Source organism: Gavia stellata, chromosome 32 (assembly GCF_030936135.1).
Source record: "Gavia stellata isolate bGavSte3 chromosome 32, bGavSte3.hap2, whole genome shotgun sequence".
Classification (NCBI taxonomy): domain Eukaryota; kingdom Metazoa; phylum Chordata; class Aves; order Gaviiformes; family Gaviidae; genus Gavia; species Gavia stellata.
Window position 1 is genome coordinate 6,396,175 of NC_082625.1, and position 142,570 is coordinate 6,538,744.

Consider the following 142,570-nt stretch of genomic DNA (forward strand, 5'->3'; position numbering starts at 1 on the left):
ACCATCTCTGCAGGCTTTGGACAAATATTTGGATCTGCTGGTGTGTCTATATTTCAAACACTTACTTGTGTCAACGTGATGCGTGTCAAGTGTCAATATGCACTAGTTGCCCATTACTGCTTAACCAGCTTATTTACCCATGTGTACTACAAATAACACGCCAAACAATGAAAGCATATACAAAATACTCTGGTTTGTTATTTGATAATCAACAAAGCTGTCATTAAAAAGAAATATTACAGGGCTTTACATCCTAAACAGCCAGTGTAGTGCAAGAAACCGGGAATATATGCACTGCCGAACCATGGGGCTAAGGAGAAGACAAGAACAAAACTGCAAGATCTTGCACTAAACCTGCTGCATGTAAGCACTTACCTCAAGGAAACACTGTCACCAAACACTCAATATAGGCTTTTTTTTTTCTTTTTTAATTGTCTAGCCAGGAAGAGTTCTACAAACTGTGGGGTGAGATATCCAGGATACACTGAGTGTGTACGTGGACCCAAGTATTGTGTTTTGAAAGAGCTTTCAAAGCAAGAACCTGTAGGAGAACATGGTTTGTGGTTAAGTAGAAAACTACCTTTAAATGCTCTAAGCATTCTGTTGCCCATCAGATACTAGAGAACAAAGTAAGAGCTGCAGGTAAATACACAGCATCTCCCAAACAGCATATTAATTGATTAATGAATGCGGCCACATTCTTAAAGCTCAAAATTCAGTACCGTTTACTAGCTACTTTCTTTCTGGCTCCACAGTCGGTGCTATTTCCCAGCATAGTCAGAAGTCTACAGGCACTACCATTATAGCCATGATATGTTTGCAGTCTGGGCAATGCATCATGGATGAAAAAACCAAATCTGAAACACAGAAATGTGCATGTGTGAAAAATGCTATCAAGACTTGTAAGGCATTCCTAACAAAAGACATACTGAGGGCTACTGTAAGAAAAGAGCAGCTTCTGAAGGAAAAGCTTGACTGATTATCTGAGATCAAAACATCACCTAAAAAGTTTAAGAAATTTGGTATGGTTAATATAAAAGGAGGAGGAAAAAAATGAAACCAACAGTTTTCTAAATGAAGCTTTCTATGAGACATGTTAACAAATGTATTGGAAAACAAGCTGTGCTGCAGCTTTTTTGCCTTCTGGCATTTGTCCAAGTTTAGAGAAAACATTAAATATTTTCACAAGTATAATTCTCACATATGTAGATGTGCTCTTTTTTACTGCCACTGGTAAAAACAGAATATATTTTTGAATATATTCTTTCTGTTTCTTTTTTTAATATATCTCATTTAAAATGCTCTTCATTTGTGACAAGAAAAAAAAAATCCCCAAAATTAAAAAAGTGTTTGGGATACTCCTGCCTTACTTGTCACCCTTAGTAAAGTCTTTCAGGCTGCAGTCTACCTTCAGCTGCATTTGTGCAACCCTTCGGGAGGACACAATCAAAACCAAACACTTGGTCCAACACACTGATATTTAGTAATTTCAGACCCAGGAAAGAATCTGATCCTCACTACTGTGATCCAAAGAGTTTTTTGGGTTGGTTTTATTTTTTTTTTTTTATTTTTTTTAATTTTTTTTTTTTAGTGGGGTTGGTTGTTGTGGGGTTGTTCGGGGTTTTTTTGACTAAAAGAGGTGCTTCCCCTGAACGCGTCCAAGTTTTCAGAAATAGAATCCTTATTATTGAATTTTTAGATAGTTAGCTAAAGGCTTAGTATATGAAAGATGTAAACAAGCAGTGCATCAACATTACTTTTAACATTACTTTCATTATTTTGAGCATTTTTAACTCAAGGTTGGTGTGGGATGTATATCTGCAATCATCAGATAAAACCAGTCAGCTACACTGAACAGATCGTCACATTTTCCTATACAATATTAAGTTTCACATTAAGCTGGTCAGGGAGGTTTCTGAAAGACAGAAAAAGCACAGCCTTGGTTTTTGATGGAAATGATTGAACTGCCCAGGATTAGGGTCCGAACAGTCGCAGCCAAACTGGTGCGCCAGGGTCACCTGATTTATACAGTACTGGAATAGTCAAAGTATGTAACTCACGGCCAGTTTACATACTTTAACTGGAGATATTGCATTGAGTAGCTATTGGGGTTTTTCCGCATTGATCTTTGTAGCTTGAAAAAAACAAACAAACAAAATCACACAAAACCAGCTGTAAAACGCCCAGAAACATCAGGTGAAGCACGTGCTACAAGCAGACCTATCTAGAATGCAATGTGAACAAAGCAACTGTTAAATGCCTACAAGGTAAGTGTTACGAATACTTCCATTTTAATTGAGTTATAAACAATTTGAGAAAGTAAGTTTCCTAAGCCACAACATATGAGAACAAATGTTAAAATACACTTTCAAGTAGGTGATAAAACTTAATGCTTCATCATCAGAAAGCTACTGGCTTTTAAGTATATAAAAAGCTATTCCAAATAACATTATGATTGAAAGACAATCAAGGCAAAAAACCATAGAACTTTGAGTCAGTCTCCAAACTTGTTTTCTTGCTATTTGTCAAGTTCATTATTTAAACCGAGGATTGTTTTCTTGATTTAATATACATACTTATACAATGGCTTAAATTAAGGCATAATCCAGCTGGCTGAAGTTTTCAGTAAAATGTCTCTGTTGCTTTTTATTAGTAATAATTGGTTCAGATTACTGCTGGCAAAAGTAACATAGTCCATTAAAGAGGAGAATGAAAAACAGATCTCTTTAGTACTACTATCTTCCATTAGGGTGATTTGTAAATTAAATATAGTGCAGGCTTTTGGACTCAGGAAGCCTTTCAAGAAACTCACCATTATATCAACTTATCAGACAAAGCTTGAGGCTTTAAGCAGAAGCTGGTAAAACTCTGAAGCCGTAGTGTGGTTTTAAAGAAAGCCTTCCACATTCTAGAGAAAGAGCACTATCCACCCAATGTGAAACAGATCAGAACAGAGGTTATCATCCAAAAAGCACAGGCCAAACTTTTGGAAGACTTAGCCAAAAAGACAATGGCTGAAGTTTATCAGACAGACATTACAAGAGAGCCCTTCAGAATTTAACTCAACATTTGTAAATGACATTTTGGGCTCTCAAATACTCTTAAGAGTATTTCTTCCATGCAATTTGGAATCATATTCTAGGATCCTAGAATAGAACTGAAATAGAAAATGGAAGTAACATGAAGTGTTTGAGGGTTTCTGGGATTGCAATTTAAGTGTAGACAGACACCACTGAGAAAGCCAAATGTTCTTAGATGGAATAAATAATATGCAAAATCACATAATCCCTCTATGTGTACTAAAGTTGATGCATAAAAGACTCAATCATGTTAGACAGGAAAACGCACAATTTCAGGGATATAAAGTAAGACCAGCTGCACCCCAAAAAGCTTTAAATTCACAAATTCAATCCTTCACAATGTCATGTAGCAAGAGGTGCAAAATAATAGGCTAGATCACAGCCTCATTCCAGACCCTGACAGGCCATGCTTTGGCTACTCTTGGGACAAAGACAAAACATGACTGAGGCAGTTGATTAGTTACTGAGCAGCAAGTAGCTTTAAGTCACACCTGACTATAGCACCATATGTGCTTCCTTGGGAATGAAACCACCAGATTATTTTCTTCAGAATTAGAAATCGCAATTATATTCTTTAAACAAATAGCAAGTAGAAGCTCAAAACCCCAAGCATATGATCTTTTACTGCTTCACTTGAACATTTTCCCAACAAAAATACTGCCTATTAAGCTTAGTATAGTGCTACTACCTATTTGGCTTGTATTTTATTTCTAAAACATTAAACACTCTTAATATGCTTTTGCTTCCAGACAGTGTTCTGTAACAAACACTGTTTATTTTCAGAGACAGCCCCTAGAGTTCATACGAGTGCTTAGAAAGCTTCCTGTAGCTCCATTCATCCTGCCTTTTAAACTAGACTAGTAGCCAACCCAGGTATCTGAACGTAAAAACAAAGACAAAAAAGTTAAGAGATGCATTTAATGCACCATGGTAGTATAAATCCTTTCAGAGGCTGGTAATTTAACCATTCTCTGCATTTCCTGAATGTCAGTTTATACTAAAGCATTCCCTTGTATCAATGGCTTTGACAAGTAGGGAAGAGTAAAAGTAAAAGATGACAATAGGGAAAGTGCTAAAAAACTATCACGTTTCTCTCAACTAAGCATTGTAGCAGACTTCTTCAATGCTTTTCCTCCATGTTAACCTACACTATGCTAAAGCAGCAAAATAGCCACACAAGCACAGAGTACTGTGTAAATAAGACTCTTAATACTACCCCGGTATAATGAAAATGGAACGGTCAAAGGCATTCACTAATAAAATGATCATTGAAATCCATACATCAGAACCCTTTTAGAGCACCATATTTCAGAAAGATGTTTGAAGTGTATAGCTGTACTGAAGCTGGAGGCAGAACATTCGTTGTTGGATTTGATGATCAGACTCCCAGTGAGGTTCCTCAATGAATGCAAACACTACTAAACCAGTCCTAAATAAATACTGGTTTCATATGGATATGTTTGTGAGGGAAAATAAGGAGTTCTTATCACATTGTTTATTCCAGCTGTTTTTGCTCTGCATTTAGGCATTTGCTTTCAAGGTTTTCCATATTCTGACCAGCTGGTTCCTCACTCTGTGCAATAGAAATTTCTGACTGGTCCATCTTTGTGTCGGTATCAGCCAGCTCCTCTGCAGCTGAGGTGGGGCCATGCAGCTCCTTCACATGGAGGGTAGGATTGGTCATTTGCTCTGTGTCTTGTTGAGAGGCTGGTACATTGCTATCTTTGGGAAGCTCAGGGCAGTTGACAGGAGCTATCACCAAGGGAGGCTGAGGTAGGTCTTTCTGTAAATGGAAGATCACAGTGAGAATGATGGAAAGCAGGAATTGCTGTGTCCAGTTATCAGGAGTGATGGTCATACAAGATGAAGATTAAAGGTCCATCATCTCCGTTATCGTTCTCCAGTGGTAGACACATGCATACACAGTTATCCTGTCTTTGCATTTATAGTACACAAAGGGATTTTTCTTCCAGAAGTGCATCTAATGCTTTCTGCCTGATCGTTCCTCGCGGATTTCAGATGTGCTCTGCTGATTACGTAGGAACACGCAAACAGCACTTTGGCACTTTGTCATTCTCTGGTTTTGGCCACCTTTACTATCAGTGTACAACTGGCAACTTTTTCATCACATTTCAGATGATCTCAAAAATCTATAATCATGCATCATGATAGAAATGATTCCTTTTGGAATCAAATTAATTCCACTTGCACCACAGTGAAACAAAGTGATAATTTACTATACTGAACTAGAATTCTACCTTCATAAGCAGTAGGCTATGAAAAAATAGGAAGAAAAATATTTTAAGGATATATTTTATATACGATTATAAAGCATTATATTTTATATAATATTTTAAAATAGTGAACAACAACAACAACATACTTTCAACAGAGATCAAACCAGTAAAATTATGGCAGAATCAAAAAGGATAGACAAGGTCTACTTTACTTTTCACTAGCCAGTTTAAGTGGCCATAAACATTAAAAAAAGAAAACCTTACTGAGGCAAAAAAAGTATGTAAAAAAGCAAACAATCAAGCAAAACAAAAATTTTGTTTTTGATAATACTGCAATATTTTACTCAACTTTAATTCTAGTTAGGTTTTTATAATATTAGTATTTCTTGAAGACACTCATATCAAACTGGTATTCACCGCAAAGCCGCTGCCCGTCCAGAACATTGCAAGCTCCTTTCTCCAAAGAGCCACAGCAAAGCTTGTGAGAAGAGTACAGGGCACCAAGTAGAGGAGAGCGGGCTGGCCCATCTGCATCAATGCCAAGGCAACAAAGGTCACAAGAAGGCCTATGCCGTATGCTGGAAGGAAACAAAACCAGCAAAAAGCAGTTATTCAGCTATAGCTCTGCTCAAGAACAACTAATTAGCTAGATAAGCATTCTAACAGGAAGTTTTTTTCAAGTAATATGTAAAACATCCCCAGAATTTTTTCAGGCCTCTTTAGACACAAGCATTATATACACAATGTAAACTTGGAATAGTGGTTTACTTAACAGAGATACTACAGTCTTTCTATTGATAATAACATGTTGTGAAAGTAGTATGATTGGCCTAGTCCATAGTGTGCAATTAAATAATTACCTTAAGCAGTTTAAAAAAGGCAAAATAAACAAATGAAATATTGTGCCTCATATTGTATTTATGAATTCAACAGGTACAGACAATTATTTTGACCATTACAACATGTGCTGCTTGTTTGGCTTGGCTTTGGCTGTTTCTTACTATCCTGCAACACCACTAAAAAAACCACCAAGCCAGCTGTATGTTATAATTCGTTATTACTTTCTATTTAATTTCTGCATATATTCTGCAAAAATTTTTAAGTAGAACAGAAGCAGCTAGGATCTCATGTTGTAATTATTTTCAATTACATTTTCAAAACAATGAAGCTAAATCCAACTGATTTTTAGTCAGGAACCAGATGAAGAAAGATATTGAGGTGCTGGAGCATGTTCAAAGAAGAGCAGTGAAGCTGATGAAGGGTCTAGAGAACAAGTTCTACGAGGAGCGGCTGCAGGAACTGGGGTTGTTTAGTCTGGAGAAAAGGAGGCTCAGGGGAGACCTTATTGCTTTCTACAACTACCTGAAAGGAGGTTGTAGTGCGGTGGGGATCAGTCTCTTTTCTCAAGTAACAAGTGATAGGACAAGAGGAAATGGCTTCAAGTTGTGCCAGGGAAGGTTTAGATCGGCTATTAGGAAAAATTTCTTCACCAAAAGGGTTATCAAGCACTGGAACAGGCTGCCCAGGGCAGTGCTGAGTCACCCTCCCTGGAGGTATTTAAAAGACGTGGTGCTTAGGGGCATGGTTTAGTGGTAGACTTGGTAGTGTTAGGTTTATGGTTGGACTCGATGATCTTAAGGGTCTTTTCCAACCCAAATGATTCTATGATTAAAACACTCAAATTTCTACAGTCCTTCAAAAACGTTTTTTCAGGGCACATTATGTTATTAGTGAGAGTTCCTTATACCTAGTTGAAATATTTCTTGTGACTTAAATCCATTGCCTCACATCTTATCCCTACGCACCTGTAAGAAGAGTCTGTCTCTGTCCTCTGTGCATCCTCCCATTAGGTAGCTGTGGACAGCAACAGAATCTCCTCTTTGCCTTCTCTTCTTTTAAAATCATGTGCTTCAGCCATCTTGATGTCCTCCACTGGATTTACTCCAGTATGTCAATGTCTGTCTTTGAACCAGGGATCCCTAAGCTAGATACAGTATTCCAGACTCAGTCTTAACTGCCAAATTGAGGGGAATAATCACTTCTCTCATACTGCTGACTCAGTCATGCTAACATAGCCCTGTATGTCGTTAGTTTTCATTGCTGCAATAGTACACTGCTGACTCTTCATTGATACAACATTTTCCTATCAATTTCTGTAAACATGTTTTGAAAGTACCAGGTAAGACAACAGTTTTGTTTAAGTATACATGAGAGGAAATTATTTAAGATTTGGTACACTGAAATAAAAGCATCTCTCTAACCCTGCTGTAAGTGTCCAAGAACCTAACTATTTTTTCAAAAGAATTTCTAAAGCAGTTTTTCATGAAAATTTTTAATGACATTAACTGCAAGCATCTTAAGTCTTTGCTAGCATAAATACTTTGTAACAAAGCCAACAGAAATCTGTAAGATCCTATTCATCAGTCACCTTCAAGTCCACGGCAGGTAACTCTGTGGATTCTACAAACTAAAGAAGAAAACTAATTTGGAGGTGTTACAGCCATCACAATGCAATTCATTGCATCATAGGTCACAGATTTTTAGAATACACAAAAAGCTAAGAACAAAGTCAAAGGAAGATATCCCTGAACCTGAATTCTCATATGCAATAAACTCAAAGATTCATGAATCAAGAAACCAGAATGAGTAGCTAAGCATGTATAAAGATAGTGTAGATGTAAGGGTTATAGTGAGACAAACCATGGTAACAAGAAGCTCCCCTTATATATGGCAGTCAAAACAGCTCAGGAAAATGACATCAGATAACTTGGTGATGGAAGGTCTAGCCTCTAAAGTACTTTGCTAAAATATTTGTGTTTAATAATAAAAGGAGGAGAAGAATAAAAACCCCAAACTATGTAATATGAGATCAATGATATGCTTTTAAAGAGAGCAACTCCTGTAGGTATTGTGCTCAAGTGTCACTGTTATACGTACCTATTGTGCAGGCTACAAAATAGACTCTGGATGACTGCACCTGAATATCAAATCTATGGCAATAGGCTACCAGTAAGCCTAGGAAAGGAAAGAACAATTACAACATGCTTTCAACCCATTCAGGCATTAAGGTACACAAAACCATCAAATTATCTAGGAACGTAAGCTTTTTTTTTTTCCCCCAGCGCTTACTTGGGCACCCTGGTGTTTAAGCGCTATGACAGCATCATTCAGGAGGCTGAACAGCTTACAAAACAGTTATATGATAACACAAGCCCAGTACAACAGAAGCACTCTAATAATAAAATTAACATCTACAAATACACAGATCCTAGATACAAAACCTCATCCCATTCCTAATAAACATTTGTAAAAATACAGTGTTCACAACGAGAATAAGGGTAAGTTCATCCCTTCCAGCTCCTAGTAAAGACAGTAGAAATTGATGGTTAATGACTATAACTGTTATAGGTCGGGGAGGGGGTGGGGGGGTGGAGGGGAGGGGCACAGACAGGGATGACTTCATATTTCCCCAAATACAAGAAAATAAACAAATGATTTCTCAGAAATCTGAAAGCCAGAAGATACATACTTGTTTTCACCTGCAGTGGTGCCAGGCATACTTCTACATAATATCTAAAGCCAAATTTGATAGAAGGTGTGGTAGAAACACTGGATGTTGTGTTACTAACAAAATTATGGAGTTTTGAGTGGTGAGGTATGTGTGTACTCAAATCCTGTGCAAGTGGACAAATAATTTCTTCTATTACCACACTATTAAAGATGTTTTATACTACAAAATTAATTGCTAAAACAACTCTTGAGATTTCTCTACATTTCTTGACATAGCTGCATGTGAAAATGAACCGTAAGATTACTGTGCATTTAATTTCTTATGGAAAAAGTGAATAGTGCAGAAAAAAAAAGAACATAAAATATATACGTAAAAAATTATCAGGTTTATAGAAGTCAAATCAAACTTCCCACTTGAAGTGGAAGTACAAGAGGAGTCAACTAATATGACAGTGCATCAAGTAAAATTCTTAACATGCTGAACAAGAAATACCTGGAACTAAAATGTCTCCAAATCCTAGGAGAGAAAAAGGCCTGTCACACAGAGCCAACGGTGAGGAGTTCAGTCGTGGCACCTTCAGGACCATTGGGAGCTTGGAATGAGAGACACGTATGCCTTATGAAAATCTGTTTTCTCTATATACTCACACCATCTACCAGAACTTGTTCCTTTTGTACTGAAACTGCAGACTTCAAATACAGCAAATGTATCTTTTTTTACATTATAGATCCTTATGTTTACACTCTTTTATTAATATTACTGACAACTAACAAAATGTTTTTAAGATAGGAGTGATGAAATACTTTCTAAAGACAAACAGCCAAGACAACTCCACATGACAGACATCTCAAAACACTGTATAATTTCAAAGTCCTCACATGCAATAGGGTATCAACTCTGCTTTAACTGCAGGAATGTAAAAAAATTAGGTAAGCTGCCACATGCATAAGAAATAACCATTTATATTTCATTCTACTGGTTGCAATAAAAGACTCAAAAAGAGTAAAGACATGAATATTTTTAAAAGGTGATTTTCCAAATCACTTTAAAGACTTTTTTCCCCAAGCATTCCTGTTTATTTGATAATTTGCAACGTTGAGGCACAGTACAGCAAAGTTCATTGCAAACACATGTCCTCTTTAATACAGCACATTAAAGAAACTTTATTTTTTTTTCTTTTCTTATGTTAGTGCCAGAACAATTTTATCTACTTATACTATCATTATTGTTCTATACAATTCATTCTGTGCAAAAGGAGTCCAAAAGACAAGAACATAAGTTCAAGAAATTACTATGGATTGATCCACTCACAGTTCATCCTGCAAGCAACTATTTTCTTTACTATATTTTCCCATGCAACAGTATTACATTAATTGCTGAAAAGACCCAACATCCTTAACTTAACAAAACCAGTTTTCATACAGATTCATTTCTTACTTGTTTTGCACACTGTATCTCACTATCTCCTACATCTCACATACCGACTTAGGGAGGAAAGCCACATCGTGTTATACAGCTCTATGCATGCAGCTGGCCACTGTCAAATAGTACAGAACCACTTTATACTGACTTCTGTTTTCTTTCTGTCTCCAATTCGTGTTTCTCTCATTTGCCTATAGCCTCAGCTTTTCATAAAGCAATTATCAAAACAGACGAGCAGGGGGAAGAGATAGATTGATCATACAAGTTTTATCTCTTTAGGTAAAAATGGATATGCTTCATTAGCAATGTTGTATGTACAAAGTGTGGTCACATGTTTTTGTGAAGCTGAGCTAACCAGCTTCCTTATACTGAAACCCTTGTAAAGCAAGATAAAGGAAGACCAAAGCTGTTGTGATGAACCACTAAAAGTCTGCTTTGCCCCTGCGTTTGGCGTAGATTTCTAGAGAGCTCAGGAGTGCTTATTTCCACATTAAATTTTTTTCAGACTGGCATCTCCATTCCAGCTTTGTGGTCTTTGAATTTTAGAGAAGTTGAAGGTGTAATAGCTGGAAGTTAGTGCCATCTTTTCAGACTACATACCGTACCTTTTCATGAGTGGCAGAATCAGACGGGCCTGCAGCTACCTCCACCATTATACTCTCCCCAGTCTAAAGAAAAAAGGAGAAAATTGTAAATCAGCACTTCACTCGGCAGGTCTGGGATCATTTAGGAACACACAGAGAAACAGGTCATTACACTTTGCTCTGTGAGCAGCAGGCAGTAGAGAAGTACTTTACTTACCTTTGTTAGAAAAGGTGTGATAAATACAAAGAACACATCATACACAAAAAGAACCAGGAGGAGCAAGGTACAACCCTGAAGGAAGAGACAAGATATTTGGTATTTACATACTATGCATTAGTAATCAGCAAAGAATTAGTAATTAGCAACTTAAGACTATTCAAGGCAAAAGCTAACAAGGACTAAGATAAGTTTCCCACATATTTTTCTTAATTCCTAAATATTTCAGATGAAGGAATTGGGTCTCACATTCACCGTATAAAAGAAAGTAAATCTTATACACAAAATTACATGTTAGTCCCTAAAATTCTTTATCTTGTAAAATCTGGAGATGGTGCCATTTCAATTTGTTAGGAAATATTAAGAAGGTCTGCATTTTCTCTGGAGGATGCTAGGCATAGCTTGAAACAGTATCCACATTACTTTGGCCAATCTGTACAGGGAAACAAATTTATAGGTGACGATAACTTGAAACAGAGTTTGAAGAGCTGCTTAAGGAGTAACTACATGACTAATACTGATTTTTGTCTTAGGATAAACACCAGAATGATGCAACAGTTGTGTGTGAAATTTGAAAAAAAAAAAAAAAAAACAAAAACCACAACACCAAACCAAAAAACCCCCAAACGAAAAACCCCCCAAAAACCCCACAAGTGAGTGTGGGGTGTGTGATATACCAGTAGTCAACACTCTACAGAACTTTAAGTTACCAAACACCATGCATAACAATGACACACCACTTACTGGTCTACATTATACTCATTACATCACTCTATATATGAATGGAAGTGCATTTCCAAGCTAATGCACTCTAATAAGTAGCTCCTCTGTTCAACTATATACAGGCAAACATCCTCTTTTTACATCTGTTTAACTTCCATACCTTAAATGTAGGCAGGCGAATTGTTTTCAACATATAAAGACAGAACGCAATTCCTAAAGCATCTTGCAGAACCCAGGCCCACCTAAAGAAGGAGGAGAGTAACATTTTTGCAGGAAACAGTAGGAAAACCAGACCAAGCCTTGTCCTCACTAATGACCTGCTTGGGACAAATAACTTTATTAGAAGTACTTGCTTGAAATCAACATTGTTGTCGGCATGGATTCGCAAATGGGAAGTTGTGCTTGATCAACCTGATAACCTTCTACAATGAAATGACTGCTTTGGTAGATGAGGGAAGAGCAGTGGGGATACTGTCTACCTAGGCTTCAGTAAGGCTTTCCACTGAGAATCTCCCATAAGATCCTCGTAGAGAAACTGATGAAGCATAGGCTGCATGACTAGACAAGGATACAGATTGAAAACTGGCTGAACGAGGTCAGCGGGTACCAAAATAGGAAGTGCTGGGGTCCTTTGGCCTGTGTATATGTGTACACCCTTGTGTGCTGAGGGAAGCCTACAGCTGGGGCTGTTTCTTAATTGTGTTTTGCAAGTTAAGTATAGAAGTACCAAGGCTCTTCACTCTTGATTCCTAGGATCAAACAGAAGTAGGATTTGGGATACAAAACACTAATGTTTCCCTAAAATTGCTAAGGTCTAGATGCAGATGAGAGATTATGCTGTTGTGATCAATAACTGAGCACTTGCTGATGGAGCTTTGTGCACGGGGACACTCAGGTCCACTCCAGCTTTGAGGCAGAATATGGGTTTCCTAGTCCTAAATATCCCAGGTTGGAATAGCTCTATAGTACTTCTGTACTTCTCAGTCTGACACTTACTTCTCTAAAAGGTATTTCAGAGTTGATGCTTCCTGGATTTATGAGTTCTGTCAGTGAATGATCCACAGCCTTAACACAGAAAATAGACCCCACAAAGGCAGTAACAGGCATTCAAGGCACAAGCAAGACATCTTTGGTACCATCAGCAGAAACACAAGCCAGCATTTCCGTTCCAACAGAATCCCTGATAGAGTGACCAAGAAGATGAACACATCATGTACATATGGGGAAACTGGAGCATCTGGGAGTGAGGTAAGAGTTAAAAAAACCCCCAAAAACTATCTAACAAAAGTGGTAAGAACACGCTATAATTAGGTACCACAGCAATACTGGACACAGAGAATTATTTACTCATACCAGACAGTTGAGAGAAACTAAAGATCTGACAATCTTCACAGCTCTTATTCTCTCTGAGCAAATGCACATGCAGACCACCACCTGAAGAAATAAGTTAGACAACTTGTGTCCAACTTTCCATACCACTTCTGAAAAGCAGTCTTAAGCCAAAGAGATCAGAATAAGGACTGGAACTCAGAGAAATTCAAGCTTAACAAGAGACAGTTTTTCTGTAACTTAAACCAACAAGACAAAGATGAAGTACATAAGCAACAACTAAGAATTTCTGCCCAAGTCTCTAGTTTCTTTCCTGTCACTCCTAAATTCTGGCTAAATTTAGGCTTCTATGGATCTCAGTTACTTATAGTATAAAGTGTATTACAATTTCTAGCACAGAAACTAAAATCTAAGATCACTTACTGATCTTCGTTTCTGAAGATTCCCCAGATTACGCTGACAGAGATACAAAATACTGCCAATAGCAACATCCGGACCTGTGGACGCTTGTGAAAATAAGGCAAGTTGTTGTCTGGGATTCTGAAAATGAAACACACCAAAGCTACAGTTGTCTACATAGTTACCCTCCTCCTTTATAAATATTTTCAAGTATGAAACCACCTTGTAAACCCCACACCTACCCAACATTATAAAAAAATTAATTTTGCCTGTTAAAAATTTAGAAGTTGCCACATACCTACACTTTCCCAAGGGGAATCTTCTTACGAAGGGAGACAGACAACTGTAAAGACCAATTGACGCAGCCAGGCAGAATATTCCTATGATAACATAGACTGAAAAAGAAAAAGTAGTAAGTCCAAGTAGGATAAGGTAAGAGATGCTTTTTTTTCATATCCCAGCTGAATAAAGAACAGACAATCAAAAAGCCCGAATGAGAAATAAGGCTTACATTTCACCAGTGAAAGTTAAATTCAGAGACTTCAAGTGATTGTTGATTAGATTGATGATTTTTAAGTATTAATTCTAGCTCAGGTGTACTTTATGCAATAGCTACCTCAACAAATCAAAACTTCTGTGCTAGTATTCTTAAAGTCATTCATTACATCATAAGCCTAAAAGACAATTTATGGTGAAGTGTTTATCTTCTCATTATGAGTATATGTGAGCATTATAAGGGAACTCTTAAAATCATTCAGTAGCAAAACAAATTCATGCAGATGGGATTCATCTTTCATAACTTCCTCAGAAATACGAGGATGGAAGTTCCAGTGCATTAGGCTCTCATGTTTTTTTTGTCAATCAATTTGAGAAGTGATCAGTAGAAACTTATTATCTTTATAAAGATTAAAAAAATTATCCTGGATCCCATAACTTAACTTCAGATTGAGCAATAATAGAAAGACAAGTATAGTTTTGAGAACACCTTTGACAAAAATAAAAGGTAGAAGACATTAAGTCTGTATCTACTTAATAAGCTTTAATGTTTGAAAGAAGCTCTATGATCACCTAATCCAACCTCATTAAAAGTAAGTATAGAAATCTACCCAGTGGGTTTTCTTACAGGGTTTTAAATCATATTGGGATGAAGAAACATGGCAGAAGACAGCCGTTTCATAATTATTTTCACAATAAAAATGTTTCTTGAACAATGGCAGCCTTGTGATATTGAAGATGTATCAATACAAATACAACTTTAAGAGTACCTAAGTGGTCATAGAAGAAATAAAGGAGGACCAGCATTGAGCAGCACATCACTACAAATACACAGATCATTATTGGAGTCACATCAACTGTTTCATCATCATGTTTTTCTGCCCCATCATCACGTTTGTGCTTCATGTACCGCCTGAAAGAGTAACATGGCTATAATCAGTCCATTCCTTCTGCAACAAAATATAAAAGGGCACTGAATCTTCACCAAGAACTACATGGGTTTGGAAAACACGACACGACACCAATGCCTGCATTGATTTTCACTCAAGTCAGTGGAACTCCACATTTTACATGGATGTATGCACATCAGATATAATACAATGCATAAAACAGCAATTGCTGCATTAGTTTACCAAGAGTAGTATTTTTCATTCACTAACAACTCAACAGAAGCCTGAAAATTACTGCAGAATAATTTGCTGACTTCAAAAGAAACCCTGAAGTCAGGCTGTGTATATAAAGTAAACGTTAGAAGTAAGTGTGGCACAAAAGACCTCCTCCCCCAACTCCACTTACTGGCAAAAAGTAACCACAAAATTTCAATGAAAGATTCATAATAAACATAGTATATGTTAGCCATCTAATCAGTTTGTTTTGCACTATACTAGTAAAAACAATTGTTATTATTTTTTTACATTTTATTTTTGTGAAAGCCCAACCAGGAAGCCTATTACTATCCAATTTCCGTTCTGAGCTTTTCAAATGTTTGGCTTTTTGACACAGCAAAATGCTCAAATACTCTACATGCAAATTATGCTTTAATAATTTCATACAGTGACAAAGCCAATACAAGGCTCAGGGCCTTTCAAATGTCACATCAGCATTTTCCCATTCTGGTTACAAGACAGTCTCCAAACCTCATTAGCAGAGCTACCAGGTGATCTTTAGTTAAATACCATGGGATTTTTTTTTTCCTGTGAAAAATACAAGAAAAGCGACACACTACATTCCAGTTACTCACTTTTTCACATCTCTGCTTCCTGCCCAGTAGCCTCCAATTGCAACAGTCCCCACCGCCATGACAAATATAATCACCATGTTATAGTCTAGCACAGGTTCATTTGGTGCATACATCGCTCCTTTCACTGAGCTGCCGAAACTCTGTAGAGGTATGTACAAGTTATGAAGAACTTCCAAAAAGCTACCTTAGTAAAGGTTCAGTTATTTAGTTTCCACCAAGCAACCTCAGAATCAAGCTTTATTATAAACACCTAAGAGCAATCTATTGGCTCTACAATAGTGATATTTATTTCCAGCACCAGGCTCCATTTTGATTTTATTTGAAGATGAGAAATAACCTCCCCAGAGATTTGCTTTTTTTTCAAAACATAACAATGCAATCTTCATGAGTACAGCTCCCTACAGATTCAAAGCTCCTAAGATGGACTTCAAATACCGTTGAGCAATGACTCATTTAAATGAGACAATATGAATCAGAGCATTTAGTGTCGAATTTACCTTGCCAATATCTAACATATCAGTATAGCTGAGCAGAGCCACAGGAATATCAATTTCTTCATATTGACTCCTGTTACCCCCAGGAGGAACCTGAAAGACAGTTCAGACCAGGTAAGAATATATTCCTTTCTGCAAATACTTCTACTACTTCAAAAGGGTTGAAGTTGCAAGTTCTGTTTCTGTTAATTTGGAAAATATTCTAGAAAGGAACATAATGACAGCAAAAACTCAAAGTCAAAATGTATGCCTGTTTCCAGTGAAACGTAAGTCATTAAAGATTAACAGCAAAATGCAGCAACCAAACTTCAAGCAGTATCTTTTACACATCAGGATCATGGTTTTATGACTGATGTGTGCCTCTAGTATGGACTACAGTATTCAAAACTACTAATTTTACAAAACATACACTGGTGATGCTCCAGCTGAATCTAAAGCACTAGATTCGCTGTGCTTAGATCTCACTGAAGGTAGTAGTATGAGTCGAGAAACCAGCCTCCTTCTTTGATTCCCGTATTTCATAAGGATCATTCTGAGCCCTTGACTTGAATGTTACATGGGCTCTATGCAGCACTCTTCCTACTTACATAAGTACCTCCTCTTGTTTCATTAATCCTTCCTTCAGCTGTATTATTTCCACACATAGCTATGCAATGTACGTACACGCATAAACATACACACATAAACACACACACACACACACATTATTTCTTTTGAAGAGGAGCATCAAATACCATCAATGAACACTAAAAACAAGACAATATCTAACATCAGAGGAGTATCAGCAATACAGGAAGACAGAGACTTACCAGTCTCTCTCTACTAACAATGAGCAGCCCACGAGCTCCATTTATCTGAGCGAGCCTCACTTTCTCATAGAAGGTGCAATTCCCTCGCATCACCATGGGGATTTGATTATTAAATCCCCCATCAGGTACATCAGAAGGAGAACATAAAACAGACGCTGTCTGATCCTGCAGTTGCAAGAGTGACTGAAAAGAAATAAATTAGTTAAATACATATATATAAAATAAAATTATAAAAGCAGTCAAGAGCAGAAACCACAGAGTTTCTAAAGGGTAATTTAGAACTTTCAAGTAATGGACTGATAGAGTATTCTCAGAGAAACTTGAAAGCTGAAACAATGCTACCCTCTCTATTACGCAAGGTCCTGCCTTGCTTCACCTTATTGTACAGAATTCTGTTGGTAATGAAAGTTGGGTTATGATCTGCACTTGCATTTGTTCTCTTCAGCACTGTTGCTGTTCTGATGCATGCACCCAGGATGTAGGAGTACAGCAAAGTGTTATAACTGCTAGGGTGGCACAGAGTGGCAGGCTGAGATGATGTAGGGTATGAACAGCTAGAATCACAAACACAGGCTGAGGTGAAGTACAAAAGCACAGGCAACAAAAATAAACTTCCATTTTGAAACCAACTATATCCAGTCAGCTGAGACTTTGGATTCTAAGCACCTGGATACTGGATTCTAAGCTGCTTCTCTCACTGCTTGCGATTCAGAGATGTTGCAGGCCTGCCCCAATTTCTTAGTTTTGGCCCTCCTCAGACCCAAAGACATCTACTCTGGTATGTTTACACAGGAACAGCTCAAAGACGCTTCAAGGTTTTAGAATTAATACCGGCACAAATTGCTCCTTGCAAAACCTAAACAACAGCGACCATCTTTGTCCAGTTCTATTTGCAAGTCACCTGAAAAATGCAATTATCTACCAAATAACTGATTCTTGGTGTAAGCTGTGCTAACAGAAGCAGATCGCAGCCCCACTTCTGCTAGAAGTTGAGTTGTTAGGTTTGAGAAGTGTCAGGGTAAAGTTTGAACCTGAAAAGCTGACACATGTAACACTTTGGCTGGCAGAAGTTATTACTGGGCCACTCTCCATCATCTTTGAAAGATCCTGGAGAACAGGCAAAGTGCCTGAGGACTGGAGGAAAGCCAATGTCACTCCAGTCTTCAAAAATGGCAAGAAGGAAGACCCAGGAAACTACAGGCCAGTCAGCCTCACCTCCATCCCTGGAAAGATGATGGAACAGCTTGTTCTGGGTGTCACCTCAAAGCATCTGGAGGAAAAGAAGGTTATCAGAAGTAGTCAACATGGATTCACCAAGGTGAAGTCATGTCTGACCAATCTGATAGCCTTCTATGATGGCATGACTGGATGGATAGATGAGGGGAGGGCAGTGGATGTTGTCTACCTTGACTTCAGCAAGGCTTTAGACACCGTCTCCCACATCATCCTCATAGGCAAGCTTAAGAAGCGTGGATTAGATGAATGGACAGTGAGGTGGATTGAAAACTGGTTGATAGATAGAGCTCAGAGGGTTGTGATTAGTGGCACAGAGTCTAGTTGGAGGTGTGTAACAAGTGGTGTTCCCCAGGGGTCAGGACTGGGTCCAGTCCTGTTCAATATATTCATCAGTGACCTGGATGAAGGGATAGAGTGTGCCCTCAGCAAGTTTGCTGATGACAGAAAACTGTGAGGAGTGGCAGACACTCCGGAAGGCTGCGCTGCCATTCAGCATGACCTGGACAGGCTGGAGAGTTGGGCAGAGAGGAACCTTATGAAATTCAACAAAGGCAAGTGTAGGGTACTGCACCTGGGGTGGAATAATCCCATGCATCAGTACAGGTTAGGGGCTGACCTGCTGGAGAGCAGCTCTGTGGAAAGGGATGTGGGTGTCCTGGTGGACAACAGGATGATCATGAGCCAGCAATGTGCCCTTGGGGCCAAGAAGGCCAATGGCATCCGGGGGTGCGTCAAGAAAAGCGTGGCTAGCAGGGCGAGGGAGGTTATCCTCCCCCTCTACTCTGCCCTGGTGAGGCCACATCTGGAGTACTGTGTCCAGTTCTGGGCTCCCCGGTTCAAGAAGCACAGGGAACTGCTGGAGAGGGTACAGCAAAGGGCTACAAAGATGATTAGGAGACTGGAACATCTTTCGTATGAGGACAGGCTGAGGGACTTGGGTCTTTTTGGTCTGGAGAAGAGAAGACTGAGGGGGGATCTTATTAATGCTTATAAATACTTAAGGGGTGGGTGCCAGGAGGATGGGGCCAGTCTTTTTTCAGTGGTGCCCAGTGACAGGACGAGAGGTAACGGGCACAAACTTGGTCCTAGGAAGTTCCATCTAAACATGAGGAGGAACTTCTTTCCTTTGAGGGTCGTAGAGCATTGGAACAGGCTGCCCAGAGAGGTTGCGGAGTCTCCTTCTCTGGAGATATTCAAAACTCACCTGGACACATTCCTGTGCAATCTGCTCTGGGTGAACCTGCTCTGGTGGGGGGGTTGGACTAGATGATCTCCAGAGGTCCCTTCCAACCCTTGTCACCCTGGTCAAGCTGTTAGTAGCTCCAAGCTTATTCAGAAAACTGCTGTCTCCAACTTGGCTTCTACTTTAGAAACAGTAAAACACTTCCTGGTTGTCCAGGTTTCAGGGAAGCTTATCGGCTCTATCAGAGCACAACACAAATGCAGAGTCAGCTCAGGCTGGTGCACTGCATCACCTCAGTTAATAAATTGTACTGCTGGAGTACGAGAGGGAAGGAGAAGGAGTGAGAATGTGAAAGAAGGGAAAGGCAGAGGGAGAGCTGAGGAAGGAAACAGAGATAGGCAAGACATATAGCATAGGCAACCTAAGTGCTCTGTGGAAGGCAGGTCAGAACCTGTTGAGTGCTTCACTTTCAGTTCACTGCAAGATATTCTGGACTACATTAGTTCCTGCAGAGCTACTGAAATACGTCTCCAGTGAATTTTTATGAGACTGGTCAAAACAAGATGTCTACAGTGCAGCCCCTAGCTCTCGCAAATCCTAGAGTCTAGAATGCTAGACAGTCCGTGGGAAGTCTGCCTGGATCCAGTCGAACAAGACCCTAAGCCTCTTAGACCAGCTTCATGCACTTCTGCGTTCCCACTTCTGCTGTTGAAGCAAAGGGATACAGCGTGTAGATGTACTGATTTCACATTATACAGAGTCAGGTCAAGTGCAAGAGTTTACTAGCTGGGTCTACACAAGGCAAAGGCAGCTGCATCATCTGAGCTATCCATGTATCTAGGGAGTAATCTGCAGTTGCGATAAACCCATGTGGGTAATTAAAACTTGATTATACATTGATAAGGAACATCAATAATTCTGTGTAGCACTCAACTGGTAGATTAAGAAATACAATGAATAAAATGAACAGAGCATCAGTCAACTACTCCACATCTCCCCCAGTTACTAGCTCATTCAAAGTGCATTTGCTGATTTCATCATTCAGTGACAGTAACTTTCTCACGGAGAACAGTGAAGAATTGACTCAATTGTCAGCTCATACAGCTTTGCATAATGCAGCAAAAGCTGACACAGTTGGTGACTACTTATTGTTACACTTGACAGAACTATGAACCACTGAGAAAGCACTAAAGGTCCCAGTTCAGTATATTAGCAAGGCCACGTGGTATCTTTTTGTATCATACTGACATACAAAAACTCCTTTCCAACCACAGGTAAGTGCCATTTGAATTTAATTGACCATGTTGTGCAAAAGAAAGATTTTTGTTATGAACCAGAACTAGTCATTACTTCTGCAGGCTGCTTGGAAAAGAATATTGCCATCATAGCACTGCCTAGGGTGATCTTAACAGATAAAAATATTTTCCAAGTAGAGCAAACAAAGTAGTTGCTTCAAATTCTACTAATCAAAGTTAGAAACTAGAAGTTTCCCTGTAACAAAGGCATTTTTGAATACATTCTTCTGTCATTGCTTGGCTAGGTACTTACAGCTTTACCCAGATCATGTGGCAAATGGGCCCACTGAGAGTTGAAGAGGATACAGTAGTCTTTTCCTTTGCTGCTCCCTTTCTCTGAAAGGACATGTACCATCCCATACTCGCAGTACACCTGAAAACAACAAAAATTTCACTACAAGAATTTTGGGTCACATGAAATAGCAGAATGATGGGCATAACTTGCTGTTGACTAGCCTGCTTTGTATTTTAAAGAAAACCAAAAGATTCTACAAAGTTTCAGTATCTGTGCAGGCAGTACAGTGAAATTTGTTATTTCCATCATACTTCAGATGAAGACTTCAGATACATTAGGCAGATTCCCTTCTACACAGCAATTGGTCAAAAAAAATCAAATGAAATGTCACTGAATGTTACTGGATGTGGTTTTTTTTTTTTAAAAAAAAGGGGAAAAAAGAACACCCAAACAACACAGCCAGAACGGCACATATATGTATATAATCAGAGCAATAGAAAGAAGCTGCACTACTGCAGAACAGATAAGAGTGCTAGAATAAGAGGCCTGGCCCCTACCAACTCCTGAAAGTACAGTCTGAAGTAATGATCAATTCCAGATTCACATCGCTCCAGAACTCAGCCTTGGACACCTTTGCTGTAGGTCTGACAAGACCCCACAGCATCATCAGCTCTCTTTTTATGTCCTAGGTAGCACAAGCAGATTCTCAAGACTACATACTGCATATACTTTTCACTGCTTCAGTGACCAGCAGTCACTGCTGTCAAAACTCCAACAGTATTTTCCACAAGTAGTGAAGATTACATATCTAAGAGTTATAATGACATGCCTGTACTGGGTCTGGCTAGGATGGAGTTAGTTTTCTTCACAGCAGCTGGTACGGTGCTGTGTTTCAGATTTGTGACCAAAATAATGCTGATGATAACCTAATGTTTTAGCCATTGCTGAACAGTATTTGCACGGTGTCAAGGCCCCCTCTGTCCCCCCACTGAATAGATTAGGGGGTGCACAAGAGGTTGGGAGGGGACACAACCAGGCAGATGACTAAACAAAGAGATATTCCATGCCATATAACATCATGATCAGCAAAGCAAAGTGAAAAGAGGGTGTTTTTAAGGAGGTTAGCCATCTTTTGCCCAGGAACTGGCTGAGCATTGGTCTACCTGTGGGAGGTGGTGAGTGATTGCCTTTGCATCACTTCTTTTGTTTTCTTTCTTTCTTCTACTTCTCCTTTGCTTATTAAACAATTTTTATGCCAACCCCCAGTTTTCTGGCTTTTACTCTTCCTTTCGTCTTCCCTGTATCACTGGGGGTGGGAGGGGAAGTGAGCAAGTGGCTGTGTAGTTCTTAGCTGCCTACCAGGGTTAACCTACAACAAGGTCATAGAGCCAGAATGTGACAGCTTCACTTCAGTTGTTTATGAATAAAATCCCTTAACTTGAATAATGAATCATGAGATTTGGCCACCTTTAACTTGATGTTCAGCCTCTGGAACAGAGCTGAGTTGCAGTGGAAGGACCATCTGAACTCTACACCCAAGTACAGCCCAGGCTGAAGGCCTGAGCTGAAGAACTGGGAACACTACACTCAAAGCTGTGTGTGCACCTCATGCACAGTTAGTCATGAACTGGGTTTGAAACATAACAACCTGGCCTACCATTCTTCATTCAAAGCTCTCTTAAAACTATTAGTAATTCCTCAAAGTTTCAAAAGGTACAAAAAAAAAAAAAAAAGACTCCACCCGAAGCCTGAGTCTTCACCTAATCAAGGCATGCTTGTGGTGTAAGTTCTTTCCAGTTGATACGCAGCCTAGCTTCAGGTTGGAGATATCAGCCTTTACTGCAGCTGCCTCCGCACTGGGAGCGGCCCATAGTAGCAAGAATAATCCTAGTTGGCTTAATCATGGAAACGTCATAATTTTTCTGAAGAACTCCAAGAAACTGAAGTAACAGACCCAGATCCTATAGGAATTTGGAGAAAGAGAACAAGGGCTGCAGAGGAAAGTAAACATAGTAACATGCAGCAAATACACCAGTTTAAGGCATCTTCTCAATTGTGATTCACTGCATGTATTCTGTTCATTCAGCTAAGCATTCTAACCACATCTAACTGCAAGAAGCGCTCCTTTTAACACAAATCTTTCCAGCTTCCCATACCTGCAAAATAATAAATAGCAAATATATTAACTTCCTCATTATTTTGATTATGTCAGATAGCATCAGGCCATTTTCCAGCAAAATTGAAAGACCTAAGGGCTACACAGGGTGACTGGTCATCACAAGAATTACTTCAATTTAATTGTTATTTTCCCCCTGCAGGTACTAGCAAACACTTCCTTATTAGAGAGTTATTCACTAATCTTATTCTTCATGATGAGCTTTGTTCTTTTAAATATTTCCTTCCCTCCTTCCCTTCCCTGCGTATAGGGACACAATTTTTTGAGTACCAGATATATTCCTCTTCTTCCACCCAAAAAGCCAGACCAAAAATGCCTACAAGACCATATATAGAACCTGCAAAAGTAAATATTTTTGCAGAGTTGATGTGGTTGTCTGCTTGTACACCAAGTGCTAGTAGGTATTTACCCAGGCAACCAGAAATCAGGAAGACGAACAAAGCAACCATAGACATACATGCAACCTCCCTACCGCTAGCGGTGGTTTTATTTGACTTTAATTAGTGTTGACTTCATTCTCATATTAACTGAACCAAAATAGCTGTAAATCCTCCCCACCCTCAGAAACACAAAGTCTAGTGTAACTGGTCTTGCAGTCTAAGTAGTGTCAGGCACCATGTCCACTAATTGTAAAAGTTTAAGAACTCTTCCTTCATGCAAAATACTGAATATCAGCTCCTTGGTACTAAGCCTGCTCACATGCATTCTGCGACTCATCTGGTCAGGTTTGAACAGCACCATATTAAGAATTCAATTTATGATTAAGACCTGACCATTGCACAGTTGCTGCAGGAAGCTTTAAATGCTTTGGATAAAAAAAACCATTCAGATAAAAAAGGAATGCTTAGAAAGCGGGACAAAAACTAACTTTTGAGGGTTGTTCTTTGGTTTCCTTTTTTTTTGTTGTTTGTTTTTTGCTTTTTAAATTCAATTATACAAATCCAGATCAATGCTTTTTTGAAGGAGGACAGTCTTGCTGATCTTTAACTACTGCTTCAGAGCCTCACAGTCCTCTTGCAGAGCAACTTCAATGTTTAAGTAGTGCTGTCTGGTAATAGACTATAAAAAGACGATGCCGAGAGCAAATGAAAATCCTATCTGTACGTAGCTTCATAAGAGCTATTAGATAGTCAGGAAAAAATTGGCCACATATTAAACGTAGCATTCTCAAAATACTCTTTTAGCCCAGTGATTTGGGAATCCAGTCCTTAGGAATGCCAAACGTTGTTAATGTAACTGGATTCCTCCTATTATCATTTCTGTGTTCCAAGAGCATCTGCTTCCTATTGTAAGGGGAAGTTTCTCCATTTTACTGGCATTTTAACTCAGAACTCACAATAATTCTTACTGGCACTTAGCACTTTGAAATTTCTTTAAAAAAATATATCTGTCTGAAACACGTACAATAACTGACCTGGCTCTCACCTTAACTAGTCACACATTTTGTTTCTGGTAGAACACTGCCCATTCATTAGTGACCCCAGGACACAGGATGAGTGGAGAACATCAGTTCACCACCAACAGCAGCAGCAGGTTCAGAAGAAAAACCCACTGTAAAAAACCTCCCAAAACAAACAAAAAACCTCCCTAGCTAACTATCTTACCTTTCTACCGTCCGCCTTCATGGCCTACTGTCCTCTACCCACCGACCCAACTCCTCCCTTCTTATTCTTCATTGTCTCTTTCTCCTGTCCAGCACTCTTAAACAAAAATGAAGTTGTTGACTGAATACATGTTTAATTGCTCTATTGCTCAGATTTAGTTTTCTCCAAGCAAATCACTTTGTGCCTACCAGAACTGATGAAACCTTGTTCTGGAGAGAAACACAATGTAACATCCCTAACCATCACTGCTACTGAATTAGACAGAAAGTTGTGACAGACTGATCTGTCAACATCTAGTTTAACATTCATAAGATAAACAGACTAATGATTTGATAATTATACAGTTAGACTCTTACAAATACATCTTACACATTTGTTTCTCCAGGTAGCAGATGAGAAACAAGATGCTAAAGGTGACTGGAGGCAGCAGCAAAGAAAGTTGTGTCTTAATTTGTTTGTTCAAAAAATCCATTACAAGAATCCATCATTCTCATTTTCCCCTCTTTATTTCAAGCCCCACTACACAGAAGTTACCCTGCACCCCTAGGAGACACTCAAGGTAAAAAGATGCTTTTTGGAACACCTCAAAAAGATCACCCTTTAAACATAAATGATGTCCATGCTGCCTGGAGGGTAAATGATACCATTTTGCTGTAAGATGTCAGCAAAGCAGTAAAGAAACATCATCCTAAAAATACACAGGACAAAGATTTCTATATTTAGCTTTTTTGTACATAATTGGTCCTCAATAGCTCACGTAGCAACTTTTTCCTTTTTTTATACCATTAGTATTCATTAAATGCTCCAAAATCTATTACATTTGTCCTGAAGTGTGCTGAGCATGGTAGGTTACACTGCTTATTTCAGTGCAGATTAAAGCTACTTGAGCAAAGTGCAAGTTTACAAGATACAGCTATTTATGGAGGAAGGGAGAGACTATTGTGCATATGCAATGAGGAAAAAAATGTGTTTAGCAAAAAACTCCAACTATTTGCCATGGTGGACCAATCAATCCAACCATAGCACTTCAACAAAAGGAAGAAGTATTGAAAAATAACCCATTATTGTTATTATTATCATCCTGAATTTTACTTTCAAGAGTAACAAGCCACAGAGACCCAAATACAGACGCAGACAAAAGACCAGAACAAAAGTGTCTCTTGCTTATTGTTACAGAATCTGACTGGGCTTAAAAAAAAAGTATTGAATAGCTCACTTTTGAGTATTACATGTACGACTGCCTCCAAAAGCTTCAGGCAGTTTTGCAGGAGCTAGCTACCTGTAATTGAACAGCTTTATGCATTTGAGAAACAATCAACCTGTACAGTTAAAAGTTTTACATTTATAAGATATAAGCTACACATCTTTAAAAGAAGAGAATAAGTATAGGGTGTGTTGCTACATTTCCATTTAGATAACCATTACTGGAACTCAGTAATAATCCCCAAATGGCACACTGAAGACAGTAATACACAATCATGCTTTCTGAGCAACTTAATGGATGTTCTTCAAAGAAATATTAAGGGAGAAAAAGGTTCCTAATGTGAAGTACTTAAAACATTTTAGAAGCTATGCGGTTTTGTGTACCAAAAGCCAAGTGAAAATCAAGGATGAGAGGAATTAAAGGGAATATGAGCAGGGCTAAAAGCAGAAGACGATGTACAGAGTTTTAGAAAGTCCATGGAGAATGTGTATTAACAGACATTTTTACAAAGCAATTATCATTTAGCACCAAAGCATAGTTCTGAAGTTTGTTAACAGCCACAAGTTCGTTCTTATCCTCTCACGTAAGCAGAGCCATAGGCATCGGTTTCTTGTTTTAGTACCACAGGGCTTTGATGCTTCCAGTTTTGGTTTTATTTATGTCACCAGGTAGCAGGCAACGAAAGTAAGTTCAAAGCAGTGCAACTGATGCACTGGAATGGTGGCAACATTTATGACGGTTCTTAATTCCTAGAGATCACTCCATATCCTAGACTAATTCATAAGAAAATGTAGTCTCCTGTGCAGATTCTATACAATGTTCCTACAACCCTCACGGGCTCTTTTCCAAGTGTTTGGATATCAAGCCCAGCCTTTTTCAAATACTGACAGAAAAACAACAGCTGTTGTGTCAATAAGGTGTTTTATGATACTTGCTTCTTACAGTACATATGATTTAGAAAGCACTACAACAGGCTTCCGTAGGACTGGGCTTCCTAGCCTCAAATAGCAGAAGTAACTTCTCCCAGTTAAGTAGAGAATTACCTGTTTTCCCTATATGACTAAGGGGAGACTATTTGTATTTAAACATTGTTACCAATCAGGCAGCCACATTCAATAACTGTGCCATGTCACAAGCAAGACCTCTGCAAAGCTAGAAATCTGCTAGAAACATACGTAGCTTTATGAAGATTGCTGTATAATTAACACAAAGCAAATTGTTTTATATAAAGCTGCAAAACAAGGAAAAGGTTTTCACACAACAGAGGCGTGAAGTCTGAGGGCACAACTTAACAGGCAACTGCACCAATCTAATTGTTTGTGGCATTAGACAAGCATGTTTGTTTGCTCTGAACCTCATCAGACCCTTCCATGGTTTATTCAATGCACTAAAAGAGCAGAACACTCCCCTGTTTTTTGCTGAGTTAAGTTTTTTTTTGTCATGTTGATGAATTAATGCAGATCAGAGACAAGCACTGGAGCTTGCAAGTTAAATGATGGAAGAAGGTGGAGAGGAGGAATTCAGCTCACTCATATTTCAAGAAACTGCAATGTGAGCGACTGAGCCAACCCAGTGGCTCATTCTTATTTGTTCCTCCCTGCCTCTGTCCCCAAACTCACCTCGATACCCCATACACTTTTTCCACTTTCATTAGCTCTATCAGCTATTTTGGTCAACTGAATCTCAGAGAGATTTAACAGACACTAGGAGCTGTGTTCCTTGAAGAAGGAATGAATGAACTATGCCTACTCTTACAGTACATATCACGCAAGACACATAGTGGAGTTCCCAAGAGCTGGGGTGCGTTCTTTCCCATGAACTGCACTGACCAATTTGGAGACCACCAATAACAAACAGCAAATTTGTATACAAAGAAAACACTCCTTCAACAAGCACTGTACAGTGGAGACAGCTTCATATTCACAATGCAACAATTCCATAAGACTAAATTGTCAACAACTATCTTAATCTAGAATTTCAGACAGTCTTTTCAAGTCTTCAGACCTACATTATAGAGTGCTCCGATTTTAAATACAGAAACCATCACCTCAATTCAGTATTCTGCTGAAAGCTAGTATAGTGAAGACCAGCTAGATCCAACACGCTCACTGCATATCATGTTACTATATTCTTCATTAGTCAAAGGCTCATGTATATCTGCTGTTGTTACAGGACAACTGAGAGGTAGCAATGCCATGAAGGAATGGTTAGAATGAGAGGGAAGTTAAATGAAAAGTGAGGACTCAGACGCCAAAGCAAGATCTAAGTGCAGATTGTACTTGGATCTATAAGATCGCACCCCTCTTTGGGTGTTCCCAGATGAGGACCCTGATTTGGGAGAGCCGTGCTTCACTAGCCAAGCTGTTCCTTCTCCCTATATAAATCAGAGTTTAGAAGCAAATGTGGACACTACCTCCCCCTGCCCCAGGGGAAAAAAAATAAATAATCCTATTATCCTGTCTCAAGGAAGGAGACAAAGATATATTCCAAATATGCCCAACAAAGAGTAAGCCATTGATAATGAGTACAGCTGGTGCACAGCAAATGCACACAACACCTCACTGTGGGAGTCGTCAGCCTTGTCCCCCAGAATAACTCCGTCCATCAGTCACTGATGTATCACAGTAGTACAAGTGCATCAGAGCACTCCTCTCTGCCTCAAGCTGAGCATGATGTACTACCTGAAACCATACTCACAAGTGCAAGTACAAGAGATGTAGAAGTATTGCAAAATACAAGGTATTAAACCAAATTTTAAATGAGCCAGCTTGGCTAACAGAAACATACTAGCAGCATACAGTAAATTAGCTTTTTGCTGCTGCACCAGGACTGTTTCAGCACTCTGGCCAGCCTGTTCAGAGCTTACTCAAGCATGTTACCACTGTTCCACTGCACAAACATACTAATGACTTGCTTACAGAAAGGAAGCATGCTGCAATGCATGGAGCTGAAGCCAACATCTCCAAGTATCCACCAGTGGACTGTCGCACCTGCTGTCCTTCCGCACTGTGATGTGCTCACCTTTTCCAAACTGATGGTTCAAACTGACTCCATGACAGTCCTTGACCCACTCTTATATCTTATTAATTTGTGGGGCCTATACTAGCAGTACCAGTCCGCTTGAAGCATTAGGAGATGCCAAAACGCACAGGACACATAGGGAATAAGGAAGGGATGATGCAGGAAAAGAAAAAGGGGATGATGCAGAAAGAAAACAGAAGAAAGGAAAAAGAAGTTAACTGGCAACCAGACCGTTCTGTAACTAAAGACTACTGGCAAGGAATCAGTAAGGAGACAGGTACAGAAGAGCGGAAAATGAGACTGTTGTGTTAAGACATTACACCAATAACACTCAAGAAGACATACTACCTTCCAAATATACAGTTCAGAACTTTAAATGACACTTCAACATTTTCAGAACACAAAACACCTGAACTTAAAATACAAAAGCTATGTACCATGCAATGCAATGGCTAAAAATCCATTCTCTCCTGTATCAGGATTACATGCCTAGTTTGTCACACACTTAAAAAACTATCCCACAAAACTTCTTAGTATTGTAAGTAACGAGAATGCAAGACTCAAGATAGGCTATGGGGTCAGGTTCAGCTGAAATCCCCTTTCTTTTCTGCTGGCTGTTTTCTCAGAGGGGGTTTGTCAGTCGGGATGAACCCAAAGGCAAGAGCCGTCCCTGCTGCGAGGATCCCAGCCCCAACCCTAACCGCTGGCCTGTGCACCCTTCCCGAAGGGCTGCCTGGGGAAGGCTGCTGGCCCGACAGGGCCCCGATGTTTTACAATCTATGAGGAATATGCTGTTAACCACGGAAAGCGGAACAAAAAAAAAAAAAAAAACCGAACAAAGCCAAATACACGTATATATAAATACTGCTAAATCGCTGAGGACACGCAACGCAGACGTGGGGGCGCAGCCTGGGGTACGAACGGTGCTGCCTTCTTTCCTCCAGGAAAGGCGGGCCGCAGGTCGGTCATTAACACCCTCCCCCGCCCGCTACGGAGGGCTGCGGCACTCTCCCGCTGCTGCCCGGCAGCCCAGGCTCTGCTCTGCGCCGTTACTAGCTACGATAGGCGACTCAGGCCGAGAAACACCGTCCGACCCAGCGAGGCCACCAGCACCCCAGGCCCCGCCAGGGCCCTGGGACTGGGGTCGGGCCGGCGCCCGGCTTTGCCCGGGATCGCTCTCCGCCCGGTTGCTGCCCCCCATCCCAGCAGGGCTTCTCCCCACCAGGTGTACGGCCCAAGGAGCTCCCAGGGCCGGCGCAGCCGCTTACCTGCGGCAGAAAATGCAGGAGCAGCCAGACGCGGAGCCGGGCCCACCGCACCGCCATACCGGGCCCACTGCTTCGCCGCTCGCTTTGTTTCCGACCGGGCCGGGTCGGGCCCTTCCGCACCGGGTAACCCAGCAACCCGCCCCGGAAGTCCCACCCCGCGCTCGTGAGCCGCTAATGGGCTTCGCCGAGGTACAACGTCACTTCTGGCAGCGGCGAATGAAATGGCGAGCGTCGGCGGAGGTGGCGGTGGCGCGAGCAAGATGGCGGTGAGGAGCGGGGTTTCTGTGGGCTCGCGGCCTCGTGTGAGGAGGCGCTCGGGGGCTCGGACCGTCTCCCGCTGACCGTGGCCGCCAAGGGGTGGGCCCAGCCCGGCCCCGGCGATTTTATGGCCGCGGGTGTTGTGGCAGTGCTGCGCAGGCCCACCCGTCCCGCGATGCCGGCCCGCTGCTGCGCCAGTCATCCCTGTCCTCTTGCTCTTCTTTCGCGTGGAGCTCTACCTTGGGGCGGCTTCCGAAGCACTATTACAAGCAGCGTTATAAAAAGAAGTGTTACGGAATACGTATGTAACCGCGGGGGAGGGTTTTTTTTAATGCAGGGTGCCTTTGCTCCTCTAGGATAAGGAGAAGAAGAAGAAGGAGAGTATTTTGGACCTTTCCAAATACATCGACAAAACAATCCGAGTGAAATTCCAAGGCGGGAGAGAAGGTGAGCCAGCGCTCGGGCCCGGCCCGGGGATGAGGCATGTGCCTCTGCAGCATGAAACTTGCTTTGCATTTTGGCGTTGTTTCTCGCCCTTTGCTTGTCGGCTTTTGTCTCCTGTGTGGTCATGCAGCTTTCTTTCACGGAAATCCGATGAGTAGCGAGTGCTTTCATTTGTTACTGTTTGCTGTTACCGGTGTGAAGCGTATTTCCTTTAACTTTCCCATTAATCCCCTGGCTGCAATTTTATCTCTATGTTTCATCCGTGCACTTTTCTTTCATCTTCTTTTATTAGTTGTCTTCAACGGTCTCGTGTCTTTTGGCTGTTTTTTCACATTGCAGGGGTGCACTTAAAGCAGCAAAGAAACATTTATGGGTGTTACGATGAGTAGATCTGTCATTCCTTTCATCTCTTAACATGCTAAATAAATGTGCCTAGAGTTCATAGGTTGTTTCAATGTATTCCACCATGGCTTTTCATCACTTGCGAGGTTCTTACATCATTGTTCGCCTCCCCCCCCCCCCCCCGCTTGCTTGCTCCCCTGCTGTATCTACAGCTCTCCATCCTGGTGCCGCTGATAGTGCGGCTTGCAGACCGCTTGTTTGTCTGAAAGTTAACAGCATGCTATGTGGGGGATGCTCGGCAGAAGCGTTTGCTAAAGCAAACTCAGTTTGCTTTTGAAAATCTCTTTTAAAACTCCCATAGGACCTGCTGCTTAGGAGGTTTTGGAAGTTACTTGGACTCCTTACTGATAAGTGTGGGTGTTTGGTTTTGATTTTTTAGTTTCTGGGCAGTTGACAATTCCATTGAGTCTATTGGTTTAGATTTTCTCCTCAAAAAACTCACTCCAAGTTCCTTTATGATCTTATCATAGAACCATTTAGGTTGGAAAAGACCTTTAAGATCATCAAGTCCAACCTTCTTCAGATAACACCTGGGATTGTAAGGGTCTCTTCCAGGCCAATTGGATGAGGTTCAACAAGGCTGAGTGCCAGGTCCTGCATGTGGGTCACAACAACCCCATGCAACGCTACAGGCTTGGGGAAGAGTGGCTGGAAAGCTCCCCCACAGAAAAGGACCTGGGCATGTTGGTTGACAGCCGGCTGAATATGAGCCAACAGTGTGCCCAGGTGGCCAAGAAGGCCAACAGCATCCTGGCCTGTATCACAAATAATGTGGCCAGCAGGAGTAGGGAGGTGATCATGCCCCTGTACTTGGCGCTGGTGAGGCTGTACCTTGAATACTGTGTTCAGTTTTGGGCCCCTCACTACAAGAAAGACATTGAGGTGCTGGAGCGTGTCCAGAGAAGGGCGACGAAGCTGGTGAGGGGTCTGGAGAACAAGATTTATGAGGAGCAGCCTGCGGGAACTGGGGTTGTTTAGTCTGGAGAAGAGGAGGCTGAGGGGAGACCTCATTGCTCTCTACAACTACCTGAAAGGAGGTTGCAGAGAGGTAGGTGCTGGTCTCTTCTCCCAAGTGACTAGTGACAGGACAAGGGGAAATGGCTCAAGTTGCACCAGGGGAGGTTTAGGCTGGATATTAGAAAAATTTCTTTACTGAGAGAGTGGTGAAGCACTGGAAGAGGCTGTCCAGGGAAGTGGTGGAGTCACCATCACTGGAGGTGTTCAAGGAACGTGAACACTGGTGGTCTCACTTGCTTGATAGCCTTGCTTGAAGGAAGGAACAGAGCTGGAGAACTGAATGTGTCCTTAACACAGTCTTGTGTTGCTGTATACCTGGTTTTGGTCTCTAATAATTGTTTTGTGTGGTCTTCAATAGCAAGTGGCGTCTTGAAAGGATTTGACCCTCTTCTGAACCTTGTGCTTGATGGTACCATTGAATATATGCGAGGTAAGTAATATGCTATCTGTGTAAAGCTGCTTTTTTTTTTTTTTTTCCCCTGCCCAAGAATAATTTTCTTAACAGAAATCTTACAGCTCTCTGAGTGAATAGCCAGAAACTGCAGGTTGATATAGTTCAAACTGAGACGTGTTCGTCATAACTAAGTTGTAAAGGAAGGGGTAAGATAACAGAAGTTGATTAAGCGCATTCCCTGTGGTAGAACATTCTTGGTAGTCCTTGCTTGAGCTGCTCTATAACTCATTTGGTGCTCTTGTCCTCTAAAGCTTGAATAGAGTAGTGTGTCTCCCTTCAGATAAGGCAGTTGCCTTTTCCTTTGTTTATACTGCTGGAGGGTTGCCAATTTGGTTAAAGCAGGAAAAGCATCTCAGCAAGCAGTAGTATCTTACTGTCTTAAACTCTACTGTAAATGCAGTCTTTGCATTTCTGTGGAACTAAAGCCTTCTATAGCTTCTTAGAGCTAATAGAGCTGTAGGGGTTTTTTTCTTATTATTTGTTTCTTTTTCCCATCCAAGGATAAATACTTCCATTTCCCATTCTCGTCTCTGAAACAAAATTTATCATATGATAGGACAGTGTTTTTGAAAAGTATTCTCTTGCCTGCTTACAAGGAAGCACCTGAAGCTTTAATTTTGCTCTTAGAGGGGAGTTTTAAAAGATGAGTGTAGTGTGTTTTTTATTGTATATATTGACATCTCAAGGAGGGTAGAATTGGCTATTGCTGTGTTAAGTGTTTGTCTGTCCCCATCCACAGCCTTGTTGCCTTGGTCTGGGAATGGACCAGTGCATTCTGAAGTCAGGGTCTTTTTCTGATTTGCATTGATCCCATAATGTTTGTCTATAATTGCATTTGAAATGGGATCAGGAGCTTTTTTAATCACATGTATTTGGTTAGATGAATGAAAGGGCCGTCGAATGCTTTAAAAGATATGTGTTCTGCCTTGCATACAAAGCAAAGCTCTATTGCTTACTGTGGCATGTGCTGCTTTGAAACCTAGCAAATCAGTAATGTCCTGAAGACATCAGATATGACTGCTGCATCACTGCTATAGTCCTTGTGTTCAGTAAAACAATGCAGAGATGCCTGGAAAAAACCCCTATGTCTGTGCCTTTTGAAGCTGATGGAATTTGGTTTCTTTTCCTTATGTTGCCATTGTAACTGTGGATCTCTTGCTTTTCAGATCCAGATGATCAATACAAATTAACGGAAGACACACGTCAGCTGGGACTTGTGGTCTGCAGAGGGACTTCTGTGGTTCTTATTTGTCCACAGGATGGAATGGAAGCTATTCCAAACCCTTTCATTCAGCAGCAAGATGGCTAATGCTTTCTTTGGATTGTGTCTGAAGACTTCAGGGGTGCAAATCATTGGAGAAAACTATCATTGTGTGAGAAGCTTCCTGTTTTGGGGGAGGAGTTTGAATGTGTATTTGTTAGTGTGAAAGAACCATCAACTTTTACTTTTGTGGCTTTTCATAAATGATGAGAGGATGGGGCATGGTGTGTAAGAAGGAAGTTCTGATTTTTTTTTTTTTTCCTGCCCCAATTAAATGTGTGACTACATTGTTTAGAGCTCCCAGGAGAGAATATATTGTCATGGAATTGTCTGAGACGCTCTTGATCTTGTGAGTTTTGAAACAACCACATAAAATTAGTAAAGAATGCCCTGAATATTGGCTATATTATTTACATTTTTAAATACATTAAAAATGTATTTAATCTAAATTAATCTAAAGCCTAAATACATTAGAACATGTTTTTCTTCCTCTTAGATGTCAGTACTCAGCTGGGAAACATTGTGTTGTAGTCTTCCTGCTGTTGAGTTCCATCTCTTTTGCCTGCTTGCTCCAGAGCACGCAGGAAAGTCACTTTCCTTGTATGGTACATTGTCATCACCTGTACAAGCTATGTAGCTAAGAAGATCTTTTCTAGCACTTGTTCCAGACCTTGTGGGCTGTGATCTGTGTATCAGAAGGCTCCCACATTTCTACAGAAGGACTGGACTAACTTCTAGGATGATTCTTGGCTGAGTGACATGAACCTTATGGAAGTATCTATTTGATACTTGGAATTTTAGGGGAAGAATATTTAAGATCCTGATGTTCAATTGTAGGCAGTGTCTGGAAATACTGCATATTTTTATATTGTAGCTATTCACTTGTGGTTCTGCTTGTTATAACTTGATTTGTAAGTAAACGTTTTTATTTCTTTTATACTGCAGAAATAGCAAGATTTGAGGAGTTTTGAGTGAATAAATACAAATTAATCTGTTCCTAAATGTCTGGTTTTTAGTCTGGAAAAAGTGCTCTACAGCTGACATTACGATTTTCAGTAGTTGTAAGTCTAAACAAAATTTGTTCAGGAGGTGCATAAACACAGCGAAATCAGGAGGGACCAAATCAGAAGCCGTGCTCCACTCTAAGACAGGAAATTGATGAGAAATGACTGAGAGCATCTGGTCCCTTTTCTGACGACTCGTGCATTTCTGTTAGGCATTTTAAAGACTGTCTAGTAGAGGATATATGCCTGTAGGCTTTATGTAACCTGCTTCTGCCACCTGCCTTTTCTGAGGACGCTTTATGAGAAGGCTGTGGCAGAGTAAATTGTTTTGGTGACAGCAGCAGTTTTGTTCCTAGAGGTTGTCAAGAAAATATGCCAAGGACAGGTTGTATTGGCTGTTCATTTTAGCAACAGCACTTTATTCCCATTCATAGCCTTTCCTGGGTCATTCCTCTGAAATGGATGGGAGCTTGAAGTAAAGAAATTCTAGTTCACTGTGTCTGACTTTTCCAGGAGGCTATGAAACTAGGGACCAGTTGTCTTGTGTGGCATATTGCCTGTGTAAACTTGAGTGCTTCTGGATTTTAATCTCCTAGGGGTTCATTCTTTGAGTGCTTCACAGAGCTGTCTGTACAGTCATGCTCCTTCCAACATAATTTTTTTCTAACACTACAAAACTTGTTCTTCATGCAGCTGCACAAGTCAAAAGAGACTCCTTATTTAGAGTGGAGCAGAATTTGCTTGCCATCAGCCTGAGTAGAGTCCTGAACTGTTCTTTAGGTGGGAGAGAGATTGCTGGTTGTTGGTACCAATAACATGCTGCACCATCTTTGCACTCTCTTGTTTTCTGAGCGTAGCATCGGAAACAGACCTGTTGAAGCTTTCTTGAGTGGATTCCAGGCTCTAGATGCAGAGGCTACAGAGGTCTGCCTGAAGTCATGTGTCAAGTGCATAAACTTTGGAGAGGGGCATGTTTCCAGCGTTTCCTGCTCAATTGATAGGTTGCTCAGTCTTCCCTGCAAGATACATGGCTGTCCTTTTCTGCAGTGCAGACTTCTGGGTTATATTTGGGAGTCAAGTACCTGAAAATAAGAATATGAACATGATAGCTGAATTTTAAATGTGTATATGCTTTTCTATTGGATTAATTCCTAAATGTGGCTCTTTAGAAAACCATTTGTAACAGCAGTTTTACAGAAGCCTCTTCCAGAAATGCAGGAATGAACCTCTGGGGGGCAAAAAAAGGTGCTCTTGATCCAGATAGCACTACTCTGCTTGCTGAACTCCATTGAGAAGTGGGACTGAGTCTTGCTGGGATGGGCTCTTCAGGATAAGGGGCACTAGTTCAAGGTCACTATGCAAATCTCTCCACATAATAGCTTGGTCTAAACACTTTGATTCCACACAGTGAATTTTTCCAGTGAGCTGTTGCTTGTACTAGATCTATTTAGTGCATTGAGATTGAGGATGACTGAATATGTGACAGTCATCTGGGTTTGAATGGGGGCTCATTCCTTTCTCCCATCTCTTACTAAAGTGTGAAGTTAAATATATACTAAATACTGCAAGCAGTCTGGAATTTGATATTAAGCTTGAACTGATGAAGGATGTGGCTTTGGGGAAATCGGTGTTTGTTTTTCCCGGGAAGTCTCAAGCTTTCCTATGTTTTTGATTTCTGGAAATTAAAATTGCTGTAATGGGTACGTTTTTCCAAATGGGTTCAATGTTCTTCTACAACTTCTTGATATTTAGTCAGTGCTTAGGAAGGTTTTTGTTGTTTCTCCTCGTAGTCCAGGCTCTTTGCTTGGCTAAGAGCTCCCCTAATTCACTGTGGTTTTAACTGGCTAAGAAAGATGCCAATTAAATCTGCATTTTTTTCAGTTATGCAGCTCTCCTGCTATTGGTGCTCTGAAAGCAGCAGGAAAGACTGAAGAGCAAAGCAGGATGGTAGAAAACATACTCTATTTTTAGGACAAGATTGGCTTATCTTGTATTTATCCTAGCTAGGGGGATAATATTTCCAGAGACCTCACATGAGTAAAGGCTGCATAAGGGCTGAGTTAATTTTAACTGCCTGGCAGTCAGCAAGCATGGAGCCTGCACAAGAACCAGAGGAGCTGGGACCTCAAACAGAAATGATTGCAGACACAATTCTCGAGGTTGGAGAGAGACTCTTTAAGGTCAGCCGTAGGGTCCTTTCAGTACACAGTCGTTACTTTGAAGCCATGTTTTTTGGGGGGGCAAGAGAGAGCTCTGAATACCATATAGTGATCAGAGGGATTGATGCAGTGCCTTTTCAGGCACTACTTGAGTTCACTCGCACAGCCCAAGTGCTTATAGGTCAAGAAAATGTGACCAGCTTACTGGAAGCAGCTGATTTTTTTCAGTTTGACAGGGTGAAATTGTTGTGTGAGAAATTTCTGGAGAGAGAGCTGCATGTTTCCAACTGCCTGGGCCTGATGACCTACTCGCAGCAATTTGCCTTTATAGAGCTGTATGCGTCTGCTATGAATGTGGCTCTCACTCACTGGGAGGATGTGATGTACCAGGAAGAATTTAAGGCACTACCCAAAGAAATGCTGATGCAGCTCCTAAAAAGCGATGACCTCTTTGTTTCACGAGAAGATGTGGTTTTTGACAGTATTATGAGGTGGATAATGGAGGATCCAGCAACGCGAGAGGAAGACTTTCTGGATTTGGTGGGCAAAGTGAGGGTCACTTTTCTGAGTTTGTCCTTCCTCGACATCTTGGTGAAACGCAGCAAGCGCCCTGGAGAGACAGATACCTTTTCCAGATTAATAAAGAAGTTAGACAGCTGTCCTCCACCCAGCTGGCAAAATACAGAACTGTGTCCTTATGCTGGTCGGAGCTATGACACCTTATATGTCCTGGGAGGAAAACATGACAAGGAACAGCAAGAATTATTTCTCTTTCAACCTAAAACAGGGACCTGGAAGGCTTGTTCTCCACTGCAGCGCAGGAACCTCACCCAATATGCAGTGGCAGCAGTAGGTAACTTAGAGGGAAGTGGGAGTGAGCAAATGCAAACAGAAGTTGAGGCTTGGAGACCCAAATGCAGGGAGTTGAGCTGCTTCTCCTGTAAAACTGCTAAAACCTCATTCATACTTGTGTTCATATTTGTTCAAAGAATGGTTTTGCTTTCCATGGTCCTGGGAGAATGTTAGACAAGGCTGAATATTTCTTACCATATAGCAGAAACTATTGAACTCCTTACATTAGCTTTATTTGGAGTGAGTCTAATGACTTCACTTTAAGCAGCATATTTTTTTGGCCGCCTCTTTCATGGTGGTTTTGATAGATGGTGACTTCTGATTTATAGCTGCCGTTAAGTTAAGCTTACCCATAGATGTTGTGATATCATCATGCTTGGAGACCTTCAATTCAGCTCAATACCATGGCTTCCCTTATTTCGTGTTGGTGATAGTCCCATTTCAAGTGGGAGTTTGGACATGAGATCCCCAGAGGTTCTTTCCAACCAGTGTTTCCATGATTCTGTTCAAGAGTGGGAGCAGACTTGGAATGACTTACTGCATCCTGTAGGCCCAGCATATCTGTGCAGACAAGGAATCAAATACTGCAAACGGATACAAAGAGCAGTAATTTTCTCTGCTCATCTTGCACCTCATTGGTACAGCCCAGGGAGAAATCAGAATCCTAGCTCTCAGGAGTGATTTTCAGCCTTCATGTAACTGATACTTTTCTCTGCTGTCTTTCCAGGGAGCTTCCTTTTTGTGACAGGAGGATATTTCCGGGATGAGTTTGTGTGGTATAGTGTGGATTGGGTGCTTATCTACAGTTGCTTGGACAATAGCTGGCTGGAAGGGCCTGCCATGAAGAAGTCCCGCAATAGCCATTGTGCGGTAGGAGCAGGGCTCTACCTGTATGTACTTGGAGGAAACACAGATGAAGGGATAATCCCAGCAGTGGAGCGCATGGCTTTGATGGAGTCAGAGTGGGAAAGCATGAGTCCTATGGCTCAACCTGTGGAGAGAGGAGATGCGGTCAGTGTGGGAACCAGGATCTATGTGGTCTGTGGCCTGGATGAAAATGGACATGTATATGATGGAGTGCAAAGGCTGAACACAGAGACCGACAGCTGGGATGTCATCTCATTATCCCCGCTTCCAAGGTAAGAATCTTCTGGGGCCTTGGCAGGAAAAGAAAGGTTCTAGTGTTGGTCCTAATCCAAGAAGAGGTTGGACTGGAGAAATCAAGAAATCCTGTCCCACCAACACTTTTGTGATTCTCTGTTTAAATGGGAAAGTTGCACTGAATATTTCAGGGGCCAGGTCTTTCTATTGATTCTGATCAAGGGTTTCTTCCCTCCCAGGTATGACCTCTGCATCACATCACTGAATGGTGCTCTGTACACCATAGGAGGGGAAGCTTTTCGATTTGATGTGGAGACAGATGAATGGACCCAGGTGGATGAGGAATGCTTGACACAGAAGTTCTTCATGGGTTGCAGCACTGTGAACGGACGGATTTATCTTCTTGGACAGAGGAAGGGGAATAGTGCCCTCCCCATTGTGGTCGTCTTTGATCCCTACGTTGATATGTGCCAGGTCATAGATGACAAACTCCCTTGCCCCCTTCCTATTCATGGGTGTGTCTCTGTGCGAAGATTTGATACATGGGCATGAGTGATTCCAGATCCAGCATAACCAGAAAGAAAAAGTCATGTGCTTTACAGCTGATGGAAGTTAGATTGCAGGAAGTTTGGTCTGTGAAATTTTTCAATTTTGAAAATTGATCTGTTCCTTCATAACTCTGTCTTTTTTTTTTTTTTTCTACCTGGCAAATGAACTTGAAGCAAAAGCCAGTGAAACCTTTGTGTCTACACAAAGGTTGCAGGTCATTATTAGAAATAGTGGTCAGCATTGTTATGGTACATAAACTCCTCAGCATTGATGCTAAATAAAGGGCTGCTCTGACCTTTAACCTCTGTGGCTCTCTGTCCTTTGAACAGCTGGGAGGGACAGGAAAGTCATTGCATCAGTGTTAGAAAATATTGTAGGAGTAAAATGATAAATCAAATGTATGTCAAGGGAATCTTCAGCAGGGTATATAAGCTCTTAGTGCTGTAGGACAGAGCAAAAAAAACCCAAACAACCACTGCAGTCAAGTCATAGCCAGTATCAGTATCATTTTAGCCGAAAATAAGCAAGTTTTCCAGGTTATGTAATTATGGCTAAAATTACCTTTATTCCAGGCTGGAGGGCACCACAGAAGGAGGGAGGCTAGTCTGGATTTATGCATTCAGGTATGTGATTATAACCATTTGCAAACTGGGGCCCTTAAGAGTCTTGCTTCAGTTTCTCTAGTCCCCTTTGGGTTCATTACTGTACAGACCCAGAATAAAAATCCCCATCCCAAAGCACTGAAATGTGGGTGCAAGGAGCAGGGACCTGCATGTAGCCTCAATTAAAGACTGTGTATGAGGAAGAGGGTTTGATGGACAGGACTGTGGACTTAGCACAGCAGCAGGGGATAGATCTCCAAGGGCGCTTGGGCCTCCCAAGGATGGAGCAGCTGAGAGAATGGCTGCCACACGAGTCTGCTTGACTGGACAAGGAGGGGAGAGTGCAACAGCGCTGGCCTGGGAGGTTGCACTACAAGTGTTACTGTCACCTGTGTTAGCAGAGTCTGTTCTTTGATGTGATGCAGCAACGTTGAAAGGAAAATGTACTTAAGAGAGTTCTTGACCTGAATGATTATCATCTCTGGAGAATGGGAGAGGCCTTAAAAACCGAGAGGTGTTGGTTAAAAGCAACCATACTGCTGTGAGAACTATGACAGGATGGCAGGAACTACTCTATCCAGGCCTGCAAACGTGTGGAGCCCTCTCAGTCCAAGCTGGCTTCCACTCCTTGGCTCTAGTCCATCTATCAGCCTCCAGCCAGGCTGCGGCATTGCCAGCTCCATGGGCTGAGAGCAGAGTTGGTGCTTCCGCCCTGATGAGGCTGGCAGCAATGAAAGGCTGGGCCTGTTCTTTGAGTCTGATGGCCTGTTGTGTTCTTCTGCTCTGGAGGCTATATAAATCTTTTAAAAGCTGAGATTCTCCTGTATCATTTGGGGCTTTAAAAGAAAGCATCATCCTTGATGGACAGGGTGAAATAATTCCTGGGCAAACCCTTATACCAGGTATCCTAATGAACGGTCTTGCACTCCCAGTGAAGTACAGCTAGGCAGGGCTAGGCGACATCCTTCTCAAGGCCAGCACCCTACAGAGATAGGTGGCTGGCTGCCTTTCGGCATTGCTTCCTGCAGATCTGAATGTCAAAAGCCTTCAAGGGAATGCAGGCTCAGTCCCTTCTGCCTTTCTCTCATGCGTATTTCCTGCATTTATTTATATTTTGCCTTGCTTAGGTCAGGTGTGGGAGATGGACCATGGTTCTTCACAGCAGTGTATTCTCATGACACCATCCTTCATTCTCCACCTCTTTGCATTTCTCAGAAACCGTTTCCCCTAGTACTTGTGTAAAATGTGTCAGACCCCTTGGAAGCATACTTAAAGCCCGAGTAGAAAACATGTTTTAAAGATAGTGTTTGCAGGTTTCTGTATGTTGTTTACGGACATAAATACATGTAGATTTATCCATCCTCTGCATTTTCTGAGCCTTTGAGTTAGCAGTGATGTCAGACCCTGGCAAGTTTCTGAGAAGATTTTCCTAATGACATAAGATCTGATGTTCTAAAAAACTTGGGCATCATGCAAAATCTAGGTAAAACAGACTCTTTGATTTAGGTGTAATTAATTTTTACGTTGACTTTAAATTTTATGTTCTACTATAAGTTGTGAAAATGACATCAGATACAATATATTAGAGGGTGAAAAGTTATCCAACCCCTAAACTATCCCATTAAAATGTTAGTATTGTCACACTCTTATTTTCCATTTTTGAAAATGAAACCTCAACAAGATGAATACATCCCTATGGAAAGTTTCCATTTAGACTAAATTGTAATTTCTGGTGGAAAAGTGTGTATTTGGAAGAGTTTCAGTTGCTTTCAATTTTAGGAGCCTTCTCCCTGAGTAGACATTCAGTTAGCAAAATCTTCTAGGCACATGAGCTATTCTGTGTAATCCATTCAGTGAACACAGCCTGTATCAGTTGGCCAGGCATTATTTGCAGAAATGATTTATCTTTTCCCAAAGCCTGACCATTTTATAGTATACAACTGAAAACTTATTTGCTACTTAAGCTAGTGTCTTTTGCTTGCAAGTCCTTTCATGAGGTGGCTGGCAATGACTGCCAGTATCTCCTGAAATTGCAAGATGGTTAAATCTTCAGCAGTTGTACTTACTATCTCATGAACCTTTGGGAAGGTTTTGAGATAGATAACCACAGTTAGGTGTCATAACTTCAGCAGCTTGTTCAACCCCTCTTCTCCTGTTTACAGTGAGACTTTGGCTGGTAGACCTTTTTTCCCTGGATAAATGATCATAGAGTAGTAGTAAAAGAATGGTCCCTACAGGAAAAGTGATGAAAACATCTCCTAAAGTGACTTAACTGGCTGTAAATGCTACGATGAAATTCACTTCCATCTAGACATTGGATGATGCCTCAGGCAGACTACTGTGAAGCCATCTGTGAGCCTGTCTGGCCTTTCCCCCCATGTCCTGTTCAGCCTCCCCGCTTTTAAGAGTCTGCGCAGCTGTTGGTGTTTTGCAGGGAGACCTGTGTTACTCTTTGTTCTTTGCCAGATCCTCTGCTTCGCTCCTGTCACTTTCCTCGGTGTCACTTCTGGCATCTTTTCTTTTCTGTAGGAAAGAAAGACAATTTAAATGAGCTGCAAAACCTATATGGTGGTATATATCAGAGGGGACTAGTCCTGTTTTCATTCACAGCACTGGTGTGTTAACCTGACAACTAAAATAAAAATAACAGGCATGATCATGTCCTTAAAGCTAGGGTTGCAATTGTCCCTGCATTGGGAGGTTGACTTAAACTGCCAGAGGCTGACTTTGTTATGGTTTCACCTAACTTTTGAATACTTTTTTTTGTCACCCTAATAATGTTCTTGTAATGTAACCTTCTGAAAAGAAGTTAGTATTTATTCTACATATTCTGCATATTTTCCTGTGCAGTTTGTTACTGTTGAAGTTCTGACAGTCAACACATATTTGTCCAGTGAGCATACTGACTGGTCTCCTCATTTTGCAGTCATCTACAACCTTGATGAGAGTATGCTCCATCATTTCCTCCAGAAAAAACTGTTTTTTCTCTTAATTTAGCTTCAATGAAGGGGTAGTTCAAGGTAAGCTGAAGGCATAACACCAACACTGTGGTGGGTTTTTTTCTGGCCACAGAAAGGCCCCAAAGCCTTCACAAATCTGCTCAGAGGCTACCAAGATGCCATCTGCTTACGTTAGAGGCAGGCCAGGGAACTGGCGTCTCTGATGACAGGGTTTCTTCCAGTGATCCCTATATAAACTCTGGCATGCATCAAAAGCCTGTGGAATGCACCTAAAACTCAGAGTGCTATCTACCAGGCTTATCTGATTGCTCCTTCCTTACTCCACTTTGGACATACCAACAGGTTCCTATTTTCCCAAACCGCATACTGAGAAGCTGTCAGGCAGTGAGGAGAAAGGACCGTGGATGGCTCCCATGTCACTAGGACACAGCTGCAAACTACAAGTGAGCTGCTGCTCTGATCTTTGTGAGCAAAGGTATCCACACAACTCCCAACACGTGACTTCAGAAGCTCTTGGGCTGTTTGTTGGGCAGTCCCATTTCTCCCACCCCTTCCCTGCAGGCATGCAGGTGTCACCCTGGATCCCATGGGCTCTCATGAGCAGTGGTGGCACAGAGGAGAGAAAGTTTTTTCATACCGCACCATGGAGGATGACACCGAAGATCATCTGGATGATTAGATAGGACCAGAAAATGTGTAACAACTGCAGGATCATCAGGAAAGTGTTTATCAGACAGCTTATGAGGAACAACTGAAATTTTGTCACAAAGTAATAGTATGTGCTGTGGGAAAGAGAGAGGGAGAGACAAATCAGAAGACACAAGACTAAAGCAGGCCAAGTACCGTCGCACTTACAAGGGTCAGGTGTCTTTCTGGGCAACTACTTGATTCATGTGTCCCCAGGGCAGAGCTGAGCTGTGCTAGGACTGCACCATCAGGCTTCACGCTCTGCCCAGCTCTTGCAAAGCATGTTGCAAGTCCCAGAGAACCTGCAGAAACTCTGTATTAAGATCACCAATAATGCAATAGTCTTTGCAGACAGGTCGGTTATCAGAAAACTGCAGTGCTTCCCAGAAGAAGCAGGAACTGGCAGCTTTTCTCCTAAAATAAGTCTGGAGAGGAGCAATGGACAAAAATTAAACCATAAGGCGACCCGACCACTGGCACTTAAATAAAAAGACTATAAATTATTTTTTTACTGAAGTTAGGGAAGAGTTGTGGGTTCAGATGAGCAGTTGCGCAGGGTATAATTTTTGGCAGAAGTCACAGAAACTCTGTATCGACAGTGATGGGGACGGAAAGGAGGAAAGCACTGGTTTGGAAACAGAGAGCGGACAGAACAGAGAGCAGTTCAGCACAGGAGGGAAATGATGAATGCTAGTATGTGTTCTCCTCCGCAAGTTATCTAAGACATGAAACCTAAGACATATTGGAAGCTGGGAAACATTGTTGGATATAGCGTGTATCTGCTCCGCTCTTGCCTTCCTAGACATGTGCTTCTTGCTGCTGATGCAGACAGGTGCTGATCTAGATGGACCCTTGGTCTGACCTGGGACGTCTGTTACCTTCTTTGTCCTTGTGGTATGATACAGCAGATTGAGATATTGGGGCTTGACTTTTTGCAGTGGAGACAACTGAAGTCATGGTTATTCTAGTTTCTTTCTCAGGAAAGTCACCTCAAGCTTTTATTGCCTTTGTCTCTAAGGGAGCCATTTCACCACCAGAATCTGGGACTTGTTATGCAAAGTCAGCCTAACAGGTATCCAAACTAAACAGCAGCAGGACCAAAATTCAAAACTCAGCATCTTTAGTGCTGGTATGGAGCCAGAGCAGGAACAGAGCACAGCAATGCAGACTTGTGCCTATGTGTGTATAACATGTCCCATTTAAAAAATTCTTCTGGGTCTAATAAATGAAATGCTTGGTTTTGAAAGAAAAGAGAAACCTTAGACTATAATGCAAGTGTTGCGGAATGAGTTTCTGGGAAGTTAACCAGCTTTTCCATGTGACTTGGCAGTGGTAAAGAAAGGGGAACAATTTCAGCATAGTTAAAGGCTGGGAGTGTGGTCAGATGTGGGTAGGCAAAAGCCATTCCCCAAGACCGGTGTCTGTGTGTGGCTTCTGGAGTTATCATTGCTGATACCCTCCCAGCATGTCAAGCATCCTCCCTCCTGAATCCTTAGCTTGTACTTATGATTTTCTTGTTTTATTTCAAATACATGGTGGGTCACCTTAAATTACTAGACCATTATTTCTATATTAATTTTATCTTAATAGAGCTTTAAGCAGGCCTTTCTTAGTTTGCTAAGAAATTCTTGGGAAATTCTAACCAGTACAGTTTGTACCATCTTTCTCTTGTAGGAACCAGTGTTTGCAACAGAAGGAGGCCACTTTCTACACACTGGAAGAGTCACACCAGGTTTTGAGCAGGAGTAGAGGAGAAGAAGGACTACCCTTAGACTGCGGTGGGGGTGCCACAATAGCTCATGAGAAGTCAGCTGCTGTGGCTGCAGGTAAGTGTCTCATCACAGCATGAGAGACAGCCCCAGGCGAAAGACAGTCCTTGCCTAGGAGAGACAGCAAGAGCATGGGAATGGAGGGGCAGAGGCTGTGGCTCTAGATTAATTAATATAGTTAATTAATATAGTTAAAACCCTGAGGTTTTTTCTTGGGTTCCTCAGTTCCAGTTGGATTAATCTTTGAGCTTACCTGTAGTGTCCAGTTCCCTGCCTTCCCTCCCCTCAGCATGGAGGGTCATCTCTCCAGAGGCTCAAACAGTGCATAACACCCATGTTCAGAGAACGTTAAAGCATAACTCACATTAACGGGAAAATGACAAGCCGGGAGATGATGAAAACCACAGCGAAAACAATAAAGACTGCTTCGCAGACCCGCTTCCATTTCATGTAATGGAGCATCTTGGCAAGCTGTAGAGAGACAAATTGCCATATGTCCCGTGTGCCTGTGTTCTCCTTCTAGGGGGCTGAGGAATTTCCCATGTCCTGCAAGGGTTACTAGGCTTGTGGCGATGTGTCCCAGTCCCTGTGCACTCACTTACTTTTCCCCAAGAGCAGTAAATCTGATACTTCCTAAATGCTCTGGCACTATAGTACACGTGTGGGCCACTGCATCCACATGTGTCACGTGCAGTAAGGCACGCAGTTCCCAGCGCTCCCGACAGACACGAGCACGTATCAGCATTTCTGGGAGAGCGTATCTCACCTCTAAAATATAATCGGAGGCATCATGGACCAGCATGACTATCATCCCAAACCGTATAAGATTGGCACAGTAGGAGACAAAGATCAGCGTGATGGTGGCGATGTGGTGGATGATCTGTTCCTTAAAGTCCTGGCATGAGAAGAGAGATTGTGTGTCAGTCCTACCTTGACCTGGCAGCACCTGTTCCTGGGTGCTGCTGCCTCGCTAGGACATGTCAAACACCTCCACAAAGCATCAGTGCTCCCCACCGTGCTACAGCTCTCTGAGGTCCTGCACCATGCCAAGAAGAATGAAGATGTTTATGCCCAGTTTATGGAAACCCAGATAAATACCAGTGAGGTACACATAGGTGCAAATGTGCTACAAGACAGATTGTATACATTTTCCAGGAATCAATCTGCCCTTACGAAGTTCCTTTCTTAACACCACATTTTTCTCCCAGACCACTCCACCGTGTATTGAAGAGCTTTCTGTAATGACAGTAGATTGCCCTTGGCCCGGGGCACATCCTATCCACTAGCCGTAACGGAGGCAGCTCTTCAACCTCCCTGTGCTGCCCATGGAGAGGGACCAATGGAGATGGGCTGGAGATACTGCAGGTGGGGAATAGGCCTTATCACATGCCTCATGTAAAGAGAGGACCTTGCTGGGTGGTTCATGCCCGCATGGTCAACTCTGTACGTGGAAGAAGGCAATGCTTTGGGATATGAGATGACTGCTGCGTGCTCTGTGGAGGGATAGGGAAGGGCAGCTCTGGCTCTGGCCCAGGGAGGATCACAGCCAGGCAGTGGGTTCCTGCTTCTTCTGGGGAGCATTGCAGCTGTCCCATAACTGACCTGGCTACAAAGACTATTGCAGTGTTGATAATTTTAACACAGAGTTTCTGCAAGTCGTCTGTGATCTGGGGCGTGCTTTGCAAGAGCTGGGCAGAGCCCATGTCTGGGGAAAAGCAGGAAGTCTCTGAAGAGAAATGTATTGTCAAATTAAACAATCAAATGAAGCTGAGGTTGAACCTCAGCTTGTGCAGTTGAACTGCACGGCTCTGTGCAGTCTCCACTGCAGAATGAGGCGAGAGCAACAGTGGATGCTGGGTCCATGGCTCCTAGGAAGTCACCTCATCCCACGCTGCAAAAGCCACACATGCATCTACAGGGTCCAACAGATCAGCTCCCTCCCATCAGGAGGACACAGCCCTCTGGTTCAGGCAGAACCTGAGACCAGAGCCAGGAAGTGCTATGAAGCCATGTCCACCCAGTGGCTGTCCCTTGGCCGGGTGTGGGGACCCCACGCCAGCCCCTGGTGCTTCCCCAGCCTAGCAGGCAGAAAGGCCATGCCGCACATGAGCAGGACCCAGTGCAAGGCGCAATGGCGGGATGTGAGCACTGCAGGGAGCTCATGTGCTCAGGGGGTATTTGCAGCAGCATATGTGCCATGTCCTTTGCACCCCTGGGGAGCTGACAGCGGGAGGGGAGAGCCTCATGGTGGGGGCTGACCAAGCCAGCGGTTTGTGATTGTGCTGCTGTCACTCACCTTCCTCTTCACGTCGAAGGGCAGGGTGGCCACCAGCGCGCAGTAGAAGGAGAGCTCCAGCAGGTAGAACCAGCCCAACGCAGGCAGGAGAGGCTGCGAGACAAGTGACAGGCAGTGTGACACCCCTGCCTGGCCCTGGGGGAAATGGGAGAAGGGAAGGGTCCTCCCTGGCAGAGCCCCTTCGTTCAACCTGCGTTTGGGACAGCAGGGCTTGGTCATGCCTAAATTTTCATGTTCCTTGGGACTGAACTGTTTGCTGATGCACTGTCAAGCCTCGTCCAAAGCCAGGATCAGCCCTGGCCAGTCTGCAGAGGGACTGAGAGGAGCCGGGGTCTCCCCTCTGCAGGGGATCGGACACCTCTCATCTCCATCCCTGCTTCGAGAGGTCGAGGGATGTCCTGACCACCTGGTCCCTTTTATGGCCACACACATGGAGTTGCTGCCAGCCAGGCTTGGGTTACAGAGAAACTCGATGAGAAAAGGTGCCTGTTCAGGGCAGAGACTCCATCCGCTATCATATGGCGCACCTATGCGGAGCTTGTCCAGAAGAGAGCCAAGCTGTTCACCATGGCGCGAGGATGAGAGACAGGAGGCACAAGTTGAAACAAGAGAGGTGGATATAAGGAGAAACTTTTTCATCATGAGGACAGTCAAACAGTGGAATAGGTTGTCCAGAGAGGTTGTGCTGTCTCCATCCTTGAAGGTTTTTCAAAACTAGACTGGAGAAAGCCCTGGGTAACCTGGTCTGATGTCGCAGCTGAATGCTGTGAGCAGGAGGTCAGACAAGAGACCTCCCAGTCCCCTTTCCAGTATGAATTACCCTGTGATTCCATGTACTTGCTGCTCACCTGTTGTGGAAATCTCAGCCAGCACACAGTGTGGTCCCAAAACCAGGGCTTCTGTGCAGAGAGAGGGCAGCAGTAAGAACCCATAGCCTTTTAATGACACATAATAACCATGTGAAGAAGTATTTCAAGAAGCCAGTGCCCATGCTAGACCCAATCTGCCTTTTAGCTTTGGAAATAGTGGTTGGCAAAATGCACTTGTCATTAGTGAATGCACAGAATGTCACACAGAGGTTCTCAATACAAGCAGCAGCCACAGCCAGGACAGGGTTTGCTCTTGGCTGAGATGCAAGGGCTGTGTGTGGGTATCAGTGGGGAATCACTTACTTACACAACGAGCTAAGGCAAGGAGAAAACCATGGTAACATCACTGACATCTAGCCAGGTCCACCCAGGGAAAGGGGGACTGTTCTGCTGGATCAGGATTGGGGATGATTCTGTTCCATGCCCCTGAATTTGTCCTTCATTGGCTTTGGACCCATAGTCATGGCCACACACGATCTTTGGATGGGCTCTTTGAAATGGCCCAGGACCATTTGCCTTATTTGACATGAACGAGGAATCCTTGAAAGGTGTCATTCCACAGCATCACCCTGCTCACATACTTACATCATACAGGAGAGCCAGCCCAGAAAAGAATGAGGTGAAATAGAATGTAAATCTCCAGCTAAAACAGAAAAAAACCAGGAAATTAAGACTTCCTCCAGAGTTGGAATAGCTCCCCAGGCTGTGCCCAGGATGCTGCAAAGCCCCCAGAGGAACCTACGCTTGTTCAGACAGGGATTTGCAGAATCTCAGCTCTGTTTGCACATGCACGCATGTGCTGTTAAGGCAACAGGGTATCCACGGCCCACCCAGGTTCTGCTGTGATCCACGTGGTGCCCGAATTCCTGGCGTACTCCATCAGCATTAAACAGGATGCAGCATGACTACCAAGACGCCTCTACCTGTCTCCTTTTGTTATGTAGGTGTTTGTGGATGACCTATGCAAATGCTTATATACCACTGCTTGTGGAGGGCACCTAATTTTTCCCAGTGATGGCACAGGAATACCGGGGTTTCTGTTAGTTTCCTCAGAAATGCTGCAGTGTGGAGCACTAAACAAGCTGTCAGGACAAGAGTTTTTTTTAAAAAGCATATAACAGGATTCAAGCACTGAATAATTTATTTTTCAGAGAGGGAGGGAGAGTAGATAGTACCTGACAGGAGTCTTTGTGTATATACAGCATTAAACCTCAAGCGGAGCGCCAGAGATAACCCGATTCTTTTGATCAAGACATTTGGTGACTCTCCATTCTGACTCCATGTATTACTGAGATATACAGGAAGATTTCATATAAGAGAGCAAATAGCTTGAGGAACAAGAGGAAATGGCCTCAAGTTGCGCCAGGGGAGATACAGACTGGATACTAGGAAAAATTTCTTTACTGAGAGAGTGGTAACACAATGGAATAGACTGCCCAGGGAGGTGGTGGAGTCACCCTCCCTGGAGGTATTCAAGGAGCGTGTGGACGTGGCATTGTGGGATGTGGCTTGATGGGCACGGTGTTGTGTGGTGTGGGTGTTTTTTGGCTTTTTTTTTTTTTTGTTTTTTTTTTTTTTTTGTAATGGTTGGACTTGATGATCTTACAAGTCTTTTCCAACCTTAGTGATTCTGTGATTCTGATTCTGTGAAAAGGAATGCTATGAAGATTTTGGTGCTTTCTGTTGTTTTTCAGTTTTTACCTCCCTCTGTTCATGGCTTGCACTGCCTACTAACTGCACTTCTTGGATTTATTTTATGCCCAACTATCCATGCTGAGAATATTTTGAAATTTTAGTTTCTTACCAAGATCATCTTGAAAAGAAGTTTGATGCATTTTGCAAATGGCATTGCTGCTCAAAAATCCCTCTGGCATCTGAGATTTAAACCTGATCTGCATCAAGGCCAGTGGACTCTTTTGAGGCAACTTTAACTTTTTAAAGTTAAAACATGGAAAGGAAAGGATGAAGCTGGCGGTGCTACATGGTGGCTCTGTCGCCAGTGCGTGCAGTGGTGGGACCCAGCCTCATGTTATAAAGTCTTCTTTCGCAGCCACAGCTCCTCTGGGAGTATGTTTGGGGCTAAAGACAGGGCAGGAGATGGTGATGGTGTGCAGACCTTGTTGGAGGTCTCCATCACCGAAAGCCTCTGCTGGCCCACCTACCTGGCCTCACAGAACTTCTTCATCAGCCTAGGCCGGTCCTGGGCCCGCCGGTGCCGGAACCAGGTCTCCACTTTTTTGACGGGCAGGTGACATTGCTTGGCCAGTGAAATCAGGTCCCCCTAGAAAACAGAGCAGGGGAGCTGGACTTAGCCTTCCTGAGGCTGCCTGTCCCCATGTGGGTGAAGAGCGGTGTTCCTGCAGGCTGCCTCTGCTGCTGTGGGTCCACATTTCCCCGAAGAACACCTTTCTATCAATCAGTTCCATTTGCATTTGTGAACTCCCAAATAATTTTGGCCATTTTAAAACTCCAATTCAGCCATATCTAAATGCAGGTTCAGAAGTAAGCACAGGTTCTCCCTGGTTAAATTTTGCCAGCTGTACACAATGGAATTCAATGTCTTTTTGCTATAAAACTCCAAACACTTTTTGTTTTCCATCTCTGATGCAATTTTGACTGATAATTATCAGCTACAGATAGCAAACCTGAAGATAAAAGAAGTTTTAGATAAAAGGCTGCACATTCACAAGCTAAAAAGCATAATTTCCAACATGCTCTATTTTATGCATGAATTCCAAATAAAACTGCCTAGCCTTAAGACTTATAAACTGTGATTAAAATGAATGCAAAGATGAGCTTATGAGCATTTTAAAAATTAATCTGACAAAGCTTCAAACAAATTTAAGTCAAAAATTATTTTTAAAATCCAGGCATCAGGCAAGTCATGATCTGGGCCCAAATAGTTGTGGTGGATGGAGTTAAATCCAGTTGGCAGCTGGTCACAAGCAGTGTTCCCCAGGGCTAGGGAACAGTTCTGTTTAATATGTTCATCAGTGATCACAGAATTACAGAATCACTAAGGTTGGAAAAGACCCTTAAGATCATCAAGTCCAACCATCAACCCAACCCCACCATGCCCACTAAACCATGTCCCGCAGTGCCACATCCACACGTTCCTTGAACACCTCCAGTGATGGTGACTCCACCACCTCCCTGGGCAGCCTCTTCCAGTGCTTCACCACTCTCTCAGTAAAGAAATTTTTCTAATATCCAGCCTAAACCTCCCCTGGTGCAACTTGAGCCATTTCCCCTTGTCCTGTCACTAGTCACTTGGGAGAAGAGACCAGCACCTAGCTCTCTGCAACCTCCTTTCAGGTAGTTGTAGAGAGCAATGAGGTCTCCCCTCAGCCTCCTCTTCTCCAGACTAAACAACTCCAGTTCCCGCAGGCTGCTCCTCATAAATCTTGTTCTCCAGACCCCTCACCAGCTTCGTCGCCCTTCTCTGGACACGCTCCAGCACCTCAATGTCTTTCTTGTAGTGAGGGGCCCAAAACTGAACACAGTATTCAAGGTACAGCCTCACCAGCGCCAAGTACAGGGGCATGATCACCTCCCTACTCCTGCTGGCCACATTATTTGTGATACAGGCCAGGATGCTGTTGGCCTTCTTGGCCACCTGGGCACACTGTTGGCTCATATTCAGCCGGCTGTCAACCAACATGCCCAGGTCCTTTTCTGTGGGGGAGCTTTCCAGCCACTCTTCCCCAAGCCTGTAGCGTTGCATGGGGTTGTTGTGACCCACATGCAGGACCTGGCACTCAGCCTTGTTGAACCTCATCCAATTGGCCTCAGCCCATTGATCCAGCCTGTCCAGATCCTTCTGTAGAGTCTTCCTACCCTTGAGCGGATCAACACTCCCGCCCAACTTGGTGTCATCTGCAAAGTGACTAAGGGAGCACTTGATCCCCTAATCCAGATCCAGATTGTCAGCAAAACCACTACGGTGGACTTCCGGAGGGCAGACTTCGGCCTGTTCAGGACACTGATTGAGAGGGTCCCTTGGGAGACTGTCCTGAAGGGCAAAGGGGTCCAGAAGGGCTGGGCCTTCTTCAAGAAGGAAGTCTTAAAGGCACAGGAGCAGGCAGTCCCCATGTGCTGTGAGAAGAGCCAGCTGGGAAGACGACCAGCCTGAGTGAACAGGGAGCTTTTGCTGGGACTCAGGAAAAAAAGGAGAGTTTATCATCTTTGGAAGAAGAGGCAGGCAACTGAAGAAGAATACAAGGACCTCGTTAGATCATGCAGAGAGGGAATAAGAAAGGCAAAAACCCAGCTAGAGCTCAATCTGGCCACGGTCATAAGGGATAACAAAAAAATGTCTTTACAAATGTATTAACAACAAAAAGAGAGCCAAGGAGAATCTCCATCCTTTACTGGATACAGGAGGGAACATTGTCACCAAGGATGAGGAAAAGGCTGAGGTACTTAATGCCTTCTTTGCCTCAGTCTTTGATAGCTAGGCCAGGTATCCTCAGGATATTCAGTCCCCTGAGCTGGAAGACAAGGATGGAGAGCAAAATAAACTCCCCATGATCCAGGAGGAAGCAGTTAATGACCAGGCATCCTGGCCTGTATCACAAATAGTGTGGCCAGCAGGAGTAGGGAGGTGATCGTGCCCCTGTACTCGGCACTGGTGAGGCTGTACCTTGAATACTGTGTTCAGTTTTGGGCCCCTCACTACAAGAAGGACATTGAGGTGCTGGAGCGTGTCCAGAGAAGGGCGACGAAGCTGGTGAGGGGTCTAGAGAACAAGTCTGATGAGGAGCAGTCTGCAGAAACTGGGGTTGTTTAGTCTGGAGAAGAGGAGGCTGAGGGGAGACCTTATTGCTCTCTACAACTACCTGAAAGGGGGTTGTAGTGAGGTGAGTGTTGGTCTTTTTTCCCTAGTAACAAGTGATAGGACAAGAGGAAATGGCCTCAAGTTGCACCAGGGGAGATTTACATTGGATATTAGGAAAAATTTCTTCACTGAAAGGGTTGTCAGGCATTGGAACAGGCTGCCCAGCGAGGTGGGTGGGTCACCATCACTGGAGGTATTTTAAAGACATGTAGATGTGGCACTTAGGAACATGGTTTAGTGGTAGACTTGGCAATGTTAGGTTTATGGTCGGACTTGATGATCTTAAGGGTCTTTTCCAACCTAAATGATTCTGTGATTCTGAAGGACTTGTAGTTCTGCTAAAAATAAGTAACCTTATCCATAGACTCTACCCAAAGGGGGTGATGGTTGCCTCCTAACCAGAGCCAGCAGCTCTCACACTACCTGCTGTATTTGATACGCAGCAGGTCAGGGGGTGCTGGGATTGCAGCTGTTGAACACATTGGAAGATGCTGAAATATCTGCTTGTGTATCTTCTTCCCTGGAAGGGTGGTTAGTAGTAACTGCCTTGCCTGTGAGGCTTGTTTTGGTGGGCTGGGGTATCTGGACAGAGAGAAGGTGTTGCTTGCCTGGGCTCTCGGGACACTGGGACACAGGGGACGCTCACCTCCTTTGGAGTCCTGCCCAGCAGAACGTAGAAGCCTTCCAGAGTGGCATTGGGCTGAACTTTGGGCCTCAGCTTGTCAATCACACCCAACCTCCTACCCAAGGGCAGAGCTATGGTTCTGCAAGAGGAAAGAGAGTTCAGCCAGGAGAGGATGTGTGTGCCTGCGCTGTGAGCCAGGGTCAGCCAACAGCAAGATCCTGCCAGTGCCATATCATGCACTGCAGCAGGGGTCCAGCACTGCCCTGGGTGCTCACACACCCAGCCCAAGGGGTCCAGCACTACACCAGCTATGCATGTATAGTCCAAGAGATGCCAGGGCACACACAAAGCCCAGTGCTTCTGTCAGGTCAATGCTCTTTCTCAAGAGAGACGCAATGGCACCAAAGCAAAGGTGAGGAATGCAGGATGTGTACTGGAGACAACAATAACAACTACAAGGTAAGCAATAATTAATTCTTCTGCCAAGGCCTTGAGACACCTTGCATTTCTCTGTGTTGGAGTGCATGCTCGTCCCCTTTACAATGTTCCCAAGCAGTCCAGACTGTGCCATGAAACCAGTCTGCAAGTGTCTGAGTGTCCCATGTGCTCTTTGCCCAGGGTACCCGACAACTGGCTGCACTGGGAGACAAGGACAGAGCACATGGGGATATGCTGGTTCCTGCATGAAACACTCGCTTTGCGGGAAACCCCAGCAAGGCTCTAGTGGGAGGAGTTTCTAAAATCTTCTTGTTTCTGTGAAGCCAGGGAAGTGCAACATCTTTGAAGGAAGACCTGATGACCCTGGAATTAATTCTGGCTCTTCCTACAGCCCCTGTCTGCCACAGCTTCTCACAGGGCTGTGCAGAGTAGGCAGGAGCCAGCTCTCCAGGGAGATGGGCCAGTGCTCCCCCAGGCCACAGGAGAAAGTCCATGTCCCAGCTGAGGGCAGGTTTGCTGGGCACAGCCTTGCTGCTTCACACCCCCCAGCCCCAAGTCCTGCTCTGTCTGGCAGGGAAGAGTCTTGGGGGGGCCCAAAAGGGGCCCAAAGCCCAGTCTGAATCTCTCTCCTGTGCTGAGCCATGTGGACCTGCCTTGTTTCCACATGTGAGTCCTGGGGAGACACCGGCTGGTCCTCAGCCTCCTGTATGGAGTACCATTTCTCTCAGCCAGCTGAACACCCGCAGCTAGGGCATTGGAGTACATCATCCCTGACTGAACTGGGGATCTCTGGTGCCAGGAGGAGACAGCAGGGCAGAGCTGGGCAAGGAGGAGTGGTGTGAGCAAAGCAGTCCCACAAGAGCTCCAAGAGCAATGGTCATCCCCTCCTTCTCCCCCTGTGCTGAGGGGAAGGGCTCACATAGCACCTTTGGGAGCATCCTCTAGATCAGGCTGAACCCTGGCTCAGCTGGGGCCTCCCAACACTGATGTACCCAGCATACCCCTTATCTGTGTCGCAGGCTCCCACTTGGACTCTCTCCGGAGGCACCCTCCACCCACAGTTGAGGTGTGACTGAGTGACAGACCTGTCTTTTCACACCTGCTGGTACAGGTTGTGTTACAGGTACAGGAGAGAGGGAGGGCAGGGCAAAGAGCTGCCACACAAACACCATACGCCACAAAAAGCAGAGAGATTCAGTATTCCTGGGGACAATCCCCTGTCCACTTTGTAGTGGTCAGAAAGCAGGTAAGGATTAGTCTGGAGCAACCCTGCAAGACACTGGTGGCAACCAGCACAGGAGAAACCAGGTTTGCTGCACTTACCTCTCAAAGATGCATCGGACAATGATCAAGAGCAGTGCACCAGGAATGCAGAGCAAGAGGTCCTGAGGCTGTGGGTAGTGTATGTCTGCAGACTCCTTCATGTCTTCCCAGGTAGCTCCAGGTGGCAGCCAGTATTCATGGTGCCAGAACACCTCTGACAGGCCCATCCTGGTCAAGATGGTGGGCACAGAAAGCAGAGACTCCGGGACTCAGCAAGCAGCTAGCAGCAAGGCATGAAACTCATTCCTAGAACAGCTCATCATTCGCACTCCCCACCTCTCACTCAATCCCACGAGTATGACTTCAGAGTAGTTGAAATAGCATCACTTGTTCTGACCTGCCCATGAGCTTGGAGGTGGGGTAAGATGTCCTAGTACAAGAAGGTAATTTAGTGGGTGTCAAGGAGGTGGCTAACTTCAATTACACTTCACTGCACAGATGACTGAATTCCCTACCTGGTAACAATAACAGGGCCTTCTCTCTTGTCCCCTCTTTCTACCAGCCTTTTCCTTCCCAGGGGGCAAAGTCTTGTCCCCTCTTTCTACCAGCCTTTTCCTTCCCAGGCGGCAAAGCCCTCACCTATTCATCAGCTCTGCCACCTGGCAGAGGGTGTGGATGGAGGTCCCAGGTGAGACTGGCCACAGCCATTAAGATCTTCTGCTACCCTTAGGGCCCCAACAGTCTCAGTTTTGGTTCCTCCATCTTGCCCAGCAACATCCCATATCCTATTTGCATTTTGAACCATCACATACTGAGCACTAAGTTGATACACCGCTCCCCAAAACTATTCTGAAGTGCTAAAACTCAGGCCAGCACTTCAGGAGACTTTCTCACGTGCACCACATTGCTCTCCTCCATATTCTGTTTCACTGGTGTTGTATCACTCAATCCCTCAGTACCATAAACTCTTCTGCAACTGCTTGCAGTCAGTCTGTGTCATCATCATGAATAACTTTCATTATCAGCCAAATTTTGCCATCTGCCTTTCCTTCCCCCTTTTTGGGGCACCTGCAACAATACATAGCTGCAAAAAATCCCTGTTGGTCTCTCATGGTGACCTCAGGTGTATTATTTCTTTAAGTCTGTGGTGAGGGACCTTTCGGAATGCCTTTGCAAAGCTGAGTAGGTAGCAGGTTCTCTCCTCTGCACATGCTCACTGACTCTTTGGGATAACTCCAGCAGAGTGAGACATAATTTCCTCATGCACAACCCATGGGGACTCTACTATAATATTATGTTCATATGTGTTTCCACAAATTCCATCATTTATTACACTTTCTAGCAGTCTGACCAGTCTGGATGTCACACTACAGGTGGCTGTAGCTCCTCACATTCCCACTTGGAACCTTCTTAAATTTTTCTGATAACAAGATGATTTGAAACAAAAAATGGCATTTCGCAGTTGGTAGGTTAACCTCCTCTAGTACGTGTTTCCTCTTGACACTTGAGTGAATGCCACCCAGGTTTGAAGGTTTGCTATTATTCAGTTAGTCTGTTTGTTATATAACTTCTCCTCACCCATCAGCTTGAGATGGATCCTCTTGGCATGTAGCCTCAGCAAGATGTCAGGTATTGGACCCTCTCTGAGCTTCTAAGCAGGGAAGTTATATGCAGGCAGCTCATTGAATTTTTTTGGCTCTAGCCTGATCTTGTCTCAGTGTTCTTGCTATATGCCTCGATTATCTGCGACTCCTGCAGTCTTTCCAATGTTTCAGAGATCGGTATTGCCTTTCAAGTTGTTTCTCAAGATATTTCCTGGCCTGCTTTATTGCATGTTCACCTTAATCTGCCCAAGTTACAGGTCCTTTACACTTTCCTTGTTTAGACATGACTTCAGCTTTTTGAACAATGCCTTGCTGTTTCTTAGGGACGCCCTTACCTGCAGGCACTGTGTCTGTTGTACGTGTGCGAATAAGAAAAGCAATGTCTTTCAAAGTGTAGCCATCCAAGTAAAGGTTCCCTTGGGCGTACATGTCTAAATGAAAAAACCAGCACATCTCTGCTGTTTCCCGAGTGTGTGCAGGGGGAAGGGAACAACTGTGCCAAACTGCTCTTAAAATAAGATCCAAACCAGCACTAGCTGTCCAGGTCTGCTGGAGTCAGCAGATTCATGTCAGCTGTAATTTTGGGCTAGGATGGCCAGATGCCAGCCTGGGGGCCATACTTTGCCAGTCCTCAAGTCACCCACCACACAGCAGCCGGGGAGCACCTGTAAATGTCCTTTTTCTCATAGCACACCTGGAGCTGGGTACCTCATCTCCCACAGCTGCCTGGTAACGTTATGTGATGCATGCAATGTGTGACGCACACCTCCCTTGTGCACATGGGATGATAGATACAGGGGAAATAGCTTCAGATTCTGCTATGGTGCCCAGTGATCCATCTGCTCTGCTGGTTTTTTCAGCAGATAAGTGACAGTCTTGCTGCAGGTTTTCTACAGCAGCTTCTCTGTGCTGGGGGCTGTGATGCCTCTAGTATGGAGGGGGTGGAGGGAGTTGAGACACTAAATTCGTAAATACTATCACAGCACTCGCAAGCTTCCCAACACTGGAGCAGCCATAAAGAGAGAAGGTGGAGCAACATGGGGAGGAAGCTGATTACACACAGAGCTTCTTTAAGCCTTAGCAAGTTGATGGCAAGAAAACAAATTCGGCAGTTGATCTGCCCCAGTGACTCATCACTGTCACACTCAGTTCCTCAGCTAAAAGCAGGACTCGGTAGTTCTTAATCAAGTCCAACAGCTCTCCTGAATCCTTGATGTATCCTTTCACAAGAACCAGATTTGCCTCCTAATGAGCTTATCTCAATTGTCAGGGGGACAGCAAAGCCCTGAGGATAAAATTCAGCAGGCATCAACATATGTCTGTGCTGGCTCCACAGTGCATTGTGCTCCTCAGGTGAGAGGTGTGATTTTACAGCAGGGATCTTTCCTAGCCTTCTAAAACCTCATGAAAAAGAAGAATAGACATTAATTTCTCTCCTCCTATCCTTGAAAGTCCAAAACATCTCCTCAGTGCTGCAGTCTTGGACTTGCCACTGCCCTGGGAGTACCAAGTAACCTGGCCTGCCCCTAGGTCTAGTGTAGGGGTACCCCAAAGGGTCCCTTGTTCCAGGGCCAAATGCAGCTTTACCTAGTGGGAGCCAAATCAGGCAGCTGCAGTTCTCTACTGGCATAGCTCAGTATGGCTGCATGTCCTGGCTACGCAACATCTTCTCCATGTGCATGTGTACCGACCTTGGCAATGGCACCCATACGTGTCTCCCTCATCACACATCCACCTATATGGTGCAACTATCCAGGTTTCATCCCGCTAGTTAAAGTAGAAAAGAGCCCAGACAATCAAACCTTTTAAAAGTAATTTATAAAGAACGTTTACATTCAGTAGTACAAAATGATATATAACCATACTCCTGAACACATCACCTGAAGAGGAGTGGCAAGATTGTAGACTCAGATTAAAGACACATGACAGTATGCAGAACATACTTGGAACTTCAAATTAGCTCAAGGTTTCAGAGACAAACTATCTTCAGCTAATATGAATTTAAATGACGATGCAGGAACAGATGTTCTCCTTCCAGAGCATGTCACTGCCCTGGAATCACCCGCACTGGAACCACTTCTTCCCCTCTGAAATTATCCAGTGTATTTTGACTGAAACCTAAGATGAGCACATACAAGCTCAGATCAAAGCTCTCTCAGTCACATCTCAGGTGAACTGAGTAGATTGCTGAAAACCCTCTTGTCCTTCTATGCTGTCACTTGCCTTTTAATTTTAAACATGTGCACCACCTCTTCAAATCAGGCATTTCCTTGGTCCATGTCCCCCCAGTTAGCATTGGCCCTTACTGGGCACATATAGGGAAGTGTCTGCATGGCCTTGGCAGTCTAAGTCCCTGCACTCATTACAGTGAATCTGTTAATACTTTGGTTTCATGGATTAATTGATCTATAAAACAGAAATTCATGTCATACTAATTTAACTCTTTTAAGGGATTTCAGAATCCAAAGTCTAAGACTACACAGGATATAAGATATAGGACATCTAAACAAACTGAATCAGAACTGCATCATGACTTCATGGACTACTGCTTTAAACTTGCTATTCTTGATACATCTAGGCAAAGGCCCTAGAGTTAGAAGGCCATGCTAAAGCATTATTCCATAAGGTTCAGCAGATCTTCTCTGGATCCTTTTTCCTCTGAGGATAGGGCAAATGTATTCCCTTCTTGCCACAAGCTGACTCTGTAAACATTTCCCACTGTGCCAATCACACTAGGAGAAAACATGAGCTCTTAATCAGTGTTGTCTTCTGGATTATCTGGTTTCTTGTCACCTCCCTTCTTCTGACTGCATTTCCTTCCAAGACAGTTTTAAAGAATCACCTGACAGTTGAGACACAGCTGCCTGGATTTTCCAGCTCTTCCAACCATGATTTGGGTGGGTACTGTCTCAAATACGCCCTTTGGAGTTCCCACCTTTGTGGCAATAATGTTGACAACAGAAGGGACCGAGATCCATACCATTACAAACCTGGTCATATGGCACACAGCAGCATTTCCTTTGAGAAGAAAATGTTTTCTCCTATGTCTTTCCAAAGCTTTCATTCCACTATGCTCAGTTTTAATTTTCTGAGTATGTAGGGGGCACCTGTCTTCTCAAAAAAGGTGTCCCCGTATTAAGATTTAGAGTCTCACACTTCCTTGTTAGCCATAATCATTAGTGGCAATGGGCCAGGGCCTCCAGAGGTTGATCAAGGCTAAACAGATTCCTACAAAACCACATTAGGTGGTTAAGACTTGACATTGCCAGAGTTTATCCACTTTTTTTTAAAGTATTTTTCAATATTAACTCATTTAACAACAGCTATGGCACAGTCTACCACAAGTCAAACCACTTTGATCCCTTTCTATCTGCTTCAAGGCTACAACCTATAGTAAGCTTTTATTGAAGAAAGACCAAAAATTTCCTTCAAATATCACTGACTATAAACAATTCTGTTTACGGGAAGCAGGAATTCAGCTATGATACTGCAATTGCACTCCATTATACCTACACAATGAGCAAAACTGTTTCTAAAGACGGTGGACTGGATTCATTAAAGACCAGATCAGAAGCACGTGAACAGTAGCTATCTTTCCTTGACATGGCCATTGGTGAGATGGGTCCTGTCGTTCAGTGGCTCAGACCCATTCCTCTGGATATAATTGTTGCTTGTGACGTTGCTGAAATACGTGATCCCGTTTTTCTCCTTTTCCCTAATCTTTTCTCTTTCTTCATCCTTGTCACTTTCTTCTGTGTCACTTCTCATGTCCTTTTCCATCTACAGAAAAATGTAAATGAGAAGGAATACAAACTTAGAAGTTTGCACAAGAAGCAGTGCTAGCTGAGTCACAGGCTAAACACTCATCTGCTACTTCAGCCACTTGCCTTTGGCACACAGCTCTAGTGTGTCCTTTCAACTTTACATCACCTTTGGAAACAGATTCTTTCTGTCTCTTTGATTTCAGCCTCAGTGGAATCCTAGCTGTGATCCTGATAAACAATAGGAATTACTGTACAGGTTGAAAAGCAGCACCAAACCACAGAGGCCCAGGATTGAGGATGACCATGTGAGACTGAGGAGATCCACACTGCTGCTTTGGGCATCAGCACGTGGAAGAAGGATGGGGGGAGGCAGATAATCCAGCTCTTTCACATTTTCCAAAAGGGACAAGGAGATAGCTTCTGACCACGCCTGGCCTGGGTGGTTGCAAGTTGAGCACACTGCTTTGGACAGTTTGAAAGCATATGCTTTCAAACAAACCAATAGCTCAACTCCACTCTGATTACATTCAGTTTTATGTTCAGGTTCCTCCTCTTGCTATTGACTAAGAGATCTATAATCCACTTTTGTAAGTATTTAATTCATTGCTTTAAAAGGAAGACAAAGAAGAAACAATGTGATAAGATGACAGTTTAGAAAAAGCAGCCTAGCACTTGCTGGCTTCCCAGGCTGTTTCTACTCTGCAATACAAGATGCCAAAACTGGGGACAAATTCAAGGTGTCACACTCCTTGTTGGAAAGAGTGCTCTGAGGGAAAGCAGCAAACCCCTTCTGTGGCCTGAGCTTTGGAAACTGCTCAGGGGTGTCAGTTGCTGCATGGACACCTGTAGTCTCCATTTACTCTGTCTGTTCTTCTGGGGATCTTCTCTTGGATCATATTAAGAAGCCTACTTGGTCTGATGCTCTTTGTAGAGACCACTAGAGATCACTACACCCAAATGCAGACAGGATTTGTAAGAATCTAAACTTGCACTGAATTCAAGCACAATATGGTTAGGAGATGCTATCATCTGTGAACAACCTGGACCTCATGTCATACTGGAATTGGCAGTTCAGGAACTGTGCAGGAGTCTTGATCTGCAGCATAAGGACATATAGTAATCAATATTCTTAAGTTTATCCATTCATGGCCATAGAATGTGGCTGAGGCCTTAAACCCAGCAAGATTCGCAAAGGAACTATATAGCTGCATGAACTACAACAATGTATCTCAGATTGCCTGGATGAGGGAATGAAACTCCTGCTTCAGGATCTAGGCTGAGTTCTAATTACTGGAGATTAGGGGACATCATGTGAGAAGGTGGTGTAGATAATCCTGTAGCCAGAGAGGAAAACTGTGGAGATCAGAAAGGCCCATGAGAAGAATGTGAACTTCTGACTGGAGCGAGAATTTCATGGCTCTCAAAAAGGGGAGAATGTCTTCTATTCTTACTGATACTGCTTTGAGCTACTAAATATCATCATTGAAACAGATCTGTTTAGGATGATTTTTCTTTGCTACTCACTGCTCAATATGGAAAGCTCTCAAATATATTTTTGCATCAAATGTGGCAGATGATTTTTAGATAAAATCGGAAACATTCCGGATATGCCTCAGTATTTTTCTCCCTGATGGTTCATTTCTTTCTAATAAGGCTATTTATTACTTCATCATTTTACACTGTAATAACTGCAATGGTAATTCAGCCCACACTAGAATTAGAAAAACAATAAAAGGGCGTCTTCAGTTGCGTCTTCATTTTCTGTCCTGTGTGAAGTTTCTGTTTCCTCATTTGCAAGTAATTTGCTCTGTGCTACCTTAAGGGAAGGCAGATAAAGAAAATGGGAACAATATAGATGAAGATGAGCCTTTAATGCTTGTTCTCAGTTCCCAGAAGACAGAATTCCGCAGCTGGATACTAATAAAACAACTCATCCTGGGCTATGAGGTCAACTCCCACAAGGCACTGACTTGTTACTCCTGGACTGTGTCCTTGGCATGTGGTCAATTTAATGCCATTAGGTCATGTCTTTGATTTTGGGAAGAATTTCATGCTGAGCAGCAGTTTGGTCTCACAGCAAATACTACAGGCTATGGTCAGAAAGAGTGGGGTGCATTTCATTTAAGTTTATACAGCTGCATCTCAAACATTCATCTAGGGTTGCTATATCACTGATCGAGACGAACAGCACTACTTGGGTGCAGTCTTGAATGGCTTCTGCATTGGGCATGCCTGTTTACCTCTACTGCTACGAAAAGAGTCCAGACAGCTAGTTTGGACAGAAATACCTACTCTGTAGACATCTACAGCACTGTAAGACGATGCATATGAAACATGTATTAATGATCTGGGTTAACGGGCCAGAGTGTACCCTAAGCAAGTTTGCTGAAGACACAAAATTGGGAGGAGTGACTGATATGCCAGAGGATCCTGCTGCCATCCAGAGGGACCTTGACAGGCTGGAGAAGTGGGCTGACAGGAACCTTGTGAAGTTCAACAAGGGGAAGTGTGAAGTCCTGCACGTGGGGAGGAACAATGCCAGGCACCAGTACATGCTGGGGGCTGACCAGCTTTTCTAAGAAAAACCTGGAGGTCCTCACAGACACCAAGTTGAACATGAGCCAGCAATGTGCCCTTGCCCTTCCTGGCCTGCATTAGAAGGAGTGTCTGCAGCAGGTCGAGGGAGATGATCCTTCCCCTCTACTCAGCACTGGTGAGTCCACACCTGGAGTGCTGTGTCCAGTTCTGACACGGACATACTGGAGAGAGTCCAGTGAAGGACAGCAAAGATGATGAAGGGACTGGAGCACCTCACATAGGAGGAAAGGCTGAGAGAGCTGGGACTGTTCAGCCTGGAGAAGGGAAGGCTCAGGGGGATGTTATCAATGTATATAAATACCTGAAGGGACGGTGTAAAGAAGATGGAGCCAGGCTCTTCTCAGTAGTGCCCAGTTACAGGACAAGAGGCAATGGGCACAAACTGAAACACAAGAGGTTCCCTCTGAACATCAGGAACCACTTTTTTACTGAGAGGGTGACCAAGCACTGGCACAGGATGCTCAGAGAGGCTGTGGAGTCTCCATCCTTGGAGACACTCAAAAGGTGTCTGGACATAGTCCTGGGCAACCTACTCTAGCTGACCTTGCTTCAGCCAGGGAATATGGACAAGAATTCCAGAGGCACCTTCCAACCTCAGCCATTCTGTGATTCTGTGATCTCAGTAACACTGTAATTAAAAATCCTGTACTATAAGGGAAGCACTTTTACACTGGCCTCACCAATCATGACAATTTTCCCTGCCTTGATTGCTTAGTTTTGTTACAAATACAAATCATACTGGACCAAGTGTTGGGATCCTTACTCAGATGTCACTGGCTTTGTTCACAGAAATCTCCCCTGGAGTCCAATCCACATTTTTCTTGAATACAAGCATCAGAAGTGGACCCAATATTGTAGTGACACATAAAAATTTTACTTTTTTTGTGTCAACTTTCCCTAATAATATCAAGTGTTCCTTTCACCTCACTGTTAGGAAAGTACATATATAATTTCACTAGGGCAAGAAGGAACCCATCCCAGATGAACCCCTGTGCTCCCAAGCAGTCTAGGTGGAACCTCCCTCCCCATGTGATGTACGGGGAACTACAAACTGATCCATACCGTGCCCTGGAGGATGAACTTGTAGACCATGTGAATAATTAGGCAGGACCAGAAGACATGGAGCAGCTGCAGAATTATCAGGAGAGCATTCACGAAGTAGTATCCAAAGAAGGGTTGGAATATCTCCATGGAGTAATAGTAGGTGTTATAGAGCACTCTGGAAGAGAGAGGGAATTGCAGTGGAGGAAAAGCGTGTTGTTAGTGGAGCCATAATTAAGCCCCAGAAAGCTCTAGTCACAGAGCAGGTTTCAGGTCAGTCACCTCCTTCTTTTATATAACACATGTGAGCCAACTCTTAGCTCCCCACCAGAAATAAGCAGGGTAGGGCCACAGGCCGAGGACTCCTCCTCTACAGTATACTTCAGGACTTTAAAGCTACTCTATGAACTCCAAGGCAGACCACCTTAGTTTACCCCAAGGCAGGTGCAACAGCCATGTGGCACTGTAGCCTATGCAAAGGGCAGGGACATATGCTCAAGGATTGAAAAGCAAAGGCTTGCAGCAAAAGATTCAGCACGCAGCTGAATTATCCTGTCTCTCAGAAGGCAGCTTTTCCATTTCCCTTGACTGCAGCAGACTCACGTGTAGGGGAAAATGACCAGGCGGCTGATGAGGAAAACAGCTGAGAAGATCATAAAAAGGCTGTCACAAGTTTTTTTCCACTTCATGTAATTGAATATCTTAGTTGGCTGGAAGGAGAAAGAACAATAAAACAGCAGGCCAAGACAGTGCATCTGCACATGCTCCAGGAGACTAATGAGCCAGATATGATACAATCTGCATGCAGGTAATCATGCCTCTTCCTGGCTCTCTGCAGGGCACCCTAGGCTGGGTGAGGAGATCAGTACTGAGTTATCTGCGAAACACCACAATGCTTGGCCCATACTGTGCTAGATCAAAAAGACACCCTTTAGCTGAAGAGCACCATTGCTAACTAGGCTTTGCCTGGCATGTAAGTTGTGGAGCTCACCTCTAGGAAGCAATCAGAAGCATCATGAATCACCATCACCAGTGTCCCAATGCGGATGTAATTCGCACAGTATGAGAAACCGATCAGGAAGATGGTTGCAGCATGATGGACTATCTGCTCCTTGAAGTCCTGAGGAGAAAGGGGACAACAAAGAATAACACACACTGCACCTTCTGCCCTTGTTAAAGCATGCCTCCTGCAGGTAGCAATGAAATCTCTCTACCCACTATAAGGTCGTACCCATATAACTCTCTTAGCAAAAACATTCTAGAAAGGTAGGCAGCCAAGAGACCCAGGAATGAAGAGTTTATGGCATAAACTGAGGATCTCACAATAAAGAACGCTCTCTCCCTCCACCAGTAATAGTCCAATGATGGGACAAAATAAGAGCCAATGATTCAGTACAGACAAATTCAACACAAAGAGAGCTTCCTTTCTGTCACAAAGCAGTGCCCGCCTCCATCTCTGCTCTGTGCCCCTGTACATGCCTACCTGTTTGCACAATCATCTCATACCCCCAGGCTCGCTGATGGAGACTCACAACCACCCTTTACTTACAAGGGTATATTCACAGCCTCTGTGCATGTGTATGCCTATATAATCATGCGGCACCCTGCCTCTTGGGGCACTGGCACCTAGGAACACATGTAGCTGAACTGGCAGAGAATCATCTCTTTTCCTGTCTCTGTGATCAGGGCAGCCTAGAAGAGTCCCAGAAGAGCAATTTCTAAGTTTGGATTTTAAGTTTTGACTGAGAACTCTGCAGTAGTTTGCACACTTCTATGCCAGGGTTTATGTTCTCCACTTCCCAGAGGAGAGGGAAGCCAGTGACTTGGAATGGAAATTCCTGGGAATGAGCAAGGACAGAGTCCGACAAAACCTCAGACTAGCACTATACACGTGCTTTTGGAGATCACCTTCCTGAGCAGCTTGGGTCCTGTTTGTGCTTGATTTTTCCCTGAGGCTGCCACTCACCTTCCTCTTCACATCAAAGGGCAGGGTGAAGACCAGTGACCAGTAGAAGGAGAGCTCCAGCAAGTAGTACCAGAACAGGGAGGGTTGGAGAGGCTGTGAGAGAGGGAGAGACAGTGAAATACCCCTCAGATAAAATAGAGCAAGGGCTGAAAGGGAAGTCCCCTTCCTAGGCAAAAAAATATCAGACAACCAAACCAACATAACTGGTTCTCACAGCTTCAGGGGGAAATACTTCAATTGAACAATGTGATTGCTTACTAAATGTCATCTGTGCTGAGGCGAAAGCAAATAGCAGAGGAAATTCCACTTTGCGGCATCGTGTGGAACATTTTGGGAACCACCAGAAAGATCCTGAATATTTTTAGGATTTCTTCAGCACTGTGCAGATTCCCAAGCAGTCAGTATAGAGCTTTAAAAACTATGTGAACCATTTCACTATGGTGAAATAGACAAGTAGTAGCTGAATAAATCACTCCCTTCTTAGGATTCAAGCAGATACTTCAGACATCCTGTACTGTATCACGGATTTTTCAGTTTAATCAAACTAATGGGGGGAAAGTGCAATCCCAGGGTGAACAGTAATCTGCATTCTTCTGGGTCATTTTTCTGGGATTTTACAGCTGGAAAACGAAAAGCTTAGACTCACTCAGAAAGGTATGTGCTATTTAACAAGTAATTTTTTGCTCTTTTGGCACTATATGGCCTCCTTAAACCTGAACCTATTTGATAAAAAAAAATTACTATGACTAAAGGGGCTTTGCAACTAGCATTTCCAAAGAATCATGGAGTATGGTACTCCCAAATACCCATTTATTTGGGCTTTCTCTACCCAAAGTGTTGATTTACGGCCTTTATAGATTTTAGTTTGTTTTCCTTTGTAGCACCAGTGATTGGCCACAAGAGGAATCACAGCTGGATGCACTGGTGCTACCAGGGGGGATATTAACATCTCCCAGGCTGGTATGTGCTGATCACACTCTGGAGGTTATCCAAACAGGATCTCTATGTCAGAAGGGATTTTTTTTCCCCCGAAGATAAGATTATTTGGGAGAAAGGCTTTTCTTTTGTCATTGTCTGTAGCACAGGGCATGGTCTGTTTAGTAGAAGTTGTTCCTGCTAATACACAGGTTTGTCCTTGACCTTTCTTGCTTTTTGCCAGTGGGACATTACTAGCTCTGGTTTTGGACTTTTCTGTTTGTTAGAGAAGTGGGAAAGTGTGTGTATTGGGTTTGTGTGGCAAGGTTTTGGTAGTGGGGGAGCTGCAGGGGTTCCTTCTGTGAGAAGATGCCAGAAGCTGCCCATGTCTGACAGAGCCAGTTCCAGTCAGCTCCAAGATGGACCCGCCACTGGCCAAAGCTGAGCCCATCAGTGACGGTGGTAGCGCCTTTGGGATAACATAGTTAAGAATGGGAGAAACAGCTGTGCAACGGCAGCCAGAGGAGAGATGAGTGAGACTATGTGAGAGGAACTACTCTGCAGACACCAAGGTCAGTGAAGAAGGAGGGGGAGGAGGTGTTCCAGGCACCGGAGCAGAGATTCCCCTGCAGCCTGTGGGGAAGACCATGGTGAGGCAGGCTGTGTCCCTGCAGCCCAGGTAGGTCCATGGTGGAGCAGAGATCCACCTGCAGCCCCTGGAGGACCCCACACCGGAGCAGGTGGATGTGCCCTGAAGGGGGCTGTGACCTCATGGAAAGCCTGCGCTGGAGGAGACTCCTGGCAGGAGCTGTGACCCCATGGAGAGGAGCCCACGCTGGAACAGGTCTTCTGGCAGGACCTGTGGCCCCGCGGGGGACCCACACTGGAGCAGTCCATTCCTGAACGACTGCACCCTGTGGAAAGGACCCAGAGTGGAGAGGTTCGTGGAGGACTGTCTCCCATGGGTGAGACCCCATGGTGGAGCAGGGGAGGAGTGTGAGGAGGACAGAGTGGCAGGGACAACATGTGATGAACTGACTGCAACCCCCATGCCCCATCGCCCTGTGCCGCTCTGAGGGAAGAGGCAGAGAAATCGGGAGTGAAGTTGAGCCTGGGAAGAAGGGATGGGTAGGGGGAAGGTGTTTTTAGACTGGTCCTTACTTCTCATTATCCTACTCTGATTTGATTATCAATAAATTAAATTAATTTCCCCAAGACAAGACTGTTTTGCTCGTGATGGTAATTGCTAAGTGTTCTCCCTGTCCTCGTCTCAACTCATGAGCCTTTCGTCCTACTTCACCCCCCTGTCAAGTCGAGGAGGGAGGAGACAGAGCGGCTTGGTGGGCACGTGGCAGCCAGCCAGGGTCAACCTACTACAGTGTGCCATCATGATGATGGCTTGGATTATTTTTGAAAAGACATGTACTCCAAATGTACAGACCAAGATGCAAGGACCTGAGTGATCCTTTTAGTCCTACATTCCTATTCAAGCACCACCTGTTTGTATGGTTTGACTTTTACAATGAACTACAGATTTGCCCCTAAAATTTCTGCCTTTGAGCAACAGTGGATTGTTTGGAGACTCGGCTTGAAAGATGCTACCTCATTCTTCACTCGTTTGTTCTGTTATTTTTCCTGTGGCTCACACTGTTAAAATTGTGCATTACATTTCCCTTTATGGGTTTGCAACCTCAATGTACAGTCACAGGGTCTTGCTCTAACTTTGACTGCCAGACCAAAAAGCCCTGGAACATAGGCAGTCTTCACTTTGTCTTGGTACCAGGACCAAGCTTCCTTCAGCCTCCTCTTCAATTAATGAAAGATTTTATTTCCTACCCAGGAAATTCTAGTGCTGTAAAATCCTGTGCATGGGAGCTCCCTGCATGGTAATACAGGAGATTACTATCCTGCTAGAAACACTTACCAGCTGCTCTCAAAGGAGAGAGGAACCTCTTCTGAAGCTGAAATCTGATTTTTCACTTTAATGAAATTTAGCTCTCTTTACTCTGTCTGCTGTGGCATCCACAGCAGTGTGATATAGGAAGTCTCCTGCTATAAAACAGGCAACAGTCATCTTCTCTAGAGAATTCAGAGCACATAAAAACATAAGGGGAAAGGCAGAGCAGGCAATGGCTCCTGTGCTCAGTGGGTGAAGCCCCATTCTAACTCTTTCAACTTCTCAAGTTATAGGAGTAGGAATAGCAAGGGAGGCAGCTGGGCAAAAAAGTACTTGGCTTTTGGTAGCTATCTTTGCTCCTTGTGCTGATGAACAAGGAGCAGATTTTGTGCCTAGCTGGCAATTTTCACTGAGGTTATTCTGGTCTGGGCTGACCAGACAGCTTCTCGCAGTGCTGTTGTGAAAAAACACAGAATATACACCGTAAAACTGTAAGAGAGCATCCTCCACACTTAATGGGAATGACGCTGTATTGCTACTGGACATGCTGCCAGTTCCACTGGCAAACAAACTCCTTGGGGAGCACTGTGGACGTGATTCTTCAGTATAGCTGAAAGTACACAACATTCAAAGCACATCCTCTGCTTTACATACTCTGCACTGAAGTCTTCACTTCTCCTCAGGCAACATGTTCTTCTCTGGCCTCAGTCTCCTCTACAAACTAAACAACCTTGGAGCATGCCCATTTTTCAGTTTCTTGGCTCACCTGGTCAGAACTCTCACTTTCCCTTTACTTCTGCAGTCTCCTCCTGCTTTCCTGACTCATCTCCTGTTGTGTTTAGATTACACCAGATACAAAGACGTTCTGTTCTCCCTTGATGAGGATCTGGCTTTGAATTCTTTAGGGCTCCTTGTGAGTCTGAATTTAATTCAGCACCCTCTCTTTTGTCACTAATATAACCTGATTTTCAAAAGGTATCAAAAGACAATACATGACTTATAACAGCAATTTTCCCTCTTGCATGACTCACCTGTTGTGGATATCCTGTCCAGCACTCTCTATGGTCCCAAAGCCAAGGCTTCTGGAAAGAAAATGCAACATGAATGTGAGAATTCCAGAGGAATTCTTCACTTACCAACTGCTGAACTCCTTTAGTTTCTTACTAATACAGACTTTGTTGTGTTTTATGATAGGCAGAGCTGGTCGCACTGTCTGGAATTCAGTTGCCAAGAGATTTCCACTACAAGAACTTGCAGTTGCTTGTGACATTGCCAATTTGTGGCTAATATGCTGAAATTTCACATGCTGTTTAGCCCAGTTCCAAATAAAATAGCTCAGGGAAGATTTCTACCAACTTCTTGCAGCCTTCTACAAGTTTGGGCTGGTGGTGGTTATGTTTTGAATATATTAAAATAGTCTTACAACTATTTAATTAAGAATGTGGTTTGGACAACAATACTTAAATGTGGTAGGAAGGCTGAAAACTTGTGTGTCAGGAACATGGTTTTTCCTCTAATGCTGAAGATCATGCTGCAGCCTGTTAAGTAATGAACCTCGGAAAACATCCTACTTTTTTCACACTTCATAGAAAATTGGTAGTTTAGAACTTGGTAGCTTCAAAACTTTCATAGAAACATGGCAACTGAAGTCCCCAAAAATTCTTCCTGCATGGAGCATGCTCTGACCCTTCGCTGTGCCCAGATTTGACCAGAGCAAGCATGTTCTAGAGCATACAGTGGTGGAACATATTCGATGCCACATCTGGAAGGGTAATTTTCTATAACAGTTCTACACAGCTCCAGATAACAGAGCTAAGAGCAAGAAGGCAACATTTCTTCTTCTCTCACTGCGCACCTGCTGGTGCATGAGCAATATGGAAAGGAAGCGGGAAGCAGTGTTTTTTTACGAGCAGTGGTAATGAGGAGTAGACACAGCCTCCTGCCTGCTGGGAGTAGGATTTACACCAAATGCAGGTACAGAACCAGGAGAGATGTGTGATACAGAATCAGAGAGGACAAAGCAAAAACTCTGAAACAGCCTTGGCACACCATGTTACCTAAACTAGAAAGGAAGCCCAGATCCCTGAATTTCATCATTCCTCTATTCTCAGCAAATAAGGCTGTTTTCTGGTGGCCTACTGTGAGATAACTTTCTGTTGCTACCTGCTATTTCACTGACTCATGGGGCAGAGGTTTTTGGTGTCAGTCTAAAGCTACTAACACAGAATTTAAACATCCGCTTTTTTCTAAAGAAAGAAGGGTGTTTCACAAAAACAAATGCATGTGAGGAAATGTCACATGCAAGTACACCCTGTCACATTAATTCTTTGTCTTTCTTTTTAATGTACTCATTCTGGTACAATTTTAGATAACAGAACAACATGCTATTTGCTATGGGATCTAGAGCTGTTGTCCGCAGATGCCTCTTTTTTTTTTTTGTTGTGAAAACTGGAAGATGTGTACTGAATAAAGAAAAGACTTTCACGAAAAGTGAAGATGATCTTTCATTCCTCGAATGGTCAGATAACATGCAGAAGAACAGGATTTTGCCCCTTCTGTTGCCACAGGGTTCTTGTACCATGCTAAGCAGGTCATCCATACCAAACTTTCATAGCTGGCCGGAAAGAATAGCCTTCTGTTCTGATGTACAGATTCAAAAACCACTGCAGTTGGGATTTAGATACCTTCACTCCTCTGCTAGCTCATCCTGTAATCCTCATACTCCTAGGGTACTTTATACTGACTTTCAAGTCAGAATGTAAGTTCAAAAGTTCTTCACTTGTTACATTGACGAGAAGTTACAAGCATAGTTTGTGCCTGCTGTCTTGGGATCTGCAGGTTTTCCATTACTTAACCCCTCAGAAGGTGCCAGGGTAGAAGACTTTTGCAAAGCTCACCTAGGGAATTGGATTCAGCAAAAAAGCCAGGGGAACCTTTAAAACAGAGCCAGAGGATGACTGGTGCCCCTAGTCCCAGTTTAGTGAACACAGCTCAGTGATTAGAGCATATGCATGGCTTCTATTACCTCTTCTGCCTGTTGACGCAGTTCAATTTGTATCAAGAGAACTCAGTACTTATCAAATCAGAGAAAAGGCAGAGGCATGAGCCTGAACCACTCACACCCTGGGTAAGGAAAAGAAAATTAATAAATAAAATTATTAAATTGCAGTCCATGCTCCAAAGGAAGCTTGAGGTTTTTCTACCCTAAACACGTATTGGATACAACACACAAACAGACCCTGCAGCTTCCATCTCAGGTAAGTGTTCCATCCCCTACCCAACAGAAATGTATTTTTACGCAATCGTAATTGTCTTGAGCTTTGCCAGAAGAAGAGGAAACCTCTTGGTTTTGAGCTGGAGTTTTTAAAATAAGCATGGTCCAGTTTGTTTGTGGTCTCATAAGTGTGCTGTGCAGAGGATACACACTGACCTGGTGGGAAAACCTCTATAAGAAGGTCTGAAAGGACATGTTTGACAACAAAATCTGCCATTCTTGCAGGCACTGGCTGGGTAGAACAGCAGGTGGCACTGCTTGTGTACTCACATCGTACAAGACAGCAAGTCCAGTGAAGAAAGAAATTATGTAAAATGTAAACCTCCAGCTGCAAACAAACAAAACAAAGTACATTAGAATCCCATTCATTAACCACCACGCTGCAATTCTGTATAACAATCACACTCACTCAAAGAATGACACTAGTAAGGCAAAGACATATACTTTAAAAGTTTGCCCAGATCATAACAGGAGTGGCTCTTTGCATGTCACTAGCACATTCAACAGACTTCACAAAGAGCAATTCTTCTGCTTTAGAGGCGGTGGAAAATACAAGAATCTTGCTGACTAAAATCACCCAGATAATCATCCCAAACCTTCCCAGCACTAGCAGATACATGCATAAAAGTCAAATGATGCCAATCTCTCTCCCAGGCTTTTGGAGATTAGGTATGCTAAATTCACTGTCATGTAAAGTAATTAATTACTGTCATGTTTGGTCTCAGTCAGGAACTGGTACAGAAGTACATACGAACTGTTTGCCAAATTCAGTGGATAGAGGCAGGTCACACTGAATATACACACATATAGTAAGGAATGAGAGGAATTTCACCCCAACAAAATAAACAAGTTGTTAATACACTAAACACAGGAAATCATCAGAGGAGTAAAACTATCTAAACCAGTCCTTTAATTCCCAAAAATTTTCATAACAAACCAGAAGTAACTACATTTTGAGAGAGAGACTCCACCTGACAATGAGCCACAGGAGCCCCAAGACAGACATAAACTGTACAAAGCTACTACCTCACATCAGAAAGACATTCTTTCTACAGACTGCAAATGGTGATAGAGGGCAGGTGGAAGGACACCATCCTCAGTGAACTGAGTCAGAAAAGAATTTGCTGTTTACTATTTACTGTTACTATTCACTGCAAATCAGCTGAGTGCAGGGAGAACTTAGATTTCATCTTGATGGAAGCAGATTAAGCATGGTTGCTTTACGACTCTTTGTCAGCAGATTTTGTAAATATTTCTAACTGCAACTATCTGGAATATTATATATAAATAATACACATTTTTTTTTTTCTTTTCTTTTTCAATTAGGGCTTTTAGGCAGGGGTTCTGAATTAGAGGTTGAGTGCTAAATGGAGCACAAGGTGATTAGCTCAGAGTTGATGCCAGCCCTGTGGAGACACACTTTCAGACAGATGAATAGCACTGCAGGTATTTAATGATTTGTTTCATCTCTATGGCTTTCCTGGGAGAACCTACTTCCTTACATGAATAGCAGAGCAGCCATTCACAAGTAAGGCAAATGCCAACCAAGCTCAGGAGAATCCTCCTTTTCTGTGGAAAGCTTAGCCAGGACTAACATTCACAAAACTGGCTGAAGTGAGATTTATTTTGTGCCATCACATAATAAGGAGGATTTCCACACAGCTGTTCCAAGAAGAGTTTTGCTCTTTGGAAAACACAAGCTTTCACATAGGCCCCTTTTTCTGCCACTATAGAAGGGTGCTGGGTTTTGACTTTCAGGACGCTGTAGTCAACTGACAGCAAAATACAATCTAGCCCACTACCTGTGACTTTTGAAAACAACAGCGTGCAGAACAGTTGCAGAAAAGATGCAGCAGAAGGAATCAGCTTGCAGTGAAGCAAAGGGAAGTCATGGGAAAGGCCACAGAAAGGCTGGCTATTTTGGAGGCACCCAAACCACAGCAAAGCAGCAAGAAGCAGTAAGATGCAAAACAGTAGGGAGCTTTTCAGGCACAATTTTGTTTCAAAGCAGAATGCCAGTCTTACAAACTCAGAAACAGAGGCTGTATAAGGAATAAAGGTGAGACAGGAGTAAAAGGAGACTTGGGAGTGAAAATAAAGGGGGAAAGCAAAGAATGTTTCAGTAACAGAGAAGCAGCAGAGTTGCAGAAGAATCAGGTGGGGCAGGGAAGACCCAGGATGCTCTGTACGTAGGGTAGAGGGCAGGCGGGGAGGCAGCGAGCTGCCCGCAGAGCTCAGCTCCGGTGAAAGGCCCCTGCTGCTCATGGCTTTTGCTCCCGCTCACCAGGCCTCGCAAAACTTCTTCGACAGGCTGGGTCGGTCTGCGTTCCTCCGGCGCCGGAACCACCTCTCCACCTTCCTCACTGGCAGGTCGCACTGTTTGGCTAAACTGATCAGCTCACCCTGGAAAACAGGTGAGGCAGCAGGGTTCAGAACCAGGCTTGAAGGTCAGAAGGGGCAATAGAGGCATCTCGTCTGACCCACCACAGAGCCCAGCTGGAGGCTCCTGGCAAGCCCAAATCTATTCAGGCTAAGGCATCTTTCAGAAAGCTCTCCGTTCTTAGGGGAAAGACCTCAGATAGTAGAAAATCTTTCCATTCCCCCCGTAAGGAACTGGTTATTAATGCTAAATGTTGAAACGTAACATTTTTTATGTGAACTTCCCAGTTTCACCTTTCAAAGTCTGGTCTCGTCTCCTCACGGGAGTTTGTTGTTCATTCACTTCCTCACCCTGCCTTAAGAGACCGAGTCCCTTCAATCTGTCACTCCAAGAAAAAATTACTGCAGCTTAAATAATTTTTAAAGTTCTGCACTGAATCTTGTCATGCCTTTCAACATTCTGTTGCAGCATCAGCCAATAAGCTGACTGACGTCATGAGCAGAGGCAACACCATTTTCCTACTGGATATTTTCCTGTTGTGGTAAACCTGTTAGGGATAATTTTTCAATACATTACCCACAGAAATCCTGCAATTACCTTCCTTCTTGTCCTTAGGCTCTTAAGAGTTTGGCATGTGACATGAAAAAAGTTTGTCATGTATTCCTTCTGGAAGTGTCACCATGGATAGCCTTATTTCTTAAGTAAAGCAATAGTTTTTCATGGAACGCATTTACCTTAATGGTATCATGCGAGAGCAACTTACATAGTCTGAGCATGCTGTACAGAAGTATGTCCATTACCAATTTTCCGATGCGCTTCTTTCCACTCTTACTTGGTGACTTCTGTTCTTGTGGTGGAGACAAAGGGAGATACTGATTTATATTCTCCAACTGCTCCATAATATGGAATTCCTCTCAAGGAGAAGGCTGCTGAGAACAGCAAAATCTCATCTTGTATTGGGCAAGTAAAAGCTGACTCATAAGCAGGTGTCTGAGAGCTCATGGGAGAGGGAGGAAGCCAGAAGACTGGCTGAGGTGTAACCGGTGAGCAGAGAGAGCAAGGCAGCAGCCAGCTGCACCGTTCTTGCTCCACGTCACACTGCTGTCAGGAGTCTCGTGGTGAGGATATGCTGCAGTATCACAGATTCTCTGGGATAAAAGTGCCAGCTTCACTGCAACGTGGGTGCAAGTAAAGCTGTGGGGAAAACCTGCTTGCAAAGCTATGCCTTGAGTTAGATCTCTGCGACAGGAGTAGTTTTACTGACAAATGTGCGGATTTCGCAGACAGACAGGCAAGAGGAAGGTCAGGGACCACCATACTGGCAAGTGCTCCTGAGAACACTCCTTCCCACTGCTGGGGAGAAAGGTGGGCTGCACAACCCAGTTGAATGCCTGCATTTTTATTTTAGCCTGCATTTTTTTACTTTTACCCTGGTACTGAATGTCCCGGGGCTCCACAAGCCCCACTGCAGTACGAACCATGCCGCAACAGCCTTGTCAAGGCAGCAACGTGTTCGTGCGAGGGCTACCCCTTGGGACTGGAACCTCAGCCCCTTGGTCATACATCCTTGGTAAAGGTTAATAGCTATTGCTTCAAGGCCAAGAAAGCCTGCAAAAAGGAGCTGAAAGAAAATCTGATTCCTTTCCCTACCACAGGGGTCACATCCAGGGACTTCACTGACAAGGTTAAATCCTAATGCTGCCTAACAATTCACAATCCTGCCAATGCTTTTTCCCTGAGCAGCAGCTGTTATAACTCTGGATTATGCTGCCAAGTTCTTCAAGATCACTCTTTTTATCTCTCATAGGAAAACTACCTATTTGTCTTTGCAGTTTTCTGACGCTCCTTACAATCTCTGTGATGACGGCCAAGACTTTAGTTGGCTTCCTGAAAGGCCAATCTCAAACTCCTAGATTGCACAGCAACAGAATGACCCACCCCAGAACTAGGAGCATCAAGCAATTCACGCCTGCTAAGCTGCAAGGACTAGCAGCATGGGAGTCAGTTCAAGGCAGCTGATGTGACAGGGATTTGCTTATATATGAAAAGAAGCCATCACAGAATCACAGAATGGCTAGAGTTGGAAGGGACCTCTGGAGGTCACCTGGTCCAACCCCCCCCCCGCTCAGGTAGAGCTAGCTAGAGTCGGTTGCCCAGGACCATATCCAGATGGCTTTTGAGTATGCTCAAGGACGGAAATTGCACAACCTCTCTGGGCAACCTGTTCCAGTGGCTGGTCACCCTTACAGTAAGAAAGTCTTTCCTGATGTTCAGACAGAGCCTCCTGTGGTTCAGTTTGTGCCGTATATAAGGGAAACACAAGAAGGAACAGGAGCTGTCATTATTTCATTTGGGAGAACAGTTTCCTGTCCATAGAAGTTTGGGATTTGAATTTTTTGAATGCTAACTATAGAAAGCTGCTACTCCCACATGTTCAGAAGCAGAACTGATAGTTGATGGCATTTGCAGAATGACCCCTGTGGCTGGCTTGTCTCAGGAGGCCAGTGCTACAGTGGTTGCTGCTGCTTTGTTGAGCTTCCAAATATGAGTGGCATTACCAAATGTGATTTTATTTGGCTAAAGACACAAGGGCTAAATCTAGAGGAAAGCGAAGGAAGAAAGGCCTCACCTCTTCAGGGTTCTTGCAGCGCATACTGTAGAATGTTTCCAGCATGGGGCTGGGCTGAGCTTTTGGTCTCTGCTTGTCTCTCACACCCAGTTTGCTACTGAGGGGCAGGGCTATGCCTCTGCAAGAGAAAAGATAAAGGTTCAGCCAAAAATAGAACAGTGATTTCTGATACTGCAGCACTGTTAAAACACGATGTAGTACATAACAGCTGCCTCCCACATTTTGAATCTAAGCACAAGTATCATGTCAAGCAGATAGATAAAGAAACTGAGAAGAAAAACCCCCAAACTTACAGCAGAAACAGTGGGACTTATATTCTATTGTCCTGAGCTCTGTGCTCTAATATCCAAAATTACATGAGGTTGGGAAATGCTATATATTGCTTTGTCAACTTCTGAATCCACTGTGCTTGGGCGTCCAGGACTATGGCACAAAGCCCAGGCTTGCAGACAGCCATGATACCTATCACTGGTCTTTGGCCTGCTTGCAGCTTATGCAGAGTACCACACTGATGATAAGGCCTACATGTTGTTCACTGCTCAATCTAAAATACTGAAAATACATGGCATCCACTTGAACTAAGGATTTGGCTCGGGATAAGAGGGAGGCTCTATCAGATGTGTGGTATTAACGCAGAAGAAATGTCCTGCTGAAACAGGAGGCCTCTTGGTCTTTACTGGAGTAACTTACCTCCGTTCTTCCTAATGCAAGTCAAACATCAGTTGTACAATAAGGACATAGCAACTAGAAACCTAGCCACAAGGAATGGATGCTTACGCTAGCTGTGCATCTTCAGTCTTTCACAGTGAAACAATGCAAAGAAAAAAATCTGCATAAATAGAAAAAAGTTATCAAGGGGTAACAAAACTGGGCATAGAATTGCTATGCTCAACAATTCAACTCCTCCACTACAAACACTCTTTTCTCCCTTGGCAGTAGGAAACAGCCTCATCAATGGTGTGAAGTGAAGTCCTGCATGGACGCTGCACAAAGAGGAGATTTGGCAAATCAATGTTTTTAAAAAAGACCCACATTAACTGCATCCTCCTTGAATTTCTGGAGAATTAGTTGTTCCTGATTAATCACTACCTTTTACACACTACCAGTGGCATGTAATTAGTCTCATTAGAAAAAAGAGCAGACTGTCTGCCTACAAGCACTTTTCAGCACTGTTGCTGTACGCCGAACACGCAAAATTCCTGCAAAACCTTATCTCTGCATTTTGGAGTAACACTTCTTTGCTCAAGGTGCTAACAGTTTCCCTGAACAGTTATTGGGTTATCAACTGGAAATCGGTGCTGAGGATGGGTACGAGCTGACGAATACCATGCAGAGGAAGCCAGTGCTGAGACCCAAGCCTGCTCTGCCTGGTCAGTCTTCCTGCTGTTCCGGCAGGTCCTCCGATCCATTATCCCTAATGATTCAGACATGGAACAAGACTTCTTTTTTTTATCTTTTTTTACTTTGCAGCAAAAAAGCTGCGGAAGCTACTTTACTATGGAGTTGTTTAAAGACGTTTTACTTAAAAATAGTACGGGATATAGTTAGGACTGTGATTATACGGTGTGGTTGCCTGTGGTCCTTCTAGCCATACAGTCTATACTCCATATGTGCACGTGCTTAGGGACTATTCCAGATCAAGCACCCTTCCAGAAGGGTCACAGTATGGAAGTTTTCTTTTCAAGAACTCGTTTCTTACTTTAAGTAACAGGTATCGCAAGCCATTTTATAAACAGACCATCTACCTAAGGAATGTTGTAACTTCTATTACGTTAAGGCATAAACCACAGAATGGTTACACATTTTGCTCCCTCATGTAACAGCTGATTTCCACCTTCCTTTTGCACAGCCAGCCCACTGGCCTGTGTATCAGTTGTTCTTTTTCATCATCTCTGGGAAATTCCTTTGGCATCACCGGCTACAGGAATGCTCAGACACGTACCAAGACCAACGAAAAAGATATGCTTCTACCATGAGAGAAGGGCCCGGGGTAAGTGGGCTTGCTAGCTACTTTCCAACAAGACACACAGTTATCGCAAAAGCTGTGTGTAAGCGTTGATTAGTTTCAGTGAAATTCAGCAGCACCCTGTCATTGCTGCAATCGGCAGACTGCTGAAAGGCAGAGGAATAGAGCCGTCACTGGGAATTCCGGTTTTTAGCTCTGACTGCTCTTAAGAAATATTTCCATTATTTCTTATGATTTGTTTAATGTCAAAGGGGTTAACAGTGACATTGGACCAGCAGTCCTGTGCTAAGAACAAGGACACAGTATTTCAATGATACCTGTACTGACACCGAAATTGAGAAAACATTTACCTTAAGCTCTACACTAGGTCTTGGTTCTTCTATTAAGTGGTTCCTTGAAGTAGGCCTGATCTTTCTTTTTTAAAGGCAAGTCATTCGATACAAACTCCTCTGAAAAGGAAGATGTAATCAAGTTCTGTTGTTGAAGAACCACCTTATTGCAGCTTCTTATTAGTCCACATCAGGAACTGGAAGGTCTGAAATTTTCCAGACACATTAAAAGGAAAGAGAGTGTTTCTGCCAGGTGTCAGGGCAGCTTGCCAGCAAGTATTTTACTGAAGAACGATTTCGAGTCTCCTGACTGATTCCTTAGTTTTGTTTGATCCCTGTTTCCTCTCTCTTTCCTCTGGTTTGTTATGGTCATGGCATAAAACCTCACTACAACAGAAACAAGCCACTTGCAGTTGACGAAGACAGGGTGTAATTAACCTAAGTTACAATTACTTTGTTGTTGAGATTTTGCATTTAACCATGTATTATGGGACCAGTCCTACTTTTATGAACACCATTGGGAAATCAAGGCCTGAAATGCTTCCTGAGGGACGTTTGTACATGTTGGATGTATGCTGTGACTCATTTTTCAGTTACATCTTCTTCCAAGCACAACCCTAAAAGGATGATGCTTGTACTGATTTCAACATCACAGCTTCATCATCTCAGTTGCAGGGATGGTCTCAGCATGGCAGTTTATCAGCTGTCTGGAAGACAGAAGGAGAGAGTCCGAGGACTAAACTGTACCACTCTCCACAACTACGTAAGGCAAGGTACAGTCAGCGAGATGATTCTCACTCATCTCAAGCCTACTTCTTCATCAGAGAAGGGCGACGAAGCTGGTGAGGGGTCTGGAACACAAGTCTGATGAGGAGCGGCTGAGGGAACTGGGGTTGTTCAGTCTGGAGAAGAGGAGGCTGAGGGGAGACCTTATCGCTCTCTACAACTACCTGAAAGGGGGTTGCAGAGAGGTGGGTGCTGGTCTCTTCTCCCAAGTGACTAGTGACAGGACTAGAGGAAATGGCCTCGAGTTGCGCCAGGGGAGATTCAGGCTGGATATTAGGAAAAAGTTCTTTACTGAGAGAGTGGTAACACAGTGGAATAGACTGCCCAGGGAGGTGGTGGAGTCACCCTCCCTGGAGGTATTCAAGGAGCTTGTGGATGTGGCATTGTGGGATGTGGCTTGATGGGCATGGTGCTGTGTGTTGTGGGTGTGGTGTGGGTTGGTTTTTTTTTGTTGTGTTTTTTTTATAATGGTTGGACTTGATGATCTTACAGGTCTTTTCCAACCTTAGTGATTCTGTGATCAGTGAGCTTCTCTCACTTCATGGTTTACATGAGAAAGTTCACACTAAGGCATTTTATTCAGTAATCACCAAAGAAGAAACTGTCTAGCGTGAAATCTGCTGAAGTTGAAACTAAATGGATTAGTCGTGCAGGGGCATAAATTGACACTGCCCCACCTTGCAAGAGTGGACCACACTCCTTCTGCAGAGGCTTTCAGAGTTAGTGTGAGACACAAGAAATAATTTAACTTTGGGGGGGTTTGGGGTGGGTTTTTCTCCCACAAATGTTTTTGCATTTTTAAGGGTACTACTCTGCAAATAGCTTCTAGTACTAAGAAATGTCAAACCAGCAACAGCAGCAACCAGAACTTCTCTTCTTTGAACTGCACAATCTCTTCTAGCCTCACGCTTCTTTTGGCAGAGGGCTATCCCTGTGGTCCTGGAATAGTCTCCACCTTCTCTTGCTGACAGAAGAATGCTTCACATCAGTTAAACTGACTGTTTGTTTGATACAGGTTCTCAAGTCCCTACAGTGCTACTGTCCAAACCGAGCCCAGTCAGTTCCCAGTTTTCGATTAAATACTACAACGTGTCCCCCACCTTTGCACAAAAAACCTGCCTATAGGACCCAACTGGAAGCTGTTCTCAGATCCTTCCTGATTATTCAACCACAAAAGTCTCTGTGCAAAATGTATTTCAGAAAGATACATTTCAAAATAGAACACTTGAAAAGGGGGTCCTACCTTTCTTCTGATTCTGAGTTCAAGTACTTGTTCCCTGCAGGTCAAGGATTTTCCTTCCTTTTAATGCACAACGCACGGCTCACGTACTGTCGCAACCCTCCTAGGAAGGGACCTAATCTTTCTGACTAAACCGGGAGTCTATTTAAAGAGTCATTCAAAATAGCCCCCATTCAAGACATCAGGCATGCTCCTAATGTTCCTTTATCTTTCGCATTATCGTCACCATGGAAATTTCTGCATTGCCTACATTTGAAAAAAAAAAAAAAACAAAACCAAAACCCCACAACCCAAACAGTGTGAAATAAAATTATATTATTTTTCTTGTTAATAATCCTGATTATTATCCTGTTAATAATCCTGCAGCCCGGAACACCAACTGTATCCTGGGCTGCATCAAAAGAAGCGTGTCCAGCTGGTCAAGGGAGGTGATTCCGCCCCTCTACTCCACTCTGCTGCGACCCCACCAGGAGCACTGCGTCCAGCTCTAAGGCCCCAGCACAAGACAGACATGGACCTGGTAGACTGGGTCCAGAGAGGGCCACGGAAAAGATCCAAGGGCTGGAACACCTCTGCTGTGGAGAAAGGCTGAGAGAGCTGGGGTTGTTCAGCCTGGAGAAGAGAAGGCTCCAGGGAGACCTTCTTGTAGCCTTTCAATACATAAAGAGGGCTTACAAGACAGACGGAGAGAGACTTTTTACCAGGGCCTGCAGTGACAGGACAAGGGACAATGGTTTCGAACTGAAAGAGGGTAGGTTTAGGTTGTACGTAAGGTAGAACTTTTTTTACAATGAGGGTGGTGAAACACTGGAACAGGTGGCCCAGAGAAGTTGTGGATGCCCCATCGTTGGAGGTGTTCAAGGTCAGGTTGGATGGGGCTCTGAGCAACCTGATCTAGTGGAAGGGGTCCCTGCCCACGGCAGGGGGCTTGGAACTAGATGATCCTTAATGGTCCCTTCCAACCCAAACCATCCTGTGATTCCATCATTTTCTTGCTTGTGACATTTTGTCAATACATGTACGCAGACACAGCCCAAAGACAGAGAAGCGGACACACAACAACAAGCAATTCCCTGCTTTCCTGCTCCAGGGAGACAAACAATGATACTTCTCCAGCAGTGCATGAGAGCACTGGCCTTGGGTAAATCAAACTGCTACAGCTTAGTAGAGAAGTTCTGCAAACACACTTTAGGGGTAATAACCCCTAAACTTGCCATCCACCCTCCTCCTAATGTAGCCCAGGACGCAGTTTGCCTTCCTCGCAATGAGAGCATCTCCTGGCTGACACTGAACCCGGTGTCCTGAAGACCCTCATCTGTATGCAGTCTCCTCACAGATCAAATCCTTCTCGAGAGCAATTTGGGAACTCTTTGGACTCAAATTCACTGGCTTTCAATTCCCAAACATCCAACGATCACAGGTCAAGTCCAAAATCAGACCATTAAATTGTATGGAAATTCTGGTTTTCAACTTTCTGCTTTACCATCCCTCAAAGCACTTCAGTTTCCACAGTTTCCTAACCATATAGGCAAGAAACACTTTGCAGCAGAAGCTGTGATTCCTTCAGAATCATAAAACTCCAAGAATTTGATTTTTATGGAAAAGGGTCTCAAACATTATAGAACTAGAAGAGAAGCTGGCATCCCTGCTTGCAGGCATATGTCCAGGGAAAAGTTCTGCTAAGGTATGCAGGTGCTTAAAAGCAGGCTCCAAGTTACGGGTGCAGGACATATCTCCTACTCACAAGCACAACCTGGAAACATCAAAGGAAGAGGAGGGGTGCCCAACTTCTAGGTCCTCTCTTTTGTCACAACATCGTTACCTACCTCCCCCAGCACCTGCTTCAGTATTGTGGCAAAGACTAGCAGCATTGCAGCAGTAACAAGCTTTCTGCTCTCCAGCACTGAATGCCCCGTTTTCCCACCCTCCCCAGGGCAAACTGGCTCACAGAAGAGTTGCTTCACCAAAGCGTGAGCTGTTTCTTCTCCCCCAGGGCTGCACCTACCACCTGCTCAGCTCTCCCAGGCCCCACCCAGCTACTGCGTGTCCTCTTCCCACAGCCACCACCTAATCCACAGAATAACTGGTTGTTAAAAGGATGGCGCTCTCTCAGTTCTTCCCAGTTCAGACAGCAGGTGCCAAGGAGAGGAAAATCCGTGCTCGAGGAAGCGGGGTCTTTCCCAGGTTTAATCTCCAAACCAAGAAGATGGAACCAGCGGCCCAAGCACCGTGGCTGATGCAGTTACTGAATGACGGATTGCAGAAAATCCTCTGGGCTTCTCCTGCCTCTTAGTATTTTCCTGGAGTTCTGACACACGTAAATGACATGAACACATTACAGCATTTCTGAAATCCCAGAGCAGGCCCCATCAGGAACACAGAGCATATCTAGAGAAAAAAATGCTTTGTGCCCAACGCACAGTTGCAAGTGACAGGTGAGGGCAGAACAAATTGCCAGAAGTCAAGCTAAAGCCACCAAACCCAGACTTGGATACTAGTTACATACACTCATTTTGACCCGCAGAGCAGGTGTAGAAAGCTACAAAGTCAAGGCCATCTACATGGACAATGAGAAATAACATACACATCCTTTCGGTCTGCAATTCTCAAACTTTGTGCAAATTATTTAAAACAGGGCTAATGCCACTGTACATACAATGTAACGGAGCAACAGAGGACTTGATTCATACCTCCCATTCAGTATGGGAAAGCTTTCTTCTCCAGGATGAACTGACTGCAAAAGAGTAATGATTGAGAATGAGAAAATGCCATGCTGAAATCAGTGACTGCAGAGAGTTAGGACAAACAAGAATACAGCTCAGAACACCGGCTTATAATTGGCATAGGTAAGACAGTGGTATGATTATAGGTTTCCTGGACCTGTAAAATGGGCTTGTGATACTATCTTTTTTAAGGGTGTGACAAGAAGCTTTTATTTAATGAAGTTTGTGAATCAAACCAGCCTTAAAATTAATGTAGATTAAAATTAAGTAGAACCAGGCCTGTGGAAACTCTCCCAGCTGAGGCAGCACTTGGATGGGAAAAAAAAAAAATCTGTTTACCTGACCATCGGCATCTTAAAGCAGATGGAAAAGATATTGAGACTGACTAGGAGTGGAGTGACAAGAGGAAGGGGAACAAAGGGACAGAGTCACAGAAGCACAGAATCGATGCCAAAAGGGACCTCTGGAGATCATGCAGCCCACCTCTGCTGCTCAAGCAGGGTCAGCTACCGCAGGCTGTGGAGGGCTGTGTCCAGATGGGTTGCGAGCATCTCCGCAGACGGAGACTCCACTCCCCCTCTGGGGAACCTGTTCCAACGTTTGACCACCCTCACAGTAAAAAAAGCATTTTCTTCTGTTCCAATGGAGTATCACACGTTTCCGTTTGTGCCCATTGCCTCTTGTCCTGTCACTGGGCACCACGGAGAAGAGTTTGGCTCCTTCTTCTTCCTGCTCATGGCTTGTACTGGGGAGCCTAGAACTGGACAGTCCTCGCCAATGCAGGCCACGGGGGCTAATCTCCAGCTTCACATTGCAAATGTGTCCAAGTCGCCGACTGACAGCGCCTTCCTAAAGGAGTACTTATCCAGCCCTGTCTTGCAGATCAGTGAGGAAGAAATGTGAGTCACTTGTGCTTTAATGGTTACCTACAGCCCCTTGGTTCCCACAACAGTAAAGGTAACAGAGACACCTATGTCCCCAGGAAAGCGCAGGATAAAATCCATGGAATTTATGGAATGCACACTAAGCGTATTGTTTACAAAGAAGAGATTTGGATGCCAATTTTGTAGCATCATCAAACGATTACTTAAAGAATCATTCAGGCATTTCTGTTTACGTAAAAATACTGGCTGGAAGTTGTTTGGTTTCTTTTTACTAAAGCCATTCTCACAACAGAGCTCTGAATCATTTCAACTTCTATAAATTTGTCCAAGCTCTCCTTGTATCACAGAGAATCTGGAGAAGAAACGTCTTTCTAGCCTACAGAGCTCTGCATCCGTTTTCTTGTGCAGCCACTTTTTAAAAAAAAGAGATGACAAAAACATTTTAATTGTCTTTTTTTCCTCTTTCTAAGCTTAAAACCACTGTAGAGTTGACTAAACTATTTCAAAAGATTACCTCGTCCATCAGCAACCAGGAATAGGGATTTTTCAATCCCGTGAAGACCACTTTGAAGAGGATTCAAAATCATGAAAGGGGACTTACTCCGCAGTCTTGACAATGGCTGACACGATGGTAAATCTCAGCTATCCACCAGCAAATCATGTTGCGCAGATCACACTAACTATTGACTCAACTGCATAAAGCAACAGCACCAGCTCAGGACCTTTACGACACCCAATGAACCCTGCAGGATTCCTAGCTATGCCTTTGCCATAAGCTCCAACTTTTCCGTGCTGAAGAGTAATATGCCAAACACTCAAATGGCTCTGGCTGGAAAGAAGCAGCTACAAGCGTCTCTACGTGGCACTCCCACGGAAATGACACTCCTGAACAGCAGTGGTCAGCAAAATGCAGACGGTTGTGTGGCTCTGCGGGGCTGATTCTGAGGTCAGATGACTCAGCCCAACCTGACGCATCTCATTCAGGCTTGTCCGTCACCTGCGATATCCCAGATCCCCGTTACCCAAGGTAAAGGAGACTTAACTGTAGTTGGGGAGTCTAAACAGGATTTCTGCTGCACTCGACCCAGAAACAGCAAGTAATGTGCAACAGAACCCAAAACAGCGTGTCTGCCGTCTAAAACACAAGCAGAAACCTCATCTAGGGCCTACCTGGTTTAAGTGCAGAAGTCACATTGCTTACAGTTAGACCTTAAGGGTAGGGCTTGTGTTCTACATTCAACACGCTTCTTTAGCCGGTACAGAGGGCTGGAAAGAAAGAGCTGAAAAATGCACCTCAGCAGACTTTATGACCCAGAGTTTCTGGGGACCTCTTCAGTCATATGTTGGCACAGACTATAAAGCCAGCTTTTGGGCCCAAACGGCCAGCGTTATTCCCTAAAAAACCCCAAACAGTACTAAGCAACTTACCTTTCAAAGGCACATCGAATGACAACCAAGATCAAAGCAAAAGGGATACTGAGCAGGAGATCACGAGGCTGAGGGTAACGGACGTCTTCAGACTCTTGCATGTCCTCCCAGGTGACTCCTGGGGGCAGCCAGAACTCATGCTGCCACAGCCACTCCGTCAGAGCGTGTGCCATCCTGGAAGGAAGAGAGACCAGAACAAACTGAGGACAGCCTCGCACACAGCAAACCTGTCAGCACAAGCCTGTGGTGAAGCAGAGGAAGGATTACATCCTCGCTGAGGTTGCATCTGGCTGTGAAAGCAGAAGAGGTGTGGAAGGCATCAGCGCCCAAGGAACTGACGACCTGCTCGCAGATTTTTATCCGGTGCTCGGTGACTGCTGACTCCTGGCACAGAACCAAAAAAGGGCTACAACGGAGAGAACTGCCTCAGAATTCAACAGAACATTAGTGTCGTTCTCAGCAAGGTGTATCAGAAAGTTCTACTGCAGCTTCTCAGGTTCATAGGTTCCTTTCTACAGGACTGACAGCTTGGTGTCACGAGGATGCGGCAAGCCTGCTCCAGGGCTGGCTGCCAGCTGTCCTTTTACATATACATACCCTTACTGTTTAGTCTTTGACCTTTTGCATTTATTTGTTTCTATTTACACATTGCAGTTCCACCATGTGCATGTGTGTGTCTGTATGCATTATAATTAATATCATTCTGAGACTTCTCCTCTAAAAAAAAAAAAAAAGATCTATCCTCTGCTTTAAATGATTAAGGAAAGTACTTCCAGCTAACTGGTAAGCTGGATTCTCAATGTAATTTTAAAGACCATGCCTGAAGGCGGGATTTGCATACTTGATCAGAGAATTTAGCAGTGTAAAAGACAGTGGAATTGGTGTAACGAAGCATTCAACACACAAATACTGTTGCTAGATAATTCTACCTCATACACAAATGTCAGCTGCCCTGCCCTCCAATACAGGCCGCTCATTCGAGCTGGTAACAACAAATATCCCAAACACAAGCTCCAAACAGAAGTCAAACAGACTCTGTGCAGGCACAGCATAAGGGAAGGGGAAGCGTGGGAATGAGATGCCCATTGACGTCATCTGAACAGCACACGGGAAATGCCACCTTACAATGCAAAGGGAAAAAGCATGTAATTTAAGTGTCTGACGTGTGTATCACAAAGCATCTCACCCAGTGGAGGCCCAAACCCTGGCCCATTTTCTGCAAGGAGAACTGCCTAACAGATGGAAGAGGAATCATAGGTTTGATTTGGAAGACACCTTGAATTCAGAAGTAGTTTCTTTGTTAGTTAAACTGAAGATCTGCCTTATTCCAGAATTTTGCAGAGTCTGAGGGATATCGTCCGAATCGTAACCTCTTTTCTTGATTTGGACTTTACTATTCATCTCAATGTGTCTCTTGAGCTGACTACGATGGGAAAGAACAGGACCCTGTTCCTTCAAATTTGACTCTCGTTTCTCCTGGAGCATGCACAGCCAATTCAGTGTGATGACAAAGCTGATTACAAATGTAGGTGTAATTGATACCAAGCGGATGCAAACTTTCTGACCATTTAAGATATACAAAGCAGGAAAACACCTTCCCCTTTTCCTCAAAGAAAAAGGAAAAACACCTTGCTAAAAATGCACACTTCTCCTCCTCCCTGCATTCCCTGATTTCACCTTTTGATACTAAAACCCACAAGATACAAATACCACCTAAAAATCAGAGGCCCGACAGACTGCAGAACTGCAACCAAAAGAAGTGGCAGTAAGGCTAATACCCAACTGCACTAGCTCCAGAAAGAACATCCAGGTCTTTTACCAGCTTTCAGTTTAACAATAATCACAGTCTTTTGTCTCTGGTGCAGCTTCTGGGACTCTGCAAACTGCAGTTTTGCTCCCACTTCCAGGCTCTTCTCCATTCCTTCTGCTAGCTCTCCTTCCAGTGCAAGGTCTGAACAGAAATCATCGGCACATAAAGCGAAGATGAACAGGGTTTATAGACTCTTCAAATTCTGTTTTAAGAGCCTGACAATCGAGATGCCACAGTTCTTAAGTTGCTTGCCAAATCTCGAGTCTTTACAACTCTCCGGGGCCTAGAGTCTAACCTAAATTACTTCACCAAGGCTGTCTGGAGGTGGGAACATCTCCCACCCACTGTCTGTCCCCTTCTCCTCTGGCAGGGCTGTAGGATCCTTTAGCGCTAGCTCCCTTTCCGTTTCGCCTTTGGTGATTCAGCAAAGGCACCTGAAGCCAGGACCATGGGATAGCGGTGACAAGGCTTGTTGTGTATTACAAAGAGAGAAGCTAGCTGAAGCGCACACACACACATGCTGAAGAAAGCTTTTCAGACTACTCAGTAAACATGCTGTTAACCAGTTTAGCTCCAGTTGGGTGACACAGACGTGAGCCCATGGCACAGGCTGGCTACTGGGCTGAACCTCAGAGCCTCGGTGAACCAGGTTTTCAGGGTGCCCCCGAGTCTCCTGGAGACTGTGAACACAGGTTTCTGCACAAAACTCTACCGTTACAGAGCAGAAAGCGTCTATGCAGAAGCAAATTGTATGAGCACGCGCTTAGCCTATGATGAGTTCAACACGCTGTCACTATGAAGCATGGTGACAGTCTTCCAAAGCAGCTTGTGCACTTCAGACAGGTACTGGACACCAGCTTAGAAAAGTCTGATAACCTAAGCGAGGCGTCTGAATCACAAAGAGCTTTACAAGGCACGAAAGACACCAACCTCAAAAGTAGGGGTAAACCTTGTTAGCTGTTAAAAATCTCAGCTCTGGTCAGGAAAAGCATCAGGGCATCAGGAATACCTAGGAGAACTACAGAGAGAAATTACGCTTCCGCCCTGCCTCAGCTCTTCAGAAAACACTTCTTCAGTACCCCCGGGTTACCCCACAGTGCAGAGACAGCAGGCACGCCAGGGAACGCTGCCAGAGTAGCTAGCTTTGCAATTACACAACCAAGGATTCTCCCTCCAGAACTCTACGTATCTGGCAGCAACACCAAAAGATGCAACACACGCTTGGTAGAGGACAGCAGCTGAACTCTGCCGAGGGCTCTCTGTGGGGAGTATAGAAAATAAGTCTTCCCATTTGCTTAAGGGGAATATTCTCCGATTCAAAGTGCTAAGGAAGTAAACAGCCATTATCGCATCTACTCTCATGTGCAAACTATACGTAGTCAGGATCACCTTCCTGAAAAATTCCTTTCTCTCTGCAGCTATCTTCATACGTCGCAAACGTATACAAAACGGTACAGTACGAAGCAACATATTTATCTTCTGCAGTTTACACAGGCCAAGTTCCCAAGCCGAGGCAGCTGGAAAGCTGAAGACAACGGTGTGTCTAAAATGCCCTTTGAGCACCCACAGAACAGCATAAGTGAGCCCATTTCTTTCCCAGAAGTTCTCTAGGCTTCACAGAGCATCCTGCGTTATTAGTTGTAGCTTTGTAATAACATACAGGACGAAGCCCTGCAGCTCTGAATACAAGTGTAACAGAGAGACAGCCTCTCACACACAGAGCTCAGCAAGAACGAAGGAGAAAACCAACACTGCAAAACGCTCTCCCGCACCTGATGCTAAACGGATCAGCATTAGGATTTCACAAAGAGCAAACAAAATAGTAAACGCTGGAAGAACAGTATTAAGTTTGTCATTGAATACACATGTAAGGATGAAATCAGGAACAGAGGAGTGAGTATCACTGCTATGCCATGGGGACAGGGAGGACAAGGCTTCGGCACTTACCGAGCCTCAACTGTGACAGGATCAGGCACTCGGTATATAACCCAACAAAGCTCCTTAAAGTTGACACACCTAGGAGGTCTTGAAGCAACTGGACTTTGTGCAGCCCCGCAGCCCCATCCACTGTATTCACATTGTTAAATCTTGCCTTTCCTGATTTCTTTTTTTTAAACTAGGTAGTTTTATCTGATTCCTTAGAGTTACGAAGGTCTCTGCTGTCAGGCTGCCCTGAGCTGCTCCAAGGAAAGCAGAAATTGCTGTGCTGGCCAGCAGGAATGCACCTGCAGTATCCGCACACTGCCACAGAGAGCAGCACTGCAGGCCTCCCTGAACCCTGAGCCACGATCAGGAACGCTGCTATACTTAAAGCCCTTAGGGACATATTGCTATACAGTTTCACTTTCAAAGCAGAACTGTTGGAGAAGCAGCATGGCACCTAGCTAGAAAGCTTACTCCTTGTCTCACAGGTGAAATGGCTAAGCAGGTTTACCCAGAAAACCTAACTTGCTCACATCTTCAAAGAGTTATTCTGCTGCTTCCCTTACAGAACCTATTCCCAAGCCAAACATTCATATATGGGTACATGAATACTCGTCTAAATCCACATATGTGAATATAGGAGATAAGGGTGGAGAAGAAACAGAGAGATGGGAAGATGATATAAAGAGCCATCATAAAAGAAAATATTACACTGGAGTTTTCAATTTGCTGTTAAAACAAGAAAATGATCCATATTTGTTTTAAAAAAGCTCACACTGGAGTTTTTACTTTGCTTTTTGACTAGCCAATATTCTAATCCTCTCTATCTTGTCTATAGCTCATACAACTAGCTATAGGCAGAGAAACGGAAAACCTTTCTCTGTGCATTCCTCTGTCTCCAAGTAGATTCTGTTTCTGAACAGGATTTCTGAGACAAGCGTCCAGCATTAACAGCCGCATTTTTTAATACAAACCTCTGCTGTTAGTCCCCAAATGCACAACGCTGCACGCTGTGCTATCCAAGGTCACCTCATTCCTCTTAAAGGCCTTCCAGTTCTTGATCCCACCGGAGATGGTCCATTGTCTGCAGGTGGATTATACAGGTTTGTGGGTGGACAATGCCCCAGGTACAAACATCCCCCAAGTGGCTCTGGGCCAGGCTGTTTAGGGCTGCCAAGTCTTATGAGCTTAAGTGCAGCATCATGCTAACGACATCGCCGCCAGAACCTGCACAGGTATTCCTGCAGAAGCCTTCCTGGAATAGCCAGTTTTCCCAGGACTTAATTAACCACCAGCAGCACAGTACTGCCACAGGGGAAATTGTTAGTTAATGTGGAAGCACACCACCATAAGGATGCAGTTCCATTGCTTCTCGATTCCTGGTGTCATACCTGCTTTCTGATACTGCCTTATCCGTAACAACATTTCCTTTGCCTGAGATCCCTCGCATTCCCTATCCCTCTGTGGGTTCTTCACCATTTTAAGGCTTTTCTTATCATCAAGTCAGTTTAACCACGGATGGGCAGTGTCCAAGGAACTCAGCTGAAATTTATCAAGTAAGAAAAATGCTTCTCTAAGAATGTCCTCCCATGGCAAAAGAAAAAGAAAAAGAAAAAAAAAATCAAAATCTTTCCTTACAGTTCCAGTCCATGGACCACCTATTGACCTTCACTCTCTTGGCATGCCTTCTCCTCACTCCCTTTGTCAAAGCAACTTTCCTACAAAACCCACCATCCTCTACACCTCTGTTGTGGTTTAAGCCCAGCTGGCAACTAAGCACCACGCAGCCCCTCGCTCACTCCCCACCTGCCCCAGCGGGATGGGGGAGAGAATCGGAAAAGGTGAGAAAGCTTGTGGGTTGAGATAAGAACAGTTTAATAAGTGAAATGAAATAAAATAAAATAATAATAATAATAATAAAAATTGTAATGAAAAGGAAAATAACAACAACAACAAACAAGAAAGGCAAGTGATGCAAATGAAAACAATTGCTCACCACCCTCCAACCGATGCCCAGCCTGTCCCCGAGCAGCCGTCCCCTGGCCAGCTTTCCCCCTAGTTTATGTACTGCGCATGACATCGTATGGTATGGACTATCCCTTTGGTCAGTTGGGATCAGCTGTCCCGGCTGTGTCCCCTCCCAACTTCTTGTGCACCCCCAGCCTACTCGCTGGTGGGGTGGGGTGAGAAGCATAAGAGGCCTTCACGCTGTGTAAGCACTGCTCAGCAGTAACTAAAACAACCCTGTGTATCAACACTGTTTTCAGCACAAGTCCAAAACATGGCCCCAATACTAGCTACTATGAAGAGAATTAACTCTATCCCAGCCAAAACCAGCACAACCTCCATTGCTTTGAACTTCTTTTGGAGATTATTATAAGCCTGCTTGCTCTGGCCATAACTGATGCAGAATCTCCAATCACATGGACGGATTCTGGTATGAATCGTGGGTACCAATCTCTTTTGAGCTGCAGCCAGGTCTGCTTTATTTCTCCTCTGTTCCCCAGCTTTCTCCTCTCTTTCTCCTGTGATTCTGAATGACCTTGTCTTTTCCCTAAAACCACAACTTCCAGCAGAATCTCCCCGTCATTTTTGCATGAAATAAGACTGTTTTCCAACTCTGACTAGTAGTGAGAGAAACAAAACCGCAACCTCCTTCCCTTTGTAACGATCAACATCATTCTCCAGGCTCACTCTCCTCATCCAGACTTCGTTCTCCACATCCTCTTCTCTGGAAGCTGGCTGAAAATTGGAAATCATCTGCGCAGCCTTGTTTCTCCACCAGCGACCGCTTAGCCTCAATTTTCTGGCTTTCAGATCTTCTCCTCACTTAGACCTACCTGCTGGCACCTCCTATCAAATTAGTTCACATCTGCTGCCCACCCAGGAATAAATGCACTTTGCCGTTCTTCACCTTTTTCAAGGACCTTTTCACTATTTGTTTGCTTCCACTACTAGTCCAACAGAAGCTTGATTCTTCACTCCTAACTTTAAAAGCAGAAGGGCAAAATTCGCCTCCACAGCCCCCTGACTAAGAAAACATCTCTTTTCAGCCCACTGAGAGAGCTGGGTTGCTCTGCCTTGGCTCCTAGACTTTCCAGCTTTTCACCAACTTCAATCCTATCATACTCTGGTGCAGGCTGGTCATGTGCTGCTCTGCTCCAAGGCAACAATTTTCATACATACCCTCTTCCGGGAGGGAGACCTCCGTCCCAGAAAAAGCATAAAATGCCCAAACGAACGTTACAAGCTGCACACAAAAGTCCAGCAAGCAGACAGACTTGCTTACCTAGAGCTCCAGTGAACATCTTCCTTACCCAGCATAAATTACTTACTAACTTCCATACCCTGTGATCCACTTGCCAGCTCCTTTGCTGCTCGGCTGCTCCGACTGCCGAGTGTTTGGCTCCCAAGCAGACTGCCAGGTATGCCCGACAGCACAGCTTTCAGGCTGATGTCACTCATCCACGTCAGAATACAAATCAGATACCTCTTCTCACTCCATCACCCCTCATTGACGGGGATGAGTACAACTCCTTGGTTTTGCTCAGTAAAAAACAAGTACTGGTTTCACCAGTTAAAAACAGAGGCACTGCGTACCTCTGGCTTCACCTTGTCTTTGGTCTGGAGGTACTCAGAGCAGCGGGCCCAAGTTCTTCTTAGCCTTCCTCTTGCTGCCAAGGGCTTCTTACAGAAGCCGTTCTGGGTGCCCTTCACATCCCTCACTCCAGCTGAGCTTCGGCTTTCCTAGCTCCATCCTTGTATGCTCAGGCAACACTTCTACATTCCTCCTGGCCATCCATCCCCACTTCTACCTTCCTGATACCTCCGTTCTGCATTTGAGCTCAAACAACAGCTCCATGTTCATCCCTGCTGGCCTCCTGCCATTTTTGTTTGCCTTCCTGCATGTTGGGACGGACTACACTTGAGCTTGGAGGAGGCTGTCCGGGAAGACCAACCAGCTGTCTGGGCCCCTTTGCCTGCCAGGACAGTCTCCCAAGAGATCCTGCCAAGCAGATCCCTGAGCAAGCCAAAACCTACCCTCCTGAAATTTCAGAAAAACCCAAGAAATTACATGCACATTTTGAAATACCATGGCTGTTTCTGCCATATTCCTCCGTCAGGAACCTGGAGATGCTTCCCTACTATGGCTGAAGAAACCTGGGTTGAACCGCAGCACCCGTTGTCAAACTAGTCTCAGAAATAAAGTGCTGTGCTATGTTACCAGCATAAAAAGCAGCAGAGACAAAAGGACCTTTGCAGGCTCCGCCTGGCACCTACCCCATGGCTGCATTATTAACTAACATGCCTTTATTACTTCCAGGGTAGGGTGAGGTAACATAAACCTCGCTCTCCTCACACTTGGTTAACAATCAGTACTCTGCTACTGAACCCTAACTCTACAAACAAAAAAATTTTCAAGAAAAACCACTGGAGACTGCACGCTGACTGTTCTGGTAAGACACAAGAACACCAGGTTCTACCATCACTGGGTGAAAAACTACAGACCATACGCATCTTAGCCAGAATGTCAGACACGACTGGTGTCCAAGCAAGGCAACTGAGGCATCCAAAGCAACAGCTAGAACATCTCCACAAAATACATGAAGACACGTATTCCCAGATCTGCGTGTCTTTCCTGAGAGAGCACAAATGTGAAATGCAAGAAGGAGGCACCTATAAAATCCAAACGAGCTACTCAGCAATTTCTTTGGATTTTTTCCTTCATTCTTTCTTCTAATGTCTGCTATTTCCTCCAGTCTCACTGAAGAAATAGCAGTCACTGGCTGACATCACTTGATAGAACTCAGGAAGAAAATCAAGTTACTGGCCTCAGGCCACAGTGAGCCAAGAATTCAGGTTGGAAGATCACACAAAGAAATCAAGAGGGAGCTTACTTCCACTTGAACGGCTCATCTCTCCTTTCTCTGAATTCACCAGTACCAAAGCAAGCAAGAGTCAGGCAGTCTTGGTGAGACCTTCTCCTTCAAACCGAGTTCAGAGACAGCAAAAACTGCCTAAAAGCCCTCTAAGCAGAAACGCTATTTGTCGCCGAGGACTGTACCAACAAGCAGTTTGTACACCAACAGAAGCGTTTTCACAGGTTTTGGAAGGAGACAGGCACAAAAAGGAATCCCACACTGTGAGAATACACACTGAATAAAGCTCAAAACTTTAAGCACGAGCAGCAATAACTTTGTGAAATCCTCAAAACTCTTCCAAAGGCAAGTTCTGGCCTTACAACCCAGGTCCTGTGCCTGAAGGTTCAGATGCTGGAGGAGCAGAAAATATTTGCCCAGACCTTTCGATACGATACATACCCCAGACATCTCTTCTACTGCCAGCTGCAATTTTTCAACTGACTGTCACTGTCCCTGTTACTCAACAATCACATATCAGGCCTCAAAAATTTTAATTTTGACTTAAAAACCGGGAAAAATAAAAAGTAGGCAGTAGGTTCAAGTTTCCAAGCCATACTCAAGTCCCATTAAAATACCGCACAGCTCTCAATAAAGCCTCTTTCACATAAGCTCACGGGACAGTGCAATGCTTGTCCACACACTACCTGATTCTTCAGCCCTTTCAAAGCATAAATATTCCTAAGTAGTCATTCGGTTCTGGTCTGATGGCCCTCTCCTAATCTGTCCTCTAAGAATCAGCCTTGGCAAGCCTTTCCGTTCCCTTCCAGGAGAGCTCTTCCTCTTCTGCCCTGCCACCTCTGGCCATGCGCTTAGGTCTGCAGGTTTTAGCAGCCCTCAGAAGCTTGTCATCCCTAGTTTCATCTAGAGTTCCTACTTCCCTGCAGTCCAAAGCCTCACTCACCATTGCTCCTTATTTGTACAGTCAACCCCTCCAGTGAGTCAAGCACTCGGTTATCCTTCCGGTTATCCTTCTCTCTCCCACAAATGGGCCATTTCCCCAAAGACATGTTTTCTAAGTCATCACACCAGCAACCAGGAACATTCAGCTAAGTGAAGCACTGAACTCCTGAACTGCTCATCTTAGGTCAAATGAGAGAATCAGTTCTGATTAGATAGGAAGGCAAAGGGACAGATGTGCGTGACTTCTCTGCCACAGAGCGAGCAAAGCTAAAACATCAGAGTGGAATTGGATCATCTTGAATGCCAACGCTGATTAGGAAAGTGCTCAGGACAAACTTGTTTGCATGAAGTTGAGGGAGGGCATCCTATATCACAACCTAGTACACCTACAAGGTGCGGAGCATGACTTTTCACGCAACCCTCGTTCTCCTCCCTCCTGCAGGAAACACACAGGCTTTAATTACTTTGTATGAGCTGGCTTTGAATTTCAGTATCAACGGTTCCATCAGTTTCCCAGGTACTTGTTCCCACAAACTCCCCAGGCTCTTCCAAAGCTTAGAGAAAAAAGAAGACATTTAATTAGCCTAAAATTAAGATTTTTTAGAATGATACTCTTATACCTCTAAAACTAGTATGTGTTTTCATTATTTTTCACTTCAAAACACAAAACTTAACACCTTATCTGACAATAACACCTACATTCCCAACGTTACTGCAAAAGCAAGCTACATTAAAAACCTTGAGAAAGAGCAACTGATAGAAAGATTTCCCTTTCCCCAAGACTAAAAGAATTGTGACTCGCTTTTCACAATCATTACTGCTTAATGAGTAATGCCAGTTCTCCCATATGATGATGGTTCTTTAAAAAATATTTGAATATGAATTATTCTTGATTAGCACAGATAACTTAAAAGCCCTGTAATACGGATAGCTTATAAAGCAGAATGCAAAACTCAAGTTCTTTCAACAGGCACTGTCCTCCTCTCTTCTTTGCTGGAAGACTATCTAACAGCAAGAGAACCTGCCTCCAACTGAGCTTTACCTTTACATAAACAAAGCATTATGGGACAGTAGATTATTTTGGCATGATACTGAAGGCTGCCACCACACTCTGTTATTTATCCAGCAATTTTGGCGTTACGGGACGGTTTCTGAATTTGATGTACAATGGCACCATTTTAATAAGCGATCCTGCCGCGTGCAGACAGAGCGTTTGTTTCAGATTGCTTAGCCTAGGTGGTCTTCTCCGTCTTCTCCTTATTAACACGGTCACGCCTTAAGCTGCAGATTCCGCCTCCTGCTCTGCTAATGCGGAGTCTCTGCGTTACGCTGCAGGCGTGCGGGGACTGTGACAGACGACTCAAAGACTGCATTTATTCCACACTCGGCCAGTCTCTCTACAATACATACATTGATTTAGCTGCACTGCAGCCAGTTGTTCTGCCCTGCCTGAGCTGAGACAATCACGCCTACACCAGCTGCAGAGGGGGAATATGCCAGCCCGGATCCGGCCCAGGCAGAGTGACAGCCACAGCCATTTCGATCCCCCTGCACAAAGTCAGCACCTCTGGCTCTAGCAGCACAGCCCTGCCTCGTGCTGGCTGAGCTCAGGGTTTATTTTTGAAATACAGATACTAAGGGTCACTTTCTCCTTGCTTCAATTCACCACAAATAGCTTGACAAGAAAAATCACACAGAAATCATTATTGCGGGAATTTGGCCTCCATGCTTTTACTTCACCATCATCTCTAAACAGAAGAATTCCTCTGATCTTTTCTTTGAAAACCTTAAACACAAACTCCAACATAACATCTTCCAGATCCTCCAGAAGCAGGCTATCTTTCACATGCGTATGAAGAAAGACAGATGAATGATAAGGAAGCAGTTGCCCGAAAAAGCTCTGATGGTACCCCAGGGGTAAAAATAACACTGCTTATTACAAAAAAAATAACCTGAACACAGCCTGTAGTTTACCTCTTTTGAGACTTTTTCTTTGCCTTAGCTATGCTGATTCAAAGCCTTGGCACTTACAGGGTTGGAAGGCATATGCTGTACCTGCGTCTGTGGCCATCTGTGCAACAACCTCACAAAGCAAAACATTTGAAGAATTTCTTCATTTTTGGAACTGACTTCTAAAACAAATAAACTAGGTGTTATCAAAACCCTTTTCAGTAAAAGCTGAATCAGTCTTGAAGTTAATGGAATTACTGCAGGTGAGCATATGTCCTATTTTTTTCAAATGGAAGCTACTCTTGAGTTAATTAAACCTAAAGCATATTGGAGGAAGGAGTGGGGAATGTGCACTGGATTCTTGACACTGCCGTGCAATTATGGACAAACATGCTGAGGTGTACTCCTCAGCAAGCAGGAATACACCACAAAAATTACCCCCAACAGAACGAACAGCCTTCAGTGGAGTTTCAAAACTGGCGAAATGACGACATTTGATTTCTCTTTACTTAAGAAGAACCTGTGATGGAATGCCAGTGGAATTAAATATGACACCTTCAATAGTATATACACTGAAGGTTAATACATGCATACAAGAAGAGACCCGCAATAAAATGAAAGCCTTTATTTGAAAGAGGAGGGTGGTAAAGGACACGGAACAAGGACTTGCAATGTATTTCAGCAATCTGTGGAAAACAGCCTACAGCTAGAAGGTCAGCGTGCGAGACCAGGACCACCACCGAGTCACATCATGAGCACATAGCAGGACCAAGAAGAGTAGCTCTGTCTCATTCCTTTGGAGGCAAGGATGCAACTGGTGGAGAGCAACGCTTTGCACCCTTCAGCCCTTTATGGTAGCTTTGCACCAGACATCAGCCTGGGATGGGTAATGGCTCCTGGAACTCATCTCCCCAGCATAATGAAACAAGGACCTGCGTTGTGGATGTCGGGGCTTTGTACCCTGCTGGGCAAGGATGCAGTGCCCCAGCTCCTGGCAGAGTTTCCTAGATGCCTCTTTATCAGATGTACGCCAGGTCCAGAGACTCTGGTAGCTGGAGCTTTTACAGCACAACCTGCAGCGTGTTGCGCTGCAATGAAAACCGCGGTATAAATTCTAAACCTGTGACACATTCCATTGAAGTGTTCAATTCCTCTCTTAAGATGAACTAGAATGAGGACCATTCGTTTTACCAGTAGCAAATAATTACATGATTTTGGCTTTCTAAAGAGCAACCTAGTTTTAAGTAAGTTCTTGTATCAGACAGAGACTCTTGGCTTCCCCTTTCCCTTTAGGTGAAAGCATGGGTTTTCTCCTACAGGGAAGAAATCTGGAACAGACACGAGAAATACAAGCAGGAGATAAAACACAGAGCACAATGAGCAATCCTGACCCTGGAAATCTTATTACTCTTTTGTTCTTATCAGCAGGCTCTAAACTCACAGCTAAAGTAGAGCCGGTTCAAAACGGCACTCCCCGCTTTAAATTGCAATTTAGCATGTACTTGTTAGGGCATAGCAGTGTCTGGATGCATCCAAAGAGTCCAACATTTAAAAAAACTGTGATTTTCCAGATAGTGCTGTGAGGTACGGACTCAATTTTCAGCATTTCCGAGAACAAGTACATGTGAGTTACAGCCCGCAGTACAGAAAATCAAGACGGACTATTTGTTTTGACTTGTGGATGTTAGTCCTTTGAGAGTCTATAATCTCATTTCTTCCAAGTTTGCTTTCACCTGAACAAAGCCAAAGACTGGAGCACAGGAGACCACAGCAAGGGAAGAAACAGATGTGTTTCCTTTAAGATTACATCAAAGGGTGCAGAGATCCACTACAATCCTTACAATGGAACTGCTGCTCTTTCCAGCGTGAAAAGATTCCCCCGCTGAGACAGGTTCCTCCTATCTTAGAGCCAGTGTAAACCAACACTGTCATCAAAGACTAGACCCTGGCCTCCACCCGTTCCTGACCAGCACTCCCACTTCACTGCCACTACCTCCCCGTACTCAGTACAAGAATTTGGGAGGCTTCACAGAGAACCAGGCTGAACAAAAGATTTGGCTTAAAACTTAAACTTTTCTTCTTTTCACTCAGGGCTGATTTTACCCCACGCCGGTTCCTCACTGCCATGCACTAGCTGGCTTCAACATCGTTTGTGCAGGCTCAGTGCAAGGTACGAGAGAAAAGCACAAGTGGCTGGGGGCAGGCAAAGGTGTTACTTCTTCTCTCTACAGAAATGCAGCTCAAGCTGATCAAACCGTACGGTTGCAGAAAACGCCTCCACTGACCTCCAAACATCCAACTGCTACACCATACCTGGAAATAGCTGGATTCATGTCATCAAGTCCTTACTGGTCTCTGCAAACGGAGCCTGGAAAAAAAAAAAAAAACCACAAAATTAAGCCTAAATATTTTCTATACACAGCCCAAAGCAATTTCTGAGTGTACATACGCAACTAACTTGCAAGGACCCTCGGCATCACATCACATAAAACACTCTGGGCCTGTGTTTCTCCCATATTTCTCTTAAGGGTCAGTAGCAAGCTTATAAAACTTTCCCCTGCTCATCTTAGACCTGAAAAAGGAGCGTATGGTAACATTCTAGCTGTGTTTTACTCTCTTGCAGAGAAAAGGGCTATTAAATTCAGATCTGAAGATTCCCTGAGAGATCTTTCCTTTAAAACAAGTGCTTCCGAAGACTTGACAAATCATCATAACCTGGATACGTGGCAACCCAGTTGCTACAGAAGGGATGTTAGATCCCTCGGTCTGCTGCAAGCAGTGGTCACAAACCAAACTCTTTTATACCCGTTCTGTGTGCAGTGCTCTCCAGAAAGACAAGTCCCATGTTGTAACTGCCTTGGAAGAAAACGAGGCAAAGCTCAGAAGTATGCCAGGGTGGCTACAGCCTTACCACCTGCAGCTGTACTGACTAAACCCTCATTTACCATAATCACTATTCACAAGCAGAAATAACTGGTTTTCAGTTTAAGTTTTGTGATTCGAGCCCATATATGCTGCTTCCTTGAATCAGAGAATGCTAAAATGCATCACCTACAGAGGCTTTCAGTTTCTTCCCTGGCCGGGAAAGTATTGTTCTCTGCCACAAACACATCAGAAGAGAAAAAACGGTCTCTGAGCCCGAATGCAGCTTTGCTCCTCCAAAAGCTCTGCAGGGAAGAGTTTAGAATAGTATAGAAGCTGGTGTTATAATACAGAATAAAAATTTAGAAAAACAGTATTCATTTTCTTGATATGTATCTCAAAGGACAGAAAGCAGTCAGACTTCCCTGACACCTTTTTGCTTCTTGGTCCCTCCTGGGCTCACAAATATAATCAAAGATCCTCATCAGCTAGCTGCCTTTCCGAAAAATTCTCAAATGCAGGAATGACTGACACAGCTGATTTTGTGTTTACTGGACACTGCTAGGTCTAGAAAAAATTGGCTGTTGTTCTGACAGAGACTCTTCAGAGCTCGTGCTCTCCTTCAGAGCAGGCACGATTTTGTTCTGCACTCAAAAGGATGTCAGAAAACCCTAAGTAGCCTTCAAAAAGCACAGTAAAAATGCCTTCCATCAAGCTGGTGACCTCATGAAGAGAAGAAAAGGAACTGCCTCGAGTGGAGAAGTTTTAAAAAGAAGGCTCCTTTAGCTCTATTTCTGCCAAAAAAAGCGCATACTAGAAAACCAAACTTGGAAGGCTGTGATGATGTCTGCACGAGTACACAACCTCAGGGCTTCAGGGTTCAGACAGGTCTGTGTCCCCATGTGGGCTCGGGAGGTAAGAGCAGATAGTTGAGACATCCCCAAGCTCCACCATTCGTCCCTCTTTCTTGGTAGAGTGGGGTCTCCCCAGACACTACTGCCCAAGAACAAGGGAAAAGGGCACCCGCTCAGAAGAGACATTTTGATTTTGGTTAGAGCTGAAATACAGCATTAGCTCCTCAAGCACAGCCTGCAGAGTTGGCAGCAGGAATCTCATCTTTGCCACACGTGAACAGAGAAGCCGAGTCTCTCTGAATTACCCCTGTGATAGAGTGCAAAAGTAAATGCAGTTTCTGTGGATTTCGGTGGATGAGAACAGAAGGACAATGTAATACCCATTTCTCATTGCAGGTATTTGTTCTCCTTCCTGCCTGGAAGCAGCTACAAAGCTGAGAAAGCTCTACTTTCTGCTTTCTCTCCTTAACAGAACTCTAACACGAGAAGGGAATTGGATTAAGAAAATTAATATTTTATACGAATTTCACCAGTTTGGAACAGCTAATAGCCCAGGACAGGTATTCCTCACTCAGCAGCATCGATTCTAGGTGAAAAGCACTTTTGGCCTAACATCAGATGCACTTTTCAATTTTGCCAGCTTCTTTGCTGCTCGGAACACAAGCATCTCACAAAGTCCATTATCTTCCAACATACAACCTTAGGTTAACAACATCAAAGCTTTTTCCGTTTTTTTTTTTAAACAGAAATGGGGAAAAAGCTCCTCCGCAGTTTTAGGTCTCCGTAAGTCTCCTGACTCTCCTGATAAACCTGAGCTTGTGGGTACGCCAATCCCCAGCAGTCTCACATCTGGCAACCAGTCGTCCCTGTCGGCCAAAAGAGAGATTGCCTCCGTTGGAGGACTAACATCCCCCCGTCTGTCCTCTCAAACACACCTTCCATCCGACTTTTGCAAAACTCACCTCAGAAAACTTCACATTACAGCTGCAAAACAAGGAATTCTCTTTAGATACCGATAAGCGACTCAGATCAATGAGCAACCATTTTCAAACCTGGCTAGCTAAAACTCAGATGTCTGACTTCACATCAAGCATCGTTACCTACCCCAGAAACACTCGCCTCGTGCTCCGACACCTGACTTTAGCCTTACTCAGCTGCCAGCGCTTCCTAAAACCTACCGTCCGATCTGGCTTTACATGATTCCAGAAGTGCAATTTGCCATCAAGCGTTTCCTTTGGGTTTTTTGGCACCTGTAACCTAACCGGAATTTTGTCCGTCCTTCTACTGCTTGGATTTTGACCATTACACTGCTCTTTCTAAAATTAACCATCATCACACGCACGTTCCTTCAGCCTCGTGGCCAGCTTTGCCACCCTTTTCCCCGGGAACAGTTTTCATTGCCAGCGAGAAAACCTCCCCTCAGTCCCCTCACTCCTCAGGCAAAGGGCGAGCAGTGAAGCGCTGAAGACTCTCCCAAGAGCTGCCCACAGGAGGACAGAAGGGCTTCGCAGAAAGCTCCGCTCCGGCCGCCCGCTCCGGCCTCCCCCGCCGCAAAGACGGCTCAGTCCAAGCCTGGATTTCTGTACCCATGTCCTCCGAGCCGGCGGCGCGGAACCCCCTCGCAGAGAGCTGCGCCCAGGATCTCTCTCCTCCTCGGGGCTGCCGCAGCCGGCAAGAGCCCACCCGGCCCCTTCCCCGCCCCGCCGGCTGCCCCTCAGCAGGCGGGAGCCAGCTCCTCGCAGCTCTTCCCTCAGAGCCCGTCTCCGCCGGGGCGCGGCCGGCACGAGGAGTCGGTCCCCGAGACCCCCTTCCCGCCGGGGTTGCTGCGGCCCGAGCGGGAGCCCGCGCCCCTCGGCAGCGCTCGCAGCCCAGGCGCCACAAGCCCCCGGCCCCGCCGCCCCCTCCCTCCCCGGGCACCGCCGCCTCCCGGACGCTGCCCGCTCCCCCGCTGTCCTCCCGGGCAGCCCCCGGACTCCCCCCCACGCTGCCGGCACCGCCGGCTCCCGCCCTTCCTTCGCCCGCCGCCCGCTCACCGCCAGCCTCCCCCGCCGGGGCCACACCGACCCCGTCTCCGCCGAGACCCGCGCCGCGCCGGCTGCTGCGCGCCCCGAACGGAGCGAGGAGGCGGCGGGGGCCGCGGGGCGGGGCGGGGCGGGGCGGGGCCGGGGGGGGGGGGGGCGGCCCGGGCGCTGCTCCGCTCCCCCCCGGCGCCGGTCGGGCCGCGCCTCTCCTCGCTCCCGCCCGGCCCCCCCGGCCTCAGGGCGGCCGCCGTGGGGAGGCCTCGGCGCGGGCAGGAGAGTGCGGAGCCGAGGGCCCCGCGGCCCCCCGGGGCGGGGTCTCCCTCAGGCGGGAGGGCTCCGAGGGGCACCCGAAGCCAGCGGGCCAGAAGCGGGGACGCCCAGGTCTGCTGGGGACGGGGCGGGGAGCAGCTTTGCGAGGACGGGCAGGTGCCGGCGCCCCGGCAGTGCTTCACCCTGCCCGAGCCTTGCCAGGGGCGATGGAGCTCACGGAAGGCCCGGGCGTGTTATGCCATGCACGGAAAACTCGGCCTGTTCGCCTGCCCCCGGAGGGTACAGATGTCTCCAGGAAGGGAAGGGCTGGAAGGGGCAGCCGTGCTAGGACACTGATGAGGTGGCGTGAAGGACAGGGCAGCCCTCATACAGATGGAGTCCCGGCAGAGCAATGCCACAAAAGACCCGATTTTCTGTCCTGTGTCACTGCAAGGTAATATCGCCACTTGCATGGTGCCATTTATAGCTGCCCGAGTGAGAATGAGACGCTGATGAACTAGCCTCAGGCTTGTTTTATACGCACATTTCATGGGTGCAGATAGAAAGATAAGGAAGGTGAATCTTCATCACGAGACCCTTGCTCCCGTTGCAGTCTGATGGAGGAGACAGCCTTCAAAAAAGGGAAAAAATAAGGTCCTTCGGCACATTGCAGCTTTATATGGAAAAACAGTGGTTCAAGTACTACATATTTCAGTCAAAGCAAGCAGCAAGAGCTAATACTGTGGACCACAGCTTTGGAATAGCTACAGTACAGCTGTGTAGATTTTAAGGCCAGAAAAAAATGCTTAAGATGATCTGTTCTGTCCTCCTGTGTTACATAGACCAAAAAAAATTCCACCCTATCATTCCTGCTTTCAGGTCTCGGGAGTAGAGATCACGTGTACTATTATTGTTTGCCAGTGTGCTGTAATGCGTTCTTGGAGCACTTAAGGCTGTTCTCTGATCTTACTAAAATGCGGTCCATCAGCTTTTGATTTCCAGACTTTTCTAAAGCTGTAGTCAGCACGGTTATGATGAGCATGGTTATAAACCCTGGTGCAGATAGAAATGTTAACAATTTTAAATCAAATGCAGTGACTTGTTACAGTTTTCTCACTTACACATTTTAGTCCGCATGCTCCGTTCCAGTCAAGCAGTACACAATGAAGCTCGCAGCAGCCGGATGGCTTGAGAACAGTTTCTGCTCCAGCAGCCAGGTTGCCACCAACAGGTTAGTATCTGGGCAGCTGTATTGGTGAAACTATTTGCACGAGGTAGCAGGGTCTCAGGGAGTTACAGTCATGTCAGGAATCTCTGGCCGTATCCTAGCCCCTTGGGGGGACCCCAGTGCTCCTACATGCAGGTAGTGGTCCTGTAGCCTGTCACGTGGCATCACTGAAACCAACTTAGAACAGGGCTTGACCTGCGGTGTCTGTATTTATAAAGCCAGCTTTTCTGGGTCTGATCCAAAGCCCACTGACGTCAGCAAAAAACTCCCCCTGACTTCCAAAGGATTGGATTGGGCCTCCCATGAGCAAAAATCTGCTCGTTTCTGTGTGTTCAGAGGGTGAAACAAAAACGTCCAAGACCAGTGGAGCAAAGGAAGGGGCTGTGTTTAGGGTGTTATTTGTCTCTGTTTTTTTCTTGGGTTAGCTGTGACTCTGTCAGTTACAGAGATGTAATAGGAGTCCTGCCACTCAGGAGGAGCAGTCTCTGCATCATCACATGTCACCGGCACACAGACCCGCAGCATCGTCAAAGCACAGCACAAACCCGCAAGGCTCCACACAACAAAGCAACTCAGAACACAAAGCCTTGGTGAGGAGCCCTGACGTGGTGCGCAGGTATATGACCCATGCGTGCCTCATCAGTTGTATAAATCATGGTGAATTTTGAACTCTGACTATGAGTGCTGAATGCTGCCCTCGCTCCCACTGTAGAGAGTGCTCCCTTGAAGTTGCAAAAGGTGCCGGTCTCTTTGGGATACATACCTCGAGACATCCAAAGGGGTCTGAAACACAAAGATGGACACACGGTCTCTAAATATCAGGCTTCTTCAAGTTGTTTCATGAAATAATTAGGATCTGAGGTACTTAAAAATCACTTATCATTTTAGAACATAGGCTGCTGAACCCCTGACGGGTTAGTATTTCTATTACAATATATTTACGAGTAAGAAAACCAGTTTTTTTCAAATGTAACCATTTATCCACCAGCTGCCTACTGTGAGCAGGTCAATATTGTGCCCAGATGTCAGACAAGTCCTCTAGTTACAGCCTATGAAAGAGCCACCCTCTGAAATCCTCTTCAACAAGACCAAATAAAGCTGTGACTGGGCCCGACGGTCAGTTTGGCTGCGATCTCTTGGGTGCGATGGTGGGTTATGATGTGCTCTACTGGAAAACCTCAAGTGTGGCCTCTGCCAATGTGGACAGCACCCTCGCGTGGAAAACCAAAGTCCCTGCACACCCAGCCTGACTTGGTATAATCAAACTGCAACAGAAATGAATGCTGACAAGCATCCAGCTGGGTGTGTGCCAGGGTCGGTGATGGCGAGGTGAGTGCTCCTGCATCATGGGGCACACGGTGTTGGACAGAGCTGCTGGGGACTGCAGCCGTCCTAGGCCATCTTCCCACCAACTAATCTCACCTTGGCTGTAGTCTGGAAAATAGTTGCATTCTTACATTTAAGTTCAAGCCACTCTGAGTCACGATTCTCTCATCTTCGTCCTGCCATCTTCTTCATGCACCTCTTAATCCTAAGGATCCCAAAGCCATTATAGTTTGAGACCAGGACACAGCATATCCGTGGGATTAGTGCATCTACTCCTGAAATATATCCTGTTTATGAAGAAAGGGGGAGGCTGTCTTCAGTAGAGATTGCAATTCCTCAGATCTGAAGAGCGGATGCTGTGAGACAGTGTCTAATGGGAACTGCATAGATAGTTCAGGGAAGAGCGTGCAATTATTTATCCCTGAAATCTGACAAGATGCTGTTGCTAACATGACTGTCCCTTTGAACATGCCTTTCTGATTATCACTTTGTGTCTCTCTGTCAAAGCAGAGTAAGCTGGGAATTTGGAAGGAGTCACCAGTAGCAGACAAACTCAGAAATCTACTTTCCGGTAGATTATGGTTATGGTCAGGCAATGAGGGTGACAGTGGATAGATACTACGGCTAACACTTCACGTATGCTTCTCAAGAGGAGGCCCAACCATTAACAACTGCACCAAACCTCCCTTTCTTCCAGAAATGCTCTCCTTGTAAATTGATGACATTGCTCATGCCAACACTCCTAACCCTAACAGGCTAAGGAGTCTTCAAGTCTTTATGTCATCACCTAAGCTAGGTCGTTCAGAACAAATTCTCACGTGTCTTCACGAAAAGCAGGTAACTCTGTTCCAAGTCTGCTGGCCACCCCTTCTGTAGAGACTATGAATTCTAGCTCCAATTGGGTGCCTCCACATCTGCTTGCTCGCTACACCTGACTCGGCACAGTTTCAGCATTGGATGGGGTCAGTAGGGTAATGGGCATTGATGTGATTAAGGCGTGCCGAAAGGAGTCCAGCTGCGTTTGTAGTTCAGCACAATATAATGCAATAATATAATGCACCGCACACATAAATGTCTGGGATCCTGTTTCTCTGAAGGCTGTTGGAGCCTGCACATTACAACAGCAAGAGCTTAGTTTTACTTACAGCACCTTTACAAATGACAACACCCAGGTTGTTCTGACAGGGCAGCTGGTTTCACCAGCTCCTGGATGTTCACTATGCTGTCTTACACTGGAAGCATGTGTTGTGGTAACACTGAAAAATCTTTGATTCAGCAACTCAGATCCTTGACTTATTTTTATATTCTCACAAAGTATAATAAGCAACATGAACACACCAAGAAAAACTCTTTCATACACCTTCCTAGACATAATGCACTCAGAGTGCTTTGAGCAGGCCTCTGCCATCTTAGTGACCCTGAAATGCAGAATAGCTAGTGGGATTTAAAGAATGTCTTGGCTAGGAAGAGATTACCTACATTTGTAAACCTTCTAGGTCCCTTTCCCTCTCCATCCACCAATGGCTGTTCTTGTGAAAGCAGTGTCTTCTATGACTTTCCTGGAATAACAGCTCCCTTTTGAGGGTCAACACCATCCCAAGCGATTCCAATACTATTGATCACACTATTCCCTCGGAAGATAATGTGCAGCTCCCTGTTACCACCATTGTATGGGTATTTTTGTTAATCTGCTTTCCTTTTTCCCCACTTAGGTCATCCTCAACTCTTGGTGCCATTCAGTTTCCTCACTTGTTTCAAGCCTGACGCAATATTTTTTATTTGGGGATGTTGGGTCCCTCCCCCTTACCTGTCTCTCAGCAGCTATCTGCTGCCTGGACTCTGCTCCAAATCCTGCAGGTGAGAGACGATGGCCCATTGACAGAGCTGTACTTCCTCTCTTTCCCACTGCCGTCCCCACTCCAATCCTCTGGCACAGGTGTCTGCCCTTACTGTGCCATTTGGTGTCTCAACTCTAATGTTTAGGATGACAGAGGGGCCTCAGACGCACCGTGCACAACTGCAGTCGACTTACCCACTTCTGCTGCCAGCATCCACTGCACTGCCTCACCTGCACATTTTTCTTGCCGTCTATCAGTCCGACTTGGTTGTCCTTGGGTATCCTTCCAACCGTGGGTATCCGGAGAAGGTGGCTTGTTGCCTGGTGCGAAAGTTCAGTAGCTTGAGCCGAAGTTACGACTTTGTGAGCGTAACGGAAAAAAGAGAGATGCAGACACCACGAGCACTCTCGGATGCCATGCAACCCGCTCCTCCGAGTCCCAGGCCCTGTGGGGAGGCACACGGGAGCAGCTTCCTTCCTATTATCAGTACAGACCAAAGTAGCCAAGAGCCATTTTGCCTCCCCTGGGCAGCCTGGCAGGATTTGTGTTACAGACCTCAAAGGAGTGCTACTGAGTGTGCTGCTCCAGGGGATTAGAGACAGGAAAGCTGTCCCTGGAGCTCTGTCCTTCTTGAAAGGGCTTCTAAAGTTTACGACCTGCAGCTAATATTGGACACTGCAACTTCAGCAAGCAATCCAACACCCTTCCTGTACTGCTTGGCTCTGCCTGCTCCTGCTGTGATCTCAGCCTGCAGCACCATTTGCAGGGTGAAAGTCAGGACCCCGGGACTCATGTCACTGGGCACTTGGTCCCTTGCTGAGGTCGCTGCTCCTTCAGCCCCCTGCTCTGCAGACCTTGAAGAGAGGGAAGTGGCCTGAGAGAGCCCAGCAGAGTGTCAGAGCATCCCCCCTTCCCCTTGCACAGCCTGTGCAGCAAACCTCAGGGTGATACACTGAAGAGGTGATCTTATTTTAAACAAAACTGATTTCATTCGCTGGTTTTCTGATACTCCCATACAAGTACTGCGATGGATGTGTGCAAGTCGTTCGGCCAGGATCACTTGCGATAACACTGAGTACAGGCAAGACGTCTCTCAGTTCTTTATGGCCACGGGCTGTATTTTGCATGCGCCTTTCATAGCCATCACGAGGCTTTTCCTCCAGAGAGCACCAGAGCTTTCACCGGGCTTTGCCATGGCCCAGGTGGGACCCTGCTGCCCTCAAGAGAGGCCCTGGGCTTTTCCTGGGCTTTGGCAGGGCCCACACAGTGCCCTGCTACCTCCCAGAGACCCTTGGGGCTTTTACTGGGCTTTGCCGACGCATCGGCAGGGCCATGCTGCCCTCCAAAGTGCGCCAGGGCCTTCGCTGGGGATTGCTGGGGCTGTCAAAGGGCCATGCTGCTCTCTAGGGTGTTCCAGGGCTTTTGCCAGGCTTTGCAGGGGCCCAGGCAGAGACCTGCTACCCTCCAGAGAGCCACAGAGCCTTCAGTAGGCTTTGCCACGGCCTGGGTGGGGCCCTGCTGCCTTCCAGGAAGACCCAAGACCTGAATAGACTAGAATATTTCAGTTGGAAGGGACCTACAATGATCATCTAGTCCAACTGGCTGACCACTTCAGGGCTGACCAAAAGTTAAAGCATATTATTCAGGGCATTGTCCAAACGCCTCTTCAACACTGACAGGCTTGGGGCATTGAGCACGTCCCAAGGAAGCCTGTTCCAGTGTTTGAATACCTTCTCAGTAAAGAAATGTTTCCTAACGTCAAGTCTAAACGTCCCCTGGCGCAGCTCTGAACCATTCCCACACATCCTGTCCCTGCATCCCAGGGAGAAGAAATGGGCACTTCCCTCTCCACGTCCCCTCCTCAGGAAGCTGCAGAGAGCAATGAGATCACTCGTCAGCCTCCTTTTCTCCAAACAAGACAAACCCAGAGTGCTCAGCTGCTCCTCGGAGGACATGCCTTCCAGCCCTGTCACCAGCTTGGTTGCCCTCCTCTGGAGGCATTTGAGGACCTTCACATCCTTCTTAAATGGTGGGGCCCAGAACTGCACACAATACTCCAGGTGAGGCCGCACCAACGCTAAATACAGCAGGACAATGCCATCTAATGACCGGCTGGTTCTACTGCGTTTGATGCACCCAGGATGCGGTTTGCCCTCCTGGATGCCAGGGTACACTGCTGGCTCCTATACTGAGCCTGCTGCTGACCAGCCCCCCCAGATCCCTTTCTGCAGGGCTGCTCTCAATCAACTCCTCTCCCAGTTTAGACTTGTGCCTGGCGTTACTCCCAGGTGCAGAAGCCGGCACTTGGACTTGTTCAGTATTGTGCCGCTGACGATTGCCCAATGCTCCAATGTCTCTAGATCCCTCTGCAAGGCCTTTTGCCCCTCAAGAGAGTCAATGGCACCGCCCAGTTTGGGAGTGTCAGCAAGCTTGTCAATGGGGCATTCACCTCCTGCATCCAGATCATGGATGAAAATAGTGAACAGCACTGGCCCTAGGATTGAGCCCCGAGGAACACCGCTGGTGACTGGTCGCCAGCCGGATGTAGCCCCATTCACTGCAAGCCTTTGAGGCCTGCTGGCCAGCTGCTTCTTCACCCAGCGCCCCATCAAGCCGCTCATCCCACATTTGGACAACTTGTCCAGAAGGATGCTCTGAGGGGCAGCAGCAAAAGCCTTGCTAAAAGCCAGAAAGACGACATCCACCGCCTTCCCCTCATCCACTGCCTGGGTGACCTTATCCTAGAAGGGTATCTAATGAGTTAAACAGGACTTTCCCTTTGTGAACCCATGTTGACTGTGCCTGGGGATTGCATTACTCTTTGAAAGCCTTTCAAGAGAACCCACTATGATCTTCTCCATAATTTTTCCAGGAACTGAGCTTAGACTCACAGGTCTGTAGGTTCCTGCGTCTTCTCTCACACCCTTCTTGTAAATTGCAATAACATTGGCACCTCCCCAGATTCCCAAGACCTTTGGCAGATGACTGAGACGGGTCCTGCCATAACATCTGCCAGCTCCTTCAGTACCCTGGGGTGAATCCCATCAGGCCCCATGGACTTTCAGCTGATACAGCTGGCCCCTGACAGCTTCACTGTCCACAAACAGAAAGTCACTCTTCCCGCACTTGGGCTCCAGTTCACAGGGGAATTGCCTGCTCCTGAGCCTCTCAAAGGTGCTTCTTAAAGACTGACCAGCGCTCACCGACTCCTGAGCCCCCAGCAGCAGATTCCCAGGGGACTCTGCTAAGCACCTCCCTGAATAATGGAACGTTTGCTCTCTCAAAATCCAGTGTAGCAACTCAATTTTAAACTCAACCATTTCATGATCTCTGTGGCCCAGAGCATCCCATCTCCCACGAGTCCTCCTCCATTCCCAACCAGCAAGTCTAGGAAGGCATCCTTCCTAGTTGGCTCCCTGAGTACTTGTGCCAAGAAGTTCTCTCCCACAAACTTCAGGAACTTCCCAGACCCGCTCGTCACAGCAGTATGGTATTCCCAGATGGTGCCTGGGAACTTGAAATCCCCCATATAGACATGAGCTGCCCATCCAAAGAGTTCTCCTCATCGTCTCTAGAATAACTCCTCAGCGCTGGCATTCCGGTTGGGCCATGGGTAGCAGACACCCACTACAACATCTGCTTTGGTTTCCATCCCCCTCATCCTCACCCAGAGGCTCTCAACCATGTCATCGCTAACTGTAAGGGCTCTACCATCAAACCTCTCCCTCACATATGGCGCGACACTTCCACCTCGCCTGCCCTGCCCACCCCTCCTGAACAGCCTGGAAACTCCATCCCAGCGGGACTCCTTCCACCAAGTCCCACTAATCCCGAGGATATCCCAGCTCTGGGAAGGGACCAAGGCTTCCAGCCAAAGGCACTTGCACCCACAGCCCCCGAGAGCCCCCTGCGGGGGCCAGGGAAGTCCAGCCCCCCTTAACCCTTTCCCTCCCCAGGAGGAGCTGGGGAGGCTATTGGGGTGGGGCAGAACACGGGGAGCCCCTGCATTCCCTTATGGGAGACGCCAGAGAGTCCTTAGCAGCCAACAGCCACAACGGACCATGGCGCTGCCACCACTGCAGCTCCCAGCGCATGGCCCATGGGTCCCCCCGGTGCCCCAGCTCCTTCAGACATTTGTGCTCCCTGAAACCTTCTACCCCCGAGGTGGGGACCCACCCTGACCCCAGCAGCCCGGGCATGCTCTTGGGGGCAAGAACGGAGCTGACCGCCTGCCATCGCTCCTGTCTCTCTTGCAGGCTCACCCAACCGGTGCCAACTGCCCGCGCAGGAGCAGCTCTTCCCTGCAGCCTGGGCACCCCCAGTGGGGGTTGCCCCCCAGGCCCCCCAGGCACCACCAGCAGGTATGGCACCCCTGTCTGATCAGGCACCCCGACACCTTCGGCACCTCTGGCACTCTCAGGATGGCCCCACCACACCCAGGCACTCCCAGCATTCCCCCACCACCCCTGTCCCCCCAGCAGATATGGCACAGGCCTTCAGCAAGCCTGGGCCAGCATCCCCTGCCCTTGCCTGGGTGATGCGCGCCCAATAAATCCCATTGCCAGAGAATTTCCCAAATACTTGAGGCTGTCTCTCCCATTTCATCTCCTAGAAGCAAGTCTCCTCCCCGATTTGCAATCCTGTCCTGCTGGCACGGCAGCTCACCCCACGGGGAGCGCCCCGGCCACAAGCTCCCCACATCCCTGGCGCAGAGCTGGGTGACATCGGCCATCGGGGCCACCTCGGCGGGTGCCCCTGGAGGGTCCCCCCAGCCCAGCACAGCTCCCTCTCCTCCACACAGGTCTGCAGAGGGCTCCATGCGGCTGCTTCTTCCACCCTCGGCTCTTCCACATCCAGGGGACGAGAACCCACCTGCCGCCACTGGCCCCTGCCACGCTCGGCCACCCTGCCGCTTCTCTGCCGGGTGCTGCCCTGTGGGGCCCCGGGGGCTGTGGGACCCCCCCGGCCTGGGTAGCCCCTTGGAGCCCCCAGGGACAGCCGCAACACCTCCCACCCTACTCCCATCAGGGGAGAGCAGTGGCCTCAGCCCACCCAGTGCTGCCGACGTCCATCCCCGGCTACCAGCACATCCAGGGGCAGCCTGCAGAAACCAACACCTCTGGCATGGCCATCCCGATGGGAGCAGCCCTGGCCAGCAACATCCCCCCGGGCAGCAACGTCCCCTCCAGCCCCTCTGCTGCCCACCACCAAGCCATTGGGGACGCTGCAGGCGACCTTGCCGTGTCCGAGGAGGTGCTCCTCGAGGAGGCTCTGAGGCTCTTTGGTTGCTCCCCAGACGCGGTGGGGGTCAGCCAGGACGCTCCCAGCAGCAGCCCCATGCCTGGGGACCCTGGTGGCACTGGCGCAGACATCCTCCGCTGCAACTTCGCCTCGCTCTCGCTGCCCAAGGAGCTGCTCGCCCCCAACTACAGCATCCCCGAGACCGCCGACGCCATCCTCAGCCTCTACACATTCGTCATGGGGCTGGAGCCCCAGGAGCCGTGGGGGGATGAGGCCAGGGACCTGCCACCGTCCCAGCTTTCCACTGCAGAGAAGCCGGGGAAGAAGCGAGCCAAGAGCACCTCACCAAAGCATGCCAGCAAGCGCAGGGCTCTCACAGGCAGCACGGGGGTGGCAGGGCGGGATTAGACCCCCAGCAGGGGTGAGATGGAGATGGGGGGAGTGGGGAGTGGGGGAGGAGGGGTGGTGTATTTCGGGGGGTAGGGGGGTGTTATAGTCTATTTCATGAGGCCGTTCCTCTTGTTTTTTTCATTAAAAGCCATTTCTCCTGAACTATTCTGTGCCTGTGTGGGAGGGGGAGGGAGCGCCGGGGGCACCAGGAAACGGCACCCAAGAGGTGCAAAAGCCCCGCTGAGCCCCACAGCAGAGCCGGCAAGCCCAGAAGGGCACCGAAACGCTCCCGGGGCTGAGTGACCAGCAGCGGGGCAGCAATGGCGGCAGTGTGTGTGTGGGGATGACTGCCCTGTCCCCTTCTCCAGGGAAGCAGCCCTTTGGCGAGGGAGCCAGGACAGACGGGTCTGCAGAACTCACGGACATGGCCCCAGGCAGAAAGCAGCACGGATCCCCCGGGACAAGGACAGACCTTCGGGGCCAGGCTGGGGACGGACACACACGACAACAATGGCTGCAACACCTTCCTCTTGAACACGACCAGCGTCTCCTCCAGTGGGGACAGGGCTCGGTGAAAAGCCCTTCAAAGCCTCAAGACAATCACGCCCTTCCTCAGGTCCCAACGCGCTCCAATCCGGAGCCAGGCTTTGCCTCACTGCCCAGCAAAATCACGCCAAATCACCCCAAGAATGGCGAGGGAGGGAGCTGCAGGCCAGGCAGGGACCCTCATCCCCTTGTCTCGCTGCACCTTGGGCAGATGCAAGACCAGGAAGAGGGGGAAAGAAAATGACCAGAAAAAAATCACTGCACGGGCCAGAAAGTGCCTGGAAACTTCATCTCTCTTTATCGCCCATTTCCCATCCCAGGTCCACAACCTGGCGCCAATGCAGCCAATGGCGCCTTCGGGAAGCCGCCTCCGCTTTCCGGCTGGGGATTGCAGGAGGTGCAGGGTGAGGTCCCCGTCGGGGCAGTCCCCCAGTGCCGGGGGACATCCACCTGTGCTGGTTCTGGCTGGGATAGAGTTAATTTTCTTCACAGCAGCTAGTATGGGGCTGAGTTTTGGATTTGTGCTGAAGACAGGGTTGATAATACAGAAATGTTTTAGTTACTGCTGAGCAGTGCTTACACAGCGTGAAGGCCTCTTATGCTTCTCACCCCACCCCACCAGCGAGTAGGCTGGGGGTGCACAAGAAGTTGGGAGGGGACACAGCCGGGACAGCTGATCCCAACTGACCAAAGGGATAGTCCATACCATACGATGTCATGCACAGTATATAAACTAGGGGGAAAGCTGGCTGGGGGGCCACTGCTCGGGGACAGGCTGGGCATCGGTCGGAGGGTGGTGAGCAATTTTTTTCATCTGCATCACTTGTCTTTCTTGGCTTTTATTTCTTATTGTTGTTATTTTCCTTTTCACTACAAATTTTAGTATTAGTATTATCATCATTATTATTATTACTATTTTATTTAATTTCATTTCTTAAACTCTTCTTATCTCAACCCACGAGCTTTCTCACTTTTCCTTTTCCGATTCTCTCCGCCATCCCGCTGGGGCAGGTGGGGAGTGAGCGAGGGGCTGTGTGGTGCCTTGTTGCCAGCTGGGGTTAAACCATGACAGTCCTTTTTGGCGCCCAATGTGGGGCTCGAAGGGTTTGAGATAACAACAGATTCAACAGAACTTATTAGAAGGGATTTCTATCTGTTAAAAACTGCAGGTCACGATATTGATTCCTCTGTTCTCCACATTAGTTTCTTTGATCTGCACCAGGCTCTTTTTTTTTTTTTTTTTGCTGTACCTGTTCGAGATTGGTGTTGGCTTTTGCAGTTTGCTCTGCAAATCTGTAGTGATCAGTGATGTTTTGCCTGGGAGACTCGTTATTAAAACATTGATTTTGAGCCTCATCTGGTACTTCGTCGCTGTACTGAAGCCATTATTGTACTTCGGGTACCATCTCATGGAGATATTTAACAATTATACTTCTCCCGCATAGCCGTTTTTTGTGGAGGAAGTACAGAACGGCACCCTTTCTACCTTCTTCTATGATGCTGTCTCCTTCGTTACAATACCTTCTCAGTATCTTGAACATCCTTGGGTACTTCAAATACTTCTATTGGTATTTCTTAGAAATATTGCGTCGGTTTTGTCTAAGGTTAACAAGCAATTTAGGAATATGACCCTGGCTCTGTGCGAGTATGGTCATGGGTGGCACGGCATGTGGGAGAATATGGGCAGGTATCTAGAGAACTTCTCACCTCCAACGGTCTGCAACTTCACTCCCGAACAGCTACAGGATCCTGATGAAGGGATAGAATGTTTGAAAAAAAAATGCCACGGCTACTCCAAAGAGGCACAACTTACTGCACTGCGCTGGGCCCTGACCGGTATCTACCAAACACTGCTCGATATCATGCAGCACCCTCAGGGAGAAGAGAGGCCAAACAAACCAACAGACACCGTGGCTAAACCGGGCACCGTATCATCAGTCGCCCCTATAACTAAAAAGAAACAATGGAAGCAGAAGTCAAGTTGTTTAGGAAGGGATGAAGAAGCTTCTCCCAAGAGGGAGCAGGAGAAAGACTCAGAAGAGGCAGCCTGTTCTACGGCAGAGCAGTCGCAAGAACAGCAGGAGGAAGAGACTGAAACCATCAAGGCGGCAGAAAACGCCTGATCCCTATCCCTATCCCTAAGTGAGCTGCGAGATACATGAAAAGGTTTTAGCCGTCAACCAGGTGAGCTAATTCTCAGCTGGTTAGTTCGATGCTGGGATACTGGGGCCAGTAGTCAGGAATTAGAGGGTAAGGAAGCCCGGCAGCTGGGATCCCATGCTAAGGATAAGGCCATTTGCAAAGGGATTGGAAAAAAGGCAGGAGTCCTCAGTCTTTGGCGGCGACTCCTGTCGAGTGCGAAGAACAGGTATCCCTTCAACGAAGAACTTGCAAATTCCCGAAACAAATGGGCCAACATCGAGGGGAGCACCCAGTATCTAAGGGAATTAGCCGTGTTGGAGGTAATCTATAATGACCAGGCATGCAAAGACCCGGATGAAATCCAATGCACACGGTCCATGTGGCGCAAGTTTGTACGAAATGCAGCGACGTCAGACACCCGCACCCTGGCGCTAATGAGCTGGACAGACGCTGAGGCACCGACTAGAGATGAACTGGCCAGACAACTCCAAGAATAGGAAGCTGATCTTGCTCCCTCCATGTGTGCCTGTGTCTCGGCTGTGGACAGACACAGACTGACCCAAAACGTGTTCGAGCAGGCTGAGAAGGGTAGGTTTTCCTCACACACTCCAACCAAGGCCTCGGCGATTAAGAGTCAGCCTTTTTCTGTTCAAGGGAAAGGGTACCGGTGGCGCACACCACGTGCAACCCCGTGGGTCTTCCTGCGTGACCAGGGGGAGGACATGAGGAAGTGGGATGCTGAGCCTACCTGGAGACTAGAAGCTCGGGTGCAGGAATTGCAAGGAAAAACAACAGCCAAAAAGCAGCCATCCAGGAAAACTGCTGCTCCAGTGTCTTTTGGGCAGAGTAGAAGGGCTGATCCTGATGAAGGGACTTCTGTTTTGCAGTTGCAAAAATCAAGTCATGAAGACTCAGACCAGGAGTAGAGGGGCCCTGCCTTCGGCCAGGTGGAGGAAAGGGACAGCCAGCTTTCCTGGACTGTGTGGATTCGATGGCCAGGCACATCAGCCCCACAGGAGTATAAAGCTCTAGTGGACACCGGTGCCCAGTGTACTCTAATACCATTGGATTACACAGGGGCAGTGTCCATCTGTATTTCTGGAGTGACAGGGGGATGCCAAGAACTGTCTGTGTTGGAGGCTGAAGTAAGCGTAACTGGGAATGAGTGGCAAAAGCACCCTGGTGTCACTGGTCCAGAGGCTCCATGTATCCTTGGCATAGACTGTCTCAGGAGAGGGTACTTGAAAGACCCAAAAGGCTACCGGTGGGCTTTTGGTATAGCTGCCTTGAATACAGAGGAGATTAAACAGCTGTCTAGCTTGCCTGGTCTCTCAGAAGATCCGTCTGTGGTGGGGTTGCTGCGAGTTAAAGAACAGCAGGTGCCAATTGCTACCATGACAGTGCACCGGTGACAATATCACACCAATCGAGACTCCCTGGACCCCATCCATAAGTTCCGTCAACTGGAAAGTCAAGGAGCGATCAGTAAGACTCATTCACCCTTTAATAGTCCCATTTGGCCAGTGCAAAGATCTAACAGAGAGTGGAGGCCAACAGTGGACTATTGAGGCCTGAACGGAGTCACACCACCGCTGAGTGCTGTCGTACCAGACACGCTAGAACTCCAGCATGAACTAGAGTCAAAGGCTGCCAAACGGTATGCAACAATAGATAGCGCTGACACGTTTTTCTCGATCCCTCTGGCAGCAGAGTGCAGGCCACAATTTGCTTTCACATGGGGGGTGTCCAGTACACCTGGAATCGACTGCCCCAGGCCTGGAAACATAGTCCTGCCATTTGGCATGGATTGATAGCGGCTGCGCTGGAGCAAGGTGAAGCTCCCAAACACCTGCAGCATATTGATGACATCACTGTGTAGGGCAACAGAGCAGAGGAAGTGTTTGAGAAGGGGAGAAGAAGAATCCAGATTATCCTGAAAGCTGGTTTTGCTATAAACCAAAGTAAGGTCAAAGGACCTGCACAGGAAATTCAGTTTTTAGGAGTGAAATGGCAAGATGGGCGTCGTCACATCCCAATGGATGTGATTGGTAGAATAACAGCTACGTCTCCACCAACTAACAAAAAGGAAACTCAAGCTTTTGTAGGTGTCGTGGGTTTCTGGAGAATGCATATTCCAGGCTATAGTCCGATCGTAAGCCCTCTCTATTGAGTGACCCGGAAGAAGAACGACTTTGAATGGGGCCCTGAGCAGCAAGCCTTTGGACAAATTAAACAGGAGCTAGTGCATGCAGTAGCACTTGGGCCAGCCCGGGCAGGACAAGATGTGAAAAGCGTGCTTTACACCTCAGCTGGGGATAACAGCCCCACCTGGAGCCTCTGGCAGAAAGCGCCTGGAGAGACTCGAGGTCGACCTCTGGGGTTTTGGAGCCGGGGAAACAGGGGATCTGAAGCCTGTTACACTCCCACTGGAAAAGGAACATTAGCAGCATATGAAGGAATTGGAGCTGCTTCAGAAGGAGTTGGCACTGAAGCAGAGCTCCTTTTGGCCCCTCCATTGCCTGTGCTGGCCTGGATGTTCGAAGGGAGGGTCCCCTCCATGCATCAGGCAGCTGATGCTATGTGGAGAAAGTGGGTCGCACTGATAACGCAACGGGCTTGCACGGGGAACCCCGACCACCTGGGAATCCTGGCAGTGCAACTGGCAGCGCAGAGGTAAACCAATTTGGGCTGCTGAATGATGGCAAGATATTGCTGCGTGGGTAGAGAACCTAGTTGTAAAAGTACGCCATGTAGATGCTCACATACCCAAGAGTCGTGCCACTGCAGAACATCGAAACAATGAGCAGGTGGACTGGGCTGCTAGCATTGAAGTGCCTCAGGTGGATCTGGACTGGAAACATAAGGGTGAGCTATTTATAGCTCTATGGGCCCATGACACGTCGGGACATTTTGGAAGGAATGCAACATACAAATGGGTTCGTGAGCGAGGGCTGGACTTGAGTATTGATGCCACCGTGTTACAGAACATCTCGAAACACAAGGTCAAAAACAAGTGGGAAAGAATGGAAAGAATGTAAAGAAGATACTTCGTAACAAATGCACCTGGTATTTAGATATATTAAAGATAAAAACTGTCTCCACTAACTAGCAATAACGATGAACGCACGGACGAATCTTAAAAAATAGAACGGAATGCCAAAATAGTGCCCTAGAGTTAACCTGTCTCATTATACTGCTAAAGAACACACCTCCTAGCTAGAAAACACCCCCAACCCACATAAGCCCCCTACTCTCTGAGCATGCATAGTGAATTAAAAGAGAACTGTATCCTTAAGATGAAGTAAGAAAAGTATTCACCGATAGTTAATTTAGGGGTAGGATCAGTAGGCGTAACTAACTTGGTTGACTCTTTTAAAGACCTGTCAGGATTTCAACCCGGTGTGCATGCTAGAAGGAGAAATCCCCCATGCACCCAGTGCTGCAATAAACCAACGTCGGCTTTCTAAACTATCATTTGGTTTGGAGAGTTTTCTTCGTTACAGTTTTCGGTAACGGTTGCACAGGTTATCCATGAATGTCAAACAGGCGCCATAATCAAACAAGCCAAGCACCTAAGGCCTTTTGGGTATAGAGGACGATGGTTGAAATTTCAATACGGGGAAGCCTGGCAGATTGATTGTATCCCACTACCGCCACCCCAGCACGGGAAGTAGCAAGTGCTTACAATGGTGGAAGCAACTACTGGATGGTTGGAAACGTGCCCTGTGACCCATGCTACCACCCGGAACACTATCTTGGGCCTCGAAAAGCAAGTTTTATGGCGACACAGCACCCCTGAAAGAATCGAACCAGAAAACGGGAGTAATTCCCAAAACAATCTCATTAACACCTGGGCCAAGGAGCATGGCGTTGACTGGGTGTATCACATTCCTTGTCATGCACCAGCCTCCGGGAAAATGGAACAGTACAACGCACTGTTAAAAACTACACTGAAGGCAACGGGTGCTGGGACATTCAAGCATGGGGATACACATTTAGCGGAAGCCACTTGGCTAGTTAACACCAGAGGCTCTGCCAGTCGACCTGGCCCTGCCCGATCAAAACCCCTGCGCACTGTGGAAGGAGAGAAGATCCCCGTAGTACATATAAAGAACCTGCTGGGAAAAACAGGCTGGGTTAGTCCTTCCTCAGGAAAAGGTAAACCTATTTGCGGGGTTGTTTTTGCTCAAGGACCTGTGTGTACTTGGTGGGTAATGCAGAAGGATGGGGGAGTCCAATGTGTACTTCAAGGGGATTTAATTCTGGGTGAAAATAATCCATGGTTTGTGTTGCATGTTATGGGAATTGCTACCGCAGGAACCCATTCTTGCTAGCCGGGCTAGGAGCAAAACAAGGAGGTCATTGCAGTGTTAAACCCTACAAGCTGGCCCAAAGGGACCAGGGGCGGAGATTGTCATGGAAATACCTTTAAATTGTTGTAACCCATAATCTGAGTTGCACGTTACAGGAATTACTACAGCAGGAACCACCTGAACCAGTGGAGGACAAGCCTTACAAGAAGCACTGCAAGTGCAGCAGTGACCCGAACTGAGCTGGCTGTGGTGCCCAGTAACTCCATGCAATATAACACCTCTTCTCTCCTGAGTGACCACCGTAACAGATGGAGCCCAAACGCATGGACTAAATGAAGTCAATGGACATTTTGTGGACATTGGTGGGTATTTACGGACATTTTTCCAGACATTTCACAGGGGTGATCCATAAACTACGGGAATGATATCTGTGTGCTATATCAAAGGATGGGAAGGGTGATTGTAGCTAATGAGAATGTACTGGACAGTGTGCTACCTGAGCATGATATAAATGGTATATAAGGTATAAGGTCAGTTGCTCTCAGACTCCCCCGGCCCCTTCAGTTCCCTGCCAAACTACACCGATTACCTTAGCTCTCCCACATGCACCCTCGAACCCCTCAGTTCCCCTCACCAACAGCCCTGATGCTGTCAGTTCCCCCACAGACACTCCCATCCCCTCTCTTCTCGCAGACTCCTCTGACCCCCTCAAGCACCCAGGTACCCGCTCCCCTGCTGCCCCTCTAGACACCATGGCCCTGGCCTGCTCCCCGGCTCAGGGTAATACAGCGATGACTCTTCTGGCAACAATGAAGAAATGAACCATTCAGAAATGTGTAAAGATAATGAGGCGACTCAGTACTTTTGCAAGGCATATTTGCTGTTGGTGGCCGCGATTTGTGGTTTTTAATGGACATGCATGAAGTCTTGTACGTTCTGGGATTGTGTGACTCTGTTGGTGCAGTGCTTAGGGCACTGTGAATGAATCCAAACCCAATAATTAACAGCCTGGGGTGGTTTTTTTAGGCAAATCATGATGCATGTGACACTCCCATTCTGATAATTTTGATGTTAAAATAAGTCTTTGACGGAAAGAATGAGGAAGTGGAAGTCCCAGAAATTTTAGACTTACGGGGAAAAGGAATGCTTAAACCAGTCTTTGAGGAAGATGTTAAAGCAGGGTAATATGTTCACCATTTTGTTACTAATAATGAAGGAAAATACTCTGTCAGGGAGTGTTTTATTGGGATGCTCAAAACAAAGATGTGGAGCTATTTTACAGCCCAGAACACCTTTTGCTCTGTCGAAGTGCTGTCAGTGTTTATACAGAGCTTGTCATGGTTTAACCCCAGTGGACAACTAAGCACCTATCGCGTTAAAGCAGCAAAACAATTTGGCAGAAAATAAACCCCCTTGCGTTCCACCTTGTCCTCAGATCTCAGAGGGGCTGGGGGTGGCTGGGCTTAGATTCTGAGTGTTGCCAAATTCAATTCTCTGTTACAAGTCCGATTGCGTTCAATATATGTATCGACCTGTCATGATTACGGATATACTTGCAACGCCATACACTTTCAGTCTAGTTGCATTGCATGAAGTAGCATGGCCACCCTTAAGGGATTTCGTAACTCTGACAGTCTGATTAATGAATAGTGTAGTTTATTAAAGCAACAGATGCACAAGTTCTTTTGGCTTGCTGGTGACAGAACTACTGCCCACAAAGCATGTGCGCTTACCAAGAATATGAGCAATATAGCCTGCTACAAATGCATTAAATCACGAAACAGCTCTATAGAGATTGCTAAGTCTCCTGGGGAAGCACTTAGCATAGCCAAGTGTTCGAATCTTAACCAAAGTTGTTCTTTTTTGGGGGGAAGAGAGGTTCAGCCCTTTGACTGATCCCAGGTCTCAGAGAAGGCCTGCAATGGTGTCTTCACTCTCTTAAGCCTTTTTATACTTTTTTTAGTTTACACATGGGACTTGAGTGACTGTAGTCATATATTCCTTTGTTGTTACTGGTGTAAAAGTTTCTAGCTTTGCTTTTAAAGGAATAGACCAAGAAAAATTCAGAGCGCAAGCTCAGTGGGGGGTGGTCGCTCCTTGGAGGCGGCTTACTTTTGGGATGGAGGTGTCTTTTCGTATTATAAGTACATGATAAGGAGCAAAGTTCACCCATGGATAGTATTTTGTCAAAAAAGTGAGAGACTGTGGGCCCATTCCCAGATACTCCACTGCAAACCACTACACACACTAAATAGTTTATCGTATCTTTGTGCAGTATCATTGTCTTTGACGAGGTCCGTATCCTAGCTATCAGGGTGAATCACCATCTCATTGTTCCATAGTACCTTGCAGTTCCTGTCTTATCACAGAGCCTGGCTGCGGTGTCTCCACTCCGCTCCACCCTCCGTGCAGTTTCTCTTAGAAAAAGCACGTCAAGCTTCACTGACATTGCCAACTTCTAAGGTTGCCTACGGAACTTCTGTGCGATGGAACCATTCCATGACAGCCACACTCCGCCCTGAAAGTTTCTTCAATGCTATACCTTTTTAAAAATGAGAATATAGATTTAATTCCTACATCACCTCCAGCAGTAATTCCACAGCACCACACAGCCGCTCGCTCACTCCCCCCGCCTCAGCAGGATGGCAGAGAGAATCGGAAAAGGAAAAGTGAGAAAGCTCGTGGGTTGAGATAAGAAGAGTTTAAGAAATGAAATTAAATAAAATATTAATAATAATAATGATGATAATGCTAATACTAAAAATTGTAGTGAAAAGGAAAGTAACAACAATAAGAAATAAAAGCCAAGAAAGACAAGTGATGCAGATGAAAAAAATTGCTCACCACCCTCTGACCGATGCCCAGCCTGTCCCCGAGCAGCGGTCCCCCGGTAAGCTTTCCCCCTAGTTTATATACTGCGCATGACATCGTATGGTATGGACTATCCCTTTGGTCAGTTGGGATCAGCTGTCCCGGCTGTGTCCCCTCCCAACTTCTTGTGCACCCCCAGCCTACTCGCTGGTGGGGTGGGGTGAGAAGCAGAAGAGGCCTTGACGCTGTATAAGCACTGCTCAGCAGTAACTAAAACATTTCTGTATTATCAACACTGTTTTCAACACAAGTCGAAAACAAAGCCCCATACTAGCTACTATGAAGAGATTTAACTCTGTCCCAGCCAAAGCCAGCACAGAGGTCTAAGCAGAGCTTCCCCAGAGGTATCAGAGCAAGGCCTGTGGATGTGAACACGTCAAACTTGGCAAGGGTTTGGAAAACTGGAGATGGGGGTGTGTTTGAAAAGAAAGAATCTGCACCTCTTCTCCAAAAGGGAGATCATGTCAGGGTGTCTAGAATAAATGAGAGCTTGCTGGATCAATGGGCCGAGGCCAACTGTAGGACGTTCAAGAAGGCCAAGTGCTGGGTCGTGGACTTGGGTCACAAGAACCCCAAGCTACAGGCTTGGGGATGAGTGGCTGGAAAGCTCCTCCCACAGAAAAGGACCTGGGGGTGTTGATCGACAGCTGGCTGAAGATGAGCTGGCAGTGTGCCAGGTGACCAAGAAGGCCAATGGCATCCTGGCCTGTATCGCAAATAATGTGGCCAGCAGGAGTAGGGAGTTGATCGAGACACTGTACTCGGCGCTGGTGAGGCCACACCTCGAATGCCATGTTCAGTTTTGGGCCTCTCACTACAAGAAAGACATTGAGGTTCTTGACCGTGTCCAGAGAAGGGCGACGAAGCTGGTGAGGTGTCTGGAGCACAAGTCTGATGAGGAGCAGCTGAGGGAGCTGGGGTTGTTTAGCCTGGAGAAGAGGAGGCTGAGGGGAGACCTAGTTGTTCTCTACAACTACCTGAAAGGAGGTTGCAGAGCGGTGCGTGTTGGTCTCTTCTCCCAAGTGACTAGCAACAGGACAAGGGGAAATAGCCTCAAGTTGCACCAGGGGAGGTTTAGGCTGGATATTAGGAAAAATTTATTTTCTGAGAGAGTGGTGAAGCACTGGAAGAGGCTGCCCAGGGAGGTGGTGGAGTCACCATCACTGGAAGTGTTCAAGGAACGTGTGGATGTGGCACTGCGGGACATGGTTTAGTGGGCATGGTGGGGTTGGGTTGATGGTTGGACTTGATGATCTTACAGGTCTTTTCAACCCTTAATGACCCTCTGATTGTGTAATCGCTGGACTTCTTCAATTTCAGTGATTGGCTCTGGGTAGAGTGAGATTGCAAGTGAGTGGATGTTGGGACTTTAGGAGTCTAGGCAAGTGCAGAGCCCAAGTGTTGGTGGCCCTGTTAAAAGGTTACCAGTGGTAGGTGAGGACGAGAAAGAGCTTTCAGTGCTGGCATCTTTAGAGCAAGAGCAATCGCTGGACGTTTGCAATTTCGGTATTGATCTCTGACCAGATTGAGTGGGAGAGCGAGTGTATGTTGGAACTTTAGTAGTCTAAACAAGTTCACAGCCCATTGTTTGTGTTTCATTTTAGAGGTTACCAGTGGGAGATGAGGACCTGCAACAGCTTTCAGGGCTGGCAACTTGTGTGTTGGAGCAGTTGCTGGACGTTTTGAATTTTGGTGATGGACTCTGGCGAAAGGGAGCGAGAGTGTATTGGGACCTTTAGGTGACAACGCAAGTGCTGAGCCAATGGAGACTGTGGTCCGAAAATGTCCAAATAACTCCCGCAGAATTTGGATCAAAGGCGTGGCAAGTTTCCCCGTCATGGTATATACTCTGGGAAAAATCACTACTGGCTACCTACACAGCCCTATTAGATACTGAACCCATCACATCAGACACAGCCTTTGAAATTCAGACCTCGTTCCCTAGCCTCAAAATAATGAGTCTGCTCCCATTCCCCAGGGAATGGCACACTCCAGTACAATTCAGGGCATGGCAATGTTGAGAGCGTGTCATGACTGGATCATGGGGGAACAGGGCTTACAGGGAGCTTGACAGAGTACGATATCCAATGGCAAAGGGGTGCTGTGCCATCCCGTCTTATGCTGCCCTCAGCCAGTCAACATGCACCACCCCATCCTCCTTGCAAGAGGATACCGAGGTGTGGACGAATGATAGTTTACAGATGGATCAGCTCACAGGAAGTGGGAGGGAAGGGCTGCCCTCCTGCTGCCCTTGGACAGGACATACAAAAGACATGGGATAGAGGGAGCAGCTCAGTTGGCTGAGGTGCAAGCGGTAGTGCTCTCTGCCAAATTGGATGCTGGCACAATATATACCGATTCCTGTGCAGCATGGGCTAGGGCCACTCAGTTGCTTCCATACTGGGAAGCTAAAGGAAAAAACTAGGGGGAAAGCTATATTTAATAGGTCGAGTGAAGCAGAATGATGGGAATCATCTTCGAATAGGGCACGTATATCAGCACGTACAAAGGGTACAGATCTAGGAGCCAAATGGACAATGGTTTCGGCTGGGATAGAGAGAGTTTCTTTTGTAGTAGCTGCTATAGTACTGTGGTTTGGATAGAGGATGAAAATAATGTTGATAACACACTGATGTTTTAGATATTGCTGAGCAGTGCTTATACTAGGTCAAGGAGTTTTCTGCTTGTCACACTGCCTTGCCTGGTACACAAGAAGCTGGGAGGAGACACAGCCCAGACAGCTGAGCCAAACTGGCCAAGGGGATATTTCATGCCATATAACTTCATGCTGAACAAAAAAAACCCCAAAACCAACTGGGGCAGGGCTGCTGCTTGGGAACTGACGCAGACACTGCTTTAAACAATTGATGGACCAAGACTGGCAGTCCAATCTGGAAAGCTTTTGATAGTAGCCCCAGTGCAACTTTAACTTTGGGTAAAAAAGATAGCGATCAATTAGCTGTCCGACAAACTGCCCAGGTTAATCACCCGCAAAAAGGAAGTTTTCCTTGCTTATTACAAACATTCCTTCAAAGTGTCATGTGGAAGGCGCTTGACCACCAAGGTAATGAATATCTCTTTTCCTAGCAGTGGATATCGAAATTATCTAACACCCAATGGGAATGAAGGTGGTTTTGCGTTTTCTTTCAGGTTACCCCAACTGCAACATGGCCAACTGGGAACTCAGATTATCTTTCTGGGATCCTTGATCCCATGCGTAATGAGGAATTTGATAATTTCCAGTAAGGAATGGATGTGAGTCATAACTACTAATAAAAAAGGGAAATGAAGGGGAAAGTCAAATTGTAACAGAAAATAGAAGTGGAAGTAACTTAACAAAGCATTAAAGTTTTGTTGGGTGATTGTTTGGATTATGAACTTTGGTGGTTATGTTCAGCTGACATTATGTTGCAGTGAAACTGGTATGTGTGTGAGAGGATGGAACGAGGAACCAGAGAGCAAGAGAAATAAAATGAGTTGAAACAAATTGTTTTGGAAAGAAAAAAGATAAAATGTCAAGAGCATCGGGGAAGAGCAGAGTTTAGAAAAAAAAGAAGCAAAGTTTGGATTATATCTAGTAATCACAATAATAGGGAATGTCCTTATCCCAGGGATGGAACAGCAATCGCATTATTCAATTTATGAATAAATGAATAAATTATGATGAGCTGCCAGAGAGTTTATCAAGCCAGTGCTGTCTTTGCTGCATATCAGCCTAATTTTTTTATGTCCACACCATTCACTGAAATCTTGTCTTGAAAGAACAGATGGCTGTGGAGAGGTCCGAATAGTTCAGTCCTCCTACTCTGGGCTGTCAGAGCTGAGCATTGCCTCAATCTGAAAATCTTCCTGCTGTCCAGCTGGGTCTTTGTGGAGCAGCCCCATGGAGAAGTGCGTGGGCAGACCATCAGGGCTGCAATTGAGAGGCAGATTAATGAAGGTAGAGGAGGGGCAGCAGTTTTTGCTCTGGTTTCTCAGTCGGTCCCCCAGCGTAACATCCAGCTGGCTGAAAATAGAGGCCAGTGGGTAATTCATGAGACCCACGGCCTCAGCAGCTCCAAGGTTTGACTGTCAGCTTTTACAGTCTTGCAGCAGAAGTACAAAAGTGTGTTGTTTGTATCTATGCAATCTTCCCCATTCCCAACTCTTAAAAAGTACCGGGGCACAGAGATGCAACTCCATGGTCACCTTCCAAAAGTGAAATAAGGCATGCTTGTTCTGTCCAGTCTTTATTTCAATGCTGATTTTGTCAATGTGCTGGCGGTTTACCAGCACGTTAGTGTGGCTTTCCGTATGTCACTGTCATGATCTCAACGTTATACCCACTGGTCAGAACCCAGCACAATACAGGAACCGCAGAGCCCTCGACAAGCTGATGCTCCACAAGATCCATGTAGAGGTAGACTGAGTTAAACCCTCCAGTGGTGTCTGCCACAAAAAAGACACCAAAAGCATCTGATCCTTTTTGTTGATCTAAATGATCTAAATCCTCTATACATTTGCCCATCTGACTGGGACCTTACTGGTGACATGACTGTCATGGTGGTGGCTACATCTTGGAATGCAAAAGAGTGAGTGGATATTTTGAAAAGTCTTTGTTAAAAGCAGCAACAGCAATGATGATATGCACCAAAGAGCGAGCTTTATGTTAGCGTATTTTAATGGCTGATGGACGAATGCAATGTAGCACTGGGTGTTGGTACTGATCTATATTCACTAAATAGGGATCCTGAGCAGACACACGTGCAGCCTTGTGTGCAAAGAACGTCGAAGTGGTGGATGACCCTGCACGCACCAAGGTACTGCTGCTGCCAGCACTGGCTCCTGCTACAACTGCTGAAGCTACCAGTGATAACATCAAACAAGAAGTTGTTGCCTTTTGCTTACAGCTCTTCACCTTTCTTTTCCCCCAGAATGTACTTGAGATACATTCTTACTGCTGAGAGGCCACAGCACTCCAAAAAACATTGCTTACCATGACCTGCTGTCATTAACAGCTCTGTCTTTTGCTGTTCTGGCAGGTAATTGATAACTGCTGCAGCACTGGACTGCACATTTGGGCTGTCACCAATAATGCAGTGCGAAACATTTTTATTTATCTATTTCATCTCTGGACCTCTGCTTAGTCTGGCCTTATATGTTTTCTCAATATAGCTATTTCCAATGTTAAATGAAATGATTACATTTACGAGGAGCCTCAGCGTGGATGCAGATATATCGGCAATTTACATGGAATCGTTCCTCCTCTTTTGTGTGTGTTATGCCCTCAGTCTAAAGCTTGTTTATACTACAAAATGGTATCCGTTGCTGAAGACTGCAGTTTCCTGCATATAGTGTGCAGTAAACACGCTGTATACATGGATCAAATGGTTATATATTTATTATTGATATGTACAACTGGCTCTTAGGCCATTTAGAAGATGGAATTCTACTTCAAACTAGGAGTTCAGGTCTCCACTGGAGAGAAGGATCCACTTCCGGAGGGTGATATTTCTTACCTACCACAAGTTGGGATGAGCTGACCTGTGGCAGTGCTTGTCGTCTTCTGCACAAGAAAGCTTCATTCCACTGGAGGAGCGTTGACAACTACCAGCTTCTTAGGTCATGACACATTTCTTTGTACCCATGTAAAAGAAAATTCAGAACGAGCCCATGAGGCCACTTGGTACTTTCGGGAAATCCTAGAAAAGCCCTGTACTGACCATGTGCTGTAGAGATGCTATGGGCATGGAGCAAACCCCCAGGACATCCTGCGGACCATTAGTCAGCTGTGCAGTGCTTGAGCCGATGAGGTACGAGCACGAAGGGATCTGCTGCTTGAACTCTTTTTAGTAAGTCCGTGGTATCATCTCGTGCACTGAGCCATAACTGTATCATCCTCCCAGGTGGCAAAGACGGCTTTATGGGTCTGCTGAGGTCATATCCGAATATTCTGAATAATCTTCATGAGTGATGGACAAATGCTCGTGTTTCTTGGTAAATAGCTGCAAGGGGAAGTTACCGTAGTTTAAGATGTATATCTGATTTCGAACCTCACCCTATCACGCAAACTGTGAGCAAGCCTGACGTAGCCAAAGTGCTGTCGTTAACATTGCATTTATTATATGTATAAGTACAAGATTAATGACCCGAGGCAAATTTCCATGGCAAATATTTATTTTGGTAAAAATTCATTCTTCAGTGATGAAACTGGGGAAAAAGAGAAAGGGAAACTGCATATGAAAAAAATCTCCAAGACCAATCCTTTTTTGTTTCATAAAAAAAAAAAGGCCTTGAATACCCATGGAAAAAATGGTATAGATTTATGGTTTTTTTAGTTTGCTTCCTTTTAAAATGTCTTTGGAAATACATCTTTCAGCATTTCTGACAAGCTCTGAAAAGAAACGTGGCCAAACAAAGCTTAAGTCACTCACCTATAGAGATATGGCATATGGCAGGATTCCTTCATCTAGACCCCAATTTTTCATTTTTTTCAACTAATACCTTTCAGATTCCTATGCTGTCCCATTAACAGGATATCTGAGCTTCAGTCTGCTTCTGAATAGGAGCTGAGTAGCACTACAATGCAGTCAATGTGGCTAGGAGTCTCCCCTGAAAACAGAGTTTCATGTTCTGATTCTTTATTCCCCCTCCCAAATAATCCTGAAGCACCCCAGATCCACACAATAGTGCAAGGTAAGTGGACTTTGGATGAGCTGCATTCTGGCTTTCTGGCTATCCATTTACTAGTAAGGTAGCATCTAAACCCGGGAGCCAACCGGCAGAAACGTGCCATGTCCGTATGATCAGAGTCTCCAAAACCAGGTGGACCCATCCCAACTTCCTTTTGGGATTGGCACTTGTCCTGCTGTGCTGAGAAAGCCCATGATCTGCCACCGTAAGATCTACCAGTATAGAGGTGAGCTTTGAGTTTTCCGTCTACCTCTTGCAGGTACCGTTCCTGAGTTCCTGCACTGTCCCCTAGGGCTGGGATTTCTTTCTGCCTCTCTGACTCAAAGATCTCTTCATTGCAATTTTCATGTCACTGCATCCTCTATATATTGTTATAATTCAGACACATCCCCAAATATCAATATAGCAAAAAGAAGAAAAAAGGAGCTGAGAAAGTACACTTCTCCTAATGAATTTAAAAACCTTTTTAAAGGACTGCAGTTGGATTTTTCTTAGTATAGAGCCAGTCCTTCGGGACCTACTGTTGGTGTAAACTTGTGCTGATACAATCTAATACCTGAAATAAATCTAGAGTCGAAGTAAAACTTTTGAGCTCAGTCTTATAAAACACTGAGTACTATCCCCATCTGGAAGGATTGTTTTTCTTCATTCCACGTCTGGGTGCAATGGAGGATCTTACTGACCTCTTTCATAGGGTTGAGCACTATGTTCCCATGTCATGATGCTCCTGTTGTAAACCTTGAAGGTGGCTCTGACACTTCACTTTTCTCTCATGAGAAATACAAGCTACAAGATCTTCCGGAAGAGCCTCTTCTTATAAAGAAAGAGTTTTTTCACAAAATTCCCTTGAAATGGGACGAGCAAAGTACTTTCACTTTCCTGAAGCGTGTATCATATTATCTGTACCAACATTAATGTATAACTTACATATAGTAAAAACCTCTCAAAATATATCAAGGCTTTTTTTGGTGCCTTCCATAACAAACAAATGAGCCCTATCACATTTTCAACAGGAAAGGCTTGATCAAGCTAAATGTTAATGGTCGTGTTTCTCCACAGAGCAGCCCGTTTGAGTTCAGTGGCACTTGACTCTGGTCTTCCATCGCTGTCAGGCTCATGTGGGTATGGGGCCTCCATCTCCATCACCTTCTGCCTCAGACAGTTAGAAATTGGATGTAAGACTCGAAAGTCATGTCCTTTGGGGCCAACGTCCATGTCACAGTAGGATGTGTCAGAAATAATAGTGAATTTAATGGACATTGGAGCCCAATGATCATTGGCAGCATGACCCTGCCATGGTTTTGACCTGGGACAAGTAGCGCTGAGCTAAGGGTCTCTGAGCAACCTGATCTGGTTGAAGACGTCCCTTCTCATTGCAGAGCGGTTAGACTAGATGGCCTTGAAAGGTCCCTTCCAACGCAAACCCAAGATTAGAATTGGTTAGAGCTCTTCTTAATAGTTTCTTGGAGTGCAACCACCCTGTTTAGGGGAACCAGGTGGTTTGGCAGTGTGGATATGGCTACACCACGCCAGCCACACTGGGGGCAGCGGCGAGACGCTGGCACTGTTTATTTTACCAGGACAAATGCAGTCTTAACGTTAGCATTACATGTCCTGGCATCCCAGCCTGTTATTAGGGTAGCCATCTTCCACTGCTATTGTGTGTTTATTTTAGCCTGGACTTTGGCTGTATTTTCTAAAGCTGCACTGTGAGAAAGTTGAAATTGGACTCTTGAAATTTAATTTAGTGGTTGCCTGGTTGTCGGGCACTTTTTCTGCTCGTTGTACGCCAGATGTAATAATATTCCATCAGAGACAGAATAAGCCAGTATGTCCTGCATTAACAAGTGTAGCACAAGTTTATTGCCTGCTGGGTTTCCTTGGTCTTGGGATTGTTCTTTTGGTTTTTTTTTCCACGACAGATACACATATTTGTTTTTGTGACTGTTGTCTGTGGACCTTGGTGTGTTCAACTATGATGGTACATGGGGAAATTGAGAGATGATGGTGAAAATACCAAGGTGGAAAGGGCAAGCAGTGGTTTAGGTAAGATTAAAGGAGAACCCCAGCCCTGTGGTTGTCATATTGCTAATAATCTATATTCTGCTAAGACTGGGAGAGGGAAAGAGGAGAGTGTCTGAGAGGATGGATAGGAGCTGATATTCGTATTGAGTCTGGAGTAGAAACAAAGTGATTTAGTGTCTGTCCATGTGGATGATCTTCACTTTGCCGGTACTCCTTAGATAAGATCATCTCCACCGAACGTGACAGCCCTGTTCGAAAGGGGACATCGTCACTTGCCCTGTCCACGCCAGCTTATCCATAGTCGGGCTCCCTGCCCAGTTCAGATCAGCTCGGAACATCTGTCTGCACCCATTTCTGTTGAAATACCCATAGAAACCCCAAGCAGCCATATAGTGAAGTTATCTGGGCTAAGGCACATTTTCCAAGCCTCCGTGGAAAGTTTGAAGCAGGGGAAAACCCCACATATTTAGGCTGCTCCTGCTTTCATTATGTAGCCATGAGTCAAAATAGATAAAACTGAAGGATTAAAACGGACCACCACAGAAACAGATATGTTTAATGCACCTGCCAGCTCCTGCCGGCGGTCCTCAGTTGATATCATTATCTCCTGGCTTCGCCTCTGTAGGCTTCTCTATCCTCTTTTGCCCCCCATTGGAAGCCCTTTCCCCCTGGCAGATTGATGGACTTACAAGCGGTGTCCCCACCGGCCATGCTGCCATCTGTCTCCCCTCCCAGTGGCACAACCCAGAGGCACCACCACTTTGGGATGGGCTTCTTGAGGTGTCAAGTTTTCCCTCTAATGACTGCTGAGTGGAGCAAACATCTCTCTCTGTGCAATGCAAGCACCTGAAAAACCATGCCCAACCACTGTAAAGGCAAGTGTCCCACCTATTTAAGACACAGCAGATACAGCAAGGCTTCCCCTTTGCTATAGGGTTTGCTCCAATCTGTTATAAAAATAAATTATTCCAAGACGATCCGGTCCCGGGCGGGAGCAGAAGACCGGATCTCCTGGTTCCTCTTCTGGCTTCATCTTTTATCCATCCCTGTGGCTTTTCTATCCCCTGCCTGCTGCTAATCAGCTTTCCTCACGAAGAGCAGGTGTGAATCTGCCGGCAGTACTTAGTGCGTGTGGAGTGCGGGGAGGTGGTCAGGGCAATTAAGCGACACCCTCCCGGCAGTTCCTGCCCGGGCTCCTGCCACTGACGTCACTAAACCACCCCTTTCCCAAGCTCAAAGGCGCCGCGGCAAAAACGGATTCAACCTGATGCACACAGTCCCACGCATAAAAGAAAAGCTCTTACGTAGTGCTTGCATTTTAGGGAGAAAAAAGGTATTTCTATATGTGTATGTGTCTTTGCGTGTGTGTGTGTGTATATATATAAATACATATATATATTTTCTCCTCTGAAACAACTCGCTTCCCTTTGGGAATAAAGGGCATCTTTAAAAATGCAAAAATTCCTTCCAGACAGTTTGTGTTGTCTTACTAGAAACAGAAGACCCTATTAGCAATTTAAATGATGTCTCCTATTAGCATAATTTTTAATGAAGCTGAGCAAGTGCTTTACGTTTGTGTTTCCTATGCGGTGAGGAGGCACTTGGACATTCAATGAACGTAGTAGAAATTGGCTTTGAGAAGATAAGGAGTGGTGCCGCAAGCTTTTGACAGTGACCCAAGCTCGTGTCGTGAAATTCATTGTTGAGGCGGGTATGTGCGCATGTGTTAGTGGTCCCCTGCAAAGGCAGACAACTGTGTCCACGTGGCCATCGTAACGGACCTGCCTATAGATGGCACATCCTTCTTCAGCGTGACACCGTGTAGATACTTATATCAGGATTAACATTGCACGCTCTTTACCTGCTAGCATGATTTCTGAGTCCTGGCCAGGACTTTATTTTAGGCAGTTCTCTGCAAGTGGTTTTTCATTACAATAATTTTCTTCATATTCTGTGTATAATTTGGTGAAAGACCTGGTCTGGCAAAAAAGGCCATGGGAATAAACCGCCACCACTGTTGGTCAGTCTGCAGATTTTTAGATACAGGTTGAATGAACAAAGGAGTAGCATACATGGGTTGTGTGTGAGCTTGCTCCTAGGGCAGCAGTTGTGAGTTGTGGGATGCGCATCCTGAAGGTCTGTGCATTCTTTCTCCAGGGGCTAGCTAAGGTGAATATATGAGGAAAGTCATCTCTGTTGTGCGGCCACCTTCAACGGTGAAAACACAAAATACTTCACTGGAATATTGTTAGGATTCAGAAAAGGTTGCAAATCACCGTCTGTCAGATGTGCATGGAGAAACTGTGATTTTTTCTTAATTTTTTTTTTTATTTCTCCCAAAATCTTGAAGATAGCAGGATTTTTCTTCCCTGATGTCATTCACAAACTCTTTAGTAGCTTTTAAAGATGATCCAAAAGCTATCTCAGGCCTTTGCCGTACAATCCAGCCTGCAGTTGCCACCCCAAGTCCTCCCAACCCAAATGGGAGTCCAAAAGGGTTTTGCAAACCCGGAATGACTGACGGCAATAAATGCTAAATAAAATCACTTGCCACCCCAGATCTGTTATTATTATTCCAAATTTTTACTTGCTCTACAGTACCCCTGTGGCAGGTGCAGGAAGGGAATGCAAATGGGTTTTCAACTCGATCAAATATCAGATAAAGCAGGGCTTTTTTTTTTCAAAAAAACTACATGATTTCTCTCAGATGAAATGGTAACTGAAATTTGCCCATTTTTTTTCTCTGTTTTCCACCTGTTTTTCCCACGTGTCCCTGCCTGCCATGCTGACCCGTCACACTACTCCAGGTCCTTGCGCACAAGCCATTTGTGACGTTAGAAGGAAAATTGTGCATGTGTGTGAAATCTTGAGTGCACACTTGTTCCACATTTTGTTTGCTTAAAGGCTGTGCAAAGCATTTTTTTTCTTAATGGGAAATCCTCCTGCGAAGTGAAGTTACAGAGGCAAGAACAGACAACACAGACCAGTAACTGATCGCTAATGCTGAGGACAGAAATGCCGTTGTGCTGGGCCACCCTTTGGGAAAGCAGAAGGTCGTTTGGACCACCCTTTCCCCATACGATCCTCCCCAGCTTGTGCACGAATGGTCTGTCACGATATAGAAACGTCCTCATTAGGATAACAGGCAGATTTCTAGGATCCACTTCTGATTTCCTTGTCCTGGAACAGTCCCAAATATCACAGGTGTTTTGACGGCTCTCCCAGAGGGCAGTAGCACCTCGTCCTCCACTTTTAGCACACTTAGTCTTGGCATGCCGCAAGCAGCGGGCTGCTGATGCCCTGCTCTGTGCTGGGGATGGCAGCCACGCTGGTGCTCTCAGTGAAACCAGCACCTTCACCGCAGAAAGAGCGAGGTGCCAGCGCAGGGTAGTGCCCAGCTGGGTTTTTTGAAGCCATGTGGCATCCTGGCGCTACCATGTCCAGCCTGTGCATGCTGCAGTAGCTTCTGGGGAAAAATATGTCTTTCTAGGATATCCTGCAAGCAAGTGCTGCTTCTTGGGAAGGACCTTGCTTTTAAGAAAGATGCAGAGGAGATGAGAAGGATGGAGGAAGGTCGATGCCTCCTTTCCAAAGACCAGGAAATTATAAATAGGAAGCAAGTGCTGAATTGCCCCAACAACAGTTTGAGAGTTAGGGGAAAAAAGCAGAAAATAAACCTTCAGCATCAAGGTGGCCTTCAGAATTAGTGTGACCGTCCTCAGTCCACCCCAATGCCGAGCAAATGCAGCTCTGATTTCCATGCTGGTTCCCATCCTAGTGGCTAGAGGATGGGACAGTGACTTGAGAGACATAAAACCATATCTCAATTTTTTGGATAACCTCAGGAAATTATTTCCCTTCCACCTTCCCTCCTATCCTCCCCACCTGCTTTAGAAGAGGCTGTTAAGCTTTCTTCCTTCAGGATTGCAAAGCGCTTGGGAAAGTTTGGCTGAAAGGCAACACGGAGCTGCTATTCTTGGTGATGTTTTATTTTCCTCTGCCAGTCAATTAAGGGGGAAAGCCTGACAATTAGAAGTTATTCATGGTGCTATATTACAGCCCCTTATAGGGTATATCTTCCTTTGGAAGGAAAGAAGAGACGGAAGTTTGTGAGAAGAGTGGAAATATCAGACGACAAAAGAGAAGCATCTCTGAGTGTTGCCGACCTGCCCCATCTCACACCGTGTTGTCCTCCTTTATATCTGCTCCAAGCGATTGCAAAGTGGGTGCGCAAATGCTGTTCTGGCAGGGTAGAGATGCTGGTTCACGCGGTACGGGTGTCAATGCAAGTCAGACCCCGAATCAGAAACTGTGGGGCTCGTCTGCTTGCAAGTGAGCTGAAGTGGGACAAGGTGCGCTCTGAAGGTCTTTAACACCCAGGCTGAAAAACCTGGTGATGGGGAAAGGGAGAAATGAGGTTTGTGTTGCTGTGGTGATATGGGAGTTGCACAGGTCAGGTCCTTAGCGGCAGGGGTGGAGATACTGTTCATCCTCTTTCTTCTATTCATTGCAAAGAAGTTCAAAAAACTCTGGGGCTTGTCAGTATTGCTGCTTTTAGTTGATGTGTCCTGCTCAATGAGATACCTGTGGATTTTGTGGCATGGCAACAAATTCAAAGCTGAAAAATACCAATAACAGATAACCGGGAGAATAACCATACTTAGTGCTGCACGCCTCAAACCCTTAGTGCACACTTATTCAAAGCCCTTCAGAAATATTAATCAAGTAAAGTGCATTGAAGTACTCTGTGAATTAGGTCAGGGAGGTTAGTGTTGCATGTCTAAGGCTGTGCAGAGTGCTCCCAGGCCACGCTGTTTGTCCCTAAAGGACCGTCCATCCCTGGGGCAGCCACTAGAGCAACCTCCTTATGTTCCTGGGGAGATACCATGCTTGGTCTTCGGGTTGACATCTCACCTCCACTCTCGTAGCTCCTGGACCTCGAGCTAGACCTCGGAGAGCTGGCATTGCACTTATCGAGTGAGCAAGCGACTTGGAAAGCACTGTGTGATACAGAATGGGCACAGACATAAAGACTCTTTGCTACCTTAGGGCTAAAATATAGGCCTTTCCCTACCTTCTTCACATCATAGCTTTTTCCTTTGAAAGAAAGCCTGTGGTCACTCGTGGTGGGGGAGGTATCCATGAATAGCCGCTAGGTGGGATCCCACACGGTTATGAAGAACAGCTTCTTCCTTAGAGCACCAAACTGAACTCACGTGCCATAGAGAAATTCCAGGACAGAGCGTAATTATTCAAGCTAGAGCTTGGCCAGAGCACTGGAGTTAATTCTGTTTACCACAACATGTGTGCTGGCACCATAAATGATCACAAATTGTTACGAGCCAAACTTGATATCTCCTCTGGAGAATGTCGCTATCAGCAGCACAGACCTACCCAGGACCATTCAAGAACAGAAGGGAAAAGCCATCTGCAATGCTTGGTGTCAGCCAGAGGCTGCAAATCCCAATGTCACACAGCCAGGACTTGTGAGTGGCTACAGAAGGAGGTATGTCTTCCCAATAGAGCCCAATGAAATGTCTGAACTATCTCTTCCTTCTCAGAGGCCAGTTGCCCTGAGAGGATATGGCTCTGGCCAACGCAATGATCTCCATATGGACCTGCAAAGGCTAAGGAATTTAGAAAGTACACTCTGCCCCAAAAGGATCTTTAAACTTGAAAATGTCTGATATTCCTAGTGCTACCTCAATAATTGTAGTGCTCAATGGCTATGCTGGTACAAATAAATAATAGGAATTAGCTAAGAATTGAAAATGGGGAAAGAACCTTTCTTCATTGTAGCTTGAACCAGTTCCCATTGAAACCAATGTTAAAGTCTTCCTTTTACCCTGTGAGAGATGTCTCGTGAAGGTTTGGTTTATATATCCCATTGCTGATGGACAGGATTGAAGTCCAGGGAGTCGAGAGGGAAAATGTAGGGTTGGGCCTCGTCTGTGAGCAATCCCTATGAGAACATGTCTTTAGCCTTTATTAATAAACAGGTCTGTGTCAGAGACACGTCTGCTTTGTATCATCAGTGTCTCAGTGCAGCAAATGCTGCACTACCAGCTTGCTGCTTGTACCAGGTAGTGGTACAAGATGCGTGGTCCCACAGATGCCAGTAAGCTACTGGGAATGCATAGCAGGGTCAGTGTCCTTCTCTGCCACAAACTCCCAAGAGGCCTGGGGTGATGTGCTTCCAAGGCTGAGAAATGGCTGTGGTGGAGGCATTCACATTGTCCAACTGTGTGTTTTAGCTCAGGACTACAACACTTCAGAAGACCTCAACAGTGGATGGGGGTACAACATGCTGATTGCGCCTCCTGGTCCTTCTGTATGCAGGCTTCCGTTGACTCTCCCGCAAGGTCTGGCACAGAGAAAAGCCCTGACGTTACTCCCACGGAAGCTGGGCTGGTTTATTATCCCGGTTAGACTACCTGTCTACCCCATCACTTGCACAGAGCTTTGGGGAGGTAAGTGTTTTCAGAGATGGAGTGAATTTAATTTATTTTATTGTCCTCATTTTATCTGCTGTGTGGAGGTCAAGAGGAAATGTTCTATTTTAGTTTGGATTTTAATTTAGGAATATCTAAGTTATCTTATCTAATTGAAGCTGACCCCTGGAATGCTGCCTGCTAAATATTTCAGAGACGGGTGCAAGGCATCTCTCAGTAGCTGAGAATGAAATTCCTTGCTTGTCAGTTAAGTTTCTCTAAACCTCTTAACCAGGATTGAATTTACAGAAGAACGATTACCTAGGTGGGGGCTGTAACTAGACTAGCAGTGCAAAAATATATTTGTCCTACCATTGCGAACCCCCAGTTGCTCTCCACTTTCTCCCAGCAGTTGCTTGCTCATCCTGTACTGTGCTGTCATCTAGAACGCAAAGTAATAGCAATTGGCCTTTTAATAACAGCACATTGTCCAGCATGACCAAGTGCCAGGACTGATTTGGGCCCCTAACACCTTATTGTCATGCAATCTTCCAGAAAATTAATTTTTATCTCTGTTCGTGATAACCCAGACTCTCAAAGATGAGTATCTCCTCCTCGTTAAATTGTAAATTTACTGGAAGAGGTGTGGCCTTTTGCTTTTTTTGCTTAAACAACATTTAACTTGCACTAAGGAAGATTAATGTAAACGAGAGTTTAACTTCAGAGACTGAAACATGGTTTTCAACATGAGTTTTCCTTCCTTCTTTCCATCCATCCTGTCCATCTACAAAAGACAAGCCTCCCACTGAAGAGAGGACTCCAGGGAGCAAACAGAATGGCTCACTCCAACTTCTGCCATTTTTTGGCCAACACCAATCCGTGCGCTTTTCGAGGAGCTCCCACCCAGCAGGTAGCTCTTGCTGTAGGTTTTGCACCGGGCAGTATGTTAAATGCATGTGAAATGCCTTTTCAAATGCACTACAGAGTAAATGTTTTTCCCTGCTCATTTGTTGCTAGGCTGACGTTGTGAAATAGCAGAATAGAGCCTTTGCAATTGTAATGCTGAGCAGTCAAGCACAAGCATGTTAACATCTGATGCCAGCTGTAGCACCCACAGATTGGCAGCTGGCACTTTAGGTATAGCCCTTAAAGCTTATTAAATTGATCAGTCTTTGGAGTTTTAAATCTTACCTACAGTGTCGTATTTATGGACAGTCATGCCTACCAGTTGCTCCGCTGAGATTAACTGTCATGTCTTTGTGGGACCTTAAACTTCGAGTGAAGCCATAGTCAGTAGCACCACCTTCACAAAGTCTTCTGAAAGCCTTTGTAGTAAATAAACCCCCCCCCTAATTTTGTTAGCAATTCCTATTGTTGACCTTTCTTGTACAGCCATCAAAAGACGGAGGGACTGGTTCAGGACATTCCCATTGACTGTGGAGACAGAACTTTAAATCTCCAAGCCAAAGCTTCGAATTCGAAGCCAAGTTTATGAGAATCAAAATTTGCACTGAGAAATCCTAAATGAACAAAGTGTGAGAAAAAAGATGGTGAAAAAGTAATTTCTTCAAAGCTAAGTGCCCACAGGACCAGAATGTCAGAGGAAAAGTGCTGTGCCAATAATCCATTTTCTGCAAGGCTTTCCTAACTTTAAACAAATCCCAGTTTCAGATCCATCCAAACCCGACAACTTCGTGGGATACGGCGTGTTGGTTTCTCTCCTCGGATGAAGCAGGCGTATGCTGAGTTACAGCTAGCAGTCAGCCTGCATGGTGGTGATGTTCCAGAGCACCTATTGTCCCAACTCTTGCTATGAGAGGACCGCAGGTCTTGAAGTTTGACTTACCTTTATTTTTCTTGCTGCTGCAAAGTGAAAATGCTCCTAAAAGGACCTCCCTGTATTCTCTGGGCATCCAACCCTTATGTTTTGGGAGCTCGTTAAGGTTTTTAAGAACCACTGTTACATATGGTCTCCTTCCTCAGCCAAGGGAAATTACTTCTCTCTATTTTTCTTGTTCCACTCTGCTGTGGCCTAGGAAGTGGAAACCCACTGGGTTCTTCGAAGGTTTGCAAGGGGTTGCCCTGGCACTGTCGTTTGGAGAAGCGTTGGGAAGATTCACCAGCCTGATCTGAAGCTCCTCTGCTGTTCATGGAGGGGACAGTACTTCAATTTATTGTCCTGTGCAAAGTACTTGGAAGGAGCACTACTTGTCCCCTACAAGGATGGTGGGAGGCACATCGTCTTCCTCTCTGCATAGTTGCCGGTGAAGCTATGAAATTAATGTGGCCATATGAAAGTAGGCTGCAGATCTTGACTGTCTAACACAGTCCAGTTTTCAAAATTGTGCTCCTGACACAATGCAACAATAGTCTGCTCCAAACCCAAGGTTTGTGGCAAAAAGAAAATTTTGTTCCTCTACATCAGGCAAGGTACTCCTAGGTGTGAAGGAGAACAGTCTCTAGCAATGTGTAACTGCTAATGTTCTGGCCCAGAAATAATCATGGAAGTCATTTTATCTTCT

At 45.2% G+C, this 142,570-nt stretch overlaps 5 protein-coding genes across 8 annotated transcripts; 2 read left to right on the forward strand and 3 right to left on the reverse strand.

Annotated features, from left to right (window-relative positions):
- Positions 1 to 1,622: 1,622 nt before the first annotated feature.
- SPPL2B (signal peptide peptidase like 2B) lies at positions 1,623 to 30,320 on the reverse strand. 2 transcript variants are annotated; one of them, XM_059831698.1, is made up of 15 exons: positions 30,264 to 30,320; positions 21,009 to 21,128; positions 17,042 to 17,224; positions 16,236 to 16,325; positions 15,739 to 15,878; positions 14,768 to 14,910; positions 13,801 to 13,897; positions 13,527 to 13,643; positions 11,935 to 12,016; positions 11,052 to 11,126; positions 10,856 to 10,918; positions 9,321 to 9,420; positions 8,255 to 8,332; positions 5,735 to 5,895; positions 1,623 to 4,863 (listed from the first exon to the last, which is right to left on the reverse strand). In XM_059831698.1, exons 1-15 carry the CDS (start codon positions 30,318 to 30,320, stop codon positions 4,576 to 4,578), a joined length of 1,794 nt encoding a protein of 597 aa, XP_059687681.1. In that variant the 3' UTR covers positions 1,623 to 4,575. The 2 variants fall into 2 exon arrangements, with proteins under 2 accessions (XP_059687681.1, XP_059687682.1); XM_059831699.1 differs by lacking the exon at positions 30,264 to 30,320 and having other exon boundaries at positions 1,623 to 4,868; positions 5,737 to 5,895; positions 21,009 to 21,117.
- A 164-nt stretch (positions 30,321 to 30,484) lies between these two features.
- LSM7 (LSM7 homolog, U6 small nuclear RNA and mRNA degradation associated) lies at positions 30,485 to 35,091 on the forward strand. Its single transcript, XM_059831880.1, has 4 exons — positions 30,485 to 30,529; positions 30,878 to 30,968; positions 32,743 to 32,814; positions 34,005 to 35,091. The coding sequence occupies exons 1-4, from the start codon at positions 30,485 to 30,487 to the stop codon at positions 34,145 to 34,147; spliced, it is 351 nt and encodes a 116-aa protein (XP_059687863.1). The 3' UTR covers positions 34,148 to 35,091.
- A 2,077-nt stretch (positions 35,092 to 37,168) lies between these two features.
- LOC104262556 (kelch-like protein 24) lies at positions 37,169 to 40,059 on the forward strand. The gene is made up of 3 exons (XM_009818955.2): positions 37,169 to 38,115; positions 38,842 to 39,253; positions 39,455 to 40,059. Exons 1-3 carry the CDS (start codon positions 37,194 to 37,196, stop codon positions 39,765 to 39,767), a joined length of 1,647 nt encoding a protein of 548 aa, XP_009817257.2. The 5' UTR covers positions 37,169 to 37,193; the 3' UTR covers positions 39,768 to 40,059.
- A 2,752-nt stretch (positions 40,060 to 42,811) lies between these two features.
- LOC104262558 (ceramide synthase 4) lies at positions 42,812 to 56,337 on the reverse strand. The gene is made up of 10 exons (XM_059831664.1): positions 56,171 to 56,337; positions 54,431 to 54,548; positions 51,110 to 51,228; positions 49,533 to 49,590; positions 48,927 to 48,977; positions 48,079 to 48,171; positions 46,549 to 46,677; positions 46,147 to 46,253; positions 43,964 to 44,108; positions 42,812 to 42,889 (listed from the first exon to the last, which is right to left on the reverse strand). Exons 1-10 carry the CDS (start codon positions 56,335 to 56,337, stop codon positions 42,812 to 42,814), a joined length of 1,065 nt encoding a protein of 354 aa, XP_059687647.1.
- A 3,176-nt stretch (positions 56,338 to 59,513) lies between these two features.
- LOC104254225 (ceramide synthase 4) lies at positions 59,514 to 104,841 on the reverse strand. 3 transcript variants are annotated; one of them, XM_059831798.1, is made up of 12 exons: positions 104,820 to 104,841; positions 101,353 to 101,407; positions 87,535 to 87,708; positions 78,179 to 78,296; positions 75,454 to 75,572; positions 73,440 to 73,497; positions 70,927 to 70,977; positions 67,084 to 67,176; positions 66,109 to 66,237; positions 65,721 to 65,827; positions 65,139 to 65,295; positions 59,514 to 61,494 (listed from the first exon to the last, which is right to left on the reverse strand). In XM_059831798.1, exons 2-12 carry the CDS (start codon positions 101,370 to 101,372, stop codon positions 61,303 to 61,305), a joined length of 1,218 nt encoding a protein of 405 aa, XP_059687781.1. In that variant the 5' UTR covers positions 101,373 to 101,407; positions 104,820 to 104,841; the 3' UTR covers positions 59,514 to 61,302. The 3 variants fall into 3 exon arrangements, with proteins under 3 accessions (XP_059687781.1, XP_059687780.1, XP_059687782.1); XM_059831797.1 differs by having other exon boundaries at positions 104,789 to 104,835; XM_059831799.1 differs by lacking the exons at positions 101,353 to 101,407; positions 104,820 to 104,841 and adding an exon at positions 101,325 to 101,352.
- Positions 104,842 to 142,570: the final 37,729 nt, after the last annotated feature.

Excerpts from the sequence above, each read along its gene's own strand:
- SPPL2B (XM_059831698.1), bottom strand. The coding sequence starts at position 30,320 with ATGGCGGTGCGGTGGGCCCGGCTCCGCGTCTGGCTGCTCCTGCATTTT. Across the intron at positions 12,017-13,526 it reads ATCTTCAGAAACGAAGATCA|GTGGGCCTGGGTTCTGCAAG; the intron begins GTAAGTGATCTT and ends CTCCTTCTTTAG. Across the intron at positions 8,333-9,320 it reads TGGAGACATTTTAGTTCCAG|GCTTACTGGTAGCCTATTGC; the intron begins GTATTTCTTGTT and ends TTCCTTTCCTAG.
- LSM7 (XM_059831880.1), top strand. The coding sequence starts at position 30,485 with ATGGCGAGCGTCGGCGGAGGTGGCGGTGGCGCGAGCAAGATGGCG. Across the intron at positions 30,530-30,877 it reads GTGGCGCGAGCAAGATGGCG|GATAAGGAGAAGAAGAAGAA; the intron begins GTGAGGAGCGGG and ends TTGCTCCTCTAG. Across the intron at positions 30,969-32,742 it reads ATTCCAAGGCGGGAGAGAAG|CAAGTGGCGTCTTGAAAGGA; the intron begins GTGAGCCAGCGC and ends GGTCTTCAATAG.
- LOC104262556 (XM_009818955.2), top strand. The coding sequence starts at position 37,194 with ATGGAGCCTGCACAAGAACCAGAGGAGCTGGGACCTCAAACAGAAATG. Across the intron at positions 38,116-38,841 it reads ATATGCAGTGGCAGCAGTAG|GGAGCTTCCTTTTTGTGACA; the intron begins GTAACTTAGAGG and ends CTGTCTTTCCAG. Across the intron at positions 39,254-39,454 it reads TCATTATCCCCGCTTCCAAG|GTATGACCTCTGCATCACAT; the intron begins GTAAGAATCTTC and ends CTTCCCTCCCAG.
- LOC104262558 (XM_059831664.1), bottom strand. The coding sequence starts at position 56,337 with ATGGGCCTGTCAGAGGTGTTCTGGCACCATGAATACTGGCTGCCACCT. Across the intron at positions 48,978-49,532 it reads GGCTGGCTCTCCTGTATGAT|AAGCCCTGGTTTTGGGACCA; the intron begins GTAAGTATGTGA and ends CTCTCTGCACAG. Across the intron at positions 46,254-46,548 it reads CCTCCGATTATATTTTAGAG|CTTGCCAAGATGCTCCATTA; the intron begins GTGAGATACGCT and ends GTCTCTCTACAG.
- LOC104254225 (XM_059831798.1), bottom strand. The coding sequence starts at position 101,372 with ATGAATCCAGCTATTTCCAG. Across the intron at positions 67,177-70,926 it reads GGACAGGATATCCACAACAG|CCTCTCCAACCCTCCCTGTT; the intron begins GTGAGTCATGCA and ends CCTCTCTCACAG. Across the intron at positions 66,238-67,083 it reads CCTTTGATGTGAAGAGGAAG|GACTTCAAGGAGCAGATAGT; the intron begins GTGAGTGGCAGC and ends CTTTCTCCTCAG.